The 118,054-nt window shown below is 37.1% G+C and overlaps 4 protein-coding genes and 2 non-coding genes across 7 annotated transcripts; 4 read left to right on the plus strand and 2 right to left on the minus strand.

Moving 5' to 3' along the window:
• The first annotated feature begins 1,334 nt into the window (after window positions 1–1,334).
• Window positions 1,335–55,128, plus strand: LOC145783540 (enteropeptidase-like). 2 transcript variants are annotated; one of them, XM_082595440.1, is made up of 15 exons: window positions 1,335–1,404; window positions 7,336–7,460; window positions 13,206–13,470; window positions 14,644–14,793; window positions 16,206–16,323; window positions 17,148–17,298; window positions 18,160–18,259; window positions 19,232–19,390; window positions 21,586–21,732; window positions 40,540–40,599; window positions 46,729–46,782; window positions 48,059–48,121; window positions 48,481–48,531; window positions 54,079–54,126; window positions 54,672–55,128. In XM_082595440.1, the coding sequence occupies exons 1-15, from the start codon at window positions 1,335–1,337 to the stop codon at window positions 54,719–54,721; spliced, it is 1,611 nt and encodes a 536-aa protein (XP_082451566.1). In that variant the 3' UTR covers window positions 54,722–55,128. The 2 variants fall into 2 exon arrangements, with proteins under 2 accessions (XP_082451566.1, XP_082451567.1); XM_082595441.1 differs by lacking the exon at window positions 21,586–21,732.
• On the plus strand, window positions 28,847–28,929 carry Trnal-uaa (transfer RNA leucine (anticodon UAA)). The gene has a single exon. It is a non-coding gene; the product is annotated as a tRNA-Leu (tRNA).
• Trnal-uaa (transfer RNA leucine (anticodon UAA)) lies at window positions 33,831–33,913 on the minus strand. The gene has a single exon. It is a non-coding gene; the product is annotated as a tRNA-Leu (tRNA).
• A 4,592-nt stretch (window positions 55,129–59,720) lies between the features above and the next one.
• On the plus strand, window positions 59,721–84,205 carry LOC145782704 (coatomer subunit beta-like). The gene is made up of 19 exons (XM_082594456.1): window positions 59,721–59,935; window positions 61,958–62,109; window positions 62,217–62,386; window positions 62,672–62,825; window positions 69,952–70,142; window positions 74,092–74,212; window positions 74,867–74,998; window positions 75,193–75,315; window positions 76,036–76,181; window positions 76,608–76,785; window positions 77,147–77,362; window positions 78,235–78,351; window positions 78,977–79,123; window positions 79,838–79,987; window positions 80,779–80,923; window positions 81,312–81,543; window positions 81,850–81,973; window positions 82,526–82,681; window positions 82,880–84,205. The coding sequence occupies exons 1-19, from the start codon at window positions 59,761–59,763 to the stop codon at window positions 82,937–82,939; spliced, it is 2,889 nt and encodes a 962-aa protein (XP_082450582.1). The 5' UTR covers window positions 59,721–59,760; the 3' UTR covers window positions 82,940–84,205.
• Window positions 84,206–85,965: 1,760 nt separating this feature from the next.
• On the plus strand, window positions 85,966–98,497 carry LOC145783181 (protein tyrosine phosphatase type IVA 3-like). Its single transcript, XM_082594980.1, has 8 exons — window positions 85,966–86,064; window positions 86,329–86,436; window positions 88,702–88,831; window positions 89,031–89,187; window positions 92,726–92,818; window positions 93,214–93,344; window positions 95,959–96,033; window positions 96,405–98,497. Exons 4-8 carry the CDS (start codon window positions 89,083–89,085, stop codon window positions 96,508–96,510), a joined length of 510 nt encoding a protein of 169 aa, XP_082451106.1. The 5' UTR covers window positions 85,966–86,064; window positions 86,329–86,436; window positions 88,702–88,831; window positions 89,031–89,082; the 3' UTR covers window positions 96,511–98,497.
• Window positions 98,498–105,864: 7,367 nt separating this feature from the next.
• Window positions 105,865–108,600, minus strand: LOC145782955 (uncharacterized). The gene is made up of 3 exons (XM_082594714.1): window positions 108,523–108,600; window positions 108,037–108,246; window positions 105,865–107,766 (listed from the first exon to the last, which is right to left on the minus strand). The coding sequence occupies exons 1-3, from the start codon at window positions 108,598–108,600 to the stop codon at window positions 106,618–106,620; spliced, it is 1,437 nt and encodes a 478-aa protein (XP_082450840.1). The 3' UTR covers window positions 105,865–106,617.
• Between the last annotated feature and the right edge of the window lie 9,454 nt (window positions 108,601–118,054).

Genomic DNA, 118,054 nt, shown 5'->3' on the forward strand with positions numbered 1-118,054 from the left:
TAGTAAAGCATGTAGTATAGGCTATATGTCTGTAGTTAGTACGGCCACAAAGCCCAATTGTAATGTAGCAACATGAATCGTGATATTTCATCGAACTGTGTCTCTTGCCAAAAAGAAAACTTTTAGGCAGGAATTGGGTCCACTGAAACTTGAGAAGTCGAAAGTCATATACTGTAGCCTAGGCTAGTCTTCGTTCAACACCAGGGCCTTGGCTTGAATCTACATTCTACACAATAACAAAGATGTTCAATTACGCCAGTGGTCGACTTTGGAAATAGTAGTTTTAATCAGAAGAGTTTGTGTGTTTGCACTATCATCATTATAGGAAACTTTTCTGCCACTTCCCAACAAAACAAATTGATTATTTATGTTTACACAGAGATGGAACGCGAAGGTATGGGCTACTGTGGCTGATCGTATGCAGATGTGAAATTAATGTAAATTGACCAAGTTTGTGAGTTGATTGAAAATTCTTCACCTAAATTTGCTTGCGACAAGTCGCTTGATAAGTTTTTACAAATGTTTCACTTCCTCGGATTTTCTTGGTTACAATTACTGCCACAGTTCGTGCATTAATTATTGTGACAATCAAAATTAATCATTTATTTGCTCGCAATGACAACTGTTCCGCAATGACCAGTCAAAACGTTTTTAATGATGACGATGTTCCTTATTTGGAGCATAAGCATGTTGCAGCCATCTCCCAAAAAAAGCCACTATTAGAACTGTGTTCCGTAATGATGAAGTTAGAATGAAAGAGTAGCCTTTTGAATAGTCACAAAATCACTATAGAGAGTTGTATATCGATTGAGAGCTTAATTGTTTAAGTCTCTAAGCATAACAGCAAATGATTTTGTATTTAGGCTACATGGACACCAAGAGTTTTTTCAGCATATTCTAGCGATTTTATAGCTTGGCAGGCTGATGATTGTGACAATTCATCAATTAACTTAGCTTCAGAGGCGTTAACTTTATTATGTTCCACAAACGTAAAGTAAAATCGATATGAACAATAAAATAAGTCAGATGCGTCCAGAACCTTGCAATGTTTATATTTTCAATGTAAAGCGTCCCGCCGCCTACCGGGGCGATGGGGGCACCGCCGGCGGGGCCGCGCCCTGCAAGGGCCGGTTCCGGCGTGAAGCCACATCGATTCATTGCTGATTAAACTTGTAGCCAGATCGTAATGTCAAAGGTTTAATCCAATTGCAGCTGGAATCTGAAATAACAAAGTTTTAAAATAGGTAAATTGTAAGTTTGACTAAAGCATTAAAGACAACGAGAAATATAAAGCGCTTTAATTTTAAACACGATTAAAAAAACTTCATACTTAAATGATGAAAATCTGGATAGTTTCACTTCTATTTGCCACAGCACTGGGACAGCGAGTCAATTCAACCCAAGGTGAGTTAAAAGTAAGCATAGATTAGCCTTGATATAGTGTACGACATGGTGCACCTCAGAAGCAACCCTGAACAAATACTTTGATCCAACTTATTTATTGTAAACCTTGTCCAATTTGTTATTGTCAGTGATATTTTTTTCCTTGATGATGTAGAACAGGGGTTCCCAATCTGGGGGCCATGGCCCCCTAGTGGGCCATGATCCTTTTTCAAGGAGGCCATGGAAAAATTTGAAAAATAATAATTTTTTTAATTTATCATCTCTAAATCCACTACAACACTATATAACAAAAGAAATAAATTAAAAATTAATAAAAAATGTACTATCATGTTTATTGTGTGTTGTATTTATATTATTTTATCATTTTAACTACCGGTTACTGTATAAACAAGTTTTTCAATTAAAATGACGTTTCTTAATTTTTCAAACGGTTGAAAAAATAGGGGGCCATTGATTTTTCAAAATTTTCAAATGGGGTCACGGTGTAAAAAAGGTTGGGAACCCCTGGTGTAGAAGCTACGTGGTCTATACTCCTAACGGGTAGATTCATCCATGTTTGATAACTACCAGAACAATTTCAGTTCTTACGTTCGTGACTAATACAACTGCACAAAAACGTGTAGCAAAATTTTTGCTACTCGGAAAAAGGATTTGTGTGTTGGATACCCGAGAATGAAATATGAAAGTCCAGCATAGCGGAAACATAGCAAGTTGGGCATTTGCCAAAACGACGCAATGTTTGCAATGACTGTGTGCGTTGTTTTATTACAGCAAAACGCTATTTGTGCTGTCACAAGTCAATAGAGTCTTATTTAAACCACAATCTAGTAAACATGATCATCAGAAACTATTATATGATTATCGATCACTCATAAAAAGTGCAGTAGGCTACAACTTTAGTTATTCATTTTGGATTTTTCAGCCAGAAAACTGCACGCGAGATCCAATTGCTTTCATCTTTAAATAAGATTTCATTGACTAGTGGGAGCACGGATAGCTTTTTGCTGTGATTAAACGAGGCAAACAGTCAGGGCCTCTGAGAGATATTTTCACTAGGGGTACGAAGAGTCATTCCGGGCCCTCCTCTCACTCCAGGCCCCCTTTGTCTTTAACAAAAAGTGTGATGTTTGCTTAGGCGTATTGCACATCACACAACATTTTACTGCAGAATTGGACATCTGTCCGCAATAATAGTATCAGGCTGCAATAAAACTATTATTTTGTGTTGTGCATATCATGTGATCTATCCCTCGCCAATTTGTGTACCCTGCATTGAATTCGTGTGTCAGTTGTTGATGGTGCTGTTGAGAGGTGTCGCTTATTGTACATCTTTAATGTAAAATTTTTAAATTCATTTTTTTATTTTTCTTAGATGTAACTTATAGTTATTTCTGAAGAAGACACTATGTGGTGTCGAAAACGTTGGATTTAGTAGTTTTTTCATGTTTTTTTTTGTGTGTTTAATGTTAAATCCGTTAACGTTACTGAGTGTTATATGTATCTGGTACAAGCCAAGCTCTCTACCAAGGCTCAAACATAACATCTTGTTAAAGCATAATCAAGTTAATCTGACCAATCCTAACCTTTATTCATTAACTTTTGCATTCACCACATGCCCAGCACTAGCAGAGGTGAACGAGAGAAGTCACTTTTTTGACTCAGGCACCAAAAGTATTCTACGGCTCCTGCTCTAACTCCGAATTTCATTTTGAAGTGAAATAAGCGTGAAACTACCTTTGTCAAATAGTTTTAAAAAAAAACACCCGGGCTTTTAGCCCGGGTTTTTCTCAAATCTGCTTTTGCTACACTATGCCCCTCCCCCCCAGAACAGGAGAATAACTAACTTTTATGATTAAATTTAGGGTGCTTTTGACAAAATATTTTTGCACGTAAAGCATTAAATTACCACTTTGGGCCCCTAATTTGCTCGCGAAGCACTTGATTATCTTTCTGGGCCCTTTTTCCAGATTACGGACCCCCCAGGACTAAAGAATAACAACTTTTATGCTTGAACTCAGTCGTTTAGGATGGTTTTAACCAAACATTTTTGCGCGTGAACTATAAAACCACAATTTTGGGCCCCCAATAAAACACAGGCTTGGGCCCTCAAGGGTACGCCGTACCCTCCGTACCACCCTCTCATAGGCCTTGCAAAACAGTAATGATATATATTGCGTCGTTTTGGCAAATGCCCAACTTGCTATGTTTGCGTTATGCTGGACTTCCATATTTCATTCTTGGGTATCCAACTCACAAGTTAATTTTCGGGTAGCAAAAATTTTACTACACGTTTTTGTGCTATTCAATTAGCAGAGATGTACGTATACGCCACAAAGTCTATGCCGTAGACTTGCGGCGTAGACTTTTTGTTTACGCTAATGCTTACGGCCACATTTTTTTGGATAGTTGTCGCTTGAGGTTACGCCGTAAAGTTTTCGCTGTGTTTTAGCGTATAGCGTCAACGTATACTCTTTAATGTCTTAGCTGTTGTTTGCATTTTAATTTTGCAGTTAAAAGAATGTTTTCAATGGGCAAAGACATATTGAAGCCAAAACGCAGCAAAATGTCAGATGAACATTTTCAGATGCTTGTGTTTCTTCGTGGAAATTCAAATTAAAACTTGTTTGTTTCGAGAGGTTTATACCGTGTGAATGTTTGGCACCTAGCAAACAAAATGAGTTTACGCTAGTGTATGCGCTGACGCTGACACCGCCAACTTTTTTAACAAGTTGCGTTGACGCATACGGCGTATGTTTTTTTGAACGTTTGCGTTTACGCTGACGGCGTCAATATTTTTTGTATACGCGTACATCACTGTCAATTAGTCACGAAGATAAGGCTGAAGTTATTGTAGAAGTTTTCAAACCTGGATGAGTCTACTCGTTAGGAGTATAGATCAGCAAATAAAGTTATTTCTCTCTCTCCTTCTTTCCTTTTCATTTACAGCTCCAAATAGCCAATCTTTCTCAATAGATCTTATCTCTCAAACTATGATCCCAGTTTTGTATAGGTACTAGGTAGGAGATAGTGTAAACAAAATATGATAGTTCTTTTACGGTATAAAGAATTCATAAGGATATGATTTATACTCAATTGCAATCACATAATAATTTTTGTCAAAAATTTATGTAGGTTATAAGCTAAAATGTTGCTACTGTAAGTATGCAAACATTCGTTTCACCTTTCAACTATGATACAACAAACAACTCTTATAGCACATCGTTTTGTGACACGTTGTAAAAAGTAGGGCTTTAAAGGATGTGTCAAACTGTGATTCAAAAAGTAGGCTTATGACATCGAAGGTGGGTGGAAGACTGTAAGAAAAATCCTAAACATAAACCGGAAAGATCCTGCATGTTCGACTCCAGCCACCCGCACTTGTTGTTGTTTCTCTGGGCAAGAAACTTTACGATAATTGCCTCTACCTAGTGATCGATTTCGAGTAATGGGTAGTACCAAATTTAAGTCATAAGTAGAGTAGACAACCGGAAACAGACATTGCCGTCGGCTGCAGCGTACGTTGGAAGGCGTACACCGATGCATAGCGCTCAAGTCCGCTTTCCGCAATGCAGGATAAAGATAAACAAACAAACAAATTTGTCCTGTTTTTGTTTGTCTACCTCTCTGTGAATGTTTTTTCTCCCATGAGAATTCCATTTTTATTTCGCTTGCTATAAATCAACCTTAAGCAATTCTTAGGTCTTACATTTACTTTTGTCGCTTCTCATTCTTCAGTTTAGACCTTGCTATTTGATGACATTGTATGCATGACATGATAGCTTGTCGACAAGGGTCAGCTTTTGATGGTCAGCGAACTATTCAGTAGTTTGAGTAGTAAATTTACCAGGGTTGACAACGTCTGGCTGAGGCAATAAAATTATTTTTTGTTAACCAATTCAACATAAGAATATGAAACTTGCTTCCTATAGTCTAGTTTGGCTTGCGAAAATTCACTAGCCTAAAGACAATTTGACTTCACTTGAAAAAAAGCTTTACGTACTTTTTTTCGGTGTCCGACGTTTTTTTCGTAAACAGTTGTTCGTAAAACAATTGTTCGTGAACAATTGTTGGTAAAATTAATTCTTCGTAACACAATTCTTCGTAAAGCATTTCTTCGTGCATGCAATTGACCGCGATACTAATTGTTCGTAAAACAGTTACAATTCTTTACGAACAATTAATTTGGGTAGCGTATATGCTAGAGATAATTATGCGAGATGTGATGTGCTGTAGACGAGCAGACAGAGTGTAGAGTCCCTGATTCAGAATGGCAGCGAAAAAGGAAAGCCAAAACTTTTGTACGGTGGCCAGCTTTATTACAAAGATTATAGTGCACTTAACTTAACGCACAAGAGCAAGAAACTACTTATTGGAAATTTGAGGATTTTCAAAGGAAATGTCCTGCACGAGTAACAACAGGGGCGCCGAAACAATTTTTGACTGGAGGGGGGGCAGGATTATGAAAAAGGGCACTTTTATTGCTGAAAGGCCATTTTTTTAAAACTTTCAAGATAAGATATAGCGATAAACCGATAATGCTCATCTATCAGCTCACTATGGAGTAATGATACAAGTGTCCGGTATACAAAGAAGGACATCATGCTATGTTATAATGATAGGGTTACCATAATACCATATGTCCTCTTTTAAAAGGATTTGTCCTCTTTTTTGAAGAAAAATAAATTGTCCTCCGAGGACACCCAAAAATGCTCAAATGTCCTCTTTTTTTACATTTTTAGTTTTCTTGCTCATATTTTCAACAAGATTTCATTGTTATGTGACTTTTTCGCAATTTCCAACCATTTCTGTACCAATGCAACATTCTGATTTATAAATTTTCAAAAAACCATTGACGTAGCCTACTATTTGATCTGCTGTTCTCGTTAAAGCTGATCTTTTTTTTCTAAAAAAAAGTGAAGGCATGGCTACCTGCAGATACTGCTTGATTCGTCACATTTTTATGACATTATTACATCACATTTTTATTTTGTCGCACAAATCTAACAAATCGGCTTTCAAGAAACAAACAAACTTGCCTGTTTTTTTGGTGTCTGTTTTTTTTGCTGCATAAGTTTATAATTATCCAAAAAGATGTCAAAAATTCTTCATACGTAACATTCAACTTGTATTTTATCCGCTTGAAAAACTTGTCCTCTTTTTAGGCGATCAAAATATGGTAGGCCTATATAATGATGTAACCTACTGTGTTGCAGAATTTGTGCTGTGAATATTATTTTGAGCTTTTCATTGAAAGCTTTTGATTAACGATTTAAAAAATATTTTCATTGTCAAATATCTCGAAAACTAGAGCCAATTCGAAAAAACTAAGTGCATTTTCGGAATCAGGGACCTTGAAATACTTTTAAAATGACTCTCACCTATATTTGTGCCGAATTTTTTTGTTCGTCTGTGTTATAATTAGGCTAAAAGCAAATAGCAGAAATTGTTTTATTGCAAAATGTGCAGTAGCTTACATGACTTTAAAAGGGCACCATTGCCCCCCTGTCCCTCTATGATGTCCCCCTGCCATCCGCTTCCGGCGCCCCTGAGTAACAACTGAAAAATTGTTCACAAACAATTGACCTATGACCTGTTTACAAACAATTCACTATACGAACAATTGATGTATACGAAGAAATGATTTACGAAGAATTGTTTTACGAAGAATTAATTTTACGAACAACTGTTTACGAACAATTGTTTTACGAACAACTGTTCACGAACAATTCACCGAAAGCCTAACCCTTTTTTTCATAGTCAATATTATCATCATTCTCAGCCTGTGGTAGCCCTCTGCTGAGCGAAAGCCTTCCCCCTTTCTTGCCAACTCAGTCGAATCACTATTTACTATTGTGTCACTACCTTATTGCGTCACTACCATCTCGAACACATTCTGCTATAGTTTAATTCTGTCTTTGATCACTATTATAGGATGCGGAGGATCGTATCAAGGAACAAGAGGAGAAATAACCAGTCCAGGCTTTGGAGTGAGTAATTATCCCTCGGATTCCACTTGCACGTGGATCATCAGAGTCCCAAATGGATTTATTGTCCGGGTGAGCTCATGGGTGATTGACACAGGGGCAGATCCAGCAAGTAGCCTCAAGGGGGGGGGGATTGCTCCAGCACCCCAGCACCCCTCTGAATCTGCCACTGCGTCGAGAAAGTTTTGATTTTCTGACATAGCCTATAATCTGCTTTATTACTTGTAGTGCAACAATTACTTATCGATCATTTTTTGGTTTATTAAGTGACTAAATAGACAAGTTCGGTAAGTTATAGGTTTTGATTTATTGATAAAGCTTTCGCCACCGTAAAACGTCTTCTTCCTTACCCTATTCAAGTAGAATTTTGTTTCTTGTGCTTAAGGGTTTGTTGTTGATTGAATGTGCGCACGCTTGCTAAACAAGACTTTGTGTTTGTGATCTAGTAAGTTACACTATTATACGAATATTTACTAGCAAGTCTAACTCTTCGAAACAGCTTGCAGTTTTTTACATAGCCGTAGAAGATGGGGGGGCAGAGAGGAGCAAAAATGTCGCAAATTTGGGCAAAAATGTCCAGTTATTTGTGCAGATCAATCTCACCATGATGGTTCGACATTTCACCAGTTTACAAATTTACATAATTGTTATAATTTATGAGATACATTGATATTTTTTAATGAATATAAAGTCTATTATCATCGATTTTGGAAACTATGTGGTATTGCAATTTGGGAAGAATGATAAGTTTTGATGCAAAACATTTGCAAAAAGTAAGCGTAACAGGGCACAATCGGTAAGCAGAGGTATGTTTATTTTTATTCACTATAGCATGTAGGCTACATTTCTTCACGGGTAGGATATAAAAGCCTGCTAGGTATCGGTAGCCTTATAAGTTTTTTTGCTTTTTTCTCTATATCCTACTATTGCAGTTATTAATAAAATCATTTGGGCAAAAATCTACTTATTTGAATAAATCAATTTTGCCATGACTTTTCAAAATTTTATCACTTTACGAACTTTGTATAGTGTTGTATTTTGAAGTACATTAACATTTTTTTTAGAATGTAAAATGTAGCATCATCAACTTTGAAAGCTTTTGTATTTGGTATTGCAATATGGGCTAAATATTAAGTTTCGATTCAAAATCTGCAAAAATTAAAAGTAAACGTATGCAATTGGCAGTGATGGGCATTATCGGCGATAATTCATCGGCGATAATTATCGGCGATAAATTTTTATCGCTTATCGTTATCGCTCAATTATTTTTTCAGTTATTGTTTATCGTTATCGCCAAAGGCAATATTTGATTATCGCCGATAATTAATCGCCGATAAATTTTATTTCGGATCAACACACAAGTGGAAAGACCATGAAAAGTAATATTTTTACTAGCCACCTAGTTCATGAAACTAAAATTAAAACCAGTTCTTTTTCAGTGCCTGAAGTGTGTGTGCACAGGTCGTTATCAGGGGAGGGGGCACGCCCCCTGCAGCGACGGCCCTGACAACACAATAATTTTTAGAGTTGCAAATTGCAATGCAATGAAATGCATGCAACAAGTCTCTTGTTGTTTTGCTGCAATCGGCAATCGCGAGTGAATTTTACAATTAAAATGTAAGCGCACAGGCGGCACAACTTCCATTGAAGCGAAGCGAAAGAAATTGGCAAGTGGTTTGTGAAAGTGTCGCATTACGAGACCGCTTTTACATCGGAAACATGGTCTTTCGCGCTACCTCACGATCAACTATTTTATTCTTGTGTTTTCTTTTTTCGTTGGAAGTGTTAGTAATTGTGGTAAAAAAACAAAATCTCTCTCGTCAAAACATGAAACTAACTGTTTTAAACGCATTAAATCTTTAGATGAGTAGATTAACTAAAATTGCAAGAACTTGCCTTGAGACGTGCGGTTACGTCACAAACTCAGATTAAAAGACAAAATTCACACACAATAACAACACAAGATCGGTTATAGACTGTAAGATCGATTTTTTTCTAGCTTGGCTATATAACTTTAATCCAAAAATAATAACCAAATGCATAAGTGCCATTTAACTTAAAAAGTTAACCCATTTGTGCCGAAAGTGAAAGTACTTAAAAAAAATTTCGGAAAATTTAAATATTGCATAATTAGCCTATGACCTAAAAACATATCACAATTATTTTTTTCCTAATTGTGTTTGTACTTTTTGAGAAAAAAGCCGTCCTATATATAAGACGTTAGGCAAATCCGTTATCAAATTTCACAAGTTTCTTGTGCGTAATGCTTAAGCGTTATTACATTTTACTTATCGCTCAAAGTGATCAATGGGAAATGTCTTGTTCATGTTTTGTCATGTCATTATTGTCATCGAGCATTTTATTGAAATGAAAGTTCAAAAAATATGAAGATGAAAAGTAGCAAAGTAACACAACATCACTGAAACAAGTCATTGCGGAATATGATATTGCTTGAAGCATTTGACATGCAGACCGACATCACATTTTTTGCATCTTCTAGTAGTTTTTGCATGACAATAGGCGGATCGAGTTGCGTGGTAAAATTATGCTAAATACAGTATAACCTTTCTCATTTACTGTAGCCTACCTATGCGACATAGCCTACCTCAATCAAATATTTTTATTCCCACTAATACAGTGTGCCTGCATTTTAATTCTTATCTCAACAACTCAGCGTTCTGCCATTGCTTGATGGTGTTCACAAAGAAAACAAAAAAAGTTATCTGAAATTATCAGTAAATTACGATAATTATGTTATTGTTCTTAAACAAACACGACTAATTTGACAAGCTTGATGGATTTCACAGTATGCACATTTTTACTACCAATAACGCTTAAGATTACTGATAAATTTTCAAGCATTTTGCGTTTTTGGGAATGTTTTCAATTACTGCTGACTTTGCTGTAAACAGCCCTTTAAGCAGAAAGCAAAATACAAAGTTTGGAATTTTTTATGGTATTTTCATTTGATTTAATTATTTTGCCTACTGCACGTAAGCGGCAGTGTAACTCAATTGATAAAAGCATCCAACTGGTATCTGAAGGTATAATTATAAGCACGGCGGTTACCTCAGTGGTTTGATTCTGGATCAAGAGGTTGAAGATTCGATACCCACTGCCGCTATTGCGATTCTATTTATGCATAACTTACAAAAAGTTTTGTCCCTTTACAGTATATTATGTTCGATTTTTCGTCATGTTGATGAAAACAGTTCGTGCTGCATGGGATGGGGCAGCGCTAATCAAGAAAAAAAAAATATCGTTATCGGACATTATCGGCGATAATTTATCGTTTATCGTTATTGCTTAACTTTTTTTTGATTTATCGTTTATCGTTATCGCTTTAGGCATTTTTCTTTTATCGATTATCGTTATCGCTTAACTGAAAAATGAGTTATCGCGCCCAACACTGGCAATTGGTAAGCAGTTGTAAGCTTATTTTAGATATTCATTAGAATACTAGCCTACATTTTTTCATCATGAACAATTTTTAAAGCCTGCTGGGTACTGGTAACCTTATGAGGTGTCTGTTTTATTGTCGGAAACCTGTCTAGGTTTTTTTGATTTTTTGTCCATACCCTACTAATGCAGTTATTTGTAAAAACATTCGGGCAAAACTGTCCAGTTATTAACGTAACGATGATATTGAAAGAACATTGACTATGATTTCATTGTAATATTACATCAAATGCTAAAAGTAGTTTTTTTCAAAGGTGCAAGTTTGATGCAGAAAAGATTTAATTTGATGGTTTATTTGCGTAATTGGAACACAAACAGGTCTGTGAAAGTAGATTGAAGTTAAGTTAGCCTTCGTTACCTAAGTTGAACGTTTTGTTGCCTGTGTTTTTGACTTCGTAGACTGCCAGGATGACTGTGGCGTTACCAGAGGTCGGGAACCCGTAGCTTGCGAGCCATATATGGCTCGTTGTGACGACATCTTTCTCACAGAAAGTTTTATTTTAACCTGGGGCCACTGCATGTTTAACCTACCTGCCACTACATGTTAGTTATATTGAAGTGTTAAAGCATTATATGGTTCTTACAAAAATCTATTTCCAAAAATGTAGCTTTTATGGCCCTCTTACCTAAACAGGTTCCCGACCCCTGTATTAGACTTTACACCACCACAGAAATTGTGAGTAATGTTGCGTTTTTGAAAGTATATTTGCAAAGACAAATTGTTCGTCCCCCCAAAATGTTTTACTCTCCTACGGCTGTGGTTCTTCAGTTTGTAGGCTAAGAGCAATGTTGTACGTTGACGGCGTCAACTTTTTGTTAACGCTGAGGCTAGCGCAGTCATTTTTTTTTAATTTACGGAAGTGATAGCGCCGTCAATTATTTTGCCGATTTTAAGCGTCAAGCGCTATGCGTAATTTTTTGTTATCTCGTTTCACAATGAGAGTTTCACAATGTATTGTGGCCAGCGCGACTCAGCCGAATTACCAGCTTTCGCGTTGGTTGGAATGGCTACCTGGAATACAAACAGAAGAAGTTCGTGATCACTCATATCGTGAGCAGTAGCCTATCGAGAAGGAGGGATCAGACAGAGAAAGCAAAAAATCAATAAATGTCATCGCGGAGGTTGAAGATACTTTATTTCAAGAGCTCTATGCCCCAAAAAAGAGCGATTTTGTTGCATTGGACCTCGTTAAAAGATTTATATCATTATGCTAAATTGCTAAACCATCACAGCACGCTTGGAACAGTGATGCCTTTCCGAGTGAACGTTTTCAAGGCTTGTTTTTGAAATACAACAAAGCAATACCATCCAGCGCTGCTGTGGAACACATGTTTTCACATGGAAAGGACATTATGCGTCCCAAACGCAGCAGATTGTCAGACAAACGTTTTGAAATGCTTGTGTTTCTACAAGGGAATAAACAATAGGCTAAGCAGCTAATTACTATACAGTCTCAAAACATAATACCTGCTCTTTATTCATAGCTATTGTTAGCCTAAACTTGGTTGAAATACTTCCGTTTTGTGAGACCCTGGCTAAAATAGCGCTAGAAATTAGCGCTAACGCTGACGCCGTCAATTTCTTTAAGAGCTGACGCAGTACTTTAAGCCGTAAAGTTTTCAGGCAATTTGCGCTGACGCTGACGCCGTCAATTTATTTCATTGACGCGTACAACACTGGCTAAGAGTTAGGCTAAGTAACGCGCAGCTAAAATTTATAATTAACAGATTATTATTGATAATATTTTTCTACCTAAAAATACCGTTGCGGTTTTAGTTTTCATTTCATGCATATTTGTGATAACTTGTTTCAAAATAACAACACCAGTTGTCGGTTGTAAACTAGTTTAAAATAGGCCAGGCCTTACAAAAATCAAACAGAGTTCTTTGCATGGCCGAGTGGTGAAAGCCTTGGTAGGCTGCGCCACTCGAAAGGGTGCCAGTTCGACACCGCTCATCAACATGTGGTTGTACCTGTATCCTTGGCAAGACACTTAAAGGTATGCCTGAAAGTGGACACAAAAGATTGGCTTTCTTGCCTTCCCGTCCACTTAATCTAAATCTTCAACTACTGTACTGGTCGTAAACCTGGATACGACAAACAAAAATGGGCTTGCGGTTTTGGGAAATCTTGTAGGAAAAAAAGCTTTGAACAACAAAAGGCCATAATTATAGAATTCGGAATGTAACATATTCAAAAATGGCATAAAAAAGAGTAAACACTGATATTTGGCCTCATGTTATGCTGATTAGATGCAACCAAACCTTCCATTATGATGTCATAACCTTCACTCGACAGTTGAATGAATCCGATGCTAAGAGTTAGTTGATAATCACTTTCATTGTATGTTTGTTTAGATGCAATTTATTTCCATTGACATAGAAGTGGAAACTGATTGTAGTTACGACGGAGTGATATTTTATGACACAACAGAAGCTGGGACTCCTCCATCTTTAAGCGAAACTGAAAGGCTGTTGGGAGGTGTAAGTTTTTGCGGAGATGAAGCCTTCAATCCCGTTTCCAGTACCACAAACTTGGTAGGAGTGAACTTTTACTCGGATGGTAGCGTTCAAGCTGCTGGTTTCAGACTCCAATGGTCTGCTTCAGTACAAATCACTGGAGGTTGGTTTACTCGCTCTTTTCTGTGATAACTTTTAGTCGTTTTACTTAGCCCATGAAATTGCATCTTATGTTTGCATCAGCAGAAATGTTTATTTGATTTTATCAATTCTTATCATTTCAACGAAATAACCTCATTTGAGCGACAGTTGATGATATTGATACAATAGAAAGGAACCTAATTAAATTCTTATAGAAATCATCTTAAAAAGCAATAAACTTGGCTAATACAATGACAACTAACTGCGCCCACTTCAATTGAAGTTCATCAACTGAAAGGCAGCTTCGTCACAACAGCTCTCTATTCAGCCTCAACAAAATTTTAGATTAAATCATCAACCATTAAAAATAACTGGAACAGACGATAATAAAGTAATCAAGTCAATCACATTAAAAAGGATCCGTTAGCTCAGTTGGTAGCGGTCTTACTCACGTAATCGAAGTGATAGAAGGCGTTCAATCGGACATAATCAAATACCTGTGTTCGAGTGTTAACATGATTTTTGTGTGTTGCTTTGTTGTTGATGCTATAATAGCTTTCTTTTCTGGTATTGAATAAAATGGTATTTTATATATAGGCCTGTACTGTAGTAGCCTATTCCCTACTCAATGAAAACCAAGATAAAGAAACTCCTCATTCCGAAGATTATGATTATTATCAATAACGAACGTTTTGTCGATTCTTAATTAAAATCATCACATTTTTTTCAGCATTCCAAATTTTAAACAATTTCTAGTTTTGAAGGGTGATTTTTTTGTGGACGACAGTTAGTCGGCAATGACATTCTTTTGTTTGGATTGTACGTTAATACAATAAAGAGCAACGCAAAATTGCATTTTTAAGTTAACCTTTCAAGACACAATTGTGTTTCAATTTAAGAAATAGTCAGAATGAAAACCACTGCAAAATTACTTGAGCCCTGATGTCATGTCTCCACGTTTAATGCCCGACATCAGAGGCTATTAATTTTTATGAGGAATTGCTTCTCACGTTTTTTTGTGAAACTAAAGGTAGGCTTTTCTCAGCTTTGTTTGAAAAAGTTGTGTGCTTATTTATGATATTTTGCAATAACTCTGACAACAAACTATATACAATCACAGTAAAATAAGTAGAACATATTGCATGACACAATTTTTCAAAATCCATTCTACTTCACTTGTTTGTGTTTAACTCAGATCAATTTAACTGTACATTTGAGGACGGTTTGTGTCGAGGTTGGCGTAATATTGTACAACCAGATGACCATTTTGATTGGCAGTTGCGTCGGTCTTCAACTCCTTCTTCAGGAACAGGTCCGACATTTGACCACACTCTTAAAAACCGAAGTGAGTCAAAGAAAATGTTTAAGTGTAGAATTTTTTAGCAAGTTTAAAGTAAGTTTCTACATGCAGGTATATCCTTTTGATTTCTTGAGAAAATTAATGTAAGTTGTTTCTTACTGATGAGAAGTAAGTTTAGTCATAGCATGATAAAGCTATTTAGAATATGCACTACAGTTGAGGTTAAGTTTTGCTTTTAGCAGCATGATCATTGTTTATTTCACAAATGTAGATGCAAACGACCATTCTTCAGTCTCGTTCGTCATTGCACATGAATTTGAAAATTGTGTTCCGCAAGTTATAATGCAAACCGCCACTACCACAGCGAACCCGCAGCATCAGGCTAAAACAGGCCGCTGGAATCTATATTTGTGAAATATTTAAAAATATTTTGTCATTTCTTTGTTTTTGGGATCTGGCATAACTCAACATTAAATTCGTTTTTGTTGTAGCCTACTTTGCTTTTATGCTATTTTGCATTAGATAGTCACGTATCTCTAAAACAGATTACAATATCTGCTTCTTTTAAAATACTAAAAATTTCGTGAGCAGCCTATACTGATAGAAGGATAAAAAAGTTTTTTTTTTAAAACTGCTTCCAGCAAGTTCACCGTACGAATCAAAAAAGGTGGTTTACAAAAACTGTAACACCCTGATTAGATGGAAATTATACATTTCTTTAAAACAGTGTTTTTTAACCACGAGTCCGAGGACTCATAGGCTATGTATCACGCACTTTATCGCGGAATGTGTATGTATCATTTGTCCCTGGTCGCTGGCTGTTGTTTCCTGAATAGCTTGAGATGGGGTTGTCAATTGTTTTTAAGGACGTTATCCATGAACGGAAAATGTCGATTTAATTGTATCAATATTAAAGTTTATACGTACTGCTGATTGTAAATCTTTTTATGTGCTACACGTAGTGATTATATACTTTTTGATGAATTGATACTATTGCTGTTATTTGATGACAGGCAACACCTCGACTAGGAAACCACAAGGTTATGCGGTGCTGCCAGTCCTTTCTCCATTATATAAGTGTTCTATTGTATAACTACTCGATTTTTTCGTCTTGAAAGGACAAATATGTAAAAAAAAAAACTTTTTCTTTCAAATGAGTCTACCGATAATTCTGAATAAGTCCTTGTTTCTTCGAGTGCACGAGCACATCGACTTTAGAATGTTGTGGTACTTTCCCAACGTAATTTACATACTTTTCAATCGAATAGTGAATTGAATGTCAATTATTTATGTTTTTTTGGGTGTCGAATATTCGCAACGTAGCTCGTTTGGAAAATGCAAATTATTTTTTTCTCTTTTTATCTTTACACAAACTGTGCTTCTCATATTAGTGTCGGGCACGGAACCTATACAGGTCCTTAAAGAGAAATATAATAATGATGACGACGTCTTTGCAGGAGGCCAATACATTTTTATTGAAACGTCTTTTCCTCGTGAAGAAAACGAAACTGCTATTTTGGTTTCACCTCAGATATCTTTCAACGAAGGAAATCGAGAAATGTGCATTTCATTTTGGTGAGTTTTGAGGCCTTTACGTTTTTGGTAAAACAAAATATTTGATATGGTTTTTTATGTAAAATCAATCTTAGAAAAATCAAGCCCTGCTAACATGCAGAACAGAATTATCTTGCACTTGTAACTATAAAAAACAAAAAACATAACATGTTATTATTTAGCCTACTATAGCCTAAACTCATCGAAATTTGGAAAATTAGTGTCAGGTTTGTATTAGAAAAACAGTGTAGGCCTAATATTACAATTTTTGATGTGGTGTTTTGAATTTACTCTGTAAACTTTTTCATTTTCCAAAACACCAAAACACATTTTCCATTTTCAAAAACACCTTTTCATTTTCCTAAACACGATTATATTTGAAACGAAAGAAAAATTACCACTGATGAAATTTCTATTAGCCTGCATCCTAAGAACACAAAACATAGGCTACAAAAGATGTGCGCTACTGTCAAAGCGAGTGCTGCCATGTAAATAAAGGTATCTGTAAGCACTTAATCACTGAAACAACTTAGCAACATCTCCATTGACTATTAGCCTACTTCCAAGGGCTTGTGATTCTGCTAATGATCTTACATGTTTGACCTGCCGACAACATTTTGTATGCTTGGCTGAGTCATCCAAGTTATGACATCTGCGTTTCTTAGTCTCTGTCTTTATCCTGACTTTATATCGCTTTTTTTATTTATTTATTTTTTTTTATTTATAGTACCGGTAACTGAACTTATAATGATGCCAAAACAAAATCAAAATCAAACTTACCATAATCTAGCCGAATTTGCCCTTATTAGAATGATAACACACCTGAATATGTTTCCATGACTTAGGTATCACATGCTTGGAATTTCTGTTGGAAGGCTGATTGTTACCCAGAGATCTGGTAATAACAGAAGGACTCTGTGGGAGAGAAGCGGACAGCAGGGACCTGTTTGGATACAGGGATTGGTGGAGGTGAACTACGCATCCCAACCTCTTCAGGTAAAAACGTCATCCGGCTTTTTATGTTATATAAATGGAATAATGGAATCAATAAATGCAAACAAAAAACGTAAAAAAGTTTTGTAAAAAAAAAGATCGACAAGAGAGCCTAGCCACCCTTATCGGATCTAGCTGTTTTTTTTCGTGTCTGGTGCGACACTACTTGGGGTAGCCTACAGGTTTATCTTGTTATAACCTGCGTGCATTAGGCTACCACCTTTTATCTCCAAAATTATTTTAACTAAAGTAAACCACTTATCCTGCCAGCGAAAGCACAGTTTTCTTAAAATGATCCTCCTCATCTGTAGAATGAGATTTTGCATGATTGAAAAACTCTTTTGCAATTGCTGGATGGGGTGGCATTATAGCACTATGCGAGAATAACGTGTTTCAGCGAGCACCACACAAAAGTATAGCTCAAATTTGATAAAACCGGTAAAAGAGTTCTAAATTTTTTTCCCATTCCTCCAAGTTCGTAACAATTAGTAGCATGCAATTATTTTCAAATTTCACAACCTAAAAGAATCACAGTTGCAGTTAAGCGTGCTAATTTTGTATTGATTTAACGCACTGCTTTTATTGCATAGCATAATTTTCATTATTTCAGAAAGGTACCAAACAGAAGTTTACTTTTAATAAAACTAGTAAACCATCATAGATTTCTTTCCCGAATTTTTAGCAAAAATTTTCACAAAACTTGATAAATTTGACTTCACTCCCTATATTTCAGCTCTGATAACAAAGAAACAAGTTTATATGTTGAAAGTTATATGTTTTTTAATCAGTTTCATTTTCACAGACAAAAAGGAAGCTAGTTGTTTTGAAACTCTGGATTAAACAACTTATTCTTTTTTTTATCAGATATCTTTCACTGGCACTCGTGCAAGCGAGCCGTACGGAGATATCGCTTTAGATGACATTTCAATTACAAGTGGACCTTGCGACAGAAGTCCAAGTCCTGGTAGAGCGTTTGTACCTTTATAACATAAGATGCAGTATTTCTTTTTTATTTAAGGCTAGGTAGCTTAATGCTTTAGATCAGCGTTTCTTAACCGGGGGTGCTAGCACCCCCTGGGGGTGCTGGAATAGACTGGAGGGGGTGCTAAATGCATGCAGCATAATATCAAAAAATGTCATTTTACTTTTTTGCATTTTTTCGTCTTTCTGCCAGTATCAGCAGTTGTCATATCAATAATTGCTGTTTCGAAGTAGCCTGATACCTGGTTTGCTGTTATTGTAGTCATCTCCCTGCGCAACTTGATCCTGAGTAGGCTAGTTTGTGCGAACTTCCCTGGTGGGTGCATACCTGCAGTTTTGTATTCACCTGCAGAATCTCACCATGCGTGAATTGCGCGCATTGAAACACAGAAATTTTGTTTTTTTAGGACCCGTGTATCCCTGAAGAGTACTTTTAAAGAATAAACAAATGATGCATTTGTACATCGCTTTTTTCCTTCACCAAAGGTTAATGGCGGCGCCCAAATTTTGACATGCTTTTTGATCGCTGGCGATATATTTTGTAGTGAGGTTTCTTGTCTAACAAACTGTTCTGTTGTTTTAAGAGAGTTGATTCACTTACATAATGGTGAATGAAAGTCAAATGCCAAATTCTGCATCAACTTTGTTCAAACAACAGCACAGTTTGTTAGACAACAAGAGACTTCATTACAAAATATATCGCCAGCGATCTGCAGGCATGTCAAAATTTCGGCTTCTACTATTAAACGTTTATCCGGCATTGCAGTATAGTCGTATGTTAATGATAGTTAGGGGGTGCTAGACTGTTCAGGCCTATTTACAGGGGTGCTAAAGTCAGAAAAGGTTAAGAAACGCTGCTTTAGATAGAATTGTACTAGAATCATATGTTGTTTAGTCTGTATAAATGTTAGTGCATATCGTTTCTTAAAAGTGAGATGTTTAAGTTATGTCGTAGATACAACTTTCACACCGACAACACGGCCCAGAAGTCCAACCTCAACTTTCAGTAGAACAACACAGCCGAGAAGTTCAACCTCAACTTTCAGTGGAACAACACAGCCCAGAAGTCCAACCTCAACTTCCAATAGAAATGTTATCCCGACAACAGCACCAGGTAGTAATGTTAGGCCTGCAGGATAAGGTAACTCATTGCAAACCACGTCGTGTTGCTACAAATCAATGAATGAAGCTATCGAATGCCCATTTATTAAACAATATCAACTTTGATTGAAACAGTGCACTTTACAATATATGACATCAATACGACCAGTAGAGGATTTAATAACACTGGCTGACACAATTTTTGGTGCCGGCAGTTTTTGAACTGATTTAGACTAACTTTGGAGCGCTGAATCTGAAAATGCAATCAGTTTTTCTCCATCAGGTCAACTTTTTAAGTTACAGTGAGTTTGACTTTTTTGCAATTGCCCTACAAAGTAGCACAAATACAATACGTTTTAATGCTGTCATTATGGGAGTACAACCTTTATTATTACTCTTGCATTACATTCTAAAACAAACAATGAAAGCAGACAATGCCAAGACAATTGTTTTCTGTGTTAAATGCTAGTACGTTCAAATCAAGTCAGTGGTTCCCAACCTTTTTTGGTGTCGGGGCCGAATTTCAAACTTCAGAGTACGTATGGAGCCGCATGAAAACACTCAAGTAATTATAATAAAAATTTTAAAGCATGAAAGCATGTACTAACGAATAGCAACACTAACAAGAAAAATAACACAAATCAATTTAATGTCCAACTTGGCTTTGAGCGTGCTTTATGCTAATTGGTATTGGTTGCAAATTATTGGGCTTGTTTTTGTGTTGATTTGCCTGTTTTGGGCTTGTTTTCAAAAAACAACCTGGCATCACTGTGTAAGATGTAAAATGAAAAGTTCACTGACAGTGCAACCTCTACGACACAACGATAATGCAGTTTGTAAATAATTTTGACTTCGTAAACAATTTTGACAAGTCAAAAAATAATCGCCCTAATTATTATAAATAGATTTTTTATATTTTTTGAGGGATTTTCAGGGGTCAATGAGAGTCGCAAGAAGGCTAGCTTGGAGCCGCATGCGGCTCTAAGAGGTGCGGTTGGGAATCACTGAATCAAGTCCACCCCGTTAGCTCAGTGGTTACGCGCCCGGCTCAAGATCACGGCGGCGCTGGTTCGGCTCTCGGGGTGTGCGCTTGAGCAACGCATTTCAGGACTGTTCTCCATTCAGCGGCACCTAGTGAATGGAATAATTCCCCGGCAACAACACTTCAACAATCGGAAAACTTCACTCTGCCAATCTCGGTAACTGGCCCTGCGTCAAGAGCCTCTACAAGTACGATATGCGAAACTACCAGAAATAACCTATCAAGGCTTTGTCAGTCCGAGAAAAAAAATTCAAAAACCAACCAATCAAGACAGCATAATGGTGCTTTTTTCAGAAATTTGTTTGATAGTTGTCACCTTCCATCCATCAGTGTTCTTAACTGTGATAACAGTAAGGCCTACTACTTCTTCTCTTCTTTCGTATGAGAGGTTGGTTCTATTTTTGGAATACATTTCATTGGGGTCAAATGTCCGGGCATTCTTCGAGCAACCACTTGATTGCAGAGTGCTCCAGCGTTGATAGTCCAACTGCCCTTGGTAGAGTAAACGTCGGGCAGTGGTAGAAGATGTGATCTGCTGTCTGCTTCTCTGCACCACAGTTGCATGCCGCAGATGTTGATAGGCCCCATTTGTGCATTACTTACAAGTACCATGGTTGTCACTGACTACATAACTATTTTTGTTCTGGCGATAGCCAAATACGTGATAGCCAAATACGTGATAGCCTATTACCAATGCAAAAGTTTATGAATATAGAGAAATTCTAAAGAAAAAAAAAGGTTTATAAATATGTTCATTATAACTTGGGTTTATGAGGAAATGAAATGGCCTGTACAAAGATAAACTGTTTGAGTAATTTGGCAACATGACAGTATTACTTTGTAGACATGCCATGATACATAAACTGCAATTGAGTTTCACTAAAGTTTGAACCCAAAATGCATTGCTAGTAAGCAAACCGTTTTAAACAAGTGTTTTACAAATTAATAGCCATCAACATTACAGCTCATAATGCGTAGTTTATAGGTTGTAATTCGTTTGTTTGACAACCTTGTTGATTACGAGTTAGACAAATGCACTAAACTGTGCTAGCCTATATATTTTCTAAGTTGCTTAACATGGGAAAAAGGAAAAGCATCCAAAAGTTGACTTCTAAGCAAAAGCTCTAACTTTCTTTCTAAATTTTGCCGTCTGCCTTTGTCTACAGATTACGAATATGAAGTTGTGTGCTTGGTGGGAGAATTCAAGTGCGTTGTGCATAAGATCTGTATTTTGGAAACTATGAGATGTGATGGAATCTTGTTCGATTGTCCTGATAATTCAGACGAAGCAAACTGCACTATTGGTGACTCTGGTGAGTGGCTACGAGGCAGTGACGTGGCTATACATGGGAAGTTCTGAACATACCCAGACAGCAAAATCCGTCATTTTTGCATTGATTCAACGTCTGCCGCAGCCCAGGGTAGTTGAGGTTACTGAAATATTGACTGCTTCTATAGTCTTGGTTTTTTAGGTGGTTGAAATGGCCAGATTAAGGTCACAATGCTGAATCGCTTATATTGAGCGTTGTTTTGGTTTTGGCATCTTGAGAAGATCATCTTGCTCAGTGTTGTTGTTAACTGCTTTTCTCTGCAACATCACACAAGGTTTAAGGGAAATTTGTTAAGCACAAAATTTTAAAACAACAGAAGTTCGTTTGAAAATCTCATTGCGATTTTGAATATACTGAACAATAGACAAAGAGGTGCAAAGAATAATAATAATGTACGTTTTTATATAGGGCTGTGGCTGTATCCATCGCAGCTATGCGTTGCTCCTCAGCGCTTTACAAAGCAGACTGTGTCTTCTTCTTCTTTGGCATGAGAAGTTGGTTTTTAAACTACGCTTCATTGGGGTCAAACGTCCGGGCATTCTTCGAGCAGCCACTTGATTGTAGAGTCCTCCAGCGTTGATAGTCCAACTGCCCTTGGTAGAGTAAACGTCGGGCAGTGGTAGAGGATGTGATCTGCTGTCTGTTCCTCAGCACCACAGCTGCATGCCGCAAATGTTGATAGGCCCCATTTGTGCATCAAGGATCCGAAGCGGCCGACACTCGTGCGGAGGCGATTCAGCCGTACCCAGGCAGGTCGGCTGAGCTCCTTTCCTGGTGGCATGGGTTCGACGTCAGGGACAAAGGTGTGGAGTCTGGAGGTGTTGTGTGTCCACTCCTCTACTACTGTTGGGATGTGAAATGATTGCTCTACAAGTGGACAATTGTAAAAGTATGAGAAACTAAAATTGAGAAGTTGTTTCATTTGAGAAGGACTTCATTCAAGCCTTACTTCAGGGCAGGTGTTGTTTAGCCAGGCTCTCGAGTCTTCATCAAGTTTAGTCAGTAGGCCTACACGTTTTCTATTTGGAGTGTTCATTATATGAACTATTTTATCTTGTTTTTTCTTGTTTAAACACGACAATAAAACATTTCCCTCGGCGCTAAATTCTTAGCACCGAATTCTCCGACATCGAATTCTCGTGGCCCCAGTAGCCTACTGGTATACCAAAATGCAACAGTCGTAAACTTACATAATAAATTTCTGGAATGCAGAATTAAGATACAGTATTTCAATAACATTATGTGAACCAAAGTTCATACCTAATTGTTTTTTTTTATGAATATAGGTTATTAGGTTTTAAAAGACAAGCTAAAGCAATAAATTGCTTGATTTGAGTTAAGTGTTATTAATCAGTACAAACAAAGTCAGCTGTCAAGAAAGTTGTGAAGAAAGTGAGCAATTGTCAAGCTCATTGCTGTGCATTTTTTGAAATTGAGTTCATCAGTTTCAATTTGTTTTGGGGGGAATCTAGCGCGCTTATGGCTACAACATCTAGAAGACGTTGTCTCAATAACACAAACATTTTCTGTTACATCTGTGGTTATTACACACTAGAGCCTAACAGAAAACCAATCGATGATTTTGTAAAGAGTGCTTATCTTGCTTACTTTAAAGTGAAGTTGAGGATCAAGATAAGTCTTAGGCTCCCCACATTGTTTGCAAAACTTTAAAAGAACTTTTACGTCAATGGACGAACAAAAGAAGAAAAGGATTAAGGTTTGCTATTCCAATGGTGTGGCATGAACCAAAAGATCATAATAACGACTTCTGTTTTTGTGTAGTAAACACAAAAGGCATAAACAGGAAAAATAGGACTTTCTTGCAATATCCAAACCTAGCTTCAGCAATCAGGCCATCAGTGCTACACACTTGTACACAGTGAAGAACTTCCTGTTCCTGTTTTTGAAGGGTTGCCACAATTGGATTTACTTTGACGCATATTTTCTAAAAGAAAACATTGAGAACCATGGATCAATTTTGCATACTAGACTTGTCATATCTTAGCAAATATGTGGATAAAATTTCAGTGCAAATTTTTTATGGGGTCATGGGTAACCAGGATATTAAAAGGACCCCATTTTTTGCTTTTTTTTTCATTTTGACCCATGTTTCATATTAAATATCTCCCAACTTTTTAATATTTGGGTACTGAAATTTTCTTAGTTCATAGAGAATTTTGTAAAAAACACTTCTACCAAATTTCAGCTAGACCCAATCAAAAATGGGGTCTTGGTGAGCTTTTCAAATTTTGGAAAATTTTAGCCGAGAGCTGGAAACGGCCAACTTTGGGTGTCTATGACCTTTGACCTTTTAGAGTGACAAAGTGAACGATGTTGTTTTTTTAATATTTGGCAGAAGTACTATCACCTGTAAAAAAAATTTGGGTTGTTACCTAACTTAGGTTAGCAGTAATAGGGCCTCAAACATGGCCAAAAATAAAAAAGTTGTGCCCCCTCAGCAGAACCCCCCAAACTAAATGCTTCATAACTCTCGTGTTTCTCAATAAATTTTACTCACATTTTGCAGGTGTTCATCATATAGAATAGTGAAAGGGTGTGTAAAATTTAAAGAAAATCGGAGAGGTGAAATTCCTTGACTGTGAGTAGTAGTAGAGGGATGGTAGAGCAAGTAAATGTAAGAACCCTTGGTAAGAACAGGTAAGGACCCTCGCTCGGTAAGAACCCTACATCGAATCCTTTGTGGTACGAACCGAAGATAAGGTTGTTTGGTCTGAACTTTGTGGTACGAACTGGTAAGGACCCTCGCTCGGTAAGAACCCTAGATCGCATCCTTTGTGGTACGAACCGAAGATAGGTTGTTTGGTCTGAACTTTGTGGTACGAACTTGTAAGAACGGATGTTATGATGTAGCCAGCGGTACTAAGCCTAGTCGGTACGAACTTGTAAGAACGAATGTTATGACGTAATGATATGTAAGAACGACCGGTAAGAACTCTATGAACGAACTTGGTATCGAACCCTCCGACCTAGGACGGGTTCGGTACGAACGAGTGATGCTAATAGGTTATGTATTAAATCTAAGTACGAACTTTAGCTAGAAACTACAAGCTTACTTGCTATATAACTTGGTTTACTTATAAAAAGCAACAAATAAATATTTTTTCATTTGTGGTCTGTAAAGAGTGATTTTTTTAAACGCAATAAAAATGGAAAGTTTCATACATTAGATGTCTTGTTGGTCTGTTGGTGTGCATGCATAATCACAGTGGTTGCAATAACTACAAGATATAGAAAAGACTTTAAAACATAACCAGCTTATTTTTATTAATTCACAAAGCAACCTTTTAAACTGAAAGTAAAACGATATGACATTGAAAAGACTTTAAAACATAACCAACATAGTTTTATTAATTCACAAAGCAACCTTTTTACCTGAATTTAAAGCGATATGACATTGAAAAGACTTCAAAACATAACCAACATATTTTTAGTAACTCACAAAACAACTTTTTAACCTGAAATTAAAGTTAACAAACTCATTTTTGATTTTACATCATTGTGGGTTATTTTAATGTTGTTCTAACTGTAGACACACAGCTGGAGACCACTGCAATAATCTAACTTCTACCAAGCAAATAACCTAACACTTAGCACCTAACACCTCGTATGCTAGTCAATAGGAAAGTCATTTTTGATGTCACATTATTGTGGATTCTTTGATTTTGTTTAAATTTTATAACTGTAAACGATGTAAAGTTCATAGATCGGTTAATATACAGGGTTTGTTTATTAATGTGTGGGTTAATATGCGGGGTTAATTTTATAAACGTTTTGTTAACTTTTTGTCGGATTGGGTGTAGCTATGTTTTTCGCAAAGGTGTTTGCTTGTAAGAATAGAGTTTTCACTATTATAGGTAGGTCTATTCGCTCGATTCTAGATCTTTCCAAATGCTGTGTTTTGTTCTTGCTGAATTTCGGTAAATCAATGAGGTTTCACTGCTTTTTGGTTTGTATAGGTTAGTTAATTTCGTTATACTTTGGTTCTTTTAATCAGTGGCTTGCTTTTAGTTTATTGTAAGGTAAATGGTCAAAGGGGTGCTTAGTCGCTTATTAGTTGGTTATATATAAGACTTATTATAATCTATGACTGGTCTAAAAGCTTAATAAATACTGCATTTTAGCATCTTTATTTCGGTTAATCTTCGTTTCGGTTTATGTTGGTTTCGGTAAACCTTTATTTCGTTAGGTCTACATTTTGCTAAAGCAGTGTTTTTTTACTAAAACTTTATGGTAATGTGTATTAAATGTTACTAGTCTGAAAAATTAATTTTGTTGGTATAATATCACTTAAAGGTTGTGAGAATCATAGCTTGACCAAAATGACCTAACTTTAAGCTTGTCATGAAGGCATAACATTTACGGTTTTGTTTTATGATCTTTACAACAACTGCACTACTCCATGATATTAACATAAAGGTACAACTCAACACACAAGCAGTACTGTAAATTGAGACATAGAACCTCCTGTTTTGGTTGTGTTCAACTTAGATCCATGTCTCTTATCGTGTTTATCTTATCATTTTGCTAAGCATCCATTTCATAAAGATCGTTACAGCAATGATTTTAGCTAAAACTTTATGGTAATGTTTACAAAATGTAACTAACTTGGAAATTATTTTTGTTGATATAGTATTGCAATGGCTTAGTCAAAACAATGTAACTTTTGTTATTTGTGTTTGCATAAACAACTTTTACGTTTTTTATATGATGCTAATAACAGCTAAACATTTAACGTTGTCTTTTATGGAATGAGAACACCCAAATGAACAGCTATGAAACCAATTGTTGCAACACATAATCACACTTGATGATAATAACACACAAAGAAGATCCTGAACACAAGTTTTACTTTGTAATTATGAAACAGAAACTCGAAGGTTGTGATGTTTTGTTGTAGTTTCTATAAACTTGTAAAAAAAACATAACATTTGTTAAACTATTTTTCAGTTTGTGAATTATGGAACATAAACTTTGTAGTTAGTTAATAATATTTTTTGATGGTTGGTTAGTGCAATAAAAACTTTGTGATTTGTTGAAATTATTGTTCAGTTTGTAACCAAAATTTAAGTTGTGATTTAAAATAATTTTTCGTGTGTATGTTATTAGAATAAAGTTTTTAGTTTACACTTTGTCAAAACTACTTTTTAGTTTGTAAAACAAAGCTTAACTATTTTTGCATTTATGTTATTAGAATAAAACTTTTAGTTTAAAATTTGTCAAAACTACTTTTTTAGTTTGTAAAACAAAGCTTAACTATTTTGGTATTTAAAATAATTTTTCGTGTGCATGTTATTAGAATAAAACTTTTAGTTTAAAATTTGTCAAAACTTAAGTATTGTTTTATTTAAAATAATTTTTCATGTGTATTTTTTTAGCAAAACTTTCATCATGTTTCCTTATTTCACATTTATTAACTTTACAAAATTTCATGTTATGTGAATAATTATGTATATAATGTAAACTTCATATTTGATTTAACTTATAAATTAATTAAGATAATAATAACTCAAATTGATAGCTTTTTTGTACATAGTTTTGTTTGAAACAAAAAAATTATGATAATGTTTAATTTACAATAACTTATTACTACTTATTGTGAATAAATGTGAGTTATTCTCAGATTGATATTTTGTTTTCTTATTTCTAAAATATAATACATCGGCTTATCTATTTTTTATATGTTGCACAATTCAGTTTTTAAAGTTTTAGAGTAAGAAATCAAGATGAGGTATTCCAGCAACCATATCGGAGCGCCTGAAACCATAAAATGTAGCTACTCAAAGTGCACTTATAATTTGCAAACGCTTCAAACATTTTCGATATGTCACATTAGACTTTTAAATGGCAACACCGTTTACTTAAGGTTTCACCTCCATTCTGTTCTGAAGTTTTTTATTGTTGAGCTGTTGGTTCCGTGATCGATCCCATGCTTCCATTTGTAAGAAGTATTAGTTGTAAAGAAAGGAGCGTTGTTCCCGGCTATCAGCACAAGGCTGAGCACTCACTAGTACAGCAAGCAGTTGCGATTCGCTAACCATATCGGTGTAGCTTTCACGCTTGTTAATACTTGGGTCACAGGTATTTTTTCACATTTTCAACCCTCCTGTTATTTTTTGTTAAACACAAGCATGATTTACTTTGTAAATGGTAAAATTTTCATGCTGGTAGTTTTATCAAGCATATTAGAATATAGTACAATTCATCTGTAAAGATAATGATTGCCTAAACTTACTGTTTTAATATAGCAATGTAATATTTTTTAAATCGTGGTAAGTTGTATAGTGCATAAATCATTTTTAAGGCCTTTGTGTTTTGCAATCTCCGGAACCACTGTAGGCTACAAGATTCTTTTAAGAAGCAAAGGAAGTTATGTTCTTCAGCTTTTTGTAATTATATCTAACCTAATAGATAAACATTCAACCTCTAACAGATATACTAAACTATTTTATTGCATTGAAAGATGTTTTCTAGCAACCCATCGTTTTACACGTTCTATATGCCTCTAACTTTATGTAATAATTTTACCATATCTACTTATAGCTTAATTTCAGTGAGGTATATTTAAAACAACAACTTTTTTTTTTTACGAGTGTAAACCCACAACTAAATTTTTTCACTTCTATTCGTTGGTGGGTGGAAGCACACAAGCAGGTCTTGGAAACGAAAATTTATTTATGCCTGTTCTAATGCATTGTCTTGTATCCAAACCACACACTTGATCTGTTAGCCTACACTGATTGATTTGTATAAAAACGAACCCACATTTCCTTAATTCCTATCAAATTCGTATAACGAAGTGTATCATACAACTTAATCGCTTGCTTTAATTGGATAACACCCTTTAATAAACTGCTAGCACCTCGTGTTCGAATAGCTTAGGCACCTGCTATAGCACATAATTTCATGATCACAAGTTTTCACAGTCGAATTATGTCTTAAAAGTCTTTGTTTTATCACAGTCAAAACATCTTTTAAATGAAATTACAATAAACTGTTTTATGTTGTATAAAACATACCTAGTATAACAAGTTTTAGGTGGGTCATGCGTACTGAGCACTTGTTTAGGCCACAACAAACTAGATTGACCGAGTGGTTAAGGTGTTGGTCTTAAGTACCAATGGACTAGCGTCCGCGTGGGTTCGAATCCAACATCTAGTATTTTGATTTTCGGTTATTTTGTAACACATACTTTGATTTATTTTGTTTCTTAACATCACTTCAGTTGCTTGTACACACGGTTGTATTTTTTTCTCAGTCATAACAAGGTTCCTTTTTCGCATAAAAACATAGAAATCTAAACATTTCCAATAAGTCACCTTTTGTTTGCTCAGATTTCAACATAAATAGATGAAAAATCGGTTTACCTTTGATCTATTTGACTATTTTCTGACAAATAATAACACTTTTGCAACAACTTATTAGGTTTTTACGTGTGTTCTAACTACAATCTACTTATCACGAGTTTACATGGCGGATAAAAATAAAGAAACTCAGCTTAGAATGGTGTAACCTTCGTGATTTGCGATAAGTTTGTGCCTACAAAATGTCAATTTTGAAACTGAACCAAAGTTATGCACATATAACCATAACATCTTACTTATTTGTATACAGCAATACCAAAAGTAGTAATTATTTCCAACCATATAACATCATCCATTCTGTTAGAATCGATGTAACCTATTTTTTAAACAAGTCTGAACACGATTTATATTAAATTAGCGCTTTATTTTAAATCGATCACAACATCATTTCAAATTGATTCTCTGGTAATTAAGTTTTTTTTAGTTTTTGGTAAATGTTTATTTGTTTACATCATGCAAAGGCACATTTTTTATTTCGCTGTGTTATTGTTTGTTTTGTTTTTTTGTAAATATCTCCATCTTGTGTGTAACTTTAAGTGTTTTGTAAGATCTAAACAACACTCAATCAATGTGATACATTTCATGGTAGCTTTTGAACAGGTCTAAACCGGTTTTGATGAAAATATGCTTGTAAACACATGATGATGCTTTATTAAATGACCCACGTATATCAATCACGAGCCAAACCAATTGCAATAATTTTGTTTCACAACATCAGAAGACTTTGTTTTCGTAGATTTTAATAATTGTTTGGTCTGTAATCGACTTTACCGGTTTGTTTACCATCAACTTACGTTTAAACATTAGAAAATTACTTCAACATTCTACTTCGTTACATAGTACTATAGCATTTACGCGTGATGATTTCTTGTAAAAACTACAAACCAATGACACCAATTTATTTAACAGAACCATCAAGTGAACATTTGTTCATCATTACCGCAACTATTTCTATTGTCTTTTCACCATTCACCATTGAATCATCTCCTCAGACTTTCTTTTGTCGTGTGTTATTATCATCATCAGCCGGTCATGCCACTGCTGACAGATGGCCTCCACATATGTTTCCACATCATTCTGTCTTTTGCTGTTTTCATCCAGGTGATGCCAATCTTTTCTTCTATGTTATCTCGCCATCTTCTTTTTGGTCTCCCTCTAGTTCTTCTTGCATATCTTGGTGTCCATTCTGTGGTTATCTTGGCCCATCTGTTATATAATGTTTAATTCTTAAAAATGTGTTATTTGAACAATTTTCCGCTTTTATGCTTATCCTCATCTCAAATAGATTGCTTGTGAAGACAGTATATTTTAATTGTTTCCATATTATAGTAAGGTAAAGATTTCCATGTTTCATTTAACTCTTTTATCTTGCTCCTACATCTAAACTTATTGTTTGGTTCTTCTTGAACTGTCTTTCGGTCACATGTTCCTGGTGCTTCATCTTTATTACCCTATCTCACTTAGAATACACTGGTTTGTGGTTAGTCTTTGTAATACCGACATAATATGCATATTATGCACTTTGTACTAGTTTTTACTTCCAGACAGTAGATTCGACCTCTTTATCTTCACTTAATCTTACAGCACAACCGCTTTAATTTATTCCAAACACCTCTTCTTTAGTCTTTCTCTGATCTTATTGGCTCAGAACTTAATAAGTTTACCAACTCGTCTTTCTGTCTTTACATATCCAATTATCCATGGTATTTTACCACCACTCGTGTGTCTTTTCGCAGATATAAATCCAAAGGTAAAGCTTTAATTTTGTGTAACATTTTCAAAATAACTTCAAAGGATTTTTTAAGACATGCCCAAAATATCATAAAGTTGTGTTTGAACCTAGAAACAAGAAGAAAAACAATGTATATCTATGTAATACTTTTCACTAAACACAGATGCAAAATTATTAAATCACCCAGTTTTGATGATGACTGTCTGTTACACAATAACAATCTATCTTTTGCTTGAGAAAAAAACGCTTTTCTTTTAGAAAAGTCACATATCTGTACACACTTTTCCACAGTGATTGTCTAACAAAGTGGTGCTCCTTCCACAACACTTACTCGAGATGTTTGTGGTGACGTACTTGTATTTAATATGATTATGTTATGCTAACTGCAAGCTATCAAACAAAATCTAAGACAACGTAATGCATTCACCAAAGCACATTTGTCAAGAAAAACATATTATAACTAGATTATCCTATAAAATTATATCTTTCTATTATATTCTTACTATATATATATCATATTATACCTTTTAAAAATTATATAGAATAAATTAAAGTATTTTTGTATATATAGTATATTCTAGTTTTTCTTGACAAATGTGCTTTGGTGAATGCATTACGTTGTCTTAGATTTTGTTTGATAGCTTGCAGTTAGCATAACATAATCATATTAAATACAAGTACGTCACCACAAACATCTCGAGTAAGTGTTGTGGAAGGAGCACCACTTTGTTAGACAATCACTGTGGAAAAGTGTGTACAGATATGTGACTTTTCTAAAAGAAAAGCGTTTTTTTCTCAAGCAAAAGATAGATTGTTATTGTGTAACAGACAGTCATCATCAAAACTGGGTGATTTAATAATTTTGCATCTGTGTTTAGTGAAAAGTATTACATAGATATACATTGTTTTTCTTCTTGTTTCTAGGTTCAAACACAACTTTATGATATTTTGGGCATGTCTTAAAAAATCCTTTGAAGTTATTTTGAAAATGTTACACAAAATTAAAGCTTTACCTTTGGATTTATATCTGCGAAAAGACACACGAGTGGTGGTAAAATACCATGGATAATTGGATATGTAAAGACAGAAAGACGAGTTGGTAAACTTATTAAGTTCTGAGCCAATAAGATCAGAGAAAGACTAAAGAAGAGGTGTTTGGAATAAATTAAAGCGGTTGTGCTGTAAGATTAAGTGAAGATAAAGAGGTCGAATCTACTGTCTGGAAGTAAAAACTAGTACAAAGTGCATAATATGCATATTATGTCGGTATTACAAAGACTAACCACAAACCAGTGTATTCTAAGTGAGATAGGGTAATAAAGATGAAGCACCAGGAACATGTGACCGAAAGACAGTTCAAGAAGAACCAAACAATAAGTTTAGATGTAGGAGCAAGATAAAAGAGTTAAATGAAACATGGAAATCTTTACCTTACTATAATATGGAAACAATTAAAATATACTGTCTTCACAAGCAATCTATTTGAGATGAGGATAAGCATAAAAGCGGAAAATTGTTCAAATAACACATTTTTAAGAATTAAACATTATATAACAGATGGGCCAAGATAACCACAGAATGGACACCAAGATATGCAAGAAGAACTAGAGGGAGACCAAAAAGAAGATGGCGAGATAACATAGAAGAAAAGATTGGCATCACCTGGATGAAAACAGCAAAAGACAGAATGATGTGGAAACATATGTGGAGGCCATCTGTCAGCAGTGGCATGACCGGCTGATGATGATAATAACACACGACAAAAGAAAGTCTGAGGAGATGATTCAATGGTGAATGGTGAAAAGACAATAGAAATAGTTGCGGTAATGATGAACAAATGTTCACTTGATGGTTCTGTTAAATAAATTGGTGTCATTGGTTTGTAGTTTTTACAAGAAATCATCACGCGTAAATGCTATAGTACTATGTAACGAAGTAGAATGTTGAAGTAATTTTCTAATGTTTAAACGTAAGTTGATGGTAAACAAACCGGTAAAGTCGATTACAGACCAAACAATTATTAAAATCTACGAAAACAAAGTCTTCTGATGTTGTGAAACAAAATTATTGCAATTGGTTTGGCTCGTGATTGATATACGTGGGTCATTTAATAAAGCATCATCATGTGTTTACAAGCATATTTTCATCAAAACCGGTTTAGACCTGTTCAAAAGCTACCATGAAATGTATCACATTGATTGAGTGTTGTTTAGATCTTACAAAACACTTAAAGTTACACACAAGATGGAGATATTTACAAAAAAACAAAACAAACAATAACACAGCGAAATAAAAAATGTGCCTTTGCATGATGTAAACAAATAAACATTTACCAAAAACTAAAAAAAACTTAATTACCAGAGAATCAATTTGAAATGATGTTGTGATCGATTTAAAATAAAGCGCTAATTTAATATAAATCGTGTTCAGACTTGTTTAAAAAATAGGTTACATCGATTCTAACAGAATGGATGATGTTATATGGTTGGAAATAATTACTACTTTTGGTATTGCTGTATACAAATAAGTAAGATGTTATGGTTATATGTGCATAACTTTGGTTCAGTTTCAAAATTGACATTTTGTAGGCACAAACTTATCGCAAATCACGAAGGTTACACCATTCTAAGCTGAGTTTCTTTATTTTTATCCGCCATGTAAACTCGTGATAAGTAGATTGTAGTTAGAACACACGTAAAAACCTAATAAGTTGTTGCAAAAGTGTTATTATTTGTCAGAAAATAGTCAAATAGATCAAAGGTAAACCGATTTTTCATCTATTTATGTTGAAATCTGAGCAAACAAAAGGTGACTTATTGGAAATGTTTAGATTTCTATGTTTTTATGCGAAAAAGGAACCTTGTTATGACTGAGAAAAAAATACAACCGTGTGTACAAGCAACTGAAGTGATGTTAAGAAACAAAATAAATCAAAGTATGTGTTACAAAATAACCGAAAATCAAAATACTAGATGTTGGATTCGAACCCACGCGGACGCTAGTCCATTGGTACTTAAGACCAACACCTTAACCACTCGGTCAATCTAGTTTGTTGTGGCCTAAACAAGTGCTCAGTACGCATGACCCACCTAAAACTTGTTATACTAGGTATGTTTTATACAACATAAAACAGTTTATTGTAATTTCATTTAAAAGATGTTTTGACTGTGATAAAACAAAGACTTTTAAGACATAATTCGACTGTGAAAACTTGTGATCATGAAATTATGTGCTATAGCAGGTGCCTAAGCTATTCGAACACGAGGTGCTAGCAGTTTATTAAAGGGTGTTATCCAATTAAAGCAAGCGATTAAGTTGTATGATACACTTCGTTATACGAATTTGATAGGAATTAAGGAAATGTGGGTTCGTTTTTATACAAATCAATCAGTGTAGGCTAACAGATCAAGTGTGTGGTTTGGATACAAGACAATGCATTAGAACAGGCATAAATAAATTTTCGTTTCCAAGACCTGCTTGTGTGCTTCCACCCACCAACGAATAGAAGTGAAAAAATTTAGTTGTGGGTTTACACTCGTAAAAAAAAAAAGTTGTTGTTTTAAATATACCTCACTGAAATTAAGCTATAAGTAGATATGGTAAAATTATTACATAAAGTTAGAGGCATATAGAACGTGTAAAACGATGGGTTGCTAGAAAACATCTTTCAATGCAATAAAATAGTTTAGTATATCTGTTAGAGGTTGAATGTTTATCTATTAGGTTAGATATAATTACAAAAAGCTGAAGAACATAACTTCCTTTGCTTCTTAAAAGAATCTTGTAGCCTACAGTGGTTCCGGAGATTGCAAAACACAAAGGCCTTAAAAATGATTTATGCACTATACAACTTACCACGATTTAAAAAATATTACATTGCTATATTAAAACAGTAAGTTTAGGCAATCATTATCTTTACAGATGAATTGTACTATATTCTAATATGCTTGATAAAACTACCAGCATGAAAATTTTACCATTTACAAAGTAAATCATGCTTGTGTTTAACAAAAAATAACAGGAGGGTTGAAAATGTGAAAAAATACCTGTGACCCAAGTATTAACAAGCGTGAAAGCTACACCGATATGGTTAGCGAATCGCAACTGCTTGCTGTACTAGTGAGTGCTCAGCCTTGTGCTGATAGCCGGGAACAACGCTCCTTTCTTTACAACTAATACTTCTTACAAATGGAAGCATGGGATCGATCACGGAACCAACAGCTCAACAATAAAAAACTTCAGAACAGAATGGAGGTGAAACCTTAAGTAAACGGTGTTGCCATTTAAAAGTCTAATGTGACATATCGAAAATGTTTGAAGCGTTTGCAAATTATAAGTGCACTTTGAGTAGCTACATTTTATGGTTTCAGGCGCTCCGATATGGTTGCTGGAATACCTCATCTTGATTTCTTACTCTAAAACTTTAAAAACTGAATTGTGCAACATATAAAAAATAGATAAGCCGATGTATTATATTTTAGAAATAAGAAAACAAAATATCAATCTGAGAATAACTCACATTTATTCACAATAAGTAGTAATAAGTTATTGTAAATTAAACATTATCATAATTTTTTTGTTTCAAACAAAACTATGTACAAAAAAGCTATCAATTTGAGTTATTATTATCTTAATTAATTTATAAGTTAAATCAAATATGAAGTTTACATTATATACATAATTATTCACATAACATGAAATTTTGTAAAGTTAATAAATGTGAAATAAGGAAACATGATGAAAGTTTTGCTAAAAAAATACACATGAAAAATTATTTTAAATAAAACAATACTTAAGTTTTGACAAATTTTAAACTAAAAGTTTTATTCTAATAACATGCACACGAAAAATTATTTTAAATACCAAAATAGTTAAGCTTTGTTTTACAAACTAAAAAAGTAGTTTTGACAAATTTTAAACTAAAAGTTTTATTCTAATAACATAAATGCAAAAATAGTTAAGCTTTGTTTTACAAACTAAAAAGTAGTTTTGACAAAGTGTAAACTAAAAACTTTATTCTAATAACATACACACGAAAAATTATTTTAAATCACAACTTAAATTTTGGTTACAAACTGAACAATAATTTCAACAAATCACAAAGTTTTTATTGCACTAACCAACCATCAAAAAATATTATTAACTAACTACAAAGTTTATGTTCCATAATTCACAAACTGAAAAATAGTTTAACAAATGTTATGTTTTTTTTACAAGTTTATAGAAACTACAACAAAACATCACAACCTTCGAGTTTCTGTTTCATAATTACAAAGTAAAACTTGTGTTCAGGATCTTCTTTGTGTGTTATTATCATCAAGTGTGATTATGTGTTGCAACAATTGGTTTCATAGCTGTTCATTTGGGTGTTCTCATTCCATAAAAGACAACGTTAAATGTTTAGCTGTTATTAGCATCATATAAAAAACGTAAAAGTTGTTTATGCAAACACAAATAACAAAAGTTACATTGTTTTGACTAAGCCATTGCAATACTATATCAACAAAAATAATTTCCAAGTTAGTTACATTTTGTAAACATTACCATAAAGTTTTAGCTAAAATCATTGCTGTAACGATCTTTATGAAATGGATGCTTAGCAAAATGATAAGATAAACACGATAAGAGACATGGATCTAAGTTGAACACAACCAAAACAGGAGGTTCTATGTCTCAATTTACAGTACTGCTTGTGTGTTGAGTTGTACCTTTATGTTAATATCATGGAGTAGTGCAGTTGTTGTAAAGATCATAAAACAAAACCGTAAATGTTATGCCTTCATGACAAGCTTAAAGTTAGGTCATTTTGGTCAAGCTATGATTCTCACAACCTTTAAGTGATATTATACCAACAAAATTAATTTTTCAGACTAGTAACATTTAATACACATTACCATAAAGTTTTAGTAAAAAAACACTGCTTTAGCAAAATGTAGACCTAACGAAATAAAGGTTTACCGAAACCAACATAAACCGAAACGAAGATTAACCGAAATAAAGATGCTAAAATGCAGTATTTATTAAGCTTTTAGACCAGTCATAGATTATAATAAGTCTTATATATAACCAACTAATAAGCGACTAAGCACCCCTTTGACCATTTACCTTACAATAAACTAAAAGCAAGCCACTGATTAAAAGAACCAAAGTATAACGAAATTAACTAACCTATACAAACCAAAAAGCAGTGAAACCTCATTGATTTACCGAAATTCAGCAAGAACAAAACACAGCATTTGGAAAGATCTAGAATCGAGCGAATAGACCTACCTATAATAGTGAAAACTCTATTCTTACAAGCAAACACCTTTGCGAAAAACATAGCTACACCCAATCCGACAAAAAGTTAACAAAACGTTTATAAAATTAACCCCGCATATTAACCCACACATTAATAAACAAACCCTGTATATTAACCGATCTATGAACTTTACATCGTTTACAGTTATAAAATTTAAACAAAATCAAAGAATCCACAATAATGTGACATCAAAAATGACTTTCCTATTGACTAGCATACGAGGTGTTAGGTGCTAAGTGTTAGGTTATTTGCTTGGTAGAAGTTAGATTATTGCAGTGGTCTCCAGCTGTGTGTCTACAGTTAGAACAACATTAAAATAACCCACAATGATGTAAAATCAAAAATGAGTTTGTTAACTTTAATTTCAGGTTAAAAAGTTGTTTTGTGAGTTACTAAAAATATGTTGGTTATGTTTTGAAGTCTTTTCAATGTCATATCGCTTTAAATTCAGGTAAAAAGGTTGCTTTGTGAATTAATAAAACTATGTTGGTTATGTTTTAAAGTCTTTTCAATGTCATATCGTTTTACTTTCAGTTTAAAAGGTTGCTTTGTGAATTAATAAAAATAAGCTGGTTATGTTTTAAAGTCTTTTCTATATCTTGTAGTTATTGCAACCACTGTGATTATGCATGCACACCAACAGACCAACAAGACATCTAATGTATGAAACTTTCCATTTTTATTGCGTTTAAAAAAATCACTCTTTACAGACCACAAATGAAAAAATATTTATTTGTTGCTTTTTATAAGTAAACCAAGTTATATAGCAAGTAAGCTTGTAGTTTCTAGCTAAAGTTCGTACTTAGATTTAATACATAACCTATTAGCATCACTCGTTCGTACCGAACCCGTCCTAGGTCGGAGGGTTCGATACCAAGTTCGTTCATAGAGTTCTTACCGGTCGTTCTTACATATCATTACGTCATAACATTCGTTCTTACAAGTTCGTACCGACTAGGCTTAGTACCGCTGGCTACATCATAACATCCGTTCTTACAAGTTCGTACCACAAAGTTCAGACCAAACAACCTATCTTCGGTTCGTACCACAAAGGATGCGATCTAGGGTTCTTACCGAGCGAGGGTCCTTACCAGTTCGTACCACAAAGTTCAGACCAAACAACCTTATCTTCGGTTCGTACCACAAAGGATTCGATGTAGGGTTCTTACCGAGCGAGGGTCCTTACCTGTTCTTACCAAGGGTTCTTACATTTACTTGCTCTACCATCCCTCTACTACTACTACTGTGTGAATTGACATGGAATGGCCCTTATGCATATAAGTTCACTCATGCAGTGGAATCACCGTAACTAGAAAACTAGATCAGATGGACAAAAACTGACTGCATTTTCGAAATCAGCAATCACAAATTAGCTGAAAACAGCTAAAAAATCTTTGGCACCACAATCTTTTTTTTTATGGCTAGTGTAATTAATTTGTGAGTCACTTCGTCGCTCTCCCAAATTGGAGAAATGCTATTGCTTTTAATAAATTTCTCGCTCGTCTATCTACACTAAATCTATTCTACTGTTATAAAAGTAAAAAGTAAAGGCCATACCTTATTACATTATAAACAGCAAAAAAGCTGTTCAGACTATCAAAACATAAATCAAATGTTTTTTTCGCCACAAAAACGGTAGTTTTTGGTACCTTAAAATTTAAGCAAGAAAACAGAATGCATGGCTATTTCAAAATACCTAATAAACCTACGTGATCAAGTGTCCTCCTCTATATCCGCTACTGACTATGATACATAATTACATACATCGACGACAAGTTTCAAGCATTTTCAATACTTTTAGTACAAAGCACAAAGCAGGCCTTCAACTTATTTGTCTTCCGATTCACGCAGGGATGGATTCACGATATTTAATTTGCAATTAAACAATAAATATTATTAATACTACAAAAAGTGCTCAATGCCAAGCAAAAGCCAAGCAGAGCGAATTAAATCAAATATAGTTATTAGCCTTTAAATTAAACCCTTGACAGCCTGTTTAACCCTAAAGGAGGATCATCAGATTCAACTTTAATAAGGACCTTCTGATGATCCTCCTTTAGGGTGAAACAGGCTGTCAAGGGTTTAGAGCAAGGGTTCCCAACCAGGGGGCCATGGCCCCCTAGTGGGCCATAAGCCTTTATCAAGGGGGCCGTGGAAAAATAATAATTTTTTTAATTTATCATCTCTAAGTCCACTCCAACACTATACTGTAAACCAAAAGAAATAAATTAAAATTTAATAAAAATGTCCACTTGGGAGGTTTGATGCAAGAATTCAGCAAGTACTTACCTAACATACCAGATCAAGTTGCTATACTAGTAAAAGATCCTTTGCATTGTCCTGTTACTAATATTCCAGACACAAACGATGGTGCGCAAAGCGAACTCTTGAAGCTGCAAGAAGAGACGGCAACCCGATTGAGCTTTGAGAAAGATAGTTTGGCCACATTTTGGGCACAATTAAGCAAATCGTACCCTAAGCTAAATGAAATTGTCATGCCATTGCTGTTGCCTTTCCTATCAACATAATATCGTTGTGAATGTGGGTTTTCAACAATGTTACTTGTGAAGACAAACCAACGCAGTGTCTTGGATATTCAATATGACATGCGGCTTGCTCTTTCCATCACCAACCAGCAATTAAGACATTGGTCAGAGCAAAAACAAGCTCAACGATCACATTAACTGCATATGTAATAACTAATTAATGTACGATCCTGTTTATTGTGTGTTGTATTTATATCATGTTATCATTCTAACTACCGGTTACTGTATAAACAAGTTTTTTTAATTAAATGACGTTTCTTAACTTTTTCGAAAGGTTGAAAAAAATAGGGGGGCCATTGATTTTTCAAATTTTTCAAAAGGGACCACGGTGTAAAAAAGGTTGGAAACCCCTGGTTTAGAGACTAATAACTACATTTGATTTAATTTGCTTTTATATTTTTAGTAACCAGAGTTACAACAACTTCTTCTTCCACTCCTGCACTCGCAACGGTTACAACTTCAAGTAAAAGAGTTTGGGTCCTAAATTTGGGTTTTAACATAATTTAATAGCCTACCACAAGAAAAGGTTTTTCAATAAAAAACTTTTTTTCAAGTGCAATACAGAACGTGCGAGTATAATAACAAACGTAGTTTCACAGACAAGTAAAACATTCGACATAGAGTTTGACCAGACATTCTTGTGGTGTTAACTTAAAATCTTAAGCTATGTTTTACAGTATAGGCGTTTAAAGTATTGTATGATGATCATACAATATGATGTCGTCGAGAAAGAGTTTTGCAATTGTGATATTGCATAGGAAGGGGCGGAAGGGCAAGAAAATTGAGTAATGTGATATTTGCACAGCACTTTACTCCATATTATTACAGTCCCTGACGCAACAACCACATCAACAAGGTCGTCGTTCAACTCTAATCGTTCAACTGCAGGTAAAATAATTAGTTGTTAATTGGTTGAAATATTGGTTACGTTATTTTGCACTACTAGCTCAGCAGCCAGCACTGTTTTAGAATATCTTTTGTGTCAAGCCAATAAAAAATATATTAGTATAAGGTAGCAGAATATTTGTAGTAGGCCATTGTAGCCTATGATTTATGGGAATGAAAACTTTTATATTTCCACTGCAAAGTGGCATTTAGTAAAAGCACTGCAAAATGGCATTAAAAACTTGACCAATAGTTTTGCACAAATGTAGAATTTTATCTTCCTGACGCGGCCGGACTTTGTTTTTTTTTTCTGTTTATGCTGTCTTTCTGGAAGAGCTTTGGCAATTGAAAGCCATTTTGGCCTTTATTATTTGGCCATCTGTAGGCCTAGAGCTAGAGAAAGGTTGGTAGGTGCACTCACACTCTACATTCGAACACGGAGTGTAGTTATTTCTTAAACCGCAAAGAATGGCGTGTTTGACACAGGTTATGATAATGTTGCAATAGTTCTGAAAGCTTTGCCCACGTTCTGAGAGTTGAGTAAAGGTAACCCCATAATGCATTTGTTGATAAGGAGACTGAAACTATTCCAAGTTTTACGGAAGTTCCACCACTTGGCTTGCTTAGTTAGTATAGATATCTTGAGCTCTATTGCAGTAACGAGTAAGAGTCGATGCTGGAATCAAGAAAACTTCTGTAGCAGTTAGCAAACAACCATCTTTAAATTGATTGTCATAGCCATCGCTTACAAAGATCAGGTCTGGAATTGTTTCAGTGTCCCAGGGATATGCAGTGCCCACGCCCAGATGTAAAGCTGGCTCCGTCTTTGAGATTGTACAGTGAAGTACAGTAGTTCTCGTATACCCAGTTAGATAGACATGCACCAGCAGGCTGATACTGCGATAGCCTCAGTCGACGTGCTGTCAGCTAAAATCACTAAGCATGGATGGACGACAAGTGGCTCCTCGTGCCCCATCCTGTGAGTAACATCTGCACCCAAGCAGATGCCAAACGAAACTTGTCAACCAAGAGCCTCCACCCGGACGGCACAGCTGCAAGGGGCAATGGACAAGTTCAGGCGCCCCACCATTCTGCAGCTCAACATAGAAGGTTACACAACAAGCAAGATCAAAGTTGTGGAGCAGCTTGCCCATACCAACCGGGCACTCGTCATCCTCCTCCAAGAGACCCACTGCACCTCTGCAGATAGGCTAGCTATTCCCAACTACACGCTAGCCGGGTCTACCTTAAGCAGAAAGCACGGCATTGCCACGTTTGTGCATGAGAGCCTGAAGTGGACCTTTGTCGACCAATCTCCAATTGATGCTGAGATTGAGTGGGTGTGCATTTGTATCTTTTGCTTGTTTGTTTGTTTGTTTATCTTTATCCTGCATTGCGGGAAAGCGGACTTGAGCGCTATGCATCGGTGTACGCCTTCCGACGTACACCTGACCCACGCTGCAGCCGACAGCAATGTCTGTTTCCGGTTGTCTACTTTACGTATGACTTAAATTTGGTACTACCCATTACTCGAAATCGATCACTAGGTAGAGGCAATTATCGTAAAGTTTCTTGCCCAGAGAAACAACAGCAAGTGCGGGTGGCTGGAGTCGAACATGCAGGCCTCTCGACTGCTAGCCCAACGTGCTAACCACTCGGCCACGGCTGCCGACAAGCGCCTATGTCAGATTACAACATCTACAAGCCTCCACCTTCGCGAATGTTGCCACGATCCCTTCCAAAGTTCCCCTCCCCCAGTCTCTACGCTGGCGATTTTAACTGCCAGCACATCGACTGGGGCTACAACAACACAAGCAGCGACGGAGAATTGCTGGCTGACTGGACCTCTACAAACCATCTTGCCCTCCTATTCAACCCAAAGGAACCAGCCAATTTCCACTCCGGCCGCTGAGAACAGGGACAAACCATGACTTGGCCTTCGCGAGTGTCGACAGCTCTCTTCCAGACAAAGGTGTGCTTGAGAAGTTCCCGCGGTCCCAACACCGGCCGTCCCTCATCATCGCCCCAAAACTTGTGGCTCCTGTCCCGAGTTCACCGGTGAAGCGATAAAACTTCAAAAAAGCCGATTGGAATCAATACAGCCTCCTGACCAACGAGTCTGCTGCAACGTTACCATCACCTGAAACATGCAACGCAGACGAGGCATATCAGGACTTCTGCAATGCCATAATAACTGCGACAAAGGCCACAATACCACGTGGCCATCGAACCAGCTATACACCATGCTGGGACTCTGAGCGTGAAGCTCTCTATCGCTCATACCTAGGCGCCACAAGTGGTGCAGCTTCTAACACCGCCGCCACCAGACTACTTGAGCGGCTGGACACAAAGAAGCTTGAGCGATGGAACGAAGCTGTCTAAACCATCGACTTCTCACACTCAAGCCGCAAAGCATGGAGCATCATCAACAACCTCACTGGGCGCTCAGCAAACTCCCCTCGTCAGTGCCCCGTTTCTGCTAATGCCATCGCTTCCCAGCTAGTGCAGAATGGGGTTTACAAGACAAAGGACCGCAAGGCATCCCGCCTTGTTGCCAAGGAAGTATCTGCCCTTTGGCGAGTGAAAACACCACAAGAGGAAGCAATCTCTGGAGACTTTACCCCAGAGGAATTCGCCACCGCTCTCCGCCTAGTGAAACCACACAAGTCTCCTGGGCCGGATAAGATCTGCCCTGAGCTTGTGCTCCATGATGGCCATGCCCTAAAGTACTGGTTACATAGATTCCTCTCTTCCTGCCTGCACCACCTCACAATCCCAAAAATCTGGAGAAGAGCTTTAGTAGTTGCGATCCCTAAGCCTCACAAGCCACCAGAGGACCCAAGGGGTTATCGTCCGATATCCCTCCTCTGTGTTCCTTTCAAGATCCTCGAAAGACTGATCTACGCACGCATCCACCCAATCATCGACCCGCTCCTTCCAAAAGAGCAAGCTGGGTTTCGGCTCGGAAAATCCACCGTAGATCAGGTCACACTCTTAACCCAAGACATCGCGGATTGCTTTGAGGCAAAAAAGAAGGCCGGCGCTGTCTTTCTAGATCTTACAGCTGCCTATGACACCGTATGGCATCGCGGCCTTACTTGCAAACTGCTTCGCCTGCTTCCTGACCGACATATGGTTCATATGATTATGGAACTTGTCAGGAATCGAAGCTTCACCCTCACCACCGGTAGCTCACGGCGAAGCAGACTGAGACGCCTGAAAAACGGCGTCCCACAGGGATCGGTCCTGGCTCCACTTCTTTTCAACATCTACACCCACGACCTGCCAACTACGGTCTCCGCAAAATATGCTTATGCGAACGACCTGGCAATTCTCCACTCCACAACGTCGTGGGAAAATCTAGAAGACACCTTGAGCCAGGACATGAAAACTCTCTCAGCCTATCTCCAGAACTGGCGACTGAAACTCAGAGAAACCAAAACTGTGGCAGCAGCTTTCCACCTCCATAATCGGAAAGCTGATTGTGAGCTACACGTCCAGAACAACGGAAAACCTCTGTTCTTCTGCCCCGAACCAAGATATCGTGGGGTGACACTGGACAGATCGCTCACATACCGCCACCATTTGGTGTCACTGCGCAAGAAACTCACATCCCGCGCTGCGCTACTCAAACGCCTGGCAGGCTCTAGCTGGGGGGCGAGGGCTGACACTTTGCGTATAGCAGCCTTAGCCCCTGTCTACTCTTCAGCAGAGTACTGTGCACCTGTTTGGTGCCGCAGTGCTCACTGCCATAACATCGACACTGCCATAAATAGCGCCCTGCGCACAGTGACCGGATGCCTGCGTCCCACACCATTGGACAATCTCCCCATTCTCGCTGGCATCCAACCCGCTGAGCTTCGTCGCGAAGAAGCCACTCTGTCCCTCGGTCGAGGGGCACTGGAGCCTAACCACCTTCTCCACCACAAGATCTCTTGGGCTCAACAGGCAATTATTTGCTGGCGGAGCTTCTTATCTTTTAACAGTTTTTGATTGAATTATCACGTCTTGTGCTTCTCGCATTTTCTTTGTTTGTGCCACTATCTCGTGTTGTGCTTCTGTTAATCTTGCGTAATTCTGCCTGATTCCTTTTCTGAATAATTAATTAATTTTTACTTCTCCAATACTTGACCAGTTGTGTTGTGTAATTTTCAGTTGTCATTTTGTGTGAGCGAGACAGTTTCTTAAATGTTTAGATTTGACCATATTTTTGCTGTGATACTATATGATTCTTTAGCATTTCTTTTAATATGTATTTTTTTCTTATAGGCTTGAAAAGGGCTGTATGACTAGCCGAAAATGTTCGCTTTTGTTTTTTGTTTTATAATGTTAAATGTAGTGCTGTTGCTGAGTTAAGTTTGTTTATGGTTACAAGATCTCTTCTCTCCCAAACGAGCACCACCGTCGACTGAAATCAAGATACCCATTCGTGCCAGCCGCTCAACTTCTTATCAACGAAGCTGATGTACAAGACATCTCTGCGGTTGCTTGGGCGGACCATAAATGGAGTTCTGAATGGAAGTCAACCGCCACCAGACTCTATTCGTTCATCCCCGACGCCGACACACGCCCCATCTGTCTAACACTACCAAGACAGGCATGGGTGCGCCTCAACCGTCTCCGTACGGGCGTCGGGCTTTTCCGCTCAACCATGCACCAATGGGGAATGGCCTCTTCCTCCTCTTGTGAATGTGGTGCCGAGGAACAGACCGCAGACCACATCATCAATGACTGCTCTATCTTCAAGCCACCTAACGAAGTGGAAGGTCTGCGTGTCATGGATGATGAAACCAAAGACTGGCTGCTCTCTAGTAGCCTTCCAGTGTAGTCCGGAAACATCGTGAATCTGGGGTGGTAAAAGGATAGACCCTCGGCCCCAGACGTTCACACGACGACGACGACTAAGCATAAAGGCAGGAGTAAGAATACATTAGGATGGTCGTTGTGTAAATGGCAAAGGTGGAGGCTTACAGATGTTGACGATTTTTCCCACGCATTCAACCGTTCAATCTCCGAGTCTGTAACGAATTGTTTGACAAGACTCCAGCTTCTTATGGTCTCATGAACAATTTTTGCCATGCCGAGGGCAAGTTAGTGATTATTTTAAAATCACTTGTGTTCCATCTACGTCACAGCAGTGAGTCTCCTGGAGGATCATGGGACTTTTGCTGTCGAGCTGTCCTTTAACGACCTCAAGTTTGCTAGTCGTGAGACCTTCAACATTCAGCTTGCGGATGCTGGATTTATTTATTCAGCTTCTTGATGAGGCTTATTTTGTCTTTACGCGAGTGGTCCGCTTGGGTCGACAATAACCCGATTTTACTTCAAACAGCTCTAGTAAGCACCTACAAACGACAAAATACTAGGCCAGGGAACATGCAAGTTTTAAAACTTTCATCACTAGCCAGACCAAGCTTTCTTTTCAAATGTTTGGTCGATTACACACATCCTCTGAATGCAGAGTATCACTACAAAAATATGGGTGTTTTGTAACGTCAGTTTACGTAAACAATATAAATATGTTGCAGCCATGGTTGCAGTAATGAAGAAAAAAAGTGGCCTACTTAAAATCCGTATAAGACAATAAATTATATAAAATATGACATCCAGCTCAAGTGGGTTTATGACCGCCAACACCACCCGTACATAGCCTACGTCACAGCCGATTTTGCACGAAATTTTCTGTCCTATACCCATAGGTTGTGTAAGTTGAATAAATTATTTAGTCTTTAGAAAAGTAAGTGTGATGTGATCTGCTGGTTGACAACAGTAAAAATGGAAAATTGCAATATAGTTAAAGCTCGAAATACACACCACGTCAAAATATTGACCCGCATTTAGCGGTAGAGCCATGGTATAAAGCGTAAAACGAAAGAGGCCATGTTCAGTAGGTTAGCAACACCGTCTCTTGCGGCCTATTTATTTGGACTATATTGTACTCACAAGATAGTGCTTGAACAATGAACATCCTTTAATACTTTTGAGGCCGGTTTCAGTATTTTACTGCTTCATTTTATACTGTATGCTCATTAAAAAATGTCCTACTTGACCTCATAAGGTGGTAATACAAAAAACAAGACAATAGCGTTAATGATATACTTGCATATAATACCTAACTCAATGTTATTGCAGTCAATGCCGTAACATCGCCATCAACAAGGATAATTTTTGGTCGTACATCTACAGGTAAAATTAATATCCGAACTTACAACGGGTTAATTTTAAATGTAACTTTGCTAAAAAAAAACAAAAAAAAACTTTGCTCGTACATTAATCTACATCAGTCTTCTGACCTGCTTAAATTAGCTGGTGGGTATACACTGGCCTAAAATTTACTTTTATTTTAGACTTATTATAGCAATGATTGAAGCACTCCAGCAGATTCTTGAAGTTTTTATTCTTAGACGTCTGATTCAAAGTTCAAAACCACTGCGGTGTAAATGCTAATCTAATCTTTTTTTCATTACATTAGTCCTTTTAGCAACAACCTATGTATGTATGGAATTAATAGATAATATGTTGGCCTTGACCTGCAACCGAATTGCAGCACTTTTCTGTAGGCCTACATTTTTGAAGAAGTCCGCCCCAATAGCTCAGTCGGTTAGCACGTGACTTCTGGAACGAAGAAGCTTCTGACCAAGCGGCACTAGTTCGACTCTCGGGGTGTGCACTTGAGCAATGCATTCTATGGACTGCTCTCTATTCAGCGGCATCTAAAGGGTGGAATAATTCCCCGGCAACAAGACTTCAACAATCGGAAACTTCACTCTGTCAATCTCGGTGACCGGGCCTGCGTCAGTGATTCAAAGCCTCTACTTCTACAAGTATGCGAAACTGCCAGGTTTAAGCTCTGCAAGAAGCTTTCCCAGTCCGAGGATAAAGATTCAATCAAGTGATTGTAAAAAATTTTATCGTCGGAGTAAGAATCATCAATAAAAGTCAGTTTTGAAGTTTTTCATGATCATAGTCCAACACTGGCCCAGTTATCGATGTCGCCCAATTTTTATCGTAAAAGTTTAATAAATTGTTGCTTGTTTGAAATGTCGCATCATGTAATGCTATGCCAGCTATTAGTTGGGTATACAGCAAAAAAATGCAAACTTTCATTTTACGTGAACTTGAAATACTCACCGAGTCGATGCGTAAAGTATAACAATCAATATTAAGCGGTAGCCTACAGTGTGAAGTAAAAGTAGCATGATCACTTTAAAAGATCGTCGATCATGCTTTCGACAAAAAATGTAAAATAAGTAAATGGCCGGTTTCCTTTCAAATTGTAAAAGTGATTTAATACAGTTAGTAGTCTACGTATAGTCTGCAAGAAAAAGAAAAATGTATAATAAAGCCACATCAGTAGGCCTAATATGAAAACGCCTCAGTGTTGCATCTAAAATAGCTTCATTTAGGAGTAGAGTACAACCTTTCATTGCAATTTAGGACATGTTATTGCTATATTTTTTAGAGTTCCAACCTCCAACGAGATTGCCAACAGCCTTTCCCTCTCGTTCTGCGATTGCTACAACAGGTAATGGTCAATAACGTATCGCGTTCTAAAAATTATATCATTGCACTGATCTGAAATTTTAAACTTAACTAAAAATATTTCGCCTAAATACAAAAAACTTTAAAGTTGTAGTTTACCACAGAGTTTTACTTTAAATTCTTAATTTCAATAAAGCACAAGAAACAAAACAAAAAAACAATTAAAATCGGATAATTAGTTAAACTTATTCCTATGAACTTACGTATTTCTATACGTTTCAATTATTTCAGAACTTGCATTGCGTGCAGGAAACCATCATTCTTTCATCATATTAACTGTGTTTACACGTTATACTTTTATTTGTTTGGTACCAAGTGTTGATCATTTTATTTTTGTTTCAGATGAAGCCAAGGAACTCACTAACACACGCGAAAACTTGGCTACATCGACAGGTAATGAAATAAACCTAAAAAAATTATTGTCGTATTTGCTTTTTAAAAGCTCTGGCTAAGTTGCAGGGCCGGTTAAGGGTACTGTAGGCCTAAAGCTGTTTACTAGAGAAGGGCCTATTTTTGCAAACCAAGCTACAAAAAGTAATAAAAGTACATACAGTACTGGACAATTTATTATAGATTTTTTTTTTTGAACCATTTTACAACAAATTTCAGTTTTTTTTTTTTGATAACTGAGAGCAGTACAATAAATGTAATGGTGGTTCAAACCAAAGAAGCTGCAATTCTCCAACATCCGTATTCAATATCACGTAATAATTCCGGATTGTGACGTCATAATGGCGCAAGTCTTTACTACAATGCCAGCAGTTCAGTTGAGCCTTTGTGACGTCCATTATGATATCACAATGTGGGGCTGTTGAATACCGATTATGTAGAATGGCAGCTTCTTTGCTTTGGGCCACCATCAGGGATGGAGGAACCATTTTAAAAGTAGGTGGGCCCAAAGGCGCAGCAGTCAAAGTCAATCCAACTTAGCATTGCTGCATTCCAAATACTTTATATCATTTATACATTGAGTTTTCATGATTGCCTTTCGTACCACCAAGCGAAAAGTTTCCATTTTTAGGCCCAATTTGGCCCAAACATTTACAAAATTGTTAAATTGCTTTACACTGATAAAGCTTTTGTAGCCTAGGGAGTTTGCTTTGTTGAACCCAGGTTGAACCATAGAGAAATATAATATATCTATTGGTATCAAACAACAACAAGGTTCCTTCAACTGTCACTATATAGTAGGGTTACCATACGTCCTCTTTTAAGAGGATTTGTCCTCTTTTTTCAAGAAAAATGAGTTGTCCTCCGAGGACACAAAAAAAATGCTCAAATGTCCTATTTTTTGACAGTTTAAGTTTTCATGCTTATATTTTCGACGGGATTATATTCCTAATTTGCTTGATGACGTTTCAGCGACGGCTTGTAGGCTATTTGTTTTCTAAACATTTTGTAGGCTATAGGCTACCAATGTAACAAGCTGATTTATAAATTCTACAAAAAATTGGCGCATTTTATGGAACTGTTGTTGAACGTTCATTGCCTGGTTCATAGCAAAATATTAAACGACATTTTAAAGGCCATGCTCACACTTTCACAAAAAAATTATTCTTTTGCTTACATACGTTTTGTATTGATACAACGCTTGTAGACGTTGTTGATTACCAACTGAGTTTATCTCGTTTGTTGCTTGAAACAAATCGAAACGAATGTCTAAAAGTGCTCCACTCCAACTCCACACTTCAACACTGTTCGCTCAGGAGCCACTCATGAGTGAACGAATTCACAGACCCCTCCATTTCTACAAGCAGAAACTTGACACTGTCAGCCTCAGTGACCGGGTCTGTGTCAGTGGTTCAAGGCCTCCACACAGTGCAGCCTAATGATGTAATCATATTTTTTGCAAATAATTTAGCAATTTTGTTAAGGCTGACCATTCCTTATTGATAAAAGTTAAGGCTTGGGGCTTGGCTACCTGGAGGTCGTGCCTGATTTGTCACATTTTGCAGATTTTTGCGATCATTGCTGTCTGACTGAAATGTCTAAAAATTAGGTATTTTTTACTTTTTGCTGACTTTTAAAAATATAAAATCATTTGTCTTAAGGAAGCACTAGAAATGAGAAAAAATCAGTTAGACGTTCAATCAATCTGTTTTCTTGTTGTTGGTTTTTTGATAGCTTTTGCTGCGTATAGGCCGATCCTGAAATAATCTACAAACATGTAAAAGATTCTTTAAGCTTAAAATTCTACTTGCTGGCGAAACGTGTCCTCTTTTAAGGCGATGAAAATATGGTAGGCCTGCTATAGGCTACATAGGTGACTGCTACTGTATTACACTTGTAATTTTTTCCTAAAAAAGTTAATAGCCTAATACGATCAATGAAAGCAATAAATTCTTGGCGAATTGAGGTGAGATCAACCTGATCGATAAAGTTTTTATGAATGTGTTCAACTGTTCATCCTATGGTTCAAGTGCTCTTGGGTTAATCTGCTTTTTAAGTAATTTTTCACCAGTCTGTGTCACGAAAAAGACCTTTTTGCAGTAGCATTAAACATAAGGGTTTTCAGGTAAAACTGTATCAGTTTTGATAGATTTATGTAAATGTTTTATCTATTTTAACAGCTTGAGCTCGTTTTTGAGAAAATTAACATCAATAACCCCATCTAGCCTGGTTTAAGTGCCTTCTTTTAGAGACAAAGTTGCTGCATCATCTACCCTTGCTGCAGCTAAAATTACTTTCATTATATCACAAAAAACTGCAGGTAATCTTGATCAAATCTTTCGCTACCTTTTCAAAAATATTTGGCTTTCAAAAGTGGGTGGGCCAGGCCCACCCAGAAAATAAAGTAGGTGGGCCCAGGCCCACGAGGCCCACGTGGCTCCTCCATCCCTGGCCACCATTGCAATTATTTCCGAGCTCTCAGTTATCGGAAAAACAAAAAAATTGAGATTCGCTGTAAAATTGTCAAAAAAAAAAATCCATAGTAACTTGTCCAGTACTGCACATGAAAAATTGAAATTATTTAGGCTACTGCAAAATAACCTAAACATAATAGATAAATGGCTAATGATGGCGCATAATTGGTTTTGGAAACAAGCACAATTTTTATTGTCAAATTTGAAGCAGATGAAAAAGATTTTGGAAAGAAAGAAATGGATAGTAGGTACCTGTGGTAATACTCTACCTAATGACACTCTAAACCAGGGGTTTTCAACCTTTTTTCCACCGCGACCCCCACAGAGCAATCAATGTAGTCTCGCCCCCTCCCCCCCCATAAAAGTATTCAACAAAAGCATATTTAATGCAAAATTTAACCAAATTTGATTCATGCCGACATTCAGTTATGTTTATTTTTGCTGTTCCAACGTAAACTTCGGAAACGAAAAACTTTTTTTGGCGATGTTATCACGGCTTTTATTACATTTCCTCCGATTGTTATTTCCATTTTTTATCAAGCTTAGCTAAGTAGGAGAAAAATAATGAGATTAATCTACGTTTTCGCACTTTCACCGCTTGAATTTATTGCAATCTTTTATTGGATTTATTTAAATCAATTTTAGTGAGATGGTTAGTGCTGCATATTTTTAACTATTAAGTTTGTCAATGGGTGCACCTGTTGCTGAAAGAACTTTCAAACAAAATAGCCGACACTAATTTTTTTAATGCCATTGAAAATGATAGGCTACTGAGAAATCTATATTTTGCATCGGATTCTACATAATCTTGCTTTTTTACCATAGCGTTGTTACTGGTTAACTTTAGTCTAAACAAAACAATTCGTACAAGAACTTGGTAAAAAATATCGAAGGCTTTCCTAAAGTTAAAGCCTTTGCAACGTCTGAAACTGAAAGCTTAAACGATATAATAACCTCAAGTAGAGGAATGGGCGATTGCGAAAAAACCACAGTTTTTAATCTTTTCTGGCAAAAAAGAATTAAAAACAATACAGTGGAATTTCAAGCGCCTCGTGAACCTCCGAAAAACGGCTCGCGACTCCCAGGTCTTCTTCTTCATCGTGTGTCACACGGCCGTAGCCCAGAGCATCACGCAGGCTCTTGCTCTATCGTTGAACTTGGCCAAATCCTGTGCAGAGCACCTTGCTTTTAGGTCAGGGCATTCAAGTAGATGTTGCATCGTTTGCTCCTGTCCGCATTTGCAACTTGTGCTCTCCATGGAATACCCCCAGTGTCTCATCAAGGTTTTACACCTGCCAATACCAGTTCTTAAGCGGTTGAGGCATCGCCAATACTTCCACGGTTCACGTTTTCCGGGAGGAAGGCTCTCCATGAGTATGAGCTCCATATTAGGTGTGAACCCCCAGGTTGAGCAGCCCTGCTCTAAACTCAATTTCGGTAAAAGTGGCGCCTACGGGGTTTTGGAAATAGGCTCTTCATATGTATTGACTCAACTCAGTTATTCGTTTTTAAGCAAAAACTGTATTGGATCTGTATCACTATCAGCCTTACAAAAATTGAGGGCCGAATTTTTTCGGGGCCTAAGGCTATAGCCTTATTAGCCTAATGGTTAATCCAGCCCTGCTAAGTTGCAGCTCTAGCGTGATCCCACAATTTTGATTTCGATCCACTAGTTTTGGCAAGTGTTGTGGTCGCCTAATTGTTCTGACTTTATAAAAACGTTGCCTAGCCTAACTGTATTCTGGGCAAGAAAAAGTTCTAAATCCGACAGATCAGACCCCACTCAGCTAGGGTATAGTGACTGGCCAGCATTTCAAAAGTTACCCATGCAGACATCAAACACTGTAGCAAATAAACACACTATAGGCTACACCAAACTTTTTAAAAAAGGGTTAGGAAGCTGTGAAAAGAAATGCTTGCGGACCGTATAACGATTTTATTCAATGCAATTTGCAAATCTGTGGCAGTGGTGGTGATTTAAAAGAGTTGGTTGTGAAGAAAACAACTTTTCATTTTGCACAAATTCCCAAAATTACATACGCTACTCATTCTTTTAGAAATAGCTACTTTCAAAATTTTTATAGAACACACTGGAACAGAAAATTAAATAGGCAACTTAGAAATACTTCGCACAGAATTTATCTTTTAAAAGGATTTATATTTAGTGCTATATCACATCTTTTGCACAGTAGCCTATAGCCTACGGTGGGCCAGGTGGAGGAACCGCGCGGGCACATTTCACCAGCGGACCGTAGATTGGTGACCTCTCCTGCCGTCCGCTGCATAGCCGAGTGGCCGCTGGTTCGCAAGACCTCTGGTCGCAAAGTCGCAAGGCCGCTGGTTCGACACCGCTCAAGCAGGGGCGCCGGAACGAATTTTGACTGGGGGGCAGGATTATGAAAAAAGGGCACTTTTATTGCTGAAAGGCCTTTTTTAAGTTTTAAGATAAGATATAGCGATAATGCTCATCTATCAGCTCATTATAGAGTAATGATACAAGTGTCCGGTATACAAAGAACAATGGCACGGAAGGGCATCAAACAATGTTATAATGATGTAACCTACTGTGATACAGAATTTTGTGTCGTAAATATTCTTTTAAGGCAAAAATGAAAGAATATAATTAGGCTAAAAGCGAATACCGGTAGCAGAAATTGTTATATTGCAAAATATGCAGTATCTTACATGACCTTAAAAGGGCACAATTGCCCCCTCTGCCTCCCCATCCACAGAAAAATTGAGGGCAGAGGGGAATACGCCCCCCTGCCCCCCCCGCTTCCGGCGCCCTGCGCTCAAGAGCATGTGGCTGTGTCGTTAGCAAAACGCTTAAACGTATGCCGTCGATTGCGGAGTGGTGCTCAGACTATAGCCCTTGATTTCTCTCATGATATAGTTGCATCACATTCCGTGACCGTTGAAGACTCACTGTTTCACTGCTAAAGTCGAGATTATACTGATCTTGATGTAGGCTACGTTTTAAATTATTCTAACTTTTTCTGTTTCTTCTTGCAGACTTTATTTTAATGTTAGCTAATTACTATACGTGTTTTTAACATTTCAATTTGTTTGAATTTAGATATGGGCTCGGGACAAGGAAGGATAACTTTTGATCATGCGATTGCAGGTTGGTTCATAATTGGTTCAAGTAGGCCTATAGGCTTATTGCCTAATTTAGCTTGCTTGCGTATGTTGTTTTGGAGCTGAAAAAGTCTCCTCTATTCCTCATCATGACAGTTTCGCATAAAATTCTGGGTTGTAGCACTGTTTAGGCTCGGTCACGGAAAGTTTGCAATTTTTTACTTCTAGGAGTAGTGTTGATACCAGTTATCGGTTGTTTTAGTTTAATCAATTCCTCCTTACCTTCTCGTCAACTTAATCTGAATCTTCAACTACCGGGCGCGAGCCTGGACACGACAAAAGTCGTTTCCTTCAGTGAGTGCTACTTACGGAAGGGTTGCTTTCCAGACAGCCACTTCACCTGGCCCAGATCTGGTAAAGATTTTGTCAGACCTGTAGCCTACCCGATCTGGTAAAGATCTGAACCAGATAAAGTGACTGTCTGGATTGTCATTCATGCCTGCTGCTCAAATTATGAAAGTGGAGAGTTGAATTATTATAGCCATTTGTTATCAACTTTTTATGTGTATTATTATCAACGATTTATTTCAGGAATATTCTGGTTCCTGGTCGGCTTCGTATATTGCATTTGGTCTTATTGATTCTGTCAAAACCATTCCCCTGCTTGTTCGTTGGCTTTCGACGTTGTTATATTCCGTGTAATCTGTTTGCTTTTTCAAGGCGTGTTTTTTCGGCTGCCAATACAGTTTTTTATGCAAGTTTTAGTTGCCATCAATGTTTAAAATTAGGTTTTCTTCAAAAAATTTGTTGTGTTTTTGGGTTTTATTTCTTTTGTTTTAACTTCCAACTTCCAATAATGACCTACGGCGATTAAAATGCGCTCAACAGCATTTCGTATAAATGTGATTATGATGATATTGCAGTGGTGTGTATCAATACAAGAACTTGTATTATGCAAAGAACTGAACATTGCGATAAACTTAATGTTGCACTTTATCTGACAATGCGGAGTGAACTCGACCAAACTATTATATTGAATAAATAAGAAAACTACGGTACCTATGTGAAAACCATGTTTGTTTATTACTTGAAGAAGAGGAAAGAGTCATCCTAAAACGAGATGGCTCGACATAGCGACGAATGACAGCCAGAAGGGCATGGAAGAGTTGAAGGAAGTTGTGAGGAATCGAGAGCTGTGGAGGGAGAAGATCTACTGTATACTGTAGAGTGAAAGTCGAGAGTCGAAAGCGATTGAACGGATGCTAGTGATAATGAAGAGGATAAGCAGCATTAAAAAATGGGATCTACTCGAGTACCGTAGCCTACTTGTTGACGCTAACAATTTCAACAATAATAGCTTACCAGTAAAGAAAATTACGAAAATTCGCTTATCCTACGGAGGCGTACGCGTGTATCATATATCAGCAACGCAGAAACAATAAAACAATTAGTGGAGTATTTTTTTGGATGTTTACTTTTTTCAGCAAACCTTAATTTACTTGTGTTTAAAAAAGCACTGGAAGCGATTCAACCGGGTCAGCTCCACTGTTTCTTTTTTTAAATAACCAGCTGCAAGTAGGCTAGACTATAGCCTAGGCCTAAGCTTAAATTTCAAAAAAAATGAAGGGATGTACCTTACCGGCAAACATCAATGGGATTGGCCCATGGCACAAGAAGGATTCAAAGAGGATACAAACTGATATGCACAAATGATAAATCATATTTGTGCCTCTAGTAAGCTACCTATCCAATTTCTTGTGTTTAGGATCCATCTCAGATGATTGTTATTCTTATGTCCTAGCTTAGCGACAAGTTCCTATCTTTTTCTCAAGTTTTTTTTTTTATTTTACAAATCATTTCTTAGCACAACTTTCTTCAAAGAAATCACATCTTTTCGTTGGCGGGAAAATTTTGCTGAAGTCCGAAATTAAAAAATTAATTAATTCTCATTGGGCTTATTTAATCACTCTTGACAACCGTCATCTCATCGGAAACTGCAAGACAACTCTTTACTCTCATTTCACTGCGCTGAAGAGATCCGTAAGATCGAACATTGGCCACTGTCCGCAGTTAACAACGTCTTTTTAGACATTATCTTTAAAGAAATAAAAAAACAGACTCATGTAATTTTCATTTTGTGTGGAGCTACATGTAGGCTACTTGGGAGATTAGTGATATTTTTTGTTTACTTATATTGTAGCTATCCAATATCATGCTAAACACATTTTTCTTCCCAACAAGTGAAACATTTTATCCCATAGGCTACCGGTACGTCATTTCGTAAAGATTTTGTATTTTTCATCTAAGCTGCTCTAAATAGAAAAAAGGTAAGAGAAAATAAAACTGTTCACACTCGCCCTTTGACAGAAAGACGAACAGCGACATGAGAGAGAATAAAAATTAAAACATATAGGCTACAATTTGGGTGACTGTAAAAATGTGATAATTCGAAATCTCTTAGCTTATTGTTTTGTTATTCTATAATGCTTAAATTCATTTTTGTTATAGACCTACAATATTAGGCTATATGAACACCTTCTGATAACTAAAAATTATAATTCGAGTAACAATTGTGTGGAAACAGTTTAATGGAGTTGGATAGTCAAATTAGTTAGAATGTCCATCAGGCAGACAGAATTTCGTGGAAAAAAAGACAAAATCTTTAGGAAATAAACGTGTTTGGCATGATATTGGATTGCAGAATTTAGAACACCAATTTTTGAATTGGCATTTTCTAGAATGAATAGGCCTACTGTAGATTTTGAATTTGGAAATAAAATAATGTGTGTAGGCTAAAACTTATTTGTGTGGAGGTAGGCTATACAAAGCACTTTTATATTCAAAGAAAAAGGCAAGTAATTAGCCTACGTAGCCTAATTTAAAATTGGCAAATTTCAACAATATGTTTACGATTGTAGAACAAAAAGGGTGAACTCATGGTAATCTCATGGTAGGCTATAAGATTTCGTCACAGAGGTGAACTGCGGAGATACTGAATAGGTGTTACCTTGATGTTGAGAGAATCACCGATTTGATGTCATAATGTAATGTTTTTGCTAAAACGAAGAAAATTGAAAGCGATCAATCGCTATCGAACAGAATCACTCGGGAAAGCTGCGGGAAGCCACCGGGTGGAAAACGACCGATCAACCACTCCTGCTCACACCAAGTGAGTTCCCCAAAGGACGCCATTATTACAGGAGAAAAACATTTTGCACAAGGTTGAAAACAATGAATATTCATCACGGGTCCCAATACACACCCAAAAAATAGTCACAATAGCCTACCCCTACGATACTGAAAACAATAGTAGGCCTAACCAACCTAAGAAGCGTTGCAAAAGTTTTTCATTGCAAAAATGTAGACTACAGAAAGCATAGGAGGCTCATAACTTATTGGATGTTTGCATTGGAGCTCAACTGACAAAGTTATTGCCCTTGGAAGCGGTTGCGAATCAAACGGGAAGGAGCACAGTAGAGTCGACGATACCCGCTTATCCCGCAATAACTAAGTAAAAAATATTCTGAACACACTTAAATTGTGGGTACCGTACTAAAACAGTAGGCTAAGCATATGTGGCGACTCTAGAAAGAGTTTAAGCGATCCCACGTGGGGTCGCGACCGACATGTTGGGGACTACTGAACTATAGGCTTAATAAATGAAATGTAAAAACACAAACAAAAAAAATCTCTTTTTTTTTGGAGAGGCTTCGTGACCAAATGCTCTCTGTATCCAGCAGGCCTAAGCCTAAACACAGTCTGAAAGTTAAAGATTTAGTTTGTTAGAAAACAAATCAATAGCTTTTTTTCCCTAAAACAAATTTTAAATTTAAAATTCAATTTAAAATTTAATATAAAATTTAAAATTCGCCCATTTGAGGAAGTGTCATAGTACCAGATCGCTTTTCCGGTTAGTTTTTCCCACTTTTGATTTAGTTTGTTAGCTTTTAACTTTTTATTCTCGGACTGAAAATAAGCCTTTGATAGGTTATTACTCGCAGTTTTACATATTTTTTAGTCTGTAGCGGCTTTAAATCACTGAGGTAGGGCAGTTAGCCTATCGAGATTGGCAGAAAGAAGTCTCCGATAGTTGTTGAAATGGGCTTGTCCGTGAATTATTCCATCCACAAGGTGCCGCTGAATGGAGAGCAGTTGTGAAATGCGTTGCTCAAGCACACACCCCAACCATTTGATCTTGACGCGGACGCTTAACCACTGAGCTATCAGAGAGGCTGGGGCTATCATAATAACCGACACACGATGGAAAATATCAACGCTGACTTCTGAGGAACTCCCCTTTTTAATATCGTAACTCAACATAAAGTCTAACTTATGACGTCACCGCAGACACGTCTTCCCTGAGCTCAGTGCTTCAGTTTCAGCAGCTGAAGTTGAGCACTGAACTGAGCTCAGCTTGGGAAGTTGGCATTAGTTTTTCACAATGAAAATTTTTCCGGGCAGTAGGAGTAGATTGATTGAAGTGCTGAGCAGCAGGCTATCTATCAATGATTGCGTTTAACTACTTCATTTTTGAAAAATACAATTGCTGCTTGGTTTGTTATCAGGCATTAGTGGGTGATGCACCAGCTCAGTGGTTTCGGCTCCAGTGCTGGTAGATCTAAGATCGATTCCAGGTCGGGTCAAACCAAATATTTTAAAAACGGTCCCGATTGTGTTCTTTTTTGCATAACGCAGTGAGAATAAGTCAGGTAATAATGTGATGACATCGTAAACCTGATATACCGGTATATAAAATTAAAAATGAGCCCTCTTTCTAAAAGATCTTCACTGTTGTAGAGCGACAATAAATAAAACCACAACATTATTAGTGGGTGATATTATGTTAATTTTAGTCTTTACCAAAAAAAAAAACCAACAAATACCAGTAATCCAAGAAGTATTCTAAGCTTCAGTAAACTACAGACCACAATGAATTTAAAAATAGAAGGTGGCTTCATCTGAGGCACTATTGTTGCCAGATAAGCAATTCTTCCTCAATTTGAAAAAAGTTTAAAGCCGTTGAAGACAATATGTTGTGATTTGGGCATAGAGCAAAGCCTTTACACAAGGGTGTCCAAAGTCTGGCCCACGATACGTTTTGTACGGCCAGCGCCTGTTGTTTCACAATGTGTTATTTTTGGCCTGTAGATACACAAAAATCATTAATCATACCAATTCTACTTGCATTTAAAAAAAACTTAAGATAGCATTTTCTCACAGATAAGAAAAAAGCCAGTGAGAAAAGTTATAAAAGTGCGTCATAATTGCAAAATCAAATTACCGGTATTGTCCTGAAAAGTATAGCATTCATTTTCTTGCTAGCGAATTCAATGACCGCTTTTGGGACTTTGCAGAAGCTATTCACTTTTTTTGTTCAACCCTGATGAGGCTCCAGTGTAGTGATCTAAAAGTTAATGCGGTCCAGGAGTTACAAGGGTTGCCAAAACACAAAAATCAAACAAAAAAATCTTAGCACTATCAGTTTATCTGTTAAGTTAACTTATGCATTTAGACTCCAACTGCAGGGTGAGACTGTATTTGTTAGAGATAGTGAATAAAAACTGGAAAATATTTAAATTACTGGTACCGTACATTAAAATACCAAACTTTTTTAAATTTATTTTGGTTAGTGCTAGTAAGGCTAGCAGTATTTTTATGTGTAGTGCAGCATTGCTTCACCATGACTTCGGCTGAAAGTGTCTGTTACACTCTCATTCACAGTCCATCTGTTACGGACTCAGAACCTTCCAATGAGATGCAATTAAAAAAAGAAATAGAGCATGGAGATATTAAAATGAAAACTGAAGCATTAAAGAAAGTTATCCTGATGACTTTAAATGGAGAAAAACTAACAGGTAAGTGTCTGTTTTGAAATTAACATTTGTATACAGTATTGGCTAGCCTACTTGAAGTACGTGTCTGTAACTTAATAGTAATGCAATGGGTAGAGCTGCCATATGGAAACCATAACCATTGAGTCTATGTTTCCCTTGCGGGGGAGGGTGACTATTGACTAGTCCTCACACCCATTGGTCGACATTGCCTTACATGCAAGAGTGGGAGCTCCCGGTGTTGGGGTGCTCAGCGAAGGCAAGTCGACCCTTGTGTTCTATCAGAAACAACTTGGGTTTGTGATACCGAAATAGAGAAAAATCCCAAAAGCGGATTAAGCTGTTTCGTCCCAAATAACACCCCATCAGTGTCTGAGGGCTGGGTTTGCCCGAGACACGCAAAGGTAGAGCGCCCTGCATTGTTCTTAATGTCGGGGTCACCAGTGCGGAGGAGGGTCGCTAGTCCTCGCATCCATTGGTTGACGTTGCCTAACATGCGAGAGTGGGAGCTCCTGATGTTGGGTTTTCTCAGTGAAGGCAAGTTGACCCTTGTGTTCTATCAGAAACAACTTAGGTTTGTGGTACCGGAATAGAGCAAAATCCCGAAAGCGGATTAAGCTGTTTCGTGCCACACCCTTAGGTCACTTCAGCACATCCTTCTAAAATTGCCTGTTTTTTAGCTACTTATGACTTATTTGTTTGTCAACAATCAACATTAAACAACAGGTTGTCCGGGAACGGAATGGCCCGTTTCGGCGAGTCCGATTCGGCGAGTCCGATTCGGAGAGTCCGATTCGGAGAGTTCCCTATTCGGAGACAGCTTTTTTCGGAGAGTTCCCTGTTCGGAGATCTTTTGAAAATCCAACAACACCTTCTGTTTAATTAGAGAATTTTGTATTTTATTCCACAATATCGTTTCTTTTGCATTCGGACAAAGAAAAATTAATTGAATTGAAATTTAACGAAAAATAAAAAGCGAATTAAATTTATTTTTGAGCTATTAAATTAAAATGTTTGCTCACATAAAATTGACATGTATCCTGCGTCGCCGTCTGTATGCAAACGAATTTTGGATTTTATTTTTATTTTTTTATAATTTTGATTTTCAAAAAATCTCCAAATAGGGAACTCTCCGAAAAAAGCTGTCTCCGAATAGGGAACTCTCCGAATCGGACTCGCCGAATAGTAGCAGACCCGCCCGGGAAACATCGTGAATCTGGGGTGGTAAAAGGATAGACCCTCGACCCCAGAAGCTCACACAACGACGACGATTAAACAACAGCATGATTGACAACATCATACTTGTCTTTTTGTATATCTGCTTGTGTAGTTCAGTTCACTTTATTTTGTTCTTTTGGTAAATATACAAAACACAAATAATTTGCACAACAAGGATGGCAGCAAAAGACCAAAAGGTCACCAAAGTCAGCTACCACCCAAACATTTAAACAAAGCACCAAAAATTAAGTGTAGTTCAGGATCTCCATCCGAGATCACTTGCAAGTGTTTTTTTTAAAATTAGTTGATGATTCAAAATCTTAATGATTATATTTTTTCATTGCTTCCTGTTGTCTTTTGCATTACAGTTTTGATTGTATATACTGCATATTGTCACAATGAGCACTGAGCAAAACCATATTGTTTCATTTGATGGTTTTTGGGTTAAAATTATTCTGCCTTTGATTTTTCTATTGTGTTGACGTTTTACAATGTATTTGGTTGAATTTTGAGATCAGCAAAAAGCATCTGGCCACGTTTCCATTGCAATAATGCATTCTTTACCCCATAGTTTCATGCTCTAATTCATTTAGTCAAGTTTTGTTTGAACTGAAATTGTACATTGCACACTTTAAGTGACCCTAGGTTTAGTTTTTCCACTTTTGGAATAGGCCTATTTATATTTTAATCCAGATGTGTAACAACATTATTGTGTGCCAAATTTGTTGCATTTTTTGTTTTAACTTTTTTGCTTTGGTTTATGCACACAAATATAGCTCTATTACTTGTAGTTGTGCAAACGCCTTCTGAACTCCAATTTGTATTTAGGTCTTCTCATGACAATCATAAAGTATTTACTTCCATCTGCTGATCATGCCATTAAGAAGCTTCTTCTAATATTTTGGGAAATTTGGCCTAAAACTGATGCACAGGGAAAGTTACGACCTGAGATGATTCTTGTGTGTGATGCATATCGAAAAGTAAGCTATCAGTGCTTTTCCTTGTGTTTTGTTGTGTTGTTTATTGATTTAACAACAACATTGTTATAATTTCATAAAAATGGTATTTTTGTTTTTTTACTTTTTAGGATTTACAACATCCTAATGAATTTATTAGGGGTTCAACTTTGCGGTTCTTGTGCAAGCTTCGTCAATCAGAACTAATCGAACCACTCATGCCTGCCATACGTGCATGTCTAGATCATCGACATAGTTATGTTCGAAGAAATGCTGTGTTGGCCATTTACACTATCTACAAGTAAGTGTTCATGTAACATTTATCAATTCATTGAGTTTGAAACGATCTCATGAAAAGTACGTTGTGTGATCATTAATGTTTTAAATGCAGTTATGAACTTACTGCCTACATGTTGTCTGTCTTCTGTGTGACTGTCCAGCATGATGTCATCAAAATGGAAAACAATTGTGCACTGTGTTTTTCTCCATAAGCCTTTTGCTAAAGCTTGAGTGTGGCTAGTTGATAGGCTAGTAAATATTGAATGGTGAATGGCCACTAATTGCTCATGCTTTTGAATCCAATCAGAAAATTTGACCAACTTATTCCTGATGCTCCGGAATTGATTCATGAATTCTTGGAAGGTGAAAAAGATGCATCGTGTAAGAGAAATGCTTTCATGATGCTGATCCATGCGGATCAGGAAAGGGCATTGGATTATCTCAGCACCTGTATTGACCAGGTAACAATGCAGAACTGTTTGACATTGTTTTTTATTGAGTTAACGAACTTCTCTGCAATAATATATTTATCACTATTAAAAACTTAATAAAAAAGGCGCTATACTAATATTGCTGTAATGCTGTACCCACAAGCTCGGAATGGCTCGTTTCGGCGAGTCCGATTCGGCAAGTCCGATTCGGCTAGTCCGATTCGGCGAGTTCCCTATTCGGCGAGTTCCCTATTCGGCGAGAGCCTTTTTCGGCGAGTGCCCTTTTCGGCGAGTTTTTGAAAGGAAATTATCGGGTACCGTAGCCTATTTATAATTGCCGTTTTTACATCGTTTTAACGTCGCTAAACGTTGAAATCGTGCAGAAAGGAATAAAAATAAAATGTTTGAACTATTAACTGAAAATTCGTCATGTCAGTTCAGTTGTTTTTATTTCTGATCATGATATCAAAAACAATACACATCAACATAGCAAAGGTGTAGAAAAAGGTAGAAGCGACAAAACGTGAAGGGAAATATCAAAAACAATACACGTCAACATAGCAAAGGTAGAAAAAGGTAGAAGCGACAAAACGTGAAGGGAAATATCAAAAACAATACACATCAACGTAGCAAAGGTAGAAGCGACAAAACGCGAACGTTAAAACGTGCTTGAATTCGTCATGTCAGTTCAGTTGTTTTTATTTCTGATCATGATATCAAAAACAATACACGTCAACATAGCAAAGGTGTAGAAAAAGGTAGAAGCAACAAAACGTAAAGGGAAAATAAAAAAAAGAAAATGTTACAAACAAAAAAAATAAATCATGTTTATGTCTATAAGTTAATACTTTTTGAATAGTTAAAAATAAATGATTAGTTTGGATGAACAAATGTGTGGCCTACAGCTTGGATTGAAAGGAAATTATCGGGTACTGTAGCCTAGTTATCCCAGCAAAACTTTGTTCCAAGAACCCAGTTAGCCAACAGTTCATTTTTACATTGTAGTAACAGAATGAAATGGCTAACCAAATGTGTGGCCTATCGTTTTAACATCGCTGAACGTTGAAATCGTGTAGAAAAGGGAACTTTTGCTGACTAGGATACGTTGAAACTGAGAAACATTCACAGAAGCCCTTCGATTTGTTCCAAGAACCCAGTTAGCCTAACAGTTCATTTTTACATTGTAGTATAACAGAATGAAAAGGCTAACCAAATGTGTGGCCTACAGCTTGGATTGAAAGGAAATTATCGGGTGTACCGTAGCCTAGTTATCCCGACCAGCAGAAATTTCCGTTTTTACATCGTTTTAACGTTGAAATCGTGTAAAAAAAGAACTTTTGCTGACTAGGATACGTTGATACATTGCATTTTTAAGATTATGTTTTTCAAACACTGTTTTACTGATGCATACTTTAAACCTTTTGGTTTTGTCATCTTCTCCTTTTGTTGGTGTAAAATTTGTGTGTTTACTTTATCGTTCTCTACATGTTCGCGCCAGCAATGAAAAATAAAATTGAATTGATATTCGAATCCTTAACTATTAGAAAATTCCAAATCCAACGACGCCTTCTGCTTATTTAGAGAATTTTGTATTTTATTCCACAATATCGTTTCTTTTGCATTCCGACAAAGAAAAATAAATGAAAATGAGATTTAGTGAAAAATGTTTGAACTATTAAATTAAAATGTTTGCTCACATATATAATTATTATTACAGTACCGGTATTATTATTTATTTACGTCAGACAAGGCTGTCCATATCCAAAACAAAACAACTAAAAAATACACAAACTGCAAGTGCACAAAGGTCACAGAGAGCCACTTTGGATGTCATCAGTTTAAAATCTCATTAAATAGGCTATCTACTGTTACAAGTTTACATACAATGGTAGTGTTACAAGTTAGAAGAATTTGAAAGTACCGTTATTTACAACGATAAAAACAATCAGAAGACATCAGGTCTGATCAAGCGATTTGAGGAGTGAATGCAACGGATGATTAGGATGATTTAGTCGGGATAACTAGGCTACGGTAACGGTATACCCGATAATTTCCTTTCAATCCAAGCTGTAGTCCACACATTGGGTCTGCTACTATTCGGTGAGTCCGATTCGGTGAGTCCGATTCGGTGAGTCTGATTCGGTGAGTTCCTAACCTCTAACCCCTAACCCTAACTCCTAACCCCTAACTCTAAAACGGCAATGATAATTAGGCCACGGTACCCAATAATTAAAAAAAAAAATTGAAAAAATCCCCCGTTAAGGGATCGGACTCACCGAATCGGGCCATTCCGCACACATTTGGCTAGCCTTTTCATTTTGTTATACTACAATGTAAAAATGAACTGTTAGGCTAACTGGGTTCTTGGAACAAATCGAAGGGCTTCTGTGAATGTTTCTCAGTTTCAACGTATCATAGTCAGCAAAAGTTCCCTTTTCTACACGACTTCAACGTTTAGCGACGTTGAAACGATAGTCCACACATTTGGTTAGCCTTTTCATTCTGTTACTACAATGTAAAAATGAACTGTTAGGCTAACTGGGTTCTTGGAACAAATTTTTGCTGGTTGGGATAACTAGGCTACGGTACCCGGTAATTTCCTTTCAATTCAAGCTGTAGGCCACACATTTGTTGATCCAAAATAATCATTTTAACTATTCAAAAGTACTAACTTATAGACATAAACATGATTTATTTTTTTTGTTTGTAACATTTTCTTTTTTTTATTTTCCGTTCATATCTTAAATTTTTCTGAAGGTGTTGCGACCGTGCGAAATTTCTTTCAACTCAATAACTTACTTCGGTCACAAGCACGTTTTAACGTTCGCGTTTTGTCGCTTCTACCTTTGCTATGTTGACGTGTATTGTTTTTGATAAGATGGTCACAAATAAAAATAACTGAACTGACATGACGAATTTTAATTTAGTAGTTCAAACATTTTATTTTTATTCCTTTCTGCACGATTTCAACGTTTAGCGACGTTAAAACGATGTAAAAACGGCAATTATAATTAGGCTATGGTACCCGATAATTTCATTTCAAAAACTTCAAAAACTCGCCGAAAAAGGCACTCGCCGAAAAAGGCTCTCGCCGAATAGGGAACTCGCCGAATCGGACTCGCCGAATAGTAGCAGACCCCCACAAGCTAGATGTTATTTTGTCACCGTTGAACAATCATTTTCAACTTAAAGGTCACTTCTAAGGTCGAAATATTGAACTACACAACAGTATAAACTTTTGTGCTCTATCGCGAAAACATCATTATGTCTGTAATCTTATTTCTAATTAAACCTGTGAATGATAGACTGGTTGGACCATGAAATCGATGCAGCCACCTTGCACTTTTATGCGCGTTTGTCCAGATAGTTAAACATCTGCCTTTCTGCAATGAGGCAATGTCTTCAGACACTCAATTAGCGTACAAAAAGGCAGGTTTTGGTTGCCAGAATTGCTAGGCAAGTGTATGTAGATTCATGACTTATTTGAGGATACTTTGTGGATTATTCCTTTTTTTAATTTGAATGATGTCAACTTAAACAACAAAACTTAAAACAACGCTGTAGAATAGAACAGGAGCATGCAGAGAAAAGCTGCTAATTTCAATCTTGGTCTGGTGGACAACTGGACATATCGAAGTCTACATGGTGTTGTTGAATTGTAGAGAAGTTGTGAATATTGGTGTTTAAAGTTTAGTTAGGCAAAGTGTTGCCTTGTCAATAGCTGTGATATTGACCTGATAGCAGCAATGCAGGGCGTTACATCACTTCATACCAAATTATGATGAAATATCCAATTCACATTAATTTTAATCCAATTAACAAACAGCGTGTGTTTGTGTTCCAGTTTTTTGTTGTTTTGAAAGCTTGGCTAGAAAATGTTGAAATTGATCGTACTTTTCCTATAAAGCCTACCAAAGCTGTTCTAAACAAAAATTTGTAAAAAGAATTTTGTTTTTCCATAACATGGCATCTTAGCTTCGAACTCAAAACAGCTTCATTTAAATGTGCGCTCCAGACGCACCAATCTCAGTAAGCCTTGTTACATTCTATGTATGTTCTTAAAAAGTCTAACCGTTTTATCAAGGTAATATATGCGTTGTTTAAAACAAAATGTTTTGTTAAAAGCTTTATATACCTATTTTGATTCAAAATTCCTATATTTTGTTACAAAATATGTTTTACAATGAGGAACTTTTGTACCTGCGACAATTTTAAACACCCTTACTGCTCCTAAACTACGACATTGATTCTGTCCAAGAAGTTTTCCGCAATCACCCTTTGTGCACTGACCTTTGTCAATCTTTGCAAATAAATTTCAGCTTCAGAGAAACTACCTTAACCGTGTTTTTTCGATTGCAAGCCTAAGTCACCCTTCGCTTTTAATGAAGGTGATAATCTCAAATTGAAAATAGTGAAACTTTGAATGATCTCATGTTCTCTTCGATCAAGAAGATTGCCGTATTTTACGGACCATAAGGCGCAATTTAAATCCTTTTTTTCCTCATAAATTGATCGTGCGCCTTATAAGCCGGTGCGCCTAATGTATAGATCAAGTAGTGCTTTATTGCCTACAGTCAAAACCAGTACCGATACTATTATTATATAAATAAACCACCGTCTTACACAATAAACTACGGTAAAAGCAACTAGCAACTGTGATATTCACTAGGCCCATTTTTTCTTTTGTTCATTGTACTATTAAAATATTGAGCATTTTTGTTTAATGAGCTTTATACGGTAACCCATACTCCTTAAAATATACTTTGCGTTCTATAGCCCGGTGCGCCTTATGTATGAACAAAAAACTAATCAAAGCAATTTATTGACAGTGCGCCTTATAATCGGGTGCGCTTTATGGTCCATAAAATACGGTAATCCGAAATTTGCGAAATCACACTAAAGCCTGGTCTACACTACAAGCCCGAAAAGCGCAAACGCCTGCATTGTCCAGCCTCGGCTGACTAAAAACTGTCTACACTGGCAAATTTGATCTTGCGACCGTGTGCATTCAAGCGCTAAGAACGTCACTTTCTGCTTGGTTACGTCATCTGGCTGGAAATTCGCCTTCAATTGATTCAAACTTATCAATCAAACGCATCCATCCTTGTACTGTCACAGTGTAATAGGTCAACTGAAAATAATCTAGAATAGTATTGTAGACCTAGAGCTATCCTATAACTTGTACAGTTGAACTCTGCAATCAAGGCAAGGCTAGCAGGTAGGCCAACCCAAGTTTGACCAAAAGCCTGGTGAAGTGCTACCTGAACCTGACCAACAGCTAAAGATAGTTTGAATCCGTCTAAGAGGTAGGACCACCATACTAGCTGGAAGGCCAACTTTAATCATACCAAAAGCCTAGTGAAGTGCCACCTTAACCAAACTAACAGCTAAGTAGGCCTAGCCTATGTAAGACTTTTTTAAACCTAACCTTTTAATTTTTATCTACACACACCAACTAACCTATTAACTGAAACAGAGTACCATCTTTCCAGAAAACTGAAACTGCCTTTCCACCAAAGTCCCACAAAATGCCAAGACCTGAGCTCAAACTAAATTTTGCGCCAGAACCTTGGTCAAGCGAATCTCTCCATAGCGTAAATAAAAGCTCGCGATGACCAGACATTTTCAGGCCGACGGCGGCGCTGTTGCCGAGAGAAGCTTTGTGTTAAATAAACAAAGAATGCGCCACGCTCAGCTCAAAATATTTTGTAGTGTGACCAGGCTTAACGCTGCATGATAACTGTTAAAGTAACCCTAGCTGTGGAAACCCGCCAATAGAATCGCAACCATAAATGCTTGTTTTTGCTACTCAGAAGCAAGACTAACCGAATTGTCAGAAACCTAAGAGATAACTCAGATATTGGCAACACTGATGGCGACCAGGGTCTTACGCTCAAACAATGCGCAATGTATCAGTGATAAAAAGAGTGAGACGTTTTCTACATGCAAGCCATAAACTGAAACCTGTTATTCGGTATTTTGTATTGGGCGTTTCTAATTGTCTGTCACCAAACTGGACAGTATTTTGCTCAATGCTCAAGCAAGACAGTTTTTGTATTATAGGAATAGGATCATACACCAAATTAATTAGAATAGCAGCAGAATAAACCGGGAGCAATTCTTTTAGGCGCAGACAGTTAGGCGCCGGTCAAATAGGCGCGCACACTGTGCCGTCTGGATATTTAGGTGCGGAGCATTGTGGCGCCCGTTCATTTAGGTGCTATCCCTAGTAAAGTCTGCAGATTATATCAGCTTGGCAGGTAGGGCAATGCTTTTCACACAAAATGTTATATTGAACAAAAAAATATGTCATGGCTTTTGTGAGTGAAGCTGCTTGAACCGTCAATGCTTTTTACACAAAATGTTATATTGAACAGAAAAATATATGATATTGTATTTTAATGCGCGTGTTCGGCATTTATTTGTTGTTAGTCCAGGCTTGCGTCGGCGAAAGCTTTATCAATAAATTATTAAAGTTTCCGAACATGACTGAGTTCACTTTTAGTGAGTCAAATAATAACTACGCTAAACATCAGTAAAAAATATACCGCAGCCTATATTCAAGTGGGTGGTAGGCTTGAGTGAAGAGTGACTTAGTTTTCCGTCAAAACCCGACTAGGTTTAATAACGAGCAAAGTCGCACCATTATACTTGCAACTTGTAGCCAGGGTTCATATGCCTTATAGAAATGTATTCATGTAGTAGAGCGTTGTCTCATACGTACTTGCCACACGACCAATCCATCCCGAGTAGAAGTGATTGCGAAAGATAACAGATTAAGTAAAGTTCCATCTGGCTGCAACCTGTGTTCAGGATGCATAGCAAATGTCCTATGGAGATGTGCTAATATCAAGAGTAGTAGAGCGTTGTCTCGTACCTCATCTCCACACGCGCATTAACAAAACAACATATTTTTCTGTTCAATGTAACATTTTGTGTGAAAAGCATTGCCCTACCTGCCAAGTTTATATAATCTGCAGACTTTGCTAGGAATAGCACCTAAATGAACGGGCGCCACAGTGCTCCGCACCTAACTATCCAGACGCCTCAGTGTGCGCGCCTATTTGATCGGCGCCTAACTGTCAGCGCCTAAAAGACGTGGACCCAATAAACCAGTTTACGAGTTACAACTTTAATGAAACTTATTTTTTTACAGGTGAACACATTTAACGACATCCTTCAATTGGTGATTGTGGAGCTTGTGTACAAAGTATGCCACACCAATCCAAATGAGAGAGCGCGGTTTATCAGATGTATTTACAATTTACTTCAATCGTCTAGTCAGGCTGTAAGATACGAAGCAGCTGGAACGCTTGTCACTCTGTCCAATGCACCTACAGCTATTAGGTAAGCTTCGTATATAACAGACAGTTCGTCTCATTGATTGTTTGCACCTTTTGTTGGTCAAAAGTCCTGTTTTTTTGTCCAGTGAGTTATTTTCTTGAGAAATTTCGTGAGCATCCCGATAGAAAACTCAGCATATGAACTATTGCTAACATTATTTTTATGTTGAACCCAGAAACTCATATCACTTATTCTTTCCAAATTAAAATAAGACGTCCAGCTGAAAAATGACAAATTAAATACTTCGAAAACATGTTTCATACTAGGCTATTAGTTTATTGTTTTGTATTCGATAGACAAAAGACATAGAGCAATATTTTAATGCTTCACATGATTTCTAAAAACATAGTGCACTTTCTGATTTGTTCTATGCATGTTTATTTATTTTTTGTCTGTCCCTTACAAAGTTGTGCAATATCTACTTAGAATTCTTTTTTTATTCCGTACCATTTAGTTTTAGTTGCAGTTTTAGCATAATGAAAATTGAACTCGGAAAATCACTTTATTGCATAGATTTATATGTTTGCAGACATGGCGATAGATTGCGATTGTGCATACTGCATACAATCATACATGCAAGTGATAATATTAACCTAATCAGGAAAAGTGTGGTAAATTTTAAAAGGGTTTGCAAAGTTTTATCAATAGTGCGCCTAAGGGTGTTCAATTTCGATTATTTGAATATTCGAAATTCAATTTATTTTCGATTTTCGAATTTCGATTTCGAATATCACAACTATTCACCAAACTGCAAAATGTGATTTTATTGAAAGAAACGACATGAAAATTCGCTAGAAAACGCAAAAAAAAGCCATGAAAATTTGCGAAAAAAGAACACAAAATAACGGAGCAAGTCTTTTAGGCGCTGACAGTTAGGCGCTGGTCTAATAGGCGCGCACACTGTGGCGTCTGGATATTTAGGTGCGGAGCACTGTGGCGCCCGTTCATTTAGGTGCTATTCCTAGTAAAGTCTGTAGATTGTATTAGCTTGGCAGCCTGCCAGAAAATTCTATCATGGCTTCAGTGAGTGAAGCTGCTAAAACCGGCAATGCTTTTCACACAAAATGTTACATTGAACAGAAAAATATATTGTTGTTTTATTGATTTATTATTGTTTTATTTGTTGTTAGTCCAGGTTTGCTTTGGTGAAAGCTTTATCAATAAATTATTATTGAAGCTTCCGAACATTATTGAGTTCATTTTTAGTTAACTCTTTCGCGACCACGGACATATACACACGTCTTGGGATTTTGCCATGATGACCAAGGAAGTATCCCTACGTCCAAGGTTAAAAGGTAGCCTATTTCAAGCAAAAAAAATAATGTAAATGATGGCAGATCCATTGTCTTTGCCTGTCCTTTTTTGGCTAATTAAAAAAAAATATTTTGGCGGTGCAGTTATCAGATGAGGACTTCTTAAAGATGTGGACACAGTGGATTTTTTTTCTTTCACTCATTGGAATTGGCAGTCAAAACTGGCTAGGCAACCCCTTACTTTGGAATTTCTCGATCAAAAAGACTGTAGGCTAAATTACGTAAACTTTTTGCTTAAAATTTTCCAAATTTCTCCATAATCATTCTGCTGTACTTCCTAAAGCATTGCGCGCAGAAACGAAGTAAATTTTTTCTCATGTGCAGAATTGTTTTGGCATTCGATTAAACTACATATATTTTCATATTATTGTATCATGCTTGGGTAGTAAAAATTATAATGAAGTACACTTTTCTGCCAATTTTTAATTTTTTAAAAAATTAGAAAAAATACCTTTTGGAAAATTGCTAGTTGTACATAGAATGTTTTAAATTTTATTGCAAAGCTTTGCATCTTCGGATAGCTGAAGATGTATGCTTTCATTTGATGTCAAGATTGTGCGTCTACGTCGATCACATGACATGTTTTTACCGCGTAAATACAACAGATTTGTGTGAAAAATGTCTGGTAATTTAGATTAAATATAAATTACTTCTGTTCGGGATGGATTGGCCATGTGACGAGAACGCGTAAGACGCTCTACTACTGTTCACACGAATACATTTCTACAGGGCATATAGGCTACACCTTGGCTACAAGTTGCAAGCATAATGGTGAGACTTCGCTCGTTATTAAACCTAGTCCGGGTTTTGACGGAAAACTAAGTTACTCTTCACTCAAGCCTACCGCCCGCTTGAGAACAGCCTACGGTACATTTTTTACCGATGTTTAGTTGTTATTTGACCTAACTAAAAGTGAACTCAATCTCATACATTTTCGGAAACTTGAATAATTTATTGATAAAGCTTTCGCCGGCGCAAACCTGGACTAACAACAAATAAATGCTGAACACGCGCATTAAAAAAAACAACATATTTTTCTGTTCAATATAACATTTTATGTGAAAATCATTGCCGGTTTAAGCAGCTTCACTCACGGAAGCCATAACATATTTTTCTGTTCAATATAACATTTTGTGTGAAAAGCATTTCCGGTTCAAGCAGCTTCACCCATATATTTTTCTGTGTAATATAACATTTTGTGTGAAAAGGCATTGCCAGTTTAGGCAACTTCACTCACTGAAGCCATGACCAACAACGCACACGCATTAACAAAACAATATATTTTCCTGTTCAATATAATATTTTGTGTGAAAAGCATTGCCCTACGCCCCTACCTGCCAAGCTGATACAATCTACAGACTTTACTAGGAATAGCACCTAAATGAACGGGCGCCACAGTGCTCCGCACCTAAATATCCAGACGCCACAGTGTGCGCGCCTATTAGACCAGCGCCTAACTGTCAGCGCCTAAAAGACGTGGATCCAAAATAACGTCTACAGCTCCAGGCTCATGTTGGTGTTTATGAACACAAGCTGATCGACATGGTCACCCGTCAGTCGGGATCTCAGTTTCGTGACGGTCAGGCCAGCTTTTGAAAACGATCGCTCCGCTGGAGCCGAGGTCGCTGGGATCCCAAACACTTCAAGTTCATTTTCACAGCGGGCGATTCAATGCCGCGACATTTCACTGCAGAGTGCAGAGGTTTCGACTCGAAAGCGACATCGAGTATGTTTGCAAGCGCATAAAGCTAAACGCACGCTCCGTCTACGTAGCAAATTATGTTGTTTTTGGGTGCATTCAACATCTGATGACATTGAATCGACACAAAATGGTAGCTTTTTGCTATGTCCCAGGCAGCAAATCAGTCATTTTTAGATTGATTCAAAGTCTGCAGACATTAAATCATTGTAAAAATGACAGATTTTGTTGTCTGGTGTTGGATTGTAGCATCGCAACTCGTTCTAGTGATTATTTATCACAAAGCTGTTGCGGTTTGCATTCAAAAAGTGTTTTCCTGCTGCCGATCGCTAGTTCATCTATTGTTTTATGTATCAATACAGCATAAAAAGTTGCCCCCACACAGAAATATGCGTGGGGGCCTCGCCCCCCCTTGGCAAAATCTCAACATGCTCGAGCAACAGCTACAATTATAATGATTTTGCCCATTTAAATTTTTTCGGGCCCCCCTAAAAAAATTTGCCCCCCCCCCCCCTTGCTCTGCGGTCTGGCTACGGCCCTGCCCCCACGGCTTAGGCGCCTATGGATTCGGTAAAAAATGGATAAAATTGCGACAAAGCTCACCCTACACTTTCTGCTATTGCACAACCTAGCTATCTTCATTCTTGAGAAATTTGTGAAATTTGGCATTAAAAATGCCAACCTGGCATCCTTGGCTGTTGGACCCGCGAGAGCGTGTGATAGTCACGTGATCGACGATGCGCATGCGTCGAAGTCTTTTTTCGCTTGCAAAATGCGACAAGACAGATTTCGCGCCACTCGCGTTACTTTCAACCGCGTTCAGCCGAAAGGGCGGCTATAATTTCGAATATGTCCGATACGAAAAACGAATTTCGAATATCACCTTAATCGAAATCGAATCGAAAATTGAAATTGAACACCCCTAAGTGCGCCTTTTCAGAGCTGCAGCACAATGTTATATCGAGCTGATTGTCAAAGAAGCCGACAACAATGTCAAGTTGATTGTCTTGGATCGCCTGATTGAACTGAAGGAGCATCCCCAACACGAGAAAGTTTTGCAGGTTTGTCTTTAAACTGACCCACAAATATGGCTGGTTTTGACTCCTGGTATGCTCGTTCAAAATGAAAAGTTACAATTTCATGTAATATCCCAGGCAGAAACGTGGGAACGAATTTCACTTGTGATTTTCTTTCTAAGCAAATGTATTATGCAATATATTTATGTGTTTCTTTTTCTGGTGTGCTTTCACAGGTGCTGTTTACTTTCCCGAGTAAGATATACGATTATATTTATTAGTCTGAAATTAATGTTATAATATTCTTGAAAAAAAAAATCATTTGAAAGTAAAAGGTCCAGCTATACCTACCAGTTTTGTATATAAGTTCATCTTTTCTACGGTATGTTGTCGTTTAAATCATCATAATTCTTATTAAAATCTCAAGTATAACTTTCTAATTTCTAACATTTCGTTTGTAAACTCTACTATCATTAATTGTTTATTTGTTTTGGACCACTTGAAATTTTCTCACTTTTGTTGCATAAAATTGAAAATAAAACCAAGGTTTTGAATTGATTTCTACGCCTTGAAACGTTTATCTTGAAGAATGCTTGCCTTAGAACGTCGTGATGTCAATTTTAATAGTTGTTGTTGGCACATTAAATTTTGAATCTCTTTTATTTGTGTTCTGAATGTGAACATCGTATTATTGTTCAGGAATTAGTCATGGACATTCTGCGTGCACTGGCGTCACCCGACCTCGAAGTGCGCCAAAAAACCCTTGACCTCGCTTTAGATCTCGTATCTTCCCGAAATGTGGAAGATCTCATTAAGTTCTTAGAAAAGGAGGTAGGCTATGTGTAGCTTTGTTTGGGCTACTGATTTACGCTGTCGCTATACTGTGATATTTGTTACAAGAAGTACTTTTGAACAATAAGAAGATCATCTAGATATGCTTACATCTTTGTATTGATATGTCTTGCAACTACTCACGATAATGTTCTTCGACGAACTCATGGTCTTACCTTGTTCATTGCCGTCAGGTCGTTAAATCCACGAGCACACAAGGTCATGACAACACAGACAAGTATCGACAACTGCTGGTCAAGACAATGCATTCTTGCACAGTCAAGTTCCCCGACATTGCGGCTAATGTTATACCAGTGGTGAGATATTATTGGTACTTTTACATGGTTTTACTATAACAGACCAAAGTAAGAGAATTGCTTCTTTGTATAAATTAATGCCACTAAAATGCGTCTTCCTCTATTAACATGTTGAAGTGACACATAATGAACTAATAAGTTATGAGCTTCAAGAAAAGTGCTGATGCAAATATTCGTTATTTTTAAGTAAAGTTAATGACATGACCTATATTGAAACCAACAAACTCATTTCAGTAAAGTAGGCTTTAATAAACTTAAAACGTGATTATCCTGCAATTGAAAACTAGCTTTAAAGAATGTTAACAGAAAGTATTAAATGACAAACTAAAACAAGACTCTACTTAAACTGCCAATTGCACTGCTACACTGAACTGAAAACTAAAGAATGGAACCAACATGAAAGAAAACAAGAGAAGCCAAGCCAGGCAATCGGCAAACTCACACTGCGCTGTCGGCAAGAGAGATGTGGTGCGTGGCGACACGCGCTACACCACAGTTAATACTTGTAATTTTCTAAGTTAAATTTCTTTATGGCATCTGATGAACGTTTCTGCTGCTTCTTAACTGTAACCCATAATAGAGACGTTTATAATATCAGCAATGGGTCATCGCGTTACTGTAGTACAAGCTGTCCACCAGATGAAGGACTTATTGAGCTACTGGGGGCAAACCTATCGCTCTTTAAATCTCGACCATAGTTACGAAGAGAACTATTCACAGTTGATGGAGTTTCTTAGCGACAGTGAAGAGCTGGCGGCTGGTGACGTTCTTGTGTTCGTTCGCGAAGCTGTCCACAGATACGAAAACCACAAGGCTTTGATTCTCGATAAACTTCTAACTGTATTCCCCACCATAAGAGTGCCAAAGTACGTTTTGCTTATTTCTTTAATATTCAACTAAGTAGACTTGAATAGGATATTTTGTGAAGCAGTTGCATTGTTGCATTCCAAGAAAAGAACCAGCTTAACTGTATGATTTCAAACAATATTGTGTGATTTTTTATTTTGTTGAATTAAGAATCATAACTCATGCACAACCAATGGGCTGTAATGTGATTTTGTTACTGCATTCATCGCGGCAATGTTAGTACATTTGTATGAAGGCGCAGTCGGGTATATTATTACCGCCAAATCGATTTTCTTAATTTTTGATGGCGCTGTTGCTGAATAAAACATGGGTGTAGGAAATCATCTGGCAACCCTGATCTAACTTGTGCTTTAGGTATATCGGTATATCTAAAGTTCGGTTGATTTGTATCATTTTTGGAAATATTTCATCAACTCATATTACAGGATCGTTAAAGGAGTTTTGTGGATACTGGGGGAGTATTGCGAGGGGACCACATTCATACTCCGCTTTGCGACCGAGATCATGAAATCAATCGGTGATCTTCCGATCGTAGAGAGCGAACTGAAGCTCGCTGTTGGAGAGAGCGAAGAAAAGAGCCAGGAAGAAGGAAAGAGCGAAAAGGTTTGTTTATTACTTTTGGTGAGCCCAGTGATCAGATCAACTCACCAACGTGGACGTGTCAAATCACCACCACAATACTTGACATTAGAACGTAATGTTCCTTCTTGATTGATAAGTTCGATTTTTTTTTTTGTGGCTATACATCGACCGCAGAAGAAAATTGAATTAAAGGAGACAATATTTCAGATGTTGTTGTGCTTTCTTAAAATAAAGACCTCCGATTCTTACTGTTAAAGCAGTCATTCACTTTGCTGTTATAGATAGCAGACCTGAACTGCTGTTTCCGAAATACTTGTATCAGCGCTGCGCATTTGCTTTGAATTAGCATGAAAAAAATTTACAAGAAATTATCTTCTTTCAGGCGACAGCAGCCCGCCGCGTCACAGAGATGGGCACATACGTCACCCAGTCCGCTTTCAGCGTAGTGGACAAGAAGAAAAGTGGGAAGGTAACCAGGCCTCCTCTCCGCCAGTTCTTCATGGATGGCGACTTCTCCTTGGCCGGGTCCTTAGCTACGGCTCTCACCAAACAAGCCCTCCGGTTTTTAGAGAACTGCAAAGACCCTCGAAAACAAAACGTAAAATGCATTTTTATATATTTTGCATTGCTTTTTATTTTAGTTTGCAGAACACATTATTATTTTGTGTAAACTATGATTAGTGAAAATGAGCTAAGGTTTCCCTGATATTGGTGCCCTTTTCTTTACAATTCTGATATTACTCCAATAGTTTGTACATGCCGCATGAAAGTCATTTCTAAAATGTTTTGTGTAAAAACCACTTGATTTGGTATAAAAACGTTAGAAAACGCTATCTATGTTTCATTAATCAGATCCTACACTCGACAGCCCTGATTCAAGTTTCCACTGGTACTGCTAATAAAAACATAACAATTCTATTGCCTCCATAACTTTCCTTTTATAAGTCGACGCTGGTTTCTGGTAGCGTAGATTAGTGGTTTCTGATTTTTTTTATTGTAAGACTTTTTACAACAATCATTATTATCAGACCTGTAGACCCCTACTTACCTAAAACCATTGAAGTTTAAACTAATCCTATTCTACTTTTCTACCACATGTGCTAATTGCTGCTAGTTGATGCTAGTTGAATTTAATGAACGTGAAAACTGAGTCAAACTATCGGTTGTATAAATTATAGCAAATATACCAGCATCAAGAAAATCACACGCCCTTGAGTATATTTTAAGAGGATCCACAAGCCTTAGTGGAGCAACTTTTGGCTAAGACCATGTCTGTTGAATGCTTAACAGCAAGCGTTACTTCAGCATATCTTTTAATCATTTTGGTAACTGCTGATTGGAGAATATAACTTTTTAGCTTATTCACGCACCATCTCACATTATCATGTTGAGTAGATTCCATAAAGTCATCAAGAATCTACAAAGCAGTATGCAAAATTCGTTAGCCACTAAACTTTTCTTTTCTTTCAGTCTTTCAAAGCGCAGTGCATGCTGATCCTGTCGAGCACTTTGCATCTCGGTCAGTCTGGTCTCCCAACTAAGCCAATCACAGACGACGAGGTTGACAGGATCGGATCTTGCTTAAAGGTGATCGTTAGTTTCAATATGTAACTTACCGGTCGCTTTCTTGTAAACTCTCAAACAAGGAGTTAATATAACGACATACTATCTTGAAAATAAAAGCAAACAAGAATCTGAAACCAAGTTTTACTATTATTTCTATAAAGATATCGTACACTTTACTTTACCCTGTCATATTCAGTCCTTTAAAATAACTTGTTCAAATCGAAAAACTGAAATCAGTCATTTTTGCTACGTGTGACGCTACATATTTTAAGGAGTTGCTGATTTTTTTTTCACTTGTTGAGCATTTAAGAGATTGCTTTGCTGTGAAAATATCTTAAACCAAAGTGATGAAAGCAATTTAGCGATACTATTCCAATAACAGTATTAGAATTTCATGCTTGGCATCCCACTACAGGTTGTATTGAAAATCTATTAGTGCTGCTGCAGTAGCTACCAAGTGCCACTGGTTTCGTCGGCATTGGGAAAGTGAATTGTGCAATGAAAACAAAGAAAGAGCAAACCGGCCATTCTTGTAGTCGTACCATTTGTGCGTAACGTCAAAAGTAGTGGTACCATTTTTGCGTAACGTCAAAAGTTGATGCAAGCGACGAACGTTATCTCACATTGACAATCTTCGTGTGATCAGGTGCTCTCCGACCCCAACCAGGCCATGTGCGACATATTTGTAGGAAAGTGCAGGGCTTCCCTCTCCAATCTTCTCGATACTAAAGCTGAGAAGGAAGCTATTAAGAGGAAGGCCGCGGAGAAAGACAGAGTATTGAACGCAATACAGGTAGGTGGCTGTCGGTATCTCTTGTTGCTTTACCCTAAGACCAGTGTTTCTCAAACTTTCCACGTAGTGGTGCACTAAAAGAAAATAAATAAAACAAAACTTTTGCGACACACTTACTGCAAAACATAGTTGTTTTAAAAAAAATTGTGCAAATTTTAAAAGGCAAATACTATAATATTATCAGTTAACCGTATCAAATGGATAGTGTACATTAAAGTTTCAAAGACTCACTTGCATATCAATTTGCAATACTAATACGGCCTTCAATTTGAGGAATGTTGTCTTAGTTTACAAGATCGAAGTTTTTATGAGCAAGATTCAACTACTAGACCAAGCGATTGTTGCACAAACTTTGAAATTACATGAGTCAATTTTTTCAAAAACTTTCCAGTAAAACGGACTGGACCTGGTAGATGTTGTGTCGAAAAAAAATCGCTTTCTGCATGAGTGGACTCTTGAAACTAACTATTAAATTATTTTGTAACTGGTCATACTGAGACCCACGGTTAAAGTCTGCATCTGTCAAGCATTCAAACCGTGCGTGTAACTGCTTGTCCGTCTTTGTTCGTAGATCAATTTCATTTCTTGAATATTGGTAATCCTTTAGCTGTATTTCACAAACTTCCATGTAAAAACACATCGTGTGAAGGTTTCGCAACCTATAGTCTTTCCTTCATGTGATGTTCTCAGTATAAAACCTGAGCATTCTGTCAGGCTGACGACCCAATCAACTTCGTCCAACTCCATGCCAAAGCAGAGTCTGGTTCACTGGAGGATCAGTTCGAGCTCAGTCTGAGCGCTGCTGTGGGAACGCTTGCTCAGAAGAAAGAGGCCAGGGACCCGTCAACATCGAAACTGAGCAAGGTCAGTCGGGTCTTTAATAACGTCTTTAATATTAGTCTTTAATAACGTTTTTAATGGTCTTTGATTGTTCGCGATGGAAGCTTCCAGATTTGTTTTACAAGCGCAAGTGCAGCTTGTTTTGTTGGAATTTGTCAGCAAAGCAAGGTCTTGCGTTGCGCTGAAACCAGCTACTTTCAAGCGGGGTCTATTTCAAAACTTCGGCTGTCAACGAGAGAAATGATGTGGTCTGTGGATCTGTTTTTTTCTTTTCTAGTTTGAATGCTTAAATAATTTGTATGTCCATTTCATAAATGGCTATTACTTAAAAGATACGCTTATGAACTATCATTCAAACGTAAGTTGCAGTTGCGCATGTACTTCAATCAGTATTCTGCATTTAGTCAGCAATGGATAAACAAAACTCACTCCATAAATGCGGTAATTAATCGAAAGAAATCGACAGGCGTCTCTATGCCATCTTGTTGAATTGTTTCACTTGCTATGAAGGCCTTGGCTAGACCTCGTTGCTGTAAAATTGTCTTCAAAATTGTTCATATGCTTGTTTTTTTTTTTTTTCTGTTCTTCCTTTCTTCTTTTTTGTGTCAATTTGCTATTTAAAAACGCAATATTTTCTTTCATGTAACTGTTTGGATGAGAGAGTGCAGACTCGACGATCTCCTACGCCTTCAGGGCTACAGTCTTTCGCACTCTCTCATTGGATGCACAGTTGCACACTGTACGTTTTTGTTTTATGTACGTTTCGCATCCAAACAAAAAAAAATGACCATCCATCCATGTAATCATCTTTCCAGGTAACCCAACTAACAGGCTTCTCCGACCCCGTCTATGCTGAGGCGTACGTTCATATGAACCAGTACGACATCGTCCTGGATGTGCTTGTTGTCAATCAAACGTCAGACACGCTGCAGAACTGCACCTTGGAATTGGCTACTCTGGGTACGCACGCATGACAGGTCGATTTGAATAAAATGTTGTAATAGTCAGAAGAACATGTTTTGATAACAAGACAAAACACAGCAGTGTTTGGCGAAAACAATGATCCGTGTCATTAAATGCGAAATCCATGATAAAATTATTAAAGTTGATACCAAGTCATCTGTTTCGTCATGAAAATGCTGCAAGCATGTCCACAATTTGAAACCATTCATTTATCCACTCAGCGATTTCATGGACAGCGACTTATGAAACAACTGCTAATGGTATCCCCACAAGTCAAGCAGAAAATCAGCGTTTTTACGTTGGTTAACGTTTGCAGACGTTGAATCAATGCAAAAAGACTGATTTACAGGCTGGATGCTGACCTTATACCACATTCTTTAAACAGGAGATCTTAAGCTTGTTGAAAAGCCCAGTCCTCTAATCCTGGCGCCCCACGACTTTGCCAACATCAAGGCCAGTGTGAAAGTGACCTCTACCGAGAACGGGATCATATTTGGTAACATTGTCTATGACGTCACCGGCGCAGCTAGCGACCGCAACTGTGTCGTACTCAACGACATCCATATCGACATCATGGACTATATACAACCTGCCACTTGCACTGACGCCGAATTCAGGTGAGCTAGGATTGGCTCAGTGGATAGGTTACTCGCCTATGAGTCAGCAGAGTTTGGTTCGACGCTCTCTCGGGTTGTACCACAGCTTCATAATATTACTGCTGATCCCAATTTTACTTTTACTCAGCATCGGAGAAGCTAGCTTTTAATGTTGGTGTGCTTAGATGCGTATCTAAAGTTGCGCTTCAGAGATTAGATTCAATGTCTTTCCAGTTGATCCAAAGTTTGATTTGTCTCTAGGGTATGACGTTTTGCTGTCAGTTCCATATTTGGACGCAGCGACTTAACTCTCAGATCTCTTTCCAGGAAAATGTGGGCGGAATTTGAATGGGAAAACAAGGTCGCTGTGAACACCAACATAGCTGACCTAATGGAATATTTACAACATATATTGAACTGTACAAACATGAAGTGCCTTACTCCAGAAAAGGTACAGTACTTTTCACTTTATTTAAGTCAAAGGTTGTTAACTCGATCTTTATGCCGAACTTGCAGAAAACTGAGAAAGAAAAGCTCGCAAATTATGTGCGAACGACAATATGAAGCTTATTCTGAGCTATCTGAAACTTACCCTGGTTATGCGCGATAAACTTTACTGCTTCAAAACCTATTGTGGACGACCGGTTACTTTATGTCGCAAGTGTTGATTCCAAACTACTGGTACAAATTAGTTACGTAAGTTCACAGGTAGCAGTTAAAAATTGATGATGCAGAGCAAAACGTAATCGTCATTGATTCAGTTGGATCCGACTCCATATCACTTACTATTTCCTTTAATCAAAATAACTTTTTTTTGCATTGATGCGCAATACTTACTGCATATACTACAACTACATCTCTTGACCATTAAAGAAACAAGCGTTACTTCTGATCTTGGGAGAACAAGTTTCCTTAGCGAGGTTTACATCGTTTTCAATGGTATGCGTGATTGAAGCAATGTAAGATAGGCAACCTTTCCAATAATTTGTTCTATCATTTTCAGGCGCTCGGTGGAACATCCGGGTTCCTTGCTGCCAATCTGTTCGCAAAGTCAATGTTTGGTGAAAGTGCTTTAGCGAACTTGAGCGTGGAGAAACCGGCTGGGAAAGGTCCAGACGCGCCTGTCGCCGGTCACGTGCGAATAAGAGCCAAAAGCCAAGTAGGTGTTTTCAAAGCAAAACCTGTCATAGATCGAAAAAACGGGTTTTAGAGTCTGAGAAAGATTTGATCACCATACGATATTTATCTTTTCACCAACATCCCTATTCCTTTTCTCCAAACTTTAAATTTAACTCAATGGTAAAAACTGTTTTCAGCGACTTTATTACCGCCGTGTAATTAACCTGCTGCTTTTCAGGGAATGGCTTTGAGTTTGGGCGACAAGATCACGCAATCGCAGAAGAAAACGAAGAAGTAGTCATTGCGATGTACAACATTTAAGAACATATAGAAAGCCTTACAAGAAGACTTTTAGTTGTTATATTCCTATTAATATTTTATTTGTTTGCATCATAAATTTGCTATCGAGTTTATATTTTCCTCAAACTAATCACCGGTTCAGCTAAACCGGACCTTAAGCGTTTTCCACATTTTTGTCGTTGAAAAACGTTTTTAAAACATGTAACCATTGATCTACATCACACCCTGGCAATACGTTGAGTTATTACCCAATACTCAACTTATACCAAGTGGCAATAGCCTCAGTGCCTCACTGTTCACGAAAAAATATTTTGTGGTGTTAAATCTCATCACATTTACGTAAAAAGTATGAAAAGAAGCAAATTGTACAAAGTGCAAGATTTTTTTTTTATCGCGGTGGATGTTGAGTTCCTATAATTCTTCACAAGGAATATTATCATTGGTCAGAACAGAGCACTCGCTATGTTGACAAGAATCCGTTCTGTGCCTGCCTAATGCATTTGTGCGAATCTAAAGCTTACGGCACAACAAACCAAGACCGATTTTTATGACCCTTGGTGCTCAGAACAACTTGATGGTTTTATGCGCGCCCATGCAGAAGAATGTTTTCAGTCAATAGACAGTCTTCACATTGATTCAACATCTCGAAAGCGTTTTCCAACTTGCAATATCTCGACGTTTCGTTGCAAGTACGAGGAAATTATTTTTTAATTTTAATGTATTTGAAATTTATGTATTTTTTTTCAAACCAGCGTTTTAAACTGCCAATCTTGTCCAAAGACCTTTGACATGGTCACTGAAGTGTCAAAAACCACACCCAGCTTGTTTACTGATTAATTCCACGTCACACCAGGTGATGCAGCCAGATATAGAAGACAACCGCTACCTACTTCATTTGTCACCCTGTTGCTAAAACCTTTTAAGCCAGGTACGTTGCATCAATTGCAATGAGTAGTAACGCAATGCCCCCTAGTACACAGAACCAATTGTTGCTACACACCTTAACCTTGGTTTAAAATGACACTGTTGAGACAAAAAAATGCACTTCAAGAAATTTATTTCTGTACTGGTATCACCTTTCGTTAGACGTTGATTAAAAGCAACAACAAAATTTAAGTTTTGTTCCAATTTGCTAAAATGCAATAGTTTTACGTTCTAGATTTTATTAACAGTGGAAGTATGCTGCTGCGTATTTTAGCCCTTGTGTTACTATGTTGTGTAGTAGAAAGAATAAAATGGTGAAACTGATTTAACATTGTTGAAATATGGCAAATACAGATTTATGGGTTTGTGCCAATTTTTAAAAGTTTGGACGTGTCATTGGCCACATGCTGGAGCATTCTGCTTATCACACTGCTTTTTGACATCGAACTACTGCAGCGAATATTGAAAGGTTTGCAGGAACAGACGAGCTATGTGGCAGGGTTTCAGGCAATGAAAATACTCTGGCCCTAATTTTATCAAACTGATACACATTTCCTTTCCATCACGTCCATCAGTGTCCTTAATATGACTGACTTTGAGACAATAATATACATGAGAAGTTTTCAACCTGTGGTATTATTGCCACTATGATGACATTTTCTTCTATTCTTTGTTGATCTTACCAACCTAGCTGCTTGTTTGGACTGGGAAGCCTGCTGGGAAGCAGAAGGATCGAGCTTGGTAGACAGACTAATACGCTAACCAGAAGCCAAATAGATTTCAAAACACCGTGAGAATAGGCTACAGTAACTAAGAGTCCGACTTTTCGCTGTCGCTTCTCGTTGTAGCATTTTAAAAACAGAGGACGTTATTTCGATGTTAGGACAGATAAAGTTCAAGCAAAAAGATACAAGCTTTCAGCAAATAATTTATTGAAATCCTGTGGTCGAAAAAAAATGTTTAATACGTAAGTTTATTTCAATTTTAAACTAAAACTTTTACGAAAAGTCACTTAATTTGATAACCTGAGGAAATAAACTTGCAAAGTGAAATCATTTAAGTTTAAGAGTTTCAAGATAGGTTCGGCATGGCAGAGATTGCGGGTTGGTATTTGGCAAGCCTTTCCCTGCTAAAACACCTTCATCAACAATTGAAAATCTTTTTTTAGAGGAAATCCTGTTTTTAACCAAAAACGTTTGTAAGAGATGAAAGTTTTTTTTTAGAGGCACACCTTGTGCAGCTTTGGATGACAAAATTGGGGCGGTGTTGGGAAAAATCCATTGGGTGGAATCTGGCAACACTGTATGGATTCATTTTTATCAGTATTCATTGATTAAACAGAAATTTACAAAGTGGTTGCGTAAGCTTGTACAGGCTACAGTACAGGCATATTGAGAGTAAAAACATTAGCTAAAAACACCTGTATAAATTGTTAGCTACGTAGCTTATTTTTTTGCAAGATCTTGTTGATGCGGAACAGCCTAGCCAAATGTCTCCCTATAACAAATAGGAAGTCCAGTAAATTTTGTGTTTCTTAGGCCGAGCCTACAATAAGCCAAATAATAAATGTACAGTATTTATTTTTACTTCAAACGATTTTTCTATAATACTTGTTTGACATACGGTACGGTACTAATCTTTTGGCCTGTCTTGTGGTCAGGCTGTTTTGTTGAACCTACTATGCTATCAGGCCATCACAAAAAATAATAGTAATGCTTGTTTTTATATAGCGCTGTATCCATCACAGAATGCATTGCTCCTCAGTGCTTGACAAAGCAGACAGTGTCAATGCAGCCGCAACTGAGTACATTATTACTCGAATTCATTTCGTTGCTCAGTGCCAAGCAGGAAGTAGGTTCAGTACGGTACCATTTTTAAAAAGTCTTTGGTATGACCTGACAGTGTGTCGAATCCATGCCTATCATCTCAGAGGCGGACGCACTGAGCCGGTGGTGTGGTTACAACAATATGTTAAATACAATTGACTTCATTACTTGAAAAGACCTTAGGCTTAACAACTTACGGTACCGGTTGTTCACAATAAAATTAGTTCTTATTTGAATTATATGCAAGTGAATAAACAACCTGTAATCTTTTTTCAGTTGTATCAACAATTGTATAGGTATAGTAACTTATGTGAACTGGGAATCCCAGCCAGAATCAAACTATCGACCACCAATGTTCGACGTTGAAATATTGGTAAATCTTACATTTTTAATAACATGCTATAATGGTACATTGCATGAATTTTAGAAGTCACTGTTATCACTGTTTAGTTCAAAATTACAATTAATATTGCTCAAAAATTGTGCTAAACTAGCCTATTATTTTAAACAAAAATTTGTAATAAATTGCCGCACTATTTTTGCTTTGAATCATTCAATGATTGCTTTTGAAGTACCGGACACCGGTATGTTCATTATGTTGTAATGTTACTTATATACACTTAATTTTTATTTTCAGCAAAAGGCTTCAAGAGTGTTGGCGGCATTCCCACTTGTTGTTCAGGTTTTTGGAGATATTTTCACTGCTCGTTGTGACGCACAACACTTGCCTTAGAATATTTTCTTGGTAAGACCATGATTTACTAACACTAGCAGTTAAAATGCAGATGTATGTAATTTAAATATCCCACTGTGGTTTACTGGTCTATTTATTATAATTAGCCTACATGATTTATGTCACCTCTATTGAAAATTAATGCAAAGGTAAAGAAATTAAAGGAAAATTGATAAAAAAATTGACTGTATTCTTTATTGCCACAATCTGATGAGTACACTCTCTCAAGACTATCTTTTTCATTTGAAATGTTGTGGTGGTGAGGTATTATTTTTATTAGTAGATTCCAATGTACTTGAGTAACTTTTTCGTGCTTATAGTTTTGCAGAGTTCAGGTTAGATGACAGGGGATGCTAGCCTTGTTTATATCTACAGACTGTTTAAAATAAATTTGAAACATTGTAAATTTTATATTAAGATTGAAATATATAAATATGCTAGTGGATTAGCATGAAATTGTATTGCGAGTCGTTTTTCAGATGCTTTGTTACTGCAGTTATCTGTAGCTCACATTGGTATGCAATGCATACTAATCCAAACACACTTTTTCCTTGGTTTTCACCTTTACGATTTAATAATACTCTGTCAAGTTCGTACAATGTTTCAGACAAATATTAGATTAACATTATCAAAACATTAGGGAACTGTACATGGTTTGATTTAACTCTACAAGGTTAATTTGATTGGCAAGTGTGATAAAGTAGAAGACAAGGACTGCTCTCACCTTTCATGCTACTTAATGTGTAAAAACATTGCATGGCTGGTAGCTGTCTAGCATGTAAGGAAAGAGCACTTTGTATCTAATACCGGTATGAGTAATTGTGTATACTGGTCATTATTGATTTCTCTGTGTAGTGCGTTTTTGTTGAGCAAGACAATCACAAGTTCATTAAGTGTCTGTTGTTGTTTTTTTATAAAATCTGTGGAGTGGCATCAAGCAATTTATTGCTGCATTTTTCTTCTTCTAAAGTACTGTAGGTTTGCATGCTGTTGAATTACTTTCCTTGTATAGGTTGGCTCATTGTTCTCATAGGTTTGCATTGCAACTTTTTGTTTTTAAAATATTGTTAAACTCTTTTGGTGTTGTACGAAATTCAGTGCTTTGTCAGATGGGAAATCTGTTTTGTATGTGTTGGACATTGACCATAAACATTAAACATGTTAAATACGCCAGTGTTATTTTATTTTTTTCACTTAACATGATCACAATAAATTGTTTAGGGTTAAATGGATATGTAACTTTGTGCAGAGAAGTTTTCTGTTCGAGATAATGACGATTTGAGATCAAAATGATAGAATTTGGTTGTAGGTAACTTACAACTTGAGAAAGTAGGCCTACCTAATAAAGAAGTGCAATAGGGTTAAATCAAGTTGGATTTTTTTCTGTAATTAAGATTTTGTGATTTAGAAATTCAAATAACAAGTCCAACATTAATTGAATTGAAAGCCAAGTTATGTAAACTTAACAAAGAATTCCAAAACAAACCTTCGTTACTAAACTGTTCATCAAATCTTATGACTGTACTGATGATCCAATAGGATGCATGGAGTGATAAAATATTTTAAAAAAGTAGGCAGTATTAATTTCACACTAAATCGGATTAATCAATTTTATTAAATACAGTAGAGGTTTTGCCACACAAGTGTGGCTTCATCAGTATGGTCTTATTCAAATAGAATATTACCAGTGTACTTTCTTCAACAAAGCATGTTCATTTATTATAATTTTGACTAGAGCTTTCAAACAAGGAGAATTTTTTTATATAAAATGTCTTTGTTTTGAATTCAACAATTTTGTAGGAGATTCATAACAAAACAAAAAACATGATAATCTCAGTATGAAGAAAGTTAATAAAATTTAAAGTAGTGTGTCTTTAAGCGAGAGTAATTCAAAGCGAACTTTATTTGATCAAAGTGAAAAAGCACATAATTTTTAAAACTACGGTAACCAAAACTCTTCTGGAAAAATAATTTCAAACAAAATCAATACAAAATAATTTTGAGTTTGTCAAGAGGAGATAATGAGGTGCGCAAAATGTTGTGTACTCAATCTTGTCATCTGAGTTACAAAAAATAGCATCCCAAGATGGGGTTTTCCCAAGATCCCAATCCCTGGTTCTGTCCCTTGTGCTTTCATTTGATTCATGAACGTTCTTCGTGTGTATCATCAACAAACATTTGATCTCATGAGCGTGAAGTCATTATTTGCTTGCCCTTGCAACTTTACAACTTGAGAGTTTGTCAATGTCTGACATATTTACATCTTTATGTTTTCAGGTCAACCGATGGGGTGAAGCTGCTTTCTGTGGTTCATAGCGGGGCTGTTTAAGCTAAAAAAGAAAATTCAATAATCTTCACACAGCTAATTTCATTTTTGAGAAGAGTGCAACTTCGAAGTGTCTGATTGGTAAGATTTTTTCAATGTGAAGTTTGATTTAAATTATGTTAACATTAACAATACTGTAGCTAATTTGCCAAGAAAGCTGAGGGTTTTATCTAAGACGGACCTCTAAACACACAATATCACTTATTGCCGGACCAACCTCACATACATCCACTGTATTTTCAATATACTTGACTAGATTGTTATCATTCTGTTGTTGCAGATTTTTGCATTTGCTGATATTTTTCTTCAAGAATCGCTTACCATTTATTACCATGGCTCGAATGAATAGACCAGCTCCTGTGGAAGTGCGCTACAAGGCGCTAAGATTTCTAATCACACACAATCCCACCAATTCAACATTGGAAAAATTTCTAGAGGTATTTATTTGCTGTTGTACAGCAATTTGTAGCATAAATTGCACAGGAAATGGCTGATTGGATGGTCGTGTATGGTATATGCAGCAGGCCTATATTGTGTTTCATCATCGTACTTTAAAATCAATGAAGTCTGTAAGAGGATTAGATCGTGTTAGGTTGGTCAATAAGATTCCAGTCCCAAAATTTCACTAAATTAACCATTTGTTTGGATTGTGGTAAGCAATGTTTGCAAAAACAATTCCACTCACAAGCTACTTGACCAATCAAATGGCTAGAGTGTAGTTTTTTTAAGAGTTTACAAATTTCTGAGCTCCTTTTAACGTCTGGCGACGTTGAAACGAGGCAAAAAAAGCAACTTAAATTGTTAACTAGATAAAGGTAGTTATGTTTTGTCCACCGGGTTCTATTGTTTGAAATTTTCAGTTGAGTGGAAATGAAAACAAAATTTCCTTCTTTTCCTTGCACTAACATTGTCAACACGTTTCACTATTGTCGTAATGAAAATTTCTTCGGTCGAATGAGTCATTCAGTAGTTAAACATGTTTGCTTTGGCATGCGCTGGGTTGTGGATTTCGGCCTCCTACGAAGAGGTTGCGCCACTTGGTACGAGCATGTCGCAATCGTCCGGCGCAAGAAAACACGTGCGTTGTTGATGCTGAAAGCTTTATTTAGAAATTACAACACTGGTCAGTGATCGCATATGATTTCAATGATGTCAATTTCGTTGATTTTTGGTTTCAACGTGCTGTAGCTGTATGTGTAATTAAGGTTTTAAATTTCATTAAAAATAATGGCACCCTAGAAGGAAAACGCAGCCTAGTATAAGCTTGTAATACACAAGATACTACGATGGCGTGAATATAGTAATGGTTGATATGAAAGATATGTTTACTTGAAGTGCTTGCCACTAATTAAGTGGACTTAATGTTTGTAATGACAACGAAACGACTGAACGGTGCGTTGGGGTGTGGAGACGTGTGTTTTCAAAGGCTTTGAGATCATCAACAACCGTCAGCGTTTTACCCGCTGGTATTTAATGAAAACGAGTATGCCGTAGTTTTAAATTTGATCTAATTTTATGCTTCAGTTTATCGACAAGTTAATCGTTAACAAGCTTTCCAAATTGTTTTTAACCTAAATTTATACCGCAAAAGACTACGTATGTTTGTGGTAAAGCATATTCGAAACTGAACCACCTTGAGTTCATCCTCTCTGCAGTATCACATCCGCTAAGCTTCATGTATGTTTGTGGGTTGCTGTTTGTTTAACATGGTGAACGGCGAGACAAATGCGGTGCAAACTGGTTTTATCTTGTGCTGTTCTGGTTTGCCTTCCACGTCATTTGTTTATCGGTGCTTCTTGTGCGCTCAGCTGTGTTACGCGGAATCATCACACGCGTAGGCTACAGTTCAGCAAGTCATTTTCCAGCGCGTCACTTTAGCTTTTTACATGTATTTAACGTATTTCGTTGATTTAAGTCGCTACGCGATTGCGAAAGAGTTTGCTCTGTCACTCCAACGTAAGCATCGGTTGTGACATTTAACAAGTTAAACTATCGCAATATGATATCAGAACTAAGTCGATGTAAGTCAACAGATAATATGCTTGACAGTGAAGTGATGCTCAAAATACGAAAGTTGGTAAATATCTACCTAGAAAAAAATTACCTAAGTAAATATTCCTTGGAAAAAATCCCACCTAATAAATATCGCTCCAGATAAATTGAAGCCATATAGTTGGGAGAAATTTATGAAGCTGATGTTTACCGATTACTAAATTACGTATTCTTGCTGGGTTAGCTTTTGTATATAGCCGTTTTTAAATCTGACCAGGCGTTCCAACCATTTCACTGTTAGCATTCTTTTTAGTTGTGAACACCTGTTTTACATATATTTTGAGTGCTTTCAGCGTTGGCATAAAATCGATAAAACGACAGTGAACAGAACTCGCATTTCATCTGCATTCTTTTGTAAATATATATGAAACAGCTGTTTCTGTTTTTGTTCGAAGGCAACAAATAAAGGAATTTTGTTTCTAAATTTAAGCAATTCGGTTCGTGATTCGCTCGACACGAAACTTGTGAGAATCTCAGAACGCAGAGGGAAGCGAAAGCAGAATCACGCTTCTTCACATTTTTTTTTTTTGCTTTTGTTTTGAAGCAAACCTTTTACCAAAAACAAATTTGTTTCAAACAGGCCGATTCGGCATCCATTGGAAATACCAAGATTTTAAGCAAATGTTGCTCCTGGCCTATGCTCGAATTCTTCATTAGTTGCGCAACCAGAAAGAATTCAACACCACTGATTTAACAGCTGATGTCATTTTCTTCGGCTGTGTGTGTGTGATCTCTTTGTGTTACACAATACTTTTCCAGTACACACACACACTGTGAATGTGAAAGCACCTGTTAGAATTATTCAGCACTGCACTGTCCCATGAAAAACCCCGACTTGTAGATTACCTTGTTTTGTGATGACTTCCTGTTTCATTGATTCATCGAATGAGCGACATTGGTAGACAGTGTATTTACCTTATGACCGACAAAAACGATGGTATTTGTTGCATCGATGTGGGTGACCATTGAGTCTTTGCATTTGCTTTGTTTTTAAAAAACCGATGATCTTTCTATTGATTGCGCTGTATTCAGTGAATTGTTTCAAGATATTGTTGCCACTGCTGCGCCTGCCAATCGACAGCCTACTTGAACCTTGAACGCGCTGTTGTTGTTTTCTCACTTTTGTTCTCTGCTTTTAGAGTGCTTTTGTAGAGAATGTATTTGTGCGTCCAACGACGTTTAATAAACACAAACGTTGCATTTTTACTACTTGTTGTCAAAGAGCTTGCCTACACCTGATATAGATTGTTGAAACACCGTACTAACCTTTACAACAGTAATGAAAAATTAATCTTCATTTTACTCAATAAACTATTGTCTAAATAACATACGTTCTCCTGGCGCAAGCTAAGCTGAACTATCACAAGGTGTATAAGGTGATTCTGCTTTTATTCCGACGTTTTGTCAATCAGACACGACTGACTTCTTCTGGGTGCTAGATCAGGTAGTGACTCCCTTTCTAGCATGGCAAAACAAGGGACCATGTTGTTTTAAATCAACTAAACATGCAAAATGAATTTCAATTTCTAAACAGTCTAGTTTGTAAAATAACTTGAGTACGGTACTACGACTGCTATCATAGCCATTTAACTTGCTTCGAAGAGAAATTCACTGACCAGTTGATATTGAATCTTAAGCCCTAATGCTGTTTGAAACTGATCTTCAAATTCGTTTGATTGGCCAGTTCTTGAAAAAATACTCGCAGTTTAGGTCGACTCGATTTGATTGCACTGAGCTTAACTAGCGCATACGGAAAAAACCAGCGTCGTGTTTGAAAGTTGAAACATATATTTTGCACCTAACTGCTCGCCTATCAGAGTAAGCTGTTTGTTAAACGTCTAGCGACATTGAGTCGATGTGTTTCAGCTTTTTCACCAGCGAACGCTCGTTCACAATCAAGCAACAACGTCATTTTATTTTTAGATATTGAACCACTATGGTGCAGACACTGTGGTAAGAGTGTGTGATTCGACTTATGACAAGGAGCGCCTTACAACCAAAGGTATTCAAGTTATGGTGAGTATGTTTGCATGTCAAAAACCAAAATAATCGCTTGCAATGCAATATTTGACTATTTTTTTAGAACTCTAACATGACTTATGGCTACATTAGAAAAGGGTCTGCTACTATTAGGTGAGTCCGATTCGGTGAGTTCCTAACCTCTAACCCTTAACCCTAAAACGGCAATGATAATTAGGCTACGGTACCCGATAATTTAAAAAAAAATGAAAAAAGTCCCCCGTTAAGGGATCGAACTCACCGAATCGGACTCACCGAAACGGGCCATTCCGTTAGAAAAAGAAGGCTCATGGCCATGGGGTTGCTTCTTGTTTGATGTATGTTTTATTGCCACATTAGATCCTCGCTGAATCTTTCTTGCTCATGTAAATATGTTGCAATACAATTTTTAGGACTGGGCGTTTGACGATGGTGCAGCTCCTCCTAAGGATGTTGTAGAAGATTGGCTCCGTCTTCTGAAGGCTCACATCAAGCAAAGTCCGGATGCCTGCATCGCAGTGCATTGTGTGGCTGGATTAGGAAGGTACTTGTTTATTGTACCGCTATCTTCGCATTGCTTTAACTTAGGTCAGTTTTAATGTTAGGGTAACGTAAAGACGATTTTGCTTTCAAGAGCCAAATCCTACAAAAGCATTGATGCTTAGGGGACACCTCTAATGAAATCCCAATATTTGCTGATGGCTGAGAAGCTTGCCTCAGATAAGCTAACTATTATGGGAACCCCCACATACCATATATTTCTGAAAAGGGCATGAAAAGACACATCTGAATATGCAAGTCTCATGAAATAAAAGTTGAATTTGATGCAATGAGCTTCCTTCAAACACAGACAATATTTCAATAATTATCTTTTGACATGCTAATACAAAATACTGTTTCTCACTACCAGCACCATATAGCAACAAGAAATGTTATGAAATGCTAGATCTACCTTATATGCAAATACCTATTAGAGCTTTTTTCTCTAAAATGTCGCTTTCCTAAAAAAAAACAAATTTTTTGAAAGTTACTTGTGTGCGAATATATTTATACACATTTTTTTCAATAAAATGGTCAAGAAATAAAATTTAAAAAAAAGCTCTCATAGGTTGATGCAATACCATTGTACCAGCATGCATTCCAATTTTTAGCCAATTCGGACAAGAAATAAACAAATGAGTTTGTTTAAATAAACATTTACTGCAAAAAAATGTCATTTTGAGTAAAACGCGTTTAAAGTTATAGTTTGCAAATACAAGGCAAATCGTGCATTTTCAGCTAGGCCATTGTTACTGTTACTACTGCCTTTGAAATGCTAGGATACAGGAAATTTGTAACTGCTGAAGCATGACCAAAACAACAGCTACAAATACCACAAATATATAAAACCAGAAAGGGCTTTTCTGTTGCTACTATTAGTATATTTTCGGCATATCATATCATCGTTCTGGCATATTTTAAACTTTTGGGTCGCGTGGTAGCTCCACTAGTTCTAAAATTTAACAGGGAATGAATTGGAATTGTGGAGAAACTGCCATATATTCAGAATCCTGATGAAATTCTCTATCTTTTCAGTCCAAAATATACTTTTCTTCAAAGCATTTTTTTTTCATTAGAGGTGTCCCAGGTAACGTAAAGACGATTTTGCTTTCAAGAGCCAAATCCTACAAAAGCATCGATGCTTTTCTTGTAGTTTTGACATTAGTTTGTGTTTAGTCAGCGTAAATTCATGCCGGTCTTTCATCTCAACGGTTCATCGAAAAGAAATCTTATTATCTTTCATCATGTTGCGTTTGAAATGCACAAAGTTAATCGTTTTCCATTGCTTCAATGTGTAATGACCATAAAATCAAGATCATTGCTGGAATGTGACACGTATTGATCGCGGTCTTATTGCAACGCTGCGAGTATTAAGTAGTTTGACCTTATCATGGTTGTTTGAATGAAGGCATCAGCTGGAATGATTGCGCTAATATTCTTCCAACCACAACAAGCTGTCTATTGCGACAACCTTCCGTTAGTTTCTTACTGAGCCCTATTCATATTCTTTAGCTGAGCGCAATCTTTATTGATTTTTCGATGTTAAATGAGCCTCTTAATTTTTTTTTTTTTTTATTATTGGAAAGTAATGAGAAGGTAGACGAGGTTTCTCCATGATATCTTAAACCGCGTTTGATGAGACTTTGTGAATACTGGCGTGACTACCTAGAGATGAGACTTGATTTGTCACATTTTGCAGACTTTTGTAGATTTTCCGACTATTGCTGCCATAATATAATTGAAAATTTCCGAAAATCATACTTTCCCACCTACACAATCGAGTGTAGCAGTCACTGAGTAGTGAAAAATAGAGAACATCTGAGTTTTTACAAAGTTTCAGTCAGACTGCTACGTGCAGTCTGGAAAATGTGACAGATCTGCCCATGCGTTTGTTGGGTTAAGTCGAGGTGGCCAATGGCCATGTCACAGAGCAATCCAGAAAATGCCTGAATAAAGAGCATCGAAACTTTGAATTTCCTGATAAATAATGTCACGTTAAACATTATGTCTTATACTGGTGGCTTGGTGACTGCCTTCCTCAACTATTCACGGAAGTTACTGGCCATTCACAATGACGCGGTTGCACTGGTTAATTTCTACAAGCCGAACCTTTACTTCGCAGTCTGGATTTAAAACGTTCGCTACCGTGATGAACTAAAATAATAAACCTTAGTTTTGTGGAAAAGGTGAAGCGACCATCACTTGTGCGAGAACAAGTCAATCTATTCAGCCAATGACATTTGATGCGATTATCTGTTGAAAGGTTGATAGCTTGCAATAGACCCACACAGAAAGAGAGAGATCAAACAAGCATCGCAATAAGCTTGTAGAAAGCGACCTTCTACACAAGGCCGCAACATTTGTTTTTCAACACTTGCGCAATGTGACACTGAACATACCCGTGCTCGTGCCTAATCAGCAGCTCATAACGTGTAACTTTCTTTGAAGCAATGAAACGACTCTTTAAACCCAACTGCCCTCGAGATGAAAGCACTTAAAGCTGTTTTGAAAGTTTGTGTGTTTTGTGTACTGGGTTAGGATAAGTCAAGCTTCAATGGAGCTTCTGCGTGTGAACAGTTGCACTACTACAAATTATTGTAATTAGTCTTCTTCGACAGGGCACCTGTGCTAGTTGCTGTTGCTCTTATGGAGTCCGGTATGAGATATGAGGATGCTGTCGAGTTCATACGAGAGTAAGTATTCGCTTTGGTAATTGTATACTTCCATCTGGCAAATCAGTTTCTTTTTACGCTGATTCAACGTTTGTAGATAAGACTTTGACCAGCCATTAAATTTGTTCTTTTATTCATTAATTCAAAGTCTGTAGTCTGCAGACTTTGAATCAATGTATAACAGGAAAAATTTAGTGGCTGGTTAGGTTTTGTCTGAGTAGCGAAAAACTTGAAGCTGTCGACAAAGGCTTGGTAATGCTGTCGTTGTTACTTGCAATAAACTACTTGATTCCATGTCTAATCAAAATATCTTTAATGTCAATTTTCTATTGTGCTTGCTTTGGCCAGGCCATTCTTTCAAGCGTTTCTCTAACGACAACCTATTTTTTTAGGAAACGAAAAGGGGCGATCAATACCAAGCAACTTCAATATCTTCAAAACTATCGCCCGAAACACTGCCTTGGCTCCAAAGACAAACATACTTGCTCCGTCATGTGAACTTCATTGTAACACTATCACAGATGAATAACTAACTGTGCGGTACATCCTCCTGGTACTCAAGTGAAGAGAGGCCTTAAAGTGTCTGCTTGTAGGTTTTAATTTGCCATAATCTGAGACGCAGCCTTTTTGCCTGCTGCAGTGGTCGAAAGGTGAAAAACTGCAAGACTCAAAGCTTATTCAAGATGAGCATTTTACTTGAGGTGAAAGCACCAAACAAACGGAATTGTTTTATAATTATTGTCGTGCCGAGTGCATCTATTCATTATTACGACGACATGCGAAAGAAATGGAATGCTTTGCTCAGACCACTCGGTTGTGACAGTTTTATATGCGCGTTTGTAATTTCCTCCTGTGGTTGCTGGCGCGTTCTTTTCTCGAAGCGGCCTCAGCTAATCGTTTTAAAGTTAAAGTAAAACATGTCTTCATTTTAAGCACCCACGGATTAATCTTCGTAAGTCATGAATATTTGTCAATGATCAAGCTTGTGATTTTAGAGTTGTTATAGATTTTCTGTTTCGCATTGAATCGTTACCAATACTTTGAAGTGTCAAAATTTTACCACTAAACATGTCGAATCAGTGAACAATTATTGAATGAAATGGCTACGTGATGTTTGCCTATTTGTAATAAGCTCCACAAGTTTACCACCAATCAGACTGTATCAAAAATGATGCATTACATCTTTACCGATTTCCCTGCGACAGCACAATATTGTTTTTATTTGGTGTTTGCATTGTTTCTTAACGCATTAAAGTTATATATTTCTGTCTGCCCCTGTCACACTGCAGAACCTGAAATGCATTTGTTGAGCTCCATGATTGCATCACAATCGAATCGCAACTGTGTCTAACGATCACCAACTCAAACTTGTACGCTTTCTCGTCAATTTTGTAGGCGCACTTTAATATTGTGATGGCTTGCGTAGGGATCAGACATGTATGCCTGGTACTCTACCTTATCAAACAGAAAGTCTGTGGCTTTATTTCACCGCTGAGTTGGTTGTTTTATTTCGTGCACCCCCGTCTTTATGGGAACTCCCTCTTGTGCTTTCCGTAACAAAGATGTTAGCTGGGGGCCATAGACTCTACAGTCTACAATGACGTCAGCGTGTGGTCTGTGTTACATTGTGACGATCAGGAAACTTTCTTTTTGTGGCTTTTAACGTGTTTGCATGCAAGAGACTGCAGATTTGATATAACTTGCAAATCAATCTTTTATGTCACCATAACAGCAAGTACCGAAGGCTGTCAATGAACGGAACCACTTTTTAAGCTGGCAAATGTCTGGTCTTACATTGAATTGTTTAATCGGACACTTGTCACAAAGCCCAGATCACGTTAGTTTTATGTAAAATAAAGTCAGTTTTACTTTTTTTTAGTTAAACATTGATTTTTAAATCAAATGTAACGGTATTTCCCGTTTCAAGTTCAATAGTAATGAAGTCTAAATGTACAAAAGCTCTTGTTTCAGCTGCGTATTTTTCTCACCAACCTTATCCGACTCTGTTAAATTTGCTGCTGGATCAAATTCATTAGTTTGACTTTCTCGCTTATGGCTATCTCCTAACACAACTCGGTTTGATTCACTGTGTTAAGTTAGGACTTGATGCATTGAGATTTATTCGAAGTGCAAAATACGTGCCATCCAATCTTCATGCGATATACCGAAAACTTTGAACCGAAATGCTACTTCACACCGATAGCTAATGTATTTTATATCCCATGTTACTGCGACACTGATGATGAAATTTGTAGGTTTACATCATGTACTATTTACTCGGTGTTTGCAGCTGTGTTGTTGTCTCATGAATGACACGACGGTGATGTTTTCTGCCTTTCAAACACTGTCGAGTTTGGACGGATTGTTTTTGAAAACAATTGCTTGAAATTTAGAGTGTTTTTTTTGCTTTTGAATTGAATTTTAATCAATACTTTTTAAGTGTTGCTATCTCACATATATGACAAATACAAGTATCGCTATCTCACCTAGCGCAATGCATTTTTGTATCCATTCAGCTTCTGTAGAAAAGACTGATATGCCAACTGGAAACAAAGTATCGCTGCTTCTCTGGCAAATTCCATGAGAGGGTCGGCATCACCCTTGTGGATCCGCAGACGTTGAATCAATGTAAAAATGACAAATTTTGCTGTCTAGAATCACATTACTTTATTGTACAAAGTAGATAGTTGAAGCCTGAATTAGTACTCAATAGAAACTCGTAGACCCCATCGATAGGAAACACTGGCCCACCAGTTGAAAACGTCTGATGTTGCTTAATCATTACACCTGTCATCTGAAAATAGCGATTTTGCTGAACGGCTGGCAGTTCTCTGCTGAACACCGGTTAAAAATCACTGATTTGAAGCGACATACTGAGTGTTGCATTGATCAGGCCGACAGTCAAAATAAAAACAAATTAGGTGTCTATGAACAATAGCCAGGCCACTGTATACGTGACCACTAATGCCAGAATGCAGCGGTTCTCTGCCGAGGGTACGCGAAGCCTTTTCAGGGGTCCGTGAAAGTTTGCACCATGATTGATAAATCACAACATTTAAATTTTGGTTGTGCTTTATTTGTGTTACAGTGATGCTCATTCTGTGCGTCGCTTGAAATTTCAAAGGACATCGCACAAAGATTCGGTTTTTTCGGATTCCGAATCAACTGCGATTTGACCTGATATTAAACTTAGCCTAATTATTACTTGAAAAGACAACAAAAAATACACTTTTATTAAATGTTTATCCTTAAAACACGTCGTTTTCAAGTGATATTTATAATATTAAATTTATAATATTATAGATAAATAAACTGTTTAGGACTTCACTGACGATTTGACTGTAGGTTAATGCAAGATAGAGTCATTTCAGATCTTTCGTTTTAGCTGGAAAATCACACATTGCTTTTTTACTATTCTTTGCAAGTGTGATTTTAACCTTTCAGAAATGAAGCAATCTCTTTAAAAAGAATCGTGACGTTGGACTCTGAAATGAGTTCAACTTCAATAATTCTCGGTCTTCTTCCACATGACCGTCAGGGCTGTGTAGGTAGGCTACAGTACAATCTTTCCAAAAGAGCTTTTGCTTAGGAAGCAATTTTTGGCTTCCGAATTTTGTTTCTAAATTGGTCTTCGTACTGGAGCAGGTAGGTGGGAGACTTTGAGTGATGGAATCAGATAAAAATACTTTTCACATTGTGTCTGAAAACCCAGGTTTCCTGATTGTAAAATCTGGGTTTCGGGTAGCAAAAACGGCCAAAAAAACGGGTTTTGGGTAAACAGGGTTGGAAACACTGCAAACGATTCGCTGGTGTTGGATAGCATTAGTCGACAAACTCTATGAACACAATATGAAGGTTTCATGGCCTGGTGGACCACCCTTGACTCACCTGTGCGTAGCTTGTGACACTTTTTTGATTCGTGCCAGAGTTCCAGATACTGATAGCTAGCCTACCGTTGTCATTTTCTACAGTAATGAGTTGCCCATAAAATAGGATTTTTCAAATTTGGTCAAGTAGCCTATGGCCACATTTAATCAGGCCTATACTATAGTGTGACCACTTATTATCAAATTGAGCCATAAACTTAGCCGTTTTTAGTTTTTTTTTAATATATTAAAGAAAGATAGAAATGTGTTCAATTTTATTTTTAATATCACCGTGGGCCTAGTGTAATCTCAGCATAGCCTACTTCCTTTTGTTTCTGAAAAGTTTTGCACTGATTTTCATCGAGAACGCATTACACTAAAACACAGCATTATTTTATCTCTTTCTGCAGTGATAGCCTACAGACCACATGACCGTAGGGGTAGCCAGGGAGGGGCCATGGCCCCTCCCAAATTTTCAAAGTTTGAATTCCGAAGTTGAGCTTTTTGTTAAAAATATAATAAAATTTGTAGAAAACTATATCGTTTTTCAAGACATCTGGCAATTAACACCACCCAGAACTTGTTTTAGACACACAGAAAGACACCAATAAATTTTGTAAAAACAAATAAATGAAGTATATTTTTAAGTCACATTCCGGCTTTGCGTGAAGAGCCTGATTACTTCTCTGCAGAGCGTTTTCGACCATGACCACAACGACCTGAAAGTTTTGCTGAACATAATAATAGGCTACAAAGAAGCATGGTACTCGGACTACAAGAGCTAACAATGCACAGAATAGTGCAGGTACAAGTTTACCGTGCTAACGTCTGTGCTGAATCGGTTTCCCAGTATTTCCAACGTTCGGTATATGTCACATACATCGACGGATTGGGTAACTCTCTTCGGGAACGATTCAGTGACAACCCTTCATTTTTTGTGTTGTTATCCATCCTTTCACCAAACAAACCAACCAAGCTAGATGAGATCGAGCATGTGTATTCTTTGGATAACCTTGACAGCGAAGTAATTCATTGGAAGTCTTCTCTGACTTCTCAAGTCAACCAGGAAAGTTTACAAGAACTTTTTCTGAGTGCTAAATATTATCCAAGCGTGCACAGTGCAATCCAAGTCATCCTGGTCTTGCCAACAACAACAGTTGAGGCTGAAAAGTCTTTTTTATGCATGAAGAGGATCAAGACCTGGCTACTTTTAACAATGACTTCCGATCGCCTCTCAGATTTGTGTATGCTTCATTGACATCGCAAAAGGATCAATGAGGAAAAGATCAATCCAGTTGTTACAAAATGGCGTTTAATAAATTGTTTTTGCTTTATGTTTAAAATTACTTTTTGAATCTCTCAGAAAGTCGATTTTATATTAACAAGGCCAGGGAATGATTTTAAACCATCCTCCTTTTGCTGTATATTTGGATGGTTTTTGTTAAAAATGTTGATGGGTTTCACCAGACAATTTTTTTTCTGCGCTTTTAACGTATTATGTATTAATGTTTGTGCTGGACGTTCTGAAACGTGGTTACGGTGTCTAATTTGGTTTGCATCTTTTTCCATAACTCTTTTTATATGGACTGTGCGTCTGAATTGAACAACCAATTAATTTGCAAAAGCTAGCTGCTTACTTTGCCTACTAATCAACCCTAATAAGTTTTTGTGCCTATAGGCTTCTACATTAGGTGACGGAGTCTTAAAACAAACACTTTGTATTTCCCTTGAACTCATCAAATATTTGCCTCCCAACCCAAATTTTTTTTTCTGGTTACGCCACTGCCAGTGATTGGCATTATCGGCGATAATTTACCGGCGATAATTATCGGCGATGAATTTTTATCGCTTATCGTTATCGCTCAATTATTTTTTCAGTTATCGTTTATCGTTATCGCCAAAAGCAATATTTGATTATCGCCGATAATCGCCGATAAATTTTATTTCGGATCAACACACAAGTGGAAAAACCATGAAAAGTAATATTTTTACTAGCCACCTAGTTAATGAAACTAAAATTGAAACCAGTTCTTCTTCAGTGCCTGAAGTGTGTGTGCACAGGTAGTTGTCAGGGGAGGGAGTACGCCCCCCCTGCAGCGACGGCCCTGACAACACAATAATATTTAGAGTTGCAAATTGCAATGAAATGCATGCAACAGTTCTCTTGTTGTTTTGCTGCAATCGGCAATCGCAAGTGAATTTTACAATTAAAATGTAAGCGCACAGGTGCACATGCTTCCTTTGAAGCAAAGCGAAAGAAATTGGCAAGTGGTTTGTGAAAGTGTCTCAATACGAGCAGTCGCGTAGCCAGACAAAAATTGGGGGGGGGGCAAACATTTGATGAATTGAAGAGAACAACAAAGTGTTTGATTTAAGCCATCGCCACTTGATGTGCAGTGGCGTATCCTGGTGGGTTAAGCAAGGCAAGCAATGAAACTGGTGGGGGGTTAGAGCGTGCCTTAGGCACGCATATCCTAGGGGGGTCCGAGGGCATACCCCCCCGGAAAAATTTTTGAAAAATTACACTCAAATAATGGATTATAGCGATTTCTGGAAACACTTTTAGGGTAATATCTGTATGAAATTTACTAGCAGATAAACAGCTATTAACTTATTAAAGGTAGCTCTTACACACGAACGGGCAAAACTGCGGCTAAAATTAGAGAACACCAAAAATTCAGCTACACAACAACTCAATAACTACACAAAACCCAACAGAGTAAACCATTCTGAAATTGCTTCCACAAATTAGTAAAAACGTAAATCGCGTAAATTTTGCGCCATTTACGATTTGCAAAATTTATTGGTGTTTTTCTGTGTGTCTAAAACAAGTCCTTGGAGGTGTTAATAGCCAGATGTCTTGGAAAACGTAATAAATTTCTTCAAATTTTATTACATTTTCCACAAAGGGCTCAACTTCGGAATCTAAAGTTTGAAAATTTGGGGGCCATGGCCCCTTTTGCCCCCCCTGGCTACGCTTATGAATACGAGGCCGCTTTCAAGTAAGCATTGCAGCAGAAAGAGAACTCTGATTGCAGCATCGTGCATTTTACCGCACTTTTCAAGATCAAGACTCTGGAGAGTGGGATTTTATTGCATAGCCTAAGCTTAGATTAGGGGCGTAGCAAGTTAAAAGTTGTTTCTGTTTAAAGTTAAAGAAAATTAGCCATGCAGTAGGCTAAGTATGAAGTAGATAGGCTATGTATGACCGTCGAGAAAAGATGCAAGAACAATGCAGTAGGCCTATAGCCAGGCCCGGATTTAGGGGGGGCAGAGGGTGCAGGTGCCCGGGCCCCCCGACTTTTGAAGGGCCCTCCTACGTGGAAAAAATGTGATTTTGTGTTATTTTTTTTCCTTTCAGCCTTTAAAGTTTCTGCAAAATGCTGTGCAGTGCTGGATTAATGCCCCTGTAGACGTAGAGGCGGTATTTTGCGCCGTAGGCACAAAAAATTTTTTTGCACGGGTCCCCCCCGATCTAAAGGTGCCCCGGGCCCCCCATCAGCTAAATCCGGCCCTGCCTATAGTTCAGTGCTCTCACCAGAGCGAAAAAAGTATAGAGGGGGGCACTTGCCCAAAGTGAGAGAGTACCAAAATGTTAAACTAATGAACAAGTCATAAAAAAGCCGGTCACATAATAAACGCCATAAGTTTTCGTGGGGTAACAATATTATGAATGCTGAATGGTAATTTTGCAAATCAGAGTTAACAAATAACTATATTCAACATAATAAGAAATCGGTTTACAAGGAGAGGCCACAGAGACAAAAACGTAACAAATAATAGCCTAGTGAATTTGAATGAAAAATCATTTAAAATTCAGCCAGAGAACTGGGGAAGCGCTGCAAACTCACTCAGTGGAATCCGAGGATCGGAAGCTCATTGAGTTTGTCAGAGAGTTTATGGCATTAAATGGCTAATTTTAACATTGAAAAATCCGATAATGTTGTTTCGATATAAATTTCGTTTGATTTTGCGTTTTTTGGAATTTTTTCAATTATTGCTGACTTTGGTGTAAACAGCCCTTTAAGCAGAAAGCAAATACAAAGTTTGAAATTTTTTATGGTATTTTCATTTGATTTAATTATTTTGCCTACTGCACGTAAGCGGCAGTTCTTCTTCTTCTTCTTCTTCTTCTTCGACAAGTAGCAAGCGGCAGTGTAACTCAATTGATAAAAGCATCCAACTGGTATCTGAAGGTATAATTATAAGCACGGCGGTTACCTCAGTGGTTTGATTCTGGATCAAGAGGTTGAAGATTCGATACCCACTGCCGCTGCTGCGATTCTATTCATACATAACTTACAAAAAGTTTTGTCCCTTTACAGTATATTATGTTCGATTTTTCGTCATGTTGATGAAAACAGTTCGTGCTGCATGGGATGGGGCAGCGCTAAACAAGAAAAAAAAATTATCGTTATCGGACATTATCGGCGATAATTTATCGTTATCGCTTAACTTTTTTTTGATTTATCGTTTATCGTTATCGCTTTAGGCATTTTTCGTTTATCGATTATCGTTATCGCTTAACTGAAAAATGAGTTATCGCGCCCAACACTGGCCACTGCACATAACATAACACTGTAGGCTATTCCTTTTAGTTTTTAAAAAAGACTTTTTTCCATTAATTTAGATCAGAGTGGTCCAAGATTGCGAGCATGAAGGGCCACATTACGGTTTGAAGACCGTACTTTACGGGCAGTATAAAAAAAACTGATTTTCAGCTTGTTTACGTCCCAAAACAGTGATTTTTAGCTAGTAAAGATACAATACTTAACACATCAACACCAACATTGTAAACAAAAATAATTTATGGTTTCTTTTCTTTTAGTTATTGGGGCAATTTATGCTTTAAATTCGGCGGTCGACCGACGTACGCAAGTACGGTACATAGGGTTTCATCAGCCATTCTCATCAGAACATTCTCATTTTCATCACAAAATAATATGCTACCGAACATGGAACACATCTTCAGTACAAAATCGTTTAAATTAAGTTCACTACAGCTGCCTTGTAGAAGACTCGAAGATACTAGGCTATATAGGTGAAGCGAAGGTGAGAACACCTCGGATAAGTTTTCGAAGTTCTAGTGTGCTGAAAGGCTACACCATAGGCTACTCGACAAAACAAATCTTCAAGAAACAAACAAATGAAATACTTCTATGGTTATAAATGAACTGTTTATAAATAGTAGGCTACCTTAAATTTTAAAACAAGCCTTCCGCACAAATCCAATTTTAATTTGTGTGTACGTACATCTTGATAAAAAAAAGCATTATTGCACCACAAGTGTCCAAAATAAGATTATATTTGTCAAAATTATCTGGGGGGCAAGTCTCCCACAGCTCCTATCACACTTTACTTTTTCGGACATTAAGTTCTGCAATGTCCATTTATCTTATAAATTTTGGTTTGTTAACACTTCAGTTCTTGGTCCTTCCCTTCCAAGTTTTTTTCAGTTTCGCTACTGCACTGTCGAAATATTTAGCATTTTTTTCCAAAAAATCTTACAATTAGAACTTTGTTGGAATGAAAATGCTGTATGTGAATTTTTTCCTTACATTTAAGAAGTTTGCGACCATAAGCAAACGTTTTCTTCTCCTTTTTTTAAGAACCATTGCTAAACATAGCGGCCGACTGGTGGATTTCGGGAGAAGGGCAAGATGGTGCTTACACGGTGTTGCTCATAATAGTTAATCTACCTATTGGCCTGCATTTTGAAGACGTAGGCCTACGACATATTTAAGGGTGTGGCTAATTCAATGCACTTATGTAAAACTGAGTGTATTTTAACACCTATTGATGCAGGCAGGGTTTGGGGCCGCACAAAAGCTGTAGGCTACGTGGACAGCGTACCATGGTTTGAACCACCTAATTTGGATGAACCACATATAGATTTCGATTTCGTTTCGAACAGCCACGATAAGAAACTCATTTTGCTGAAAATGCTCTTGTAGGCCTATTGCAAAAGCACAAAACCATCTGTCGGTAATACTGTAAACTGTGTTGGATGACAATCATGCAAAATAAACAATTAACAAGATTCTTTCCCGTTGTAGAAACTGTGGTAGCCTAATATTTTCTTGCAGTTTGGAAACTGTGCAGAATTTAGGTTCCTTAAACGTTAGCCTACTTAGTCTAGGTTGCGAACGTTTTGCTGTTGTATTTACACATAAACGACGAATGCAACATTTAAAGTATTCGAGCCTCCATTTAAAGCAGGGGTTTCCAACCTTTTTTACACCGTGGCCCCCTTTGAAAATTTTGAAAAATCAATGGCCCCCTATTTTTTTCAACCTTTTTAAAAAAAAATAAAAACGTTATTTTAATTAAAAAGCTTGTGTATATAATAACCGGTACTAGTATTTTTATTAAATTTTATTTTATTTTTTTGTTATATAGTGTTAGATTGGCCTTAGAAATGATAAATTAAAAAAATTATCATTTTTCAAATTTTTCCATGGTCCCCTTGAAAAAGGCTCATGGCCCACTAGGAAGCCATGGCCTCCAGGTTGGGAACCCCTGATTTAAAGTATGATAACCTACAGGCACAGCTAGAAGAAGGTTACAGAGATGATGATTCTTCTGTATCAAACAGCCTTATATTCAAACCAGATAGAGTTTGCAATGTTGTTGGACGATGGCTCTTTTTGCAATTTTTTTGCAATAGCAAGTTTGTGTCTTTTCCTTGCTGTTTTGCACGTGATCGATAGTAGATTTAAAATGTAGGCTGTTTGTTTCGTCACAGCTTATCGAGCTTTGAGTTGTGAATTAACTGAGTGATTTCTTCCGGAAAAATGTTGGTTTCCGATAACCTTGGGATATCGTAAACATCCTTTTCTTGACGTTCGAAATAATCACTTTGCAAACCGCATAAAGAAGGCCTTGGTGAGTCGTATACAAATTCAAGCTCACTTGATGTGCTTTCAACTGGGCTATGCAATCCAGACATAGCTTTTAACTTTGCTTTTGCTGCTATCATTTCCAACCGGTTTTGCATATTGGACGTGTCACTGCCGGAAGCATACGCACACTGTACAAAGATATCTGGAGCAGAAGGTCTAGGCTTTTTATAGCGACTCATTCCGCCTAAATTTCCTGCACTAATATTTTTTTTCAAAGGGCGATCGGTAGGTCTTGGCTTGATGTGGTCAACTTTGTGTTGAAAATTCTTCTTCTGCTCTGACAGAGAAGAAATGCAACTCCGGGGTTCATTGCCGTGCAGAAATGTATGTGATTGTGCTGTGTTTTCAAATCCTGGGTTCGGAATTGGTTTCTTGAAATGCTTCTTCAAAGTCTCGCTTGAAACATCATTCGCAGAGACATAGCTTTGGTTCGTGGATTGAACGTCGTCAGGAATAGCCATTGACAAATAACCATCACCCTCCGTAAATGAAAGTCGTTCGCTGCCATGATTTGTTGAATCGTCCATTGCAGACGTTTTTTCTTCCACCACACTTGAACCTTTGTTTGTTATTTGTGATTCCATGGAAGTATAGGTCGCAACTGGCAAATTGTACAAGGCCTGTTGTTTTTCATCGGAGACACAATTGACGCGCGCTTCATTCATGGAAGGGAAGATGAATTTTGTTTTGTTTTTCGTCAAAGTGTCGTCATCAATCGTTGCATACGTAGGCTGAACAAAATCTTTCCCAGTCAATTGCGATTTAATTGATTCATAGTCGTTGGATATTTCGCTTTCACTGAGTGTGGAGCTTGGCACCGGGAATGGAGGTCTCAGGTGGTGAAATGAGGCTTGTTTGTCGACTAATCTTTCGCATTCTTGGCTTTTCTGTGGGCATAAAACTTTTTTATCTTCTTGAGGTGGAGGTCTCACTGCAAAATCGATATACGTTTCCGCAAGCTGGCTCAACCGCTGTTCTTTTTTGCTCTGTAATGTAAATGTAATTTAATGTAATTACATGTAATTCACTCAACCTTAAAACACGTAAATTGGATTCAAATGCTAGAATGATATTATTTTGGTTTAACATGTACCCAAATTATGGCAATCAAACTGTGGCATAAAGATGAATGTAATAAGTCGTATGAAAGTGTATGCCTAAAGGCGTAAAGAACGTAAGATAAAAACTTTTTAACGTCGATGGCTTAACAAACTACATTATAGTTTATGAACACTCCAACAATTCATTTAGCCTACCGAGTTTTGTTGAAGATTGCATGGGCGAAGAAAATTCTCTTGAGACTTTCTCACTGTTACATTACTGCTTTTGCAATCTCCTCTCGAATTCACTTTTTTATTTCGAATGATTTCTTCCGGTCCACCATTTTTTGCTTTGTTGGATGATTTATATTTGGGTAGAGACAAGGTCATACCTTTGGTATACGTTCTCATCTCTACTGCCGGTGGCTGAAAGCAACAAGATCCATACGTTAATGATTGGTTTAAGATAATTTTAGTCATGCATATTGAACACATTTTTATGCAAAATAATTGAACTCTTTTCCTCGGTTGTCACATCGGTAAGATTTTTTACAAATGTTTTACATTATACAGTAGTCTAACTAAAGCAGACTAAAGCTAAGTTTCATGTTTTTTGCAAATATTTATTAATCCCATTACCATTTGAAAACCAGAGAATGTCATGAATACATAAAGGTTTGAAAATGAATAAGTAATTCTTACTTGAGCTGAATCTCTCCTCGTTTGATTGTATTGTCTCCGCTTGAGCACAATTTGCACCAGCTTGATTGTAACAAACATTCCAACAAAGGCAAACAGACACAAACCGGCAATCATGAAAATATTTGAGCCACTGCTTTCTTCAACAATAGGTTTTTGAAGGTTTTCGTTTGGTTTGGATTGAATTAAAGAAGGGTCCGAATTTTTTGTGCCGTCTGTGGAAGGATATTCTTAATTTTTCATTTGAAAGTAGTTTACATTGGTTGTACTGTGCTGTAGTAGCGGGCCTAGAAAACAATTTTTGGGAGCACCAAAGTTTCTATGAAGCAAAATATTTCTGAGAAAAATGTTCATTTTATAAGTTGAAGTCCCAAGAAAAAAATGATTTAGTAAATATAGAATCGAGTCTATAGGGCTTGACCAAGAAACGTTTAAAAAAGTAGGTGTCGATTTTTGTCCTTTTTTGTGTATTATTTTGTGACCAAATAACTTTTTTTACATATATAAATATATTTTACTTATTTATTTTGCACACTTTGTATGTGACCAAATTCATTAAATTAACAATAAATTTCTCTGTAGAAGATGAAGTTGCAAGGTTTAATTTAAAATTAATGTTAAATTTTAAACATGTTTTTACGGCCATAGAAGGATTTCAATATTTTATTTGTTGAAAAAAATTTTTGTTTAATCTTCGTGAAATTTCAAAATTTCGTCTGAGGTGTCTCTATATCCTCGTGTAACAAGTCTCTTCTCATATTTCTATTGATACTGGATAGTGCAAAATGTTAATTTAACTGCCAACTGGTTATTTCACTTTGGAAAATTGCAGTATTTGTCATAGTTTTTAAGTAGCCGTGGCAGCCGTGGCCGAGTGGTTAGCGCGTTGGGCTCGCAGTCGAGAGCCTGCATGTTCGACTCCAGCCACCCGCACTTGCTGTTGTTTCTCTGGGCAAGAAACTTAACGATAATTGCCTCTACCTAGTGATCGATTTCGAGTAATGGGTAGTACCAAATTTAAATCATACGTAGAGTAGACAACCGGAAACAGACATTGCCGTCGGCTGCAGCGTGGGTCAGGTGTATGTCGGAAAGCGTACACCGATGCATAGCGCTCAAGTCCGCTTTCCCGCAATGCAGGATAAAGATAAACAAACAAACAAAAAATAGATAGAGCTTCGGTAGAGAGTTTGTCTTGTTGAACCATAGGCATACGAAGCCGAGTAACGTGATCAAGTTTAACATCTTCAAGTTTATTACATATAGAAACACAAAACTACGCAACAAATTAAGTATCGAACGTTTTCGACATCACAAGATGTCCTCTTCAGGAATAATATACATACAACTTAACTACATCTGAATAAAATACAATGGTTAACTAAATCTATAAACAGGAAAAGACAAGTAGAGCATACAAAAATGTTTGCCCCTTCAACCAACACTGATAACATTCAATGCCACTGATTAAGTTAATTGAATTTGATTGAGCGAGGGTAAAAATTTTGAAAAAATGCAGAAACATTGCATACGTTTGCTCTATTTTCTTTTGGGGGGGCGGAGGGCACCTGACCAAGTGCCTCCTGTCGATCCGCTACTGCTACTGTGTATTGTTTGATAATACGTTTAGTTTATTTTTTTGTTCGAGTGCAAAATGTAACTCCAATACAAAGCTAGTTTACGTATTCTATGTTGTTGTACAATATAGGCTACATCATAAAATAATGCAGGAGTATAAATGTGTTTGTAACAGGCCTCAAGTCAAGTTTAATGTGTCCCCCTCTATACGTTTCTTAAGTTATCAAATTAATCAAGTAATTGCGTAATGTACTGTAGTTTGGTTTGTAATAATAAGATGGAGAAGAGATTGTGTGACAGAAGATATGGAAATAATGAGAGTGAAGGAGGAAGATGCTGCTGACAGAGTGATGTGGAGGACTGTAATCTGCAATGGCGACCCCACCAGAAGTGAGAATAAAGCCAGAAGAAAAAGTTTGGTTTGCTTAATAAGTCAGAGCTTTTGCAATTTAGTTCAATCTTTTCAACGACATTCCTCTTTTACTAAAAATTTCTGTCAAAACCAAACAGATTGAAGGCAAAATGTTTTAACACAAACGATGCGGCACTTGCACAGTTGAATGGTTTTCTTTTCAAAATGTCACAAAAAGCTTACCTGACAAACTACGTGCTATGTCATCAGAGGTGTGGATCATGACGTCAAATTTTGCTTTTCTGAACGTGATGTTTACCATAGAAGCAGTGGTGTTAATGAGCAGACTTTTCTTATAACTGTTGTCTTTATTGCAGATGCTCGAATAGGAATCCCCGACGTTGTCTGAAATAAAAAGCTTGCATATTGTGGTGGCGCCAAAATTTTCAAGAAAAAATCTTTAAAAGCAAAAAAAATAAAATGTCTGAATATCTGGAATAAAAATGTGTGGCAAAATGACGAAATATTGCCAAGTGAATTGTTCACATTTATGATAAGTGCAACAAATCGTTGTGCGGAAAGTGTACTGCTGAGGTTTGCTGACGTACTGTACTGCTGACGACTTTTCCTAGAATGCAGCGAGCCTAAGTTATAGTAGATGAAGAGTCTCCAGCATCCCTTCAGGAACTTCTTCGCATTTTCATTATCCCGTATTGGTCGTTTTGCTTTGGTTTTTATGTCAAGCCATTTCATATCCTTAGATAAGATCAGGGGCACAACCAGCACAAAATTTTGAGGAGAGGGACAAATAAGTATTGTTGCACATGTTACTGAGCCCGGCTACTAGTCGGCAAAAGCGAAGCACTTAGCGGGAGGTTTGGGCAATCCCACCCAGAAAATTTTGAATGAAATACATGAAAAACTGCGCTTTCTGAGAGTAGTTTGTGAATGGATTCTACAGTTTATGAGGATTATAAACCGAGTCATCAGCAGATATGTTAATACCGTTTGATAAATAAGTGCACACTTATTGGTCCAGACATGTGCTGCTTCAGGAAGTAATGACTATTGCTTGTCGAACACTGCAGTTTATTGAAAGGTCATCATGACACACCCCAAGCACTAAAATAGAGCCATAAATGTAGACCTGTGATGATGTCAGATTACAACACAGTTTAAAACCAATGATGTTAACCAAAACTACAAATTTTTTCATTCTTTTTTCCCCGGATGAGTTCATTAAGGTTTAGATTGCAAGCAAGCATGAAAACTTATTCGCAAGTTGCTGTAAGCTTTATCGCATATTTATGAATGCTGACAATTGTTTTGCAGGTTCGTTGTTGTTTGTAACCTGGTAGCAAATGTCCAAAATTCTTTGCAATATTTTGCTGCAAATCCTCACAGAGCATTTTATTTCCTGTTTTTTAACTTTGTGAGGTAACGTTGCAGGCCATTTCCGGTTTGTTTCCTTGCGTCATTACACGACGCTGTATTTCATAAATGAAGGATAGTTCCTTCACAGAGCGAGCCGCAACGTGATACTTGAGTGACATATTTTTGTACCGTCATCACTGAAGAAATGGTAATTAGGGTGATTCACATTATGACGTAATTTGACGTTTAGCTGACGCAATAAGTAGGCTCACGTTTGTAGACGTCGAATCAATGCAAATGAACATTAAATTTCCAGGATGGGTAACTAGGCTCAAACCATAACGGTTTTTGCATCTTTCCAGCGTCGGCCAAGGTAAACAAATTTGTGGATCAATACATCGATTTGAGGTGTGGTAGTAAATTTGATTTACATGTTTATCTTTCATATGTCAACAATAAGCCTTTTGAAGACTAATTTTAAAGATACCAAGCAAACAAATAAGCAAAAGACAACTTCTGCTATAAAAGATAAGATTTTTTTTTTGTAGTATACACCTAAAACACTTCTAAAAGCACTGTGTGTGTTTACTTTTCTTTCTATTACCTAGTTTCTATTTCCTTGTCCAAGTTGTCTACAATTCTTGTTTGTAAAGTTTAGAGAAGAAAAAAATATCCCTTAAATGATGAAAATAACTATAAAGAGTGCTTTAATGTGAGAAAGTTACAAATATATTGTTATCTCAATCACCTTTGACAATTATGTAACTTCTTTTGCAATTAAAAGCCACGTTGCTTTTCTTAATGTTCAGTTTATCCAAATTTAGGTGCATGTGACTTTTTCTTGAGTTTCTACGAAATGCGATCCATTGAGGGAAAGATCTGGATGCTATGGACCACTTTTGTTCTTGATTTTCGTTCACCCAAATGTTGCCAGACAATTCTGTGAAAATAAAAAAAATCTAAAATAATTTAAAAACGATTGAAAACTGTTGCATCGTACCTGATTGATTGATTGAATTTTTATCCTCGGACTGGGAAAGCTTCTTGCAGAGCTCAATCCTGGCAGTTTCGCATACTTGTAATGTAGAGGCTTTGAATCACTGACGCAGGCCCGGTCGCCGAGATTGACAGAGTGAAGTTTCCGATTGGTGAAGTGTTGTTGCCGAGGGAACTATTCCATCCATTAGATGCCGCTGAATGGAGAGCAGTCCTTAACGTGCGTTGCTCAAGCGCACACCCCGAGAGTCGAACCAGCGCCGCTTGATCTTGAAGTTAAAAAAATTGACGTTCAAGTATAGCCTTAAGTTATTTGTACCTGTAATTTGTAACCTTATATCTTCTCAAATTTGTAGTAAAAATAACTTATCAAAAATATTCAAACCTGATTCAAACAAACATACTTGAAACCACAGTGAATTTAAACTCTCCTCCCGGAATACGGTTGTGGTACAACACTTCAATGATGTTTGAGGATACGAGTGGCTTGATCAAACGGCCGGTGCAGCCGCTAAATATTCTTTCATTCTCCGTCTCAGGAAACACAATCACTTCAACATATGGTGCTGTTCTATATGCACAAACATTGCAATAGTTAATTTATTACCGAAGCAACGGAATGGTTAATTTTTTATTTAGTTGATCTCCAGTGCAAACTTCACTATTTTGCAACACCAAGCAATTACTTCTTATCCAGCTTTCTGCAATGATATTTTTTTATCTAAACATCAAGTTTTACATAAGTTGTTGGTAGATTGGTAATTCGTACTCTGTCTCACAGAATAGGATGGTATTTGCTTACTTGTCTCCAGCGCAGTCATTGCCTTTAAGGTCAAAGTGGTTATTGTCAATCTTGATGGACAAGTTGTCTTCGGGAGTAGTGAGAAATCTCCATTTCAAAGTTTCTTGGAAAGATCTATAAGAATCAAAGTCATTTGTTAGAGTGTTAGACGAAAAAGAAGCCCCATCTAACTAGCCTATAAGACGGCCTCGAAGATTCCAAGTTTAAAAAACACAGCAAATTGGTTGGTTTTGAATCTTTTCCTCGGACTGACAAAGCCTTGATAGGGTATTCCTTGTAGTTTCGCATACTTGTAGAGGCTTTTGACGCAGGGCGGGTTACCGAGATTGACGGAGTGAAGTTTTCCGATGAAGTGTTGTTGCTGGGGAATTATTCCATTCAATTCAAATTATCCGAAAACAGGCTTCTATTTGGCACCATGACACGACAACTTACACTTTAAAAACAGTTTTGTGTTGAGACAGCAGTACAGTTTATATATCAAAATTGCAATCGTATTTTATGAGATGTATGAGGAACCTGTTTGTGTCATTTCCAGCATTGACAATCACACTCTTTCCACGTGGGATGTCTATGATAGTAACTTCTTGCAATGAAGGATCTCTCAGACTTTGGCAATGTGATCTTGGGAAAGATATAAAAAAGCTAGCTTGCAGTAACAACGCTATATAATAATATTTCTCTAGTCCTTTAATCAAGCAAGCACTTCTTGCACATGTCATAATTGTTGTCACAAGTTACTCATAGACCTTCACCTTAATATTCATCTGAGAAATACAGTATTGTATATTCCTGTTATCTTAAACAATACGCTTTTTTAAGCTTTAAGAAAACTTAGCTCTTGAATGGTGTAGAATTGAGACTTCGTTATTGGACATTAACTGACTTGAAAACTTGTAACTTTTTTAATTTATTGTTAAATCGTTTTCGTGATTATTCTACGCTGCTGTTATTTAAAGCATGCTTACGTCATTATTTCAGCTCATACAAACGAATATCTATAAAAAATCTTTTTTTTACTTTTTCAGCCACACAAATACACAATAAAAAATAAACAAACGCAGTAAACTGAAACCGGTTAGATTTTACTTCATCTAAGTTACATCTAAACTACATTTTATAAAACCGGGATTAAATCTTTTCGCTTTCAAGACAAGACTTCCTTCCTGTAAAATCCTTTTTACTTGTGAATGACAAAGAAATCCAAAATCTGGTGAATTAACTTGAGGTGGGTGACCAGCATCGGATGACCTGTCCATTTGCAAGTGTCAACAGAGGAGAAAAACAAACGTTTCACCATGTCTGTAATGACGTTTTGTGATTTAACCGGAAATAAATAGAATTACGCTTGGTTCAATAACGGAAGTGACGTAAAAACGTGTAAAACGTTGGAAAAACACTCTTGGTGATTTTTTTTTGTTATGTCACGATAAAATGTTTTTGAAAAAAAAAAGTTTCGTATTTTTAATGCTACAAAGTGAGGCCGATTTCAAATATTTGAAGTAATATTTCTAATCGAAGTGTATATTGTTTTCGTATCTCCTATGCCACACAAGGATCTCTATTGCAATAGATGTAGCCTAACTGTAGCTAAGTTTTACCGACAAGATCTTTTATAAATTACTTTTTGTGTATATTTTTTAGTCGATAGTTGGTTGATAAACCTAAAAAATGTTCAAGTCTCGTATTGCTGCAGTAGTTTAGGCGGTCAGGCGGAAGTGTATATATTAAGGTATTTTTCACTCAAATTGCGCATACGTTTCGATAGGTTCAACTGGCTTGCAGCAGCGAAACTGCTTTACTGAATGCATTACAAGCTACTTGATAGTTGTAATGGGGTGTCGCGACCGTGCCATATTTTAAACTGATTGTTCTGCTTTGGCATCATGCACGTTACAACGTCCGCGTTTTGCCGCTTCTACCTTTTTCTAGACCTCTGCTATGTTTGTCATATATTGTTTTTTCGTTGTGATGGTCAGAAATAAAAACAAACTGAACTAAACTGATAGTTGTTGTAAAGTTAAAGCTACCTGATCGTAAAGTTCAAGATGCATGTGTCCATTTGTGTGAAAGTGTCTTTGCTTCGACCTTACGGTTTATAAGGTTTCATGTGTTGACATTTCTACAATGGAGGCTCTTCTTACGGCGAACTATTACACTTACAAGATATAGCCTACCAAAATAATGAGTAATGGTGCATCGGTGCTTAAAAACCAGCCCAAAACTCTTACTTCAGCGTTGTGCTAAATATCTCCAGTCTTTACATAAACCAAGGGTGGGTAATCTTTTTAACATAAGTGTCCAGAAAAAAAAATGTAATGCTGACTGGGGGGTGGGAGGGCGCACTGGTAGTAAACACTGATTTATCATCACGCCCTTTCGTCTCAACAACAAGGAAGCTGGCCGAGTGCGTGGCCGTCAGCTACGAATCCTTCCCAATGGAATTCCTGTCCGATATATACGATCCTCACTTTACATACTTACCTGGGAGTGACTTTGGATTGAAAACTTACTCACAAAAAACACTCGTAGTTTGTTCGCACCGAAGCATCAGCTAGGAACAACCTTCTCAGATGCCGAGTCTGGTCGGCACGGATATCCAACGCTCCTCAGCCTTATGGTTTGAAAACGGAGATCTCGGTTTCGGGAATTCCCGAGATTTAGTGGTTTTTCGATTTCTCGTTTCCAAGTTTTTTTGAGTAAAAAGTCCAGATAAAGTTCAACAATTTAGAAGAAGCCCGAGTAAAAAAGCAAACAAAGGGAGAGTCAATCAAATTCGTTTTCCAATGCTGGCAAAGCTAGCACAAGGTTTAGATCAGTGGTTCCCAACTCATGGGTCGCGACCCAAAGTTGGGTCGCCTGATAATTTTTTTGGGTCGCTTGTTTTTCAGGCATATTGTATCTTGGGCGAAAAAAATAACAATAAAAAAAAAATTTAAAACGTGATGAGATCGATCACAAAACTGGAAAAAATAAACACAAGTCATGAAGCGTTTCATGTCGAGACATCGGAAAGCTTTGTAGCATGATCGTAGTGCAAGAAGTTTTAACAATTTTCGCTTTTATTATTATTATTAAATGTAAACCCAACAAAAATTTCAGTCTCAAACATACACTAACTTGACAAAGTTACGGGATATATATTGTAACGTGCACTATATGTCACAAATGCCATGTCGGACAAACTATGACAAAGTTTTCCACACGTTGGACCACGCATAGTCTGGTGTGGTAAAACCCATCAAAGACAAAGCCCCAAGTGCTGTATTGACTTATTGCTTTCTCCACAGAGAGGCCTTTGCTGCAAAAAAGCTGTCTCAAGAGCTGCACGAAGTGTTGAATGATGTGAAGTATGTAAACTGTGTAATCAAAGCAAGTCCACTAAATCGGCATTTGTTTTCGTCTTTGTGGATTCCGATTATTATCAAGCATTGCTGTTGCACACAGAAGTGCGATAGTTGTCACGAGGTCGCGTCCTGAAGCGAGTTTGTAATTTGCGAGAGGAGATTGCTATCTTCCTGAGGCAACAGAACTGCGTGAGATTAGCCGAGAAGTTTTTGCAAGAACATTTCAAGGCAAATGTTGCTTACCTTGCCGATATATTTGACTCTCTGAATTCTCTAAATTTATATACGGTATGCAAGGCAACGGTTTTACGGTGATTGATCACGTCGCAAAAGTTTCTGCTTACCACAAAAAACTCATATTCTGGAAAAGTTATGTCACCAGAGATGAGTACGATATATTTCCTCAGCTAACGCAATATATTTGTGGCAATGAAGTTGATATTAAGCAAACGAATTAGACACCTGGAACAGTTTGCCAAAAAGTTTGTGCACTACTATGGAAAATCTGTAACACTTAATAACCAAAATGATTGGATAATTGATCCATTTGTTGGAAAAGATCTGCCTCAACTTTCCATCCATGTTCCAGAACAGTTATGGACATAACGACAGAAGTAGCAAACCGTATTTCTTTTGCGTCCTTCAAAGACAAATACCCCAAAGATTCTGCAAACATCCACTTTTGGGCTTCCATGTACAAAGTGTATTCCACAGTTTCACAATTAGGGGTTCAAAAACAGATTCCATTTGCAACAACTTGGCTTTGTAAGATTGGATTTAGCGCCATGTGTGCATTGAAAACTGAACAGCGAAACCGGCTGGAAGTTAAAGCCGACGTGCGGCTATGGCTAAGCAAAATAACGCCTCGACTTCAAAAACTCACTGATAGCAAGCCAGCACAGCTATCTCATTAGTGATTTGATAAACATATTATTTTCGGAAAAAGTTACTGCTTTTGTAGTGCTGTTTTTTTGCAACACAATCTTGTATGGCTTTTAAAATACTACGACAATTTGCTTGGGTCGCAAGATTTTACCGAACTGATTTTTTTTTTTTAAATGGGTCGCCTTAAAAATGAGTTGGGAA

This window comes from Aplidium turbinatum, chromosome 14 (genome assembly GCF_918807975.1).
Source record: "Aplidium turbinatum chromosome 14, kaAplTurb1.1, whole genome shotgun sequence".
Lineage (NCBI taxonomy): Eukaryota > Metazoa > Chordata > Ascidiacea > Aplousobranchia > Polyclinidae > Aplidium > Aplidium turbinatum.

Coding starts and splice junctions, on each gene's coding strand:
- LOC145782955 (XM_082594714.1), bottom strand. CDS start 108,600: ATGTTTGTTACAATCAAGCTGGTGCAAATTGTGCTCAAGCGGAGACAA. Junction 108,247..108,522: donor CGAGGAGAGATTCAGCTCAA/GTAAGAATTACT, acceptor TGTTGCTTTCAG/CCACCGGCAGTAGAGATGAG. Junction 107,767..108,036: donor GCAATCTTCAACAAAACTCG/GTAGGCTAAATG, acceptor TTTACATTACAG/AGCAAAAAAGAACAGCGGTT.
- LOC145782704 (XM_082594456.1), top strand. CDS start 59,761: ATGACTTCGGCTGAAAGTGTCTGTTACACTCTCATTCACAGTCCATCT. Junction 75,316..76,035: donor CGGCTAATGTTATACCAGTG/GTGAGATATTAT, acceptor AACTATTCACAG/TTGATGGAGTTTCTTAGCGA. Junction 76,182..76,607: donor CCCACCATAAGAGTGCCAAA/GTACGTTTTGCT, acceptor CTCATATTACAG/GATCGTTAAAGGAGTTTTGT.
- LOC145783181 (XM_082594980.1), top strand. CDS start 89,083: ATGGCTCGAATGAATAGACCAGCTCCTGTGGAAGTGCGCTACAAGGCG. Junction 92,819..93,213: donor CCAAAGGTATTCAAGTTATG/GTGAGTATGTTT, acceptor TACAATTTTTAG/GACTGGGCGTTTGACGATGG. Junction 93,345..95,958: donor TGTGTGGCTGGATTAGGAAG/GTACTTGTTTAT, acceptor CTTCTTCGACAG/GGCACCTGTGCTAGTTGCTG.
- LOC145783540 (XM_082595440.1), top strand. CDS start 1,335: ATGATGAAAATCTGGATAGTTTCACTTCTATTTGCCACAGCACTGGGA. Junction 13,471..14,643: donor TTCAGTACAAATCACTGGAG/GTTGGTTTACTC, acceptor TGTTTAACTCAG/ATCAATTTAACTGTACATTT. Junction 14,794..16,205: donor CCACACTCTTAAAAACCGAA/GTGAGTCAAAGA, acceptor ACGTCTTTGCAG/GAGGCCAATACATTTTTATT.